The sequence below is a fragment of the Diadema antillarum genome, unplaced genomic scaffold, assembly GCF_040938485.1.
Source record: "Diadema antillarum isolate AM-2024a unplaced genomic scaffold, OU_Dant_1.0 seq00001702_RagTag, whole genome shotgun sequence".
Taxonomy (NCBI): Eukaryota; Metazoa; Echinodermata; class Echinoidea; order Diadematoida; family Diadematidae; genus Diadema; species Diadema antillarum.
The window spans coordinates 340681-484859 of record NW_027272392.1 but is presented as its reverse complement, the minus strand read 5'-3'; the positions used below and the strand labels follow the sequence as shown (position 1 = coordinate 484859).

Sequence of the window (144179 nt, the reverse complement as noted above, 5' to 3'; positions counted from 1 at the left end):
GACATACATACATGAAAAAGAAAAAAAAAATGAAACAGAGCTATGAAATGGCGATATTCTTGGGAGAATATCAATACATTTTGATATCAAACATTGATTTGGCATTTTTATCTTATCATATATCCCTTTCATCTGTGCTTGTATAATTCAATTAATCTTTCCCGTGTGGCAAAATGCCAAATAGGTTTCCATACAAGAAAAAGAAAAAAAATGCATGTACAACAAAATTCGAGCATATTAGAGAGCTTACTTCTATATTTAGCAAAAGCATGGCATGTATTAATGCCCCCATTACACTTTGGGTAACGAAACTACTCCATATATTTCCTGAATAACTGGCTAAAGTCTGTTCCAAAATGATGAACTACACAACGCTGAAATATTCCCAACTGTGGCAACTTGTAAAGTCAGAAGACAGACAGAACGAATGACCACCGTGGGATAAATTTGAGATTAACACAACCAACATGGATACACTTGTGTGGGACTACACGTACAATCAATCAGCTTTGAAATTTTACTTCCACACATTCTACATGATGTCTCTTTCCTTATAATCTTGAAAGACAAGCCAAATTGGGACCTCCTTTTTTTTTTCTTCTGTCCTACAAGTTGTAGCAATTTCTCAAACTATGTTTGGGCCTTACATATGCTCAAAGTAAGAGTTCCCTAATCCACCTCCCCCCCCCCCCCCCCCAAGTAACACATACATGTACATTGCAACTGAAGAAACTACCAACGAGAATAGACAATTTCTTTTTCCTTAGTAACCTGATGAATGATAGGGTTTAAAAAGAACCAAAACAAAAAGCAGGCACACATTAATACCACATCGGCCAGAGATACAGCAAAAGTGTCTCAGTCGCCATGTGCATCGTACATACACTACTTATCCAGTAGCAGTTTCCTCCCTTGCACATAGACAGCTTCTCATGTTACATTGCATGTATTTCATTAAAAGTCGGTTACACCCAATTTTCATCTCATTACTCATTTCGTCAAGTTGCTGGATATTATGCTGACACTGAAGTTAATTGTGTTGCATGAAGAATTTGCATTTTAACACGCCCTAACTATTTCATCATGTTCATGGTTTTAATTAGTTAACACCTTTGATAAAATGCTATTTAAATAGACACATGCCACTTAAAACGGACAAACCCCAAAACTCCCTGTCACTATGGGCCCTTACACAACAGGGCATGGTAGTATTTTCTGTGGGGTACTTGTGTACTTGCTACTGAGAACCACAAGCCCCCAGCTCTCTGCATACAGTGTACTGTGAGGCTGAAAGTGTTTCAGGCTCTCAACAAAAGAATAATGAGGATTTTTTTTTCTTCCTGCTTCACGACATGCAAAGTACATAAAGGTTAAATTCAGAACAAATGCCATGCAAATCTAAGACACAATGTAACGACAATCAGTTATATTTCCAGACAAGACTGCACATATATAAGGTGCACATTTCCTCCACAGTCACATACATTGTTACAGTGGCCTTACCATAGATTTTAAATAGCATTGGGTAACAGTTCATCCTCCCAACATGCATGTTTTATTTCAGGTTACCAATTTAGTCTTGTTGCTAGACTTTGTTGACCATTTTATTACAAACAACAAACCCAAACATGCCATTCTAGCTGTCTACTGCATATCATGGGCAAAGAGATAATCCCGGCTGATTTAAGTATTAAATAGCCACAACACAGGTTGTTGCTTTACTGACTGGCGGGGGTGATTTTTGCACCCAGGGGGCATACTGCTTTCTGGAAGATGCCTGTCTGGAACTGAGACTAGCCAGAATGTCAGTCTCCAAAGTTTATATGTGCAAAATTCTGATTTTAATTAAAAAAAAAATGACAGAGCCACTCAACACCCAGTCACCAATTAATTTCAAGAAAGTCCAAGTAAGTACATATCCCACAGTGGCAAGTACATATGACTGAAAATTTCTATTTCAATGTCAGGGAAGAAGAGAAAAAAGAGGGTATAAACAACAACAAAAAGACAAAGACTGTAAGCTTGTTTTTAGCATGTGTTTTTCTTCAAGGAAAAGATCAATAATCAACAACTTATGTTTCTTTCACTACAAAATTGAATGGCAAAATACTTTTTTTTTTTTTTTCATCACAACTGGTACATTGTACATCTGTAACAACATTCAGTGTTCTAAACCAAATGCTACAATGAAATATCACCAATATTCTCTACATACCTCACTCACAAACCTCATCCACTCTGTACATCTGTATTCAAATTTCCACAGATTCATATATTTCCCTTTTGCTACCATTCTAACTGCAATAAGTACACTTATAAATCATCACAAATGTACAAACATGATTACAGGATGTGTCATACATATTAAAATTCTTCATGTAGAGTTTTTTTCTTTTCATTTCTTATATACGTAGACCACATAATATAATATATATATATTTACATCAAGCAACAAGGATAAAAGGAAAGATCGATTCAAAAGAGTAAAAAATGGAAGAAATATTGAGATGTTGGAAAAATAGGAGTCTGAAAGAAGGAAAAAAAGTACAATAATGTGTAGAATAATTATTCATCACTTTTTTTTTTTTTAATCATCAGTAAAACCAATACCACTCTCCCTACAAATCAATATGTGCTATAAAAAGAAATAAGCCATGAAAACACTGATATGCTTTTGTGTACCGTATCTAGCGGGTTATTGAATAAGCAAACGAGCAGTGGAAAATCAGAACAGTGGGATAGCAGAAATACCTAGAATGTAAGCGGCATCTTTTCTCTTTGTAGGACTGTAAACATTTTGCGAAATAACAACTGAACATCAGGTGAAGGAACCGCTGATCTAAGGATGATGTTCCCCACTTTTCATAATCTGCTAATTTCTTGGGCGCTGAGAAATCTGCAGTGTATAACCCTTTGGCACAACTGCTGCACTTTCATGGACTTAAATCCAGTAACTTCAAGATTGATAGTGAGTCAAATTCTCATCTGAACCCAAACAGCTCCTTATTCACAATATCTGTATTATTCAGAAGTCTACATTAGACAAATGGGTCAGTCCAGGCCTCATAATAATTCTTTGTTCATCCATTTTCAAGCTGTGCCTTTTGACAAGAAATAAAATAGTATAGAAACTGATAATCAGAAATGAAAATGCTGAGATCATGCAAAAATCGTGGATAGTGACCCTTTGATTGACATATGAATCTACAGAAGCAGTATAAAAACCAGCTCACACCCCAAGCTAAATATACACTCAACTTCCTGAATTCCTTTAGAATTTGTAAATCACGGTGTTACGCAACAATCCTTTTGATACGAGGGGTGAGGTTATCAACCACTCCTGGAATAGAGCATGTTAGAAGACATCATGCAAAAATGACTCTTTTAGAGGGAAAACTCTCACCTCCGAGGAGGCAGATGAATTTCAAGGCAGAACTTCTCTAGATGAAAGTCATGCACAATTTTCATGAACAGGACCAAACATCAGATATTTCCTAGCATTTCCTAGCATTTCAGACTCGTGTATTGATATATCTTTATTTCTTATTTTCTCATCTGCTTTGGGACTGAGGGGGACCACCCACATCATAAGCTTCTGTGAATTATCAAATGCTTGGGCACTCACTGAGTTGCAATACAATACAACATTTCTCCTGTTACACAATGTCAGGCACAACAGTGTAGAAACAATCTGCCTGTTTGACGGCATAGGCCACTGTTAGAGTGTCATGTTCTCTGCGCATATATTTTTACAATGCCCTCATTTCCCTGCCTATTATGGAAATATTTGCCCACAGGAAGTGCCATTTAAGGACATTGAACACAGCCCTAAGCATTTTTCTAATTCTAGACAATTACATCATGCACAGCTCTTGACTGCAAGCGAGCGAAAACACCTTTAAGATGGCAGGGGATAAACCCAATGTACTTGCGAAGTCCGTGCCATTAACCTGATTGTAAAGATGATTTGGGATGGACATGAACATAATTTGCCCACTAAATCATACTCCTTGACTATTTTTCCTTATCGTTTCCTCTCCAGTAAGGGTACAAATCGAAACAAATAACTGGCAAAAACCATTCTGGCCTGGTGGTGACAATTTGTCCCTGCAGAACATCACTCAGATTGCAATGAAAAACAACCAACATTAGACTTTTTACTTTCCCACTAATCAATCAAGTTGCCTTTCCATTTCTGTCAAGCTTTTTTTCCTTAAAAGTTTTTTCCTTAAACTAATAAACATATTTTAAAAAAAGACGAAGCAAGGTGTAGATATCAAAACAAAAGCTGAGACTGTTGTTTGATTACAAAAAAATGAGAGAAAATAAAAGTAAACAGGATGTGAAAGAACAAAATATGTACATATAGAGTCCTCCTTTGTTTATTTCTACTACATATATGCAGAGGTGAAAATGTATAGTCCTTGAGAATTCCACGCAGAATAGTTTAAAAAGAAAAAAGACAACCACCAGTCGTGGAGATCGATAAACAAATAGACACTGGAACAACGACTTGCAATGCTTGATGCAATTTTACTTGCACTATTTCACACAGATTTCAAAATGACATCACACGTGCGTGACGACTGCGATCACGTCGTTCAAATTCATTTGCACAAAACTCGTCAGCTCCCTGTCCACAATCAGCGTAGGTCTCGATGCATTCCTGATCTCGAACACTCATCATTCATATAAAAAGTAAATAATTTCAATAGAAATCTCATGATAAAATTTGTTCTAGTTGTAACAAAAATAGTCAAATTGATTCCATCAGTCTAGAATCGAATCAAATCAAGCACTTGAAATCACATTGTTCCTTGCTCACTATCCTACTCAGTGGAAGCACTAAAAATACTGTTCCTTATTTGCTTTATAAATATTCACAAGAAAATCCATCATCATTCCGAAGAGATTCATATTGCATATACACATGCTCACGATTCTACACATGAAATAATTCAGAGACACAAAGAAGATACGAAGATATTTTGTTGCATTTTTACGCTGTATGAAACCACTCCACAAGGCTAAGATACCCACACACCACGCAGACACATCATTCCGACGGCTGCTTGCCACTTTTACAAAGACTACGCTCCTGATTACGATAGATGACAATGGTAAAATGGTAAAATGGTAAAAACTCCACTTGGCACATTTGTTTCTCTTCATTTTTATTCATTCTTCCAAAGGGAGCAAGCTGCATTCAGAAGCATGCCAAAGACAAACTGAAATCCATGACCATGCATTGCTGAGCTCGTTCACAGAACTCATCTCATCAACATTTATTCCTAGGCCTGGCGATAAACTTGCCAATGACCGTAAAGCTGGCTGATTTGAAGAGAAAAAGAGAGTGTTTGTTTCAAAAGCAAAGGAAGACACATTTCAGTGCCTCACAGCTGGAAGGGAAATTGTGGATGGTTGAATATCCCTTCCTATCGGGTCAATAGGAAATGGGTGGCTAATCAAGTTTAAACCACACTTTCTGATTTTGTTCTCCTTTCTACTATTTTTCTTTCTTTCTTTTTTTCCACGGGAGTTCAACTTTTGGGGATGTGAGCAATGGTCAAACGTCCCACACGAAACGACACTGGCATCCACTCTGAAAAGTACCATGTATTTTCACATGTCTTGAAAAGGTCGAAAGAACATATGAAATAATAGAACTCTACATGGCTGGGATGCAATATCTGACACTACCAATTTCATTGGGCCAACTTTGGCAGCCATGGGACAAGTTGCTTCATTTATTTATCAACCTATTGAAACCTTACCAGGGCCGGGTAAGCAGTTGCTGATGTAATTTCACTCCCATATCGACCACTAGTAGATGTTTGCTGTACCAGTCAAGTTTTATCAACTGACAGTTGGCCTATAATCTTAAACTGAGTCACGCTCAAAATTGTGTTTCTTTTTAAATATATACACAAAATTCTAGATATGTATTTCTGTGCCATGCACAGCCGCTACTCAGGAGACTGATCAATCTAATCAAAGAACTTGTTTTGGCTTGTTCAACCCCGGGACATTGCATGCAAACTACACAAATGGCATAACGAGGAAAGTGACAAGACAAAGTTTTGACTGGAAAATTCACAGCAAAATTAAACATCCACACAGAAATTTGTGTATACCATGTACTTTTGGATGTGACTTCAATTAAAAGCACATCCTCGTCTGCAATCAACAGTACGGAAGCCATACAGTAATTCAAGCAGCAGTAAAACAGCAGGGACATGTTCAAACTGCTGTGCGGCACTGAATAGGGTGTCTGTTACAGCGTGCCAGGGATATAGGAAATTGGGTCGATAAGCTAATCAAATTTCATTGAGTTAAAAAAGAAAGGCTGCCTACCATCCATCTGCATTTTAACGGAAGTCCCTTGTCCTAGGATTTTTTTTTCTTCCGTGCAGCCAAACGCTCTCACTAACATTACAACATATCACAGCCTCTATTCGATACTCCACAATCACATGCAAACATGGGGCCTCAGATTTATCTATTAAGATACATGATAGAATTTATGACACTGGTTTATACATACTGAATGCTTTTTAAAACATTCCCTTTGCTTCTTTTGCATTCCTTTTCTGCTCTGTTCTGTGTTTCAAAGCGATGCAATGCCCATTTCTAATTAATTATTAAAAGCATTTCTTCAAAGATTTATCTGTGGGGAGCACAAACACTGAATGGTCTACAAAATTTGTGCTACCACCAACTACTGCTCATGGGCTCCAATCATGTTGGCCATGTAGTACCTATTATAATTTCTACCACTGTCACCTTTTCATTCGACCATCCGCGACTCGCTGCGCAAGTCCCAGCATCAAGACAGTTGGCGATCCTCCCTCATCTCATGCTGGCGCTCGTGCTGGCTGAGTCTGCAAAATTTCGGTGATTTGCTGCTGGCGTGATTTCATGCTACCCTATTGCTCTCCTGACTCAGTTTGGCGTGCGAAGGAATCCAATGTTGTTGGAGCGACCCGCAAATGACTCAGTCCCATGTCCTCCTGTACCGTGTTGCAAACATCATGTTCTCCGTGCACAACAGCTCACGTTTACATGGTGCAATCCAGAAAAAAAAAAAGGACAAGAAAAAAAAATCCACGAAATTCCCATCTCGCAGTTGTGTCTGAACACGGCATCCGACATGTACGCTGAAAGCCCTTGGTTTCACTCACTGAGACATCGTGACCTTACGTAAGCCAAGTCCGCAGAACGATCTCCGCGGCCGACCTACGGAGGAGCTGTCATCGTCGACCACACCTTATTGATACACTTCATGGTATATTTACAAGAAGAAGGGACACACACATATATATATGATGATCTTTGCTGTTCGTCAAATCTAGTGATGTAAAACGCTGTAAACTAAAATGAAATGAAATCATGTCGACCTGCTGATGCGCACAATTACTCGGTATTGTTCTCTCTTCTATAACCGTGTGCCTTCCTCGCAGTTCTTGCTATTAATCTCTTATGCCATCCCGCAACGAAAATAAAAAAGACCAAAAAAGGAAAAAAAAAAGACTGTACAGGATGATATACAGGATGACCTTCTGACGGGGAGGTCACATCACTCTTCTGTCGTTGATGTATCTTCTGTTTGGAGAGAAAAAACAGAGAGACAGAAAGACAGATATACACCATTAGCATGTTTTATAGCAATGTTGACAGTCAGTATCAACTAAAATGGATGCTCTATATCAAATTTGTATCAAGATACATATATCTTTTGTATGTTTATTTCATGCCGAAACTCTCTACCACTATGAAAATGCTCTTTTTCTGCGTCACTTCATAACACATTCACATATAAATAAACAGTGTCAAAAGCAAAGTACGTAGACAACGAGATACATTTTGGGGAAAAAATGTAATATTGGTAGCTACAGAGCAACAGATGTGAGTGGCAATTTAAGCACATTGCTCAGAAGTGCTACCAACTATATTCATATCGCTGAATATTACAGGTTGGAAAATATGATAAGTACCATCAGGATTTGTCGGTCAAGCTAGTTTATCAATGAAGTTTCTTTAACACAAAATTCACACCCAATATTTTCCCAAACCGGGGAAAAACATGTCCTTCCTTGTCAAAGTCTGTTAATCTGCAAGTTTTCTGATGGGCAGGTGATACAATACACCTTGCCATGCTCTGTGGTTTTATGGCCAGTCATGGCTCATCCTACAAGGTGCCACTTATAGAAGGGTAAGAGGAGACAACCTTCACTGTGTCCAACCGAAGATCATACGCCGACATGATGCATCACATATAGAGAGAATCATGCATTAGGTGGCCATCCCATGAAATCTACTCCGCTTGATTCTAAGCTAAAAGTTCTGACAGGGCTCGACACTAACGGTGGCCCGGGGCCACCAAAAATGAAAGTCGGGCCACCAAATTTCAAAAAAGGGCAAATTTGGTGGCCCACCTCGGGCCACCAAATTTTTTTGAAAAGTGTCATTTATTTATGTTAAGATGTTGCAACCCATGTGCCTGTCAATGAATATTTATACTTAGTCTTACCATTCAGCAGTTAAATTTGTTTAAAGGATAGATGAAAAGGACTGAATGAGTGCCTGAGAGTGCGTGTTGCGAGTTTGTTGAGGTTTATTTATGAGTAGATATGTCCAGCTTCCAATTCTTACTATGATAAACTTAAATATCATTTTGACTCATTAAAAAAAAAGCAGGAATTTTAATGTTTTTTATTGTTTTTTTGGGGGGCCACCAAATTTTTCTCTCGGGCCACCAAAAATTTGAAATTGATGATTTTGGTGGCCCCATCGGGCCACCAAATAAAAAAGTTAGTGTGGAGCCCTGTCCGATATCTACACACACTGAACATGAATCTTCTCCATTCATTACGGAATTAAGAAACTGCATTAATCTCTGATGTTGGTATGGCAGGAATAACTTTCGTTAACACGAGATACATGAAAGCATGTTTCACATAAAACGTACAAGACTGATGACACACCTTTTGTTTCTGAGGGCAATCATAAAAGGAATACCTATCATACGCAATGCTTGCCATGTTGGCAGTGTGTGGACGGGACTACAGGATTTTTGACCATCTTTCTGCAGCTGAAATGCAGTGAGTGGTATGCAATACGAGCTACTTCTGACAGGAAATACATTTCTAAATCTTCAGCTTGAATACTTCCTTTTCAACCCCACGTTTCCTTGCAACCATGATTATACACTTCCTTGTATAAACCGGTACATACATACATACCCTTGTGATGTACTTGACACTTTGCAAAAGGGCAAATTTAAGTGACATTGCAAATATTCTACACCAATGTAAACAACATAATGTATACTTCCTGGAAGCATGATTATAGCAGGAGATATGACCTTTTACATCACTGACACTTTTCTTCAAACTTTTCTTCTAAAAATTGGGAACTACAGCTTTTTGATCATATGCACTTGTTTCCGTGTCTCTATGACAACAGACAGCCAAACCTTTGGCACTTGAAATTGTATGTGGATCTACAGTCATTAATATCAATGCTAATCAACTGCACAAAAAATACATTGTAGGACAGTATATGTTTGATTACTAGTGTGTCATGGCCACCCGTATATATTGAAACGGTAAATGATTAAAATGATATTCGATATGAGCATTAACTTTCCCACACTGGCAACTTTCTATCACATGATTGTGTAAGTGCAGCAAGTTTTTGCAATAGTTTTACAGTGTGAAATCATCAAGATCCATCAAGTATTTGAACAGTTCCCCATACCCACAGCATGGGTTACCATGCCAAAGCTTTCGGAAAACATCCAGTCTACTACAGTGTACATGTATTTTCATTCTTTACTTAGCCTGCACAGGGCATCATTATTTTTGTAGAGACAGTCAGGTTTATTTTGGGAAGAAAAAAAGAAACAAAAAAGAAGTAGAAGAGATTGATACAAAAAAGAAGTAGAAGAGATTGATACAAGAAATATACCCTGCATGAAAAGGCTTTAGCTTTTAAAATAGAACATGAATTCAGTATTATTAAAGCAAAAGGGCATTGATGACCTCAAGGTGTAGAATCCTTGTTGCATCGTGACAAAAACATATTTTGTTTCAACTGGAAATGAACCAATTTATTGATTCTCTTGTTTATCCTGGAGCCTGTCTGTTCTTAATGTCTGCCTAACTTTGACAACCTTGAAATGTTTCTGCCAGCCTGTGTCAACTAAGTCTTTTTTTCTTATCTCTCTTGTTACATTACTTTTTTTTTTCTTCTGCTAGTATGCCTACAGAAATTCACTAAGCCTGGGGAGCAAATTTCTTTTTCTGCCAGGACTCGAGTCACTGACATGATGTTGTGGGACATTGACACATGTAATACTCTCATTGGTGCCACAAGATATGGTAACATAAGAAACTGCCCCATGGCTCTGCTAATTTTTGCTAAGTCAAGATTCCCAACATTTTACGAATAGCATTGTCTCTTGTCCGAGAGGAATACAGCACAGCCCTGCAGGCAAATAAGATCAATACAGCTAACACATTGGAGGGCATAATTTGTGAAATGAGATTCGTATGTAAGTGCCGGAAGTGGAAAATTGAAAACGTGTCTGTATCACTAATGGAAATAGTTTTGCAATTTATGAGACTTTTCTCTCTCTTTTTTGTTTTTTTGTGCTGATGGTTTTTCAATCTGAAGACAGCATCAATCTTAAGTGCATACCCTGCACTATATTGTGTGCTTGCAGATATGTTTGTTTGTTAGGTGTGTGTGTGTGTGTGTGTGTGTGTGTGTGTGTGTGTGTGTGTATGTGTGTAGATGTGGGACGCACCTAGTGTGTTAAAAAAACAGATTTCGTTTTTTGATCAAATGAGTCACGATGTAAGAACTGTCAGATTTGACGTATCTTTGTACATAGTTTCTGTATAATGTTGTTTGTCTTTGTATAGTGTATTGGTTCTTTTTTGTGTGTGTTGTGAATGTGAATTCTGTGGCACTAAACAAAATTTGAATAAAGAATAAAAAACAAACAAGCAAACAAAAAAATAGTAATACAATACCCCTGACCACTGTGATATGAGTACACTGTGCTAAAATAGCAATACATGTGTACAAGTGTTGGAAATTTGCACACATAGAGCCACAATTGCCAACAACTTTCTTGGATGGAAGTGGTATACGCTATACTCAGCCACAGTTGGCTTTTGTGTTATTTGTTTTTGAGAAATCAAGGACAGTCCACCTTTGCTTTCAGTTTCACTGTCATTATCACACGATTCTGTGCAGAGATGAGCTTGTGGAAGGGTGACATGCTAACGGAAATTGCAACCATCTGCAATAGGATCAGGAGGTCGTAGGTTTGAATCCTGCTCGAGTATGTACGCCCATGATTTTTTATCATGGCTACTACTAAAACACTGATCAATTCAGTGCTTATCTACGTCGATGGAGGGCAATTTGTCAATCAGTTGCAATGAAAACATCTCGACGGAAGAATTTCATGAATTTGAATATCTGCAATAGTTTTTAATATGGGTCCTGAGCAGCTCAGAACAGGTCATGGGTAAACTTGGTTCATGAGTATTATAAAGCGTCTCTCTGTACATACACACAGTTAGCTTGAACAGCAAAATGTGCTGTTTTGAGTCAAAATGGATGATCATAATCATTAAACTGGATTTTGCAAACACTCTAAAAGAGGTCTACTGCCTTTTAAACGTTGGTTTGATACTTGAAGTCACGGCATGATTTCACATTTAAACTTCTTTGAGCTATGGTATCAATTTTTTGCTACAGAGTTGCCAATAGGGAATGATTTCTTGCCTCTGTGAAAAGGGAAGGGGAATATACAATAATGTTTGACCAGCACCATGCAGTTATTCCGAATGTATTCTCATCCATGCTTCTTGTCCCTGTGGGTAATCTATATTTAGCCCTGAGAGATGGCAGTGGGGGAGGGCTGCGAAAATTTGGCAAGGACAGACCACGGAGCCACGTGAACAGCAACATAATTCATAATTACGGACTTCCATGCAGATCTCAATGTGTGGACACACAGTGTATTCGTTCACATGGCACCCCAAACTTTGTGACACGTGTACCAAAAAAATTGCCCCATTTGATGGTTGGTCAAACTACCATGTCTGTCTACAAAGATGACAAATAATCTTGAATGTCATGCAATGGTTATTTTCTCACTCAGTTGTTTGTAAGACTTCACTCAGATTTTAACCTAGAATAATGAAATAACTACTAATGAGTATTACTTCTATTTTTGTCATCATTACCACTAACAATGATATAACATGTATATCTATAACTATCACTATGCAATTCTTTTTTTTTTGTGGTTATTAAATGTATCTGTGACTGTTGAGTGTATTTTTTGTATCATGTAAAGGCTTATTTAGACGTTATTTTGTAACTTGTTTTCACGATACTGTGAGACAAGTCTGTTATGTATACAGGCCTATATATATATATATATATGTATATATATATATTTTTTTTGTCTGTGCCTTTAGTTTCCTGCTTCATCTAGGCAGCAACCTTGGCTTTGCATGTTACATTGTTTTATTGACATAATAAAGCTCATAGCTACAATGATACCACTGTTGTTATCATGCTTCCTTTTATCACTATCATTATCTTTTATGTCAAGAATTGCAATAAAGTTGCATTTAACAGTACAGTGTTCCTTTTGTTTGTTCTTCAAACCATCAGCAACACATCTGCATCGTGGATGTCTTTCGTACCTGGTCTCTGGACATCTATTAGTTTCCTGTCGACTGTCACGGCCGATAAGTGTTCGTAGCCCCCTTTTGAAGACATTTGAACTTGTATTGAGTTTAGCTGCACACGGAGAGAAAATAAAGAAGAAGAATGGGATTAACAAAAATATAGTATGAAACAGAAACATGCAATATATAAGTCTTTCAGGAGGTGTAAAAAATATATATATATTATATATATATATATATATTTTTTTTTTTTACACTTCCTGAAAGACAAGACAATGACACATGAGTGGGCAGGAAGTAAAATAGCATCACAAGCCTTATAGACTAGGAACATTCACAAAGAGAAAATTCACCGAGGAGATAGGGTTTTGGTGAACTATTATCATCAATTGATATTGTTATTGAACTATTATATTATAGATCATATATTATTATTATTATTATTGTAATTATTATCATTATAATTATTATTATCATTACTATTATTATTATTATTATTATTATTATTATTATTATTATTATTATTATTATTATTATTACTATTACTATCATTATTATTATTATTATCACTGCCTTAAAGGCAGTGACATCAAACACATTGGGAGCAGCGGGTGAAGAATAAAGAATTTTGTTACCATTTTAGCATCAGTAAATCATACTTTTGTAAAGCCTTGTGCCTCATGGCAATCTCACAATGATGATCTACAAAGGCTGCATCTAAGCATTTATACCACTGTACTGTCTACTCGTCTGCTTTCCATTTCACATAGACGCTTTGCATAAAATATAAACAGAAACTCAACATTTCTAAACTCAATAGGAATTGACTCTAGTTTGGATGACGCGCAGTGAGGACAATCCCTTGAGGACAACCCCAAGCTATTAAGTATAGAGACGAATTTCTCTGAGTTAATTGTGAAACTTGGTGTTTCGTGAACAAGATGTGCCTGGAGTTTTGCGCTGGCGAGTGATGCCATGGTCATGTGACCACCATGACTCGTTGGGCGTCCTCCCTGGACGCAAGGTTTCAATGGCTCATCAAAAGTCATGTGACCACAATGCCTTTGGTATCATCCATCACATCACTGCTCAAATATTCATTGTTGAGTCTTTTACTTTCTTTCACTGCAGTCATGAATTCAAGAATAGTTCCACCTGTTGAGTACAGCATTATCTTTTGATTCATTCTGTTGCACACATGAATTTTAGTTTAATGTTTTAATGTACAACAGTATGTCATATTGTTAAAAAAAATGACTGTATTTCATTCATGATATGTTCAGTGCAGAAAACTCTGATGAAATCTGATTTAGAATCTAAATTTGAATTTGGATTTGTACTCCACAAATCATGGCAACTCAAGCTTTCAATATTCCAGTGTGTGTAGAAAAAACTGCAAGTCATGGTGTGAGTTAATGAGTATCGAGTTTCTCCAAGTTTTTTCTAAAATATCAAAGATACACACTTGAGACAACAAAGTATCATGCCTACAATCCATGCAAAACAATTGAGGAAAAAAAAAATTCTTTCGTTCTCAAGTTTTCGTCAATCACATTGACTGATAATCTCTTGGCAGCATATGTATTTTACGCAGAAACTCAAGCTGGGAAATGACACGGCTCTCACTCCTTGTCACAGACTGACACATGTCGCTCGCTCCTCACCACCGCGACAAAATTCTGATTTTCCGTGACAAATTTCAAGAGCGGGAAGTGGAAGTATGCGTGGCAGGTGCACTGCTGAATGAATACACCTCACCCCTGATCTTTCCCACTTCCTCCTTCAACTCCCCTTTCCTTCCCATCTAACTCCCCCCCCCCCCCCCCCCACCACCCCGGCACCATTTCAACCCCACCCCTACCCCCAACCCAACCCCAACCCCCACCTGGACGCAAAATCCTCATCGTCATGTGTGTGACTGAAACCGCACTGCAGTGACTTAGCATGACAGTTATACATTAGGCGCAGAAAAAAAAAGAGGGAAAAAACAACATCTGAGAGTGAAATAAGAAATAGCATCCCTGCAGTAACATCATGCCACGTGTACATCTGAAATCTGAAAGAGGCTCATCATGTACATGTGATAATGAGAAGTAGAAGGGAATTACTCCAATAGATTACACAATATGATGTTCACACCCTTCCTCAACCCCCTCAGACCCAGAGTCTTTAAAGCTAAGTCATAGTTCTCAGAAGGGCTTAAAGTTAATCTTCTTCCATTTGGACATTGCTTGCAACATACTGAAAGGATCTACTGAGAAACTTGTCTGGCTGAAATGATTTGTCAGAATAAAGAGTTGATTTTTTAGTATTTTGAGATTAAAAATGAAAAACCATTTCAGTTGCAGAACAATTTTCATTCTTGATTTCCTGATTTCTTATGGTTATGTGTCCATTGTAAAGCAAAAATTACCAGTTTCTGCATGACAGTACCTTTAAAGTTACCCTGCTATTGCACATAATATCGATAGTCTGACCTAAGGGTGTGTGACAGGATTTATCCAAACACATTACATGTACTTATTGGGTTCAAGTTGTTGTAAAGGCAAACCACTATTGTCTCTTCAATACACAAACTGAAAGTAGAATGAAAACTACTGCTCAGCAGATGTGATTTTTATATTTCTTCAAATCATCACTGTAACTAGTGTACAAAATGGAGTCCCACCATGTGAGCATTTTGCCTGGTTAGTGCACTTCTGCTGAAACTGAAACAAGATGGCGTGTGGCAACATTACCGTATGTCCCCCAAAACTTACAACGGGACCCTATGCAATGAAAACTTTAAAAATAGTGAATCAATCCAAACACAATTTCAGAGTATGAAAGTATAACTTATTACCCACATCTTACAGAAAACCCCATCCTATTTGCTTCAGTGGTCAAAGAGAAACAAGGATTTTTGTAGAGCATGTCAGGAATCTCTTCCCTCCAAGTTCTGTCCATATTGTGTTCACACATGAATCTCATGCAGTTCCAAGAGCACATACACGTAAAAGTGCTAAATAAAACTTGAAGAATAGATCCATGACATGCTTATACTTATGTTACATATATATTCTTAGACCCTGATATAGGATTCAGACAGTTTAATCATATTGAAAGTTATCAATGTAGAAATCTGATTGTAATTTTTTGGGGGGACATACTATACATATAATACAAATATGTGACAAGCTCACAGGTGTGCCTACAGCTTATTGGTGCTGATATTTGACAGTAAGTTCATTTTTCTGTTTTGGGTTTTTTTTTTAAATATAGTTTTGGGGTATATACAACTTATATCTAATGGAGAAAAGTATTGGAGAGTAAATCCTGTATTTTGACATCTACTCTTGGCTAAAATGACACAAGTGTTTGAGATGAAGTGGTTTGTCACAACTGTCTTGTTTTATCTTTAAAATGATAAAAAGCATGTTATGTGTCACATATCCACCAGCATCTTTTAGTAGAGTAGTGCAGGCTCTCTTCATATCTATCATGAGACCAGTACACAAAATTTGATGTAAACCTCACGGCTTGTTGTAAGTAGCACAGCTAAGAGCATCGGGCAAAGTGTGCCGACTCGTTACACTTGTAAGACAATGATCAGTGCAGCAAAGGAAAAGCAGGTTCAAGGTACAATTCCATCCTACATTCACATTAGACTTTAATACAGTATAGATGGTGTAAAATCAGACAAGTGGAATGCTTGAAGTTTCAACAAAATATTTTGTTTAAAGGTCATAATATATCCCTTTTGCAAATGTTGCAAATTTTTGAATGGTTGAAGAACAATGTCTCTGAAATCTTGGGGCAATACAGCTCAAATTTTTGTTTATAATAAAGTATTGAACAACTAATAGCATATCACTTGAGAACATGCTCCATTTATGTAATTGATAATAATGGTTTAAATTTTTCAGGAGGTCCAAATAAATTTATTGGAGATCTATAATATTGCTTCCCTCTCCATCACAAGGAAATTTTCGATGGTGTCAGTCTGAGGGAAGGCCTGAATTAAAAAAACACTTACATGGTTGCTCTCCGTGCCCGGTGCCATGTCGCCGGATCCTATGTGTCCTGTGTGGGTGAAATTTGTCGGTAGACCGATCATGCTCCTGTCGATCTTTCTCCTCCTCTGCAAGTTAAAACAACAACAAACAAAAAAATTAGAATACTGCAATGAATTATAAGACACTTACTGTTCAAAGATTCCAACAAAATTGTGAATCAGCATTTACTTACACATCCAGGTCCTCATCTTTATCAAATCCTTTTCTTCAGGTTTTCACCCACTGAAGAATCTTTTAAGAAAGACCAAGGGATTAATGGCAACTTAACTCTTACAAGAATGGGCTATGCATTCATGATGAAATCCTTTTAAGAATAATTGCCACATGTATACACAGAGTTGCCAACTTATGTAAAAGCCTTTCAGTACTTTGGTGGCTGAAAATCAGTAATTTGCACCTTTTTTGAGTGAAAATCAGTAATCCTTAACAGTGCAATTGAATGTATCACAGACAATGATTTCTAAAATCAGTAATTTGCTTGTAACCTTCAGTATTCTCTCCCAATTTCAGTAGAAATTACTGAAAATCAGTACTAGTTGGCAGCTCTGTATACATACCGTCAGCAATCTTTCAAGTGATTATCATGCTTTTCTATTTACAAGTACTGAAACTCTCATTAGCATGTTACAAACAACTTCATTCTTTTTTTCTTTCTTTTTTTTTTGGGGGGGGGGGGGGAGAGGATGACAGGAGATGCATCTGGTTGATCAGAAGTAATGTTGGATGGGGAAGTTTCCCCGACGAAAAGCCTGAGGAAAACTTTGAGTAAGTAACGGGAATCCATCGTAGATGCAAATCTACAGGTCTCCATAGCGTATATATCTACGCCTGCATAGACTGCATCTTTCAAAACCAGTACTGTACATGTTATGATGTAGCTGCCTCCATACAAGGTTCATTATGCAGCACTCACTGCATGAGGTACACTAAAAACTGATATTCTCCATAATCAACAAAGTTTAGGCCAAAAAATAATGATTTAATATGTCACCAAGCATTTAAATGTGATACTTGTTATCACAGCTATAACAATTAACACAGGAAACAAAGCAAAACTTTAAATTGTGGTTTGCGAAGTATGGCTCTCACAATTTAGCATAATGAACACTATTTCAATCCAGTGAATGGGCATTAGCCCCATAGTTCATGGGTAGTACAATGGATGTCTTCTGACAGAGATAAGTGACATACTACAAGTGTATCATGTATGACTCTATCAAGAGAAATCACGGACACGAGTATCACAATCGACTATTTACAAAGTTCTTGGTATTCAGTCACCAAAGAGCATACAGAGTTATAAGGAATAGTCTGCACTGCGTGTTTGTTTTGTTCTTATACCACTACATGTAGAGACCTACCCACACATACACACACACACACACACACACACACACACACACACACACACACACACACACACACACACACACACACACACACAGTCTCAAAAAGTTACTGAGTCTGAAAGTCTCACGCCAGTATCAGCCACACCCATTGTCCCCACTATTCTTCAGTACTGTGTAAACGTGCCATCATATACAGCATGAGGTATTATTGTCTGCCTGTTCTGAAAACTTTCAGGGATTTTCTGTCGATTCAGTCAGTCATCAACAAACCATTAGGACAGTGCTATGATGTACAATCTTAGTGATGCTTTTTCACAGTAACAATTGTGAAATGTGAGGGCAATTTGGAAAGGTGCAGTGTGATCTGGCAAGTGTCAAAGAGGTTTTATGCACATGAACTTGACCTATTGTATATGAGTGCATTACTCACATGAATCATGCATGTACACATTACTTCTCAGCATTACAAGTATGGAGAGATTATAGTCCACTCCGCTTCAGCTCAACCTATTATTCTGTTTTCATATTTACTCATACTCAATTCTTTTTTTAAATTTAGCAGTCTGTCTCCCAGGCATCATATCTTGATGTTTTGTTTTGTTTTGTTTTTTCTTGGACGCATTTCCTTGTCATTTATGTTCTGATTACCGAAGCAAGCACAACAGCCCTGAAGTCAAGGCAAATTTGTCTGCCCGTCAAGGTTGCGCAAACATGGCCACATATAATGTCAAGCTGCACAGTCTCCAGTATAATTTACCGCGTGACATTTTGCCAAGTGCCAGAAGAGTACAGCAATGCTTGGATGCCACACATCCGATAGGCTGTCATCACATTTTTCTGTGTCCACAGAGAAAATTTTCAATCAAGTTATTAATCTCACCCAGAGCACATCTTCTGATATATTATATGCTACGGAATGGTCATCGATAGGGGCTTAAGCACAATGTATACAAAGATCAGAGACATTTTATACCAGGAAACTGGAATGACCAGCCAGTATGGATGGCTTTACTTCACTTTATCATCCGTTACAACCTGTATGCATGTAGTACTTGGAAGGTGGAAAATCCATGGTTTACCAAGTCTACCAAGCCATGACAGCATCACCTAAAATGCAATAGAAGATGATTATCAAACTATATGTAGTGCATTTAAATTGTCTCTGTACCTTTGTTCCAAAAAGGAAAATGAATGTAACACTACTCGTGACACAAATATATTTAGAACATAATATTGTATAAACTTCATCAGAAGAATTATGTACATCTATACACACATACTGCAAAGCTGCGATACACTTGTCCAACATACAAGTGTAACTACAGTTAACAACATATTGGCAATTATGAAGTGGCTGACCAAGGTTGCTTTGTTTCACATGATCTTCAGGCACACTTTTTTTTTGTTGGTTTTAAATTCTTTTCTTTTTTTTTTAGTGCTAATATGCCTGGTGAAAAGGAGAATCTTTTAATGGAAATTCAGACAATTTGCAGAGAGATTTTGGTACCTTTAAATAATGAGTCATATGTGTGCAAATGTGCTGTTTAGTCAGGAGGAATAGACACCTCCAATCCTGACTGGTTGGTTGCTGCATGCTTTTTGACCTCTTCAAATTAAAGGACAAGTTCACCTTCATAAACATAAGGATCGAGAACATGCAACAATATTAGTAGAACACATCAGTGAAAGTTTGAGGAAAATTGGACAATCGATGCAAAAGTTATGAATTTTTTAAATTTTTGTGTTGGAAACGCTGGATGAGGAGACTACTACAGCTTGTGAGTCATATGCGTACAACAGTATAAAGAAAATGTAAAAGAAAATTCAACATATTTTCACTTTTTTCGCATAATAAAAGAGCACTTGACTTGCCTCTTTCTAAAGGCAGGGGGAATAATATTACCCATAACATTTGTCGGTAATGATTCAGGGGAATGTGTACTTTTTTCAAAAGATGGAATTTTGTGAAATTCTCTTTATATTTTCCTTATATTGTTGTACGCATGTGACATCTAAGTTGTTCATACACTGCAGTTGTCTTCTCATCCAGCGGGTACTGCACAAAAACTTCAAAAATTCATAACTTTTGAACGGATTGTCTGATTTTCCTCAAACTTTCAATGATGTGTTCTACTAATATTGCTACATTCTCTCAATCCTTATGTTTATGAAGGTGAACTTGTCCTTCAACGATACAATTTGTATCGGCAAATTGTTAGCAGGAATCTCCCTGACAAGCTAAATGGGAATTGATATATTGATGCACAGTAACCTTTATCCATGCATGATAATGTAGGAATTGCATTGTTTCACATGGGGTGTGTTTTAATCGGACTGCCATTCAAACCTTTGCACAATGTAAAGTTGAAACTTAAAAATACACTGTAGCCGTCTGTGTCTGTGCGCTCTCAGTAAAATGCTGCATTTCACATGCAAGGAAATGTACATTACCATGAGTAAGCCTGTACAGTGACACATGAATGCGTACCGTATAATGTATGACACATTATGAAACAGAATGCTTAATACCTGTATGACCATGTAACTACTATCAAATGTACTAATGGGGGGGGGGGGGGGGAGGGGCATTCAGACTTTGCTCTGGGGGTGTTCAGACTTTGTTCTCAGTTGTTCACTCAGCGAATTCATATGTCATACAAAGTCATGGGATTCTGAATGGCTCTGACCTATCAAACCACTTAGAAGAGTCATAATCAATGCTTGCTACAGACTGTGCACATGTCTATGTTCATGAAATCATGGCATGGGTCATTTGATCAGCCAGTTCATGGTCGAACAGCCATAGCATACTAGCATGTACATGTAGTTTCCATGACAATGCAGCATCAAGAGAATCTGACATGTCCTGAATGATTTGATACGTGGTAGAGCTTTCAAAATTTCCATCTTGCATGAGGGTCCCATGATATTTGCTTCTGTGACAATTGTTCTCATGAAATATCTGCACGCTTAGGCAAACATACAGTCTACCCACAAACATAACCCTAATCCTAATCCTGCTCCTAATCCTGATCCTCACATCAAGCTAATCCAAAATCCCTATCACAACCCTAACTCTAACCCTAAGTCCTTGGAGAAAATAAGACCAGAGCAATTGTCAAAGGAGCAAATGTTGTGACACCTGCAGGAGGCATACAAGAACAGTTCTGAGTGAAATTCTCCAAAGATTGGAAATGTTGGTTAACCTATACAAGCAGTAGATCAAGATGTATGCCACAAATATATCAGGAAATATAATGGTCTAACATGAGAATGTAAAATTTAGCATGCAGATTTCTTCTCCCATGATAATCAGATGCGAGCTCTCATAAAAACTAATAAGTTAACTGTCTACAGACAGCCATTGCTGTCTGCTTACTTGGGGTGACTTGTGGAAGTTAAACCTTTTGTTCTCTTCAGAAACTGGTCAAACCGAAAGAGATCAGACACTTGTGTGGCAACTGTGTCCTATGGAAGTAGAAATTATGTTGAGCTCAGTGTGCACGTGGCACAAACAATGCATCGTCTGGACATAAATCACATCAATTAGAGTATGCCTTTACACAAGTAGTTTCCATGACTGTTAAAAAGAAATATACGGGGTACTTGAAATATCCAAGGCTACAAATCTTTGTATATTCTTGAATGTGCTTCCTTCAGGAAAACATATTGCTTTATTGAAGTATCGACTTTGAACCACTATGAAATAAAAAAGAGCCCCATTAAATGGATGTCATGTCCCATTTCAAGTGGTGAAATTAATAAACAGGTTGTCACGATGTTATCTAATTAAAGTTGAGTCAGATCATCGTTTATTCCAGCCCCAACTCAATGGCAGAGGCTGCACTTTTTTCTTTAAAAAAAAAATCACAAATGTTTGCTTGAACTGGACAGAGAACTGATTACAGTGAAGATGGAAAATTTGCCTCGATTTGTAAAAATAACCTATCTAGTCACAGGAATCTCATTTTTGTGGTTTGGTGAGCACTTGATCTTTCTGACAATTTCACTTTTCATTGTTACTGTTTTGTTACGGTTGAGTAAAAACCTTTGTTACTGTTGGGTCCTGTGTTGTTCATATGAATTTTATGTGTTTTGCTTGTGGAATTTTCACGCCTCTCAATTGCTAAATTCAAGACTGATTCTTTAATTGGAAATTCAGTTTGAAAGATCAAAATTCCTGCTCTTTTCTCTGAATAGCAAATTTTTAGAAATTGTATTTGTGATTTTGTGCAGTTTCAATTAATTTTACAAACTGTGCCTTTACCTTTTAACCAATAAAAGATATGCAGTCTAGTCAGAGGTGCCATTCTAATGTTAACATCCATAAGACAAATTAATTTATCAAGACAGAGAATTTCTGCACCAACATATCGCCAGGATTCAGTGGGTCACTACTACTGTATGAGCTGTTATTTTTGCAAGGGTTTAATATTCGCAAATTTCACAAATCACAATTGGATCACGAATTCAACATATGAAAATGTTGCGATGCGCTTGGGTAACAAAGCATTTAAGACAGCATCAATGTCAATTTGCGAGAACATCTCGCGAAAATGTTTGTGAACACCTAATTCGCGAAAATATCTCTACGCAAAAATAACAGCTCATACAGTATAAAGCATAGGTCACTTTGAGCTGCTCAAGTCGACACTCGGGAATTAAGAAGTACAGTGTATGTCACAATGCAGAAGACCACAAGGTATTCAGAACCCCCCTTCCATCCTTTATCTCAACTCTCAATGTGTATGTTTTATCACTCCTTGCCTAAGCACACACTTCCTGATGTAATGTGGCCCTTTGGGGAACACAGGAAACAGAAAAGAATCAACAGGGGAATTGGAATGTATACACACAGCACCAAAACTAATGTCATTTCCTTTAACTCTATTTGATAGAGTATGAGACATATGACATTTTATGCACTTGCACATGAATGACTATAGAAAGAATGAAATGTAATTGACCTAATTAATCAATCTATGATTGATATAGAGTGTATGACACGTGGGTAATTCCCCTGGCACTTGCAATTGCAACACAATGGAAGAATATGATACGGCATAGAAAGTATTGATGTGCGATATCGCATGGTTATAGAGGATGAAGTCAAAAAGTGGGTCGCTGTTACGACAGACCACACCTACGCAGCTGAATGATAGTTGCTACTGCAACACATAATATGGGTTACAGATTTTGGTTGTGCATGCAAATCAAAGAGTCAAGTGCTCTTTCATAATGCTGGAAAAGTGAATTTTTGTGGAATTTTCTTTATATTTTCTTTATATTGTTGTCCACACATATGTCATAACATCTAGTAGTCTCCTCATCCAGCGGTTCCAACACCAAAACTTTAAAAATTCATAACTTATGCATCGACTGTACGATTTTCCTCAAACTTTCACTGATGTGTTCTACTAATGTTGCTGCTTTTACTCAATCCACATTGCTCTTCGGGTTTGGGCTCCCTTTAAGAAAGGATAGTGATTGTTTTTATCCTTTTCTAAGGGGGGGGGGGAGGGGTGGGGGAGTTACATGATATTTACTCATATTAGATGAAACAATTGGAATTAAAGTGATGAATTGTAGTGAACATACTTCCTTTAGATAATAGACAGATGTTAAAGAATGGCATATCAAAGTGATTGAATGTTTCTTATCTGTAGTTGTGAGGTTGCAGAGGTTACTTTAGAATATGAGATGTGTTTTCAACCTGCCAGTTTCTCCCATTTTCTCCCAATCAATGTCCTAGTCTTCTTTCAGGACTATTCATAGCCTATCAATTATTTCTTAGCTTTTTAACTTCTCATTTCTTAGTTCTTTACTTTGATACTCCTCGGTGAAAACTGATCAGAGACACCTGTACAGCATATATTGGACATGAAGACTTTTAAACTACCAGGGCACTACTTGTCCAATACCAGTGTTTCTTTGTGAACTTTACAGTTTAGCAAGCTTACAGTAAGACATTGCCAATGTGACTGTAAATAAAGTGTAATAGATGAAGTCAAGAGCATGCTTGGATGGCTACAGGTGTTATTAGCGTGCCAATAGCAGCTTTCTGATTTTTCTTGTCGATGCCAATGCATCAGACGTGATTACGACGTGCTGAAAGCCTCTGCGCCTGCATCACCGCTTCTTCGTCCTGCTCTGCCTGAATCGAAACTTTGAATTCACATAGAATTGCCTTGCTGATCTCGGCCAGCCAATTTGGGGGGGGGGGGGTGGGCCTGCCTGAAGTGACGCGAGCACGAATCTTTCAACATGACATCACAGACTCATTGGCAAGTTGTTTGCAACAGCCGTCTTCATTTATGGCTGAGCACAGTAATGAAAATTTATGTTTGTGTCTCGTCCAAAAATACGACCTGCCAACCAGCAGCAGTATACTTCTGTTTTGTTTTGTTGTTGTCGTTGTAGCTGCTGCTGTTTTTCTACTCGTAGAGGAAGCGTCAACTAATTTCGTAACTACAATATTGTACCTGTATGTCAGTCCGCATGCAGATGAAATGGCAGCAGCTTATTTGCAAATTGACACAAAACAGGCTAGCAGACCAGGGCCCTGTTTTATGAAGAATTAAAATTGATTATGTAGTTGATTTCAACTGTAAGTCTATGGCAGCCTGTGTGGTAAGGAAATTTAGAATCGATTTTATCTTTAGATAGAACGGGGCCCAACTTTCCTTTTTGTATGTGCTTATAATGCTGCTGATTCTGCTGCTGATTGCTTGTTAAATACATGTATTGTACGTGACAGCATGCAAAAAGAGGAGCAAATATGACGGACACTTACCGGAGGGGGCTGCTCGGGTATACAGCAGGTGAAACACACCAACATGTCACTCATGGTCATCAGGGCTCCCGTCGTGATGGTCGTCTGGCTCCCGGTCGTGTCCTGGCTATGGCAAATACCAAACATCGAAATATCAAACGTTAACTAGATGTAGAAAGATTGCTGGTCACTGTTGATGATGATGATGATGATGATGATGAAACAGCATTTATATAGTGCCATCTATCTGTAGAAACATTCAAAGGCACCCGACTCCCACATACACATCATTCACAAAGTTGCTGGAAAAGATAAGTCTTCAGTTCAGACTTGAAGGTATTGAGATTCCGAAACGGGACTACCGTCAACCTTGCCCACAGTAGCAAGTCGACTCCAAAGGGATAGCAAAAATAATCTATTGATTTGCCTGTAAGTCTGACTTACACAACAAAATTATAACATGATTATATCCATCGGAGGCAGAATTTTTCCTTGACTTGATACCAGTATCCAATTATTTGACTTGTGCGAGGTCAACTTAGGCTGGCTGTATTTACCAGTAAGTATCACCACAGTACTTAAAGAGTATTTTATAAGTGTCACTGGTGGTATTGAAGGTATTGTTTACCATTGGGAGCAGTGATTTTAAAAATGTTCGAGTTATCACATGTGATGCATACATGTATGTGTAGGTCAGTTGTATTACAAAACATCCTACCATATAAAAATTTTGCAATAAAGCCTAAAATATAAGAAGATACCACTATTTTTTTCTTACTAAACCATAACTGTTGACGGTTTAGTCGAGAAACAATTTTTTTATAAACTACTGTTCACATTTTGCATATTCAACAATACTTAACATTGATTATAACGATTAAAACTTTTACATTGGTTGTTTCTATCCCTAACTCACATATTAGAACTATTTTGAAGCACTAAGAGCTGGGTCTTTGTTTCATCTGCAAATGGTAAATAATGCCTTTAAAGTGCAATTCTAAACACCTCTGTCAATCAGAAATCACTTTAAAGCTACAGCTTTTTGTACATCCCTTCATAGCTTTAACGAAATCTTGGCCCATTCAGGCACGACACAATGCTTTTTTTTTTTTTTTTTTTTTTTTTACAGACAAAGCAACTCAGACTGTAGTCAACTAGACTTGAACAAAGTGCACACTATTACACTGTACGGGAAGTGAAGCTTGTAACATGGCATTGAGGTTTTCAATGGAGGTTGTGTAGCATATCCCGTGCGTCACGCCCACTTAATTTGTGCAGCAAGCAGGAAAGGATGGTCAATATACATGTAATGCCAACAACTGTAAATGCACTGAAAACATTACTAGTACCACGTCAATTGCTGTCATACAGTGCAGTCATTTCAAGAGGAAAGCTTTTATCCCTACAATAGTCACAAATTGTTATTAATACTGATACTGGTATTTTCATCAATAAAAAATAAAGCTGTATTCACAATCATGAAATGGATAATGACTGAAATGGACAATGAACCACAAAGTTAAGTGATGTATCAATCATCAAAGACTTCATTTTCATCTATTCATTTGATCCAATAATAAAGAATACATTCTCTTCAGTTTAATAACTTAATACTATTTTTAAAAAAAAGAATTCTATACTTCAGTTTGCTTGATTACATTTTTTTTTTTGTTAAGATGCAATATTTTTACAAACCAGCAACTACAAGGAGGAAATTGAAAGAATTACAGACTATCAGCTGAACTTGCAAATGACAAAAAATGATCCCTGTAAAAACCAGTCCGATCATTTTCTAATACCAACATGCACAATAGCACAAAAGGATTTTAAAGGTACAGGAGCTACTATGTACCAACCTTTGAAGAATAAATACAACCTTGACATCACAATACTGATAAACACTTAAAATCTTATTAAGGAAGGGGAAAAAAATCAAAATCTTTATCTAAAGCAAGAACATGGATCCCACCTAAATTTTCACCCCCCCCAAAAAAAAAAGAAAAAAAAAAAGAAAAAAGAAAAAATGTGGTGTAAATATCTACGAGTTGGCAATCCTGCAGATAAAATGGTGATGCCTCCTAAATGAGCAATTAGCAATTTCTGCAGCTATTGTTGATGCCACAAGAGCCAAGTTTTTATTACTGTGAGGTCTAGGTTTAATCCTGCTGTCATGTGATAACTACTCAGCCATTGTTATAGGAGACAATGCCGACACTCGCTGGTCTGAAACAACGTCGTCACTTGCGATCTATTGACGGGGTCATGCTTCAAACAAGAGTTAGTGGGCAACTTTATTCCTTTAAATAATCAAAACAATGAATTTGCTACAAATACACATTCCTTTCTGAATGAAATTTTATTGTTTTTCATAGCAATTCTAGCAAAAATTTCCAGTATTTCTTATTTTCTACTTTCAAAACAACAACAACAAACCACTCTGGATTGAAAATGGATCAATGAATAACCTTTTTTTATTTCAGCTGCATAAACATTGATTAATAACTTAATATATTAACGATTTGATTAATAAGCTTTTCTTGCATGCTTATTCTAACCTAAGATTGTGACTTTGAGCCAAAATGTTTTCTTTCATGACATTGTGATATGACAACACTAAATGGCAATATCTAGGGATATCTATGGTCTTCAGATTGTCGACTTGAAAATGATCACAGCAACTCAATCTTGGATGCTTCACATACAATGGTATGGGGAGAGAGTAACAGGAAGAAGATTCACAGATCACAGGCATCATGTTGGACATTTTCCTCACAGCCTTGCAGCTATAACCTGTGCAGACAAGCTTGAAGTTTAGAACTGTAGCTCCCTGATTCACAAGTGAACTTTACTCGCAGAGTGTAACCTTTCGCCTCTAAATCTTCTACGCTGTGTACAAGACAACGGCACAATAGTACCGACAATAACCTTGTATTCAGCCAGACATCCCACAAACACAAAACTATGGTGAAGAAGTAACCTTGACTAAAGCCCCATCCTAGGAAAACTACTGTACACAGATCAATTTATTGATCATACCAGCCCCCTTTATCTCTCACACAAATTTCTTTTGAAAGACCGAACATCCAATTCTTTGTTGCAATATTCCCATACCCTTCATACATTGCATGTGGCAAGTTGTGCATTTAATGATGCATGTTACTTCCTGTCAGTTGCGCATCATGGTCCCAAGTTCAACGGTCAGCTATATTCACGACGTGAGCAAATAAAGCTGGTACGCTGAGTACTGGTATATTGTACAAGTTAGGCCTGGCTTTCTTTGGAAAAGGAAGTACAGACGCACTGTAGGTGCACAAGTCAAAAGCATAAAGGCAATTCATCAGATTCATAGCACAAATTATACAAACAATTTCCCAGATCACATCTTTTTATTATTATCATTTATGACGCAGGTATAATACAATGCAGACAATTCACACCAGTGAGAAACCTACTTTGAATGAAAGCTGTGACGTAGAAACCAACAGCTGAGTGAATCTCTGGGCAAAAGTAGACTAGGAAGAACTTGGGACTATTTGAAAGTGACAAAGGTCACAGGAACATCTGTGTAATGCAATACAGCCACTGCAGTAGCATGATGGTACTAAATGTCACCTGCTGTGCCTCTGATAATTTTTACCATAAAATCAAGAATTTTATTTTCTGTAAAATGAAGTGAAAACACAAACACATTTTCTGCATTATTTTGCGAAAGACAATCATGTCTGTGCACATCTACAGAGTCACGGGTAGTCGAATAACATCATAAATATATTTAATAAACACTGAACTTCTATAGAAGACAGGTCTGTAGTAAAGTTCTGCAGAGATTGTGAAGTGGCCAATCTCTACGTACTCTAATTATGCTTACGGCTACTATGAACAGGTGGCATATCAAGGACCGAGGCCAATTGTGGAAACTGCGTTGACATTTTCTTTTTGTGGTCATGTACTTGGGCATTTTCATGCCTGAATTCATGGGCAAACACAATCCAATGTACAAACTGGCCACAGAAACAGCACCAGATTGACCACATACAAGGACTCAACAATGTGTCTGCATCTCTGGTGGGAAATATCCCTTTAAAAAATGTTGCTCTGCAGAAAAGCTTGGGAGTGAGTTGGCTCAGTCGGTAGCGCGTCTGCCTCACGATCACGTGGCCCAGGTTCGAACCCGAGTCTGGACTGAGCAATGTTGTGTGTATTAAAGCATACCGTCCCCTCTAACATTCTATACAAGAGGCAAAACACTCTGTCCCTCGGATAGGACATAAAATGGAGGTCCCATGTATGAGAGAGAGTAACAACTCATGCACGTAAAAGATCCCGCTTCATTCACTCATCGCAAAGAGCAGGGTGTTTAACCCGGTGAAGTGGTCCCACCTCACATCCAACTGGACCCCATAGAAGACCAGCTTAATGTAGCTGAATATGGGCTATCCAGCCATCTTCTTAGATGGAAAATGAACAAACAAAAAACAAACAAACAAAGCTTGATACATCTTCAAAACGAGGTTCAGACAGACTTTTGATCATCTCTCAAAACTGTCACCGACTGAAATCTGGGTGCAATCTTGCTTCTCAGCACAGGGAATCACTGCTTCTCTGTGGGGTTGTTCAAACGAGCCTATTAGAATTGTGGCAACAGAAAAAGTACGGTTTGTATGACAAATTTGGGTGGCATTTTCTACGCTGTAAGCAACTGGGTCAACAGCCACCAAAAACATCGTCCATAAAAATTGACAAGTGGGGTTTGAGCTCTCCAACGAAGCAATTTTCTGCTCCAATACAAAAGGAATGCTCTAACATCATGATTTGCAATGTCTTGACAGTATTTCCCTATGATAACGAGCCTTGCACAATAGTTTCTCTATGAGAATCACAACACACACAGTTGGCACCAGATCTCGCCTTTTTCATTAACGCTAAACTGTCAACGTGTCCTGCGGCCATCCCAGAAGACAATGACACTGGGGGAAACCAAAACAGCAATTTGGCGGGAGCTGCGTTATTACCAAAGACTTCTAGAAGTGAAAGTGCAAGCAGAAGGCAACGACAAGATGTAGAAAGCAGCTCAGCGAGGGCGCTTCAGTGCTCTAGAATAGTACTTGTCTAGGCGTGTTTATAATACCTGTGACTAGCTTTCCTGGGTGGGATCACATGATTAACTTTCACAAGGTTGCAACAGAATTAAACCATGATAATGATGTAAATGATGATAGTGATATTAAAAGTGATGATGATAATGATGATAATTATCATCATCATCGTCGTCGTCGTCGTCATAATCATAATCATATTCATAATAACTAGAAAAGCACTCAGAGAGCGCAAACCTCTGCCAAGCAGCTCATATCCACCTATACATGTGTGTTTCCAAAGAATAAAGAAGCCTACTCTGTTGTGTCTCAAATGTCTACCTCATCAGCAGTTTACTGCACACTGCACCTCCAGCACTCGCTCATTGCGCGTATGCACACCTCACATATGCGCAGTTAAAACTCCCTCGGTTGTTGGTCCTATTTGCAAATAATAACCCTTTTAAAAAAAAATCCATAAAAGTATCCTGGATCCAGACAATTATCCTGATCACAACCAAAGTTTAATCATCTGCTCCTTGTGTCATTATCATTTTTTTCCTGTAAGTATCATCCAAATCCATTCACAACTTTTTGAGTTATTTTGAGAACAAAGAAACAAACAAATACACAAACGCAAACAAAAACGATAAGAATTAAAACAATTATATTGAGAAAAAAAAGAAGAGGAAGAACTTTGAAGAAAGTATTCTGACTAAAATCATTTTCTGTGATAGTCACATGGTACAATTCTAGTCTTTAGAAAATGTGTCATCTTGTATGTCAAAATGGTACCATTCCCTGTGAATGAAATGCCACATGGTTTATCATATCTGAGAATAAAAATTCCCACACTGCATCAAGCAAGCAATGTCTAAATCACATTTACCAGTAGGCATCATATGAAATACCAACACACTTACAACATTAAGACACAAAATTTTCCTAAATATTTCAGAGGTACTGGTACTATAAATGTTAAGCTGTGCAGCATTTAGTACATCATATAGGCCTACGAGTGTATGTACAGAGTACTGTAATTCTGCCCTCACATCATCCTGCATAAAATATTGTGGTACACAGTACCCACAATGTAGCTGACACATGTACCCTTTAATATTGTGAAAATGTTTATCATAAAAGCAATACTGCTGTATTTGTCTAATTCAAAACATTCAGCTGGTTTCATTAACTGTATTATCCCCCTATTTTTGTTGAACAATAAAAATTTGCTAGGCAACCAGTGAGAATAAAAACTCTGTGCAAACACTAGTATAGCACACAGGGGTGTTTCTACTCTTTGGCAGTATAAAAGGGCTAGTATTTCTGATTCTTAGGCAAATGATTTTGAGCCCTTTTGACACATTGTTACCCCGTACTCCCACATAGTCATCGCAAGGTAGGAGCCCTGTGTTTACAAGCCAACTGTTAGTGGTGTTTCAAAGACTCACTGACGCCCACCAGAATCAAAAGAGCTTTATGCATTCAAAGTTTTATAAAAACCCGTCTCCCAATCGCGCACTGAAAACGTGTCTCACTTTGAATCAAAATCCACAGTAGCTGGCCTACATTGGCCGACTACATGATGATAGATTGATAAAAAAAAATCTCTGAGACTAGATTTGACTTGAAACCCCTTTGAATACCTACATACAATGTACAAATGACACCAATTTCATGCAAAAATTTGTAGGTACACCCGATGTAACTTTTATTTGTGTTGGTAGCTTCACATTACATTTTCTGCAGGTGCGGCATCACAAGTCATTATAATAGACTTTTTGCTGGTAATTGCTAGGGATCTGCATTTTTACCAACAACATTAAAGGAAATTTGGTTGGTTTCTGTCAAAGTGTATATCATCCTTTTCTAAATTTTGGAATCAGGACTTTAATCTGCTGTTTTGTATGACTGAGCATTAACTCAATTTGATATGCATAAATAAGTCATGCTCTACAAAGCATGATGGAGAATACCAAACATTCTCAGCATGCCAAATTATCCATTATCCCTGCCTCCACACTCTGAGAATAGATCAACCCTGTTTGTTTAACAGATGTGTACAGATCATTGTCTGTTCACATCATATTTCACTATAATTATATTGGTGATCATAAAAATAAAAAAACAACAAAGATAAAATTGTATGCACGCAGCAAAGATCCTATGACTCACCACTGTACAATGACATTGCGATGTAACACCAACAATTGTACAATGTATATGTGCTGTATGCTGCATGAATTCACTCAACAATAAAAAATAGAACGATACAAAAAAAAAAATAACACATAGGCAGATTAGGAATCAGTGTACAAAGGGAAATATCTACTCAGTAGGCACATTACCATGATTCCAAATATTTTTGTCAATAGCTACAGACAGAATAGTACATCTTTTGCAATATGAGAGAGAGCATCCCTTTCGTACAAAATGCTTCCTCGATAGGAAGCAGTCATGACCTGAGAAAGAGTTGAATTGCTTTGGTCTACCTGTAAGCAAAATTAGATAATTCACAACCCCAAACAAAATGAAGAAACAAACCAATAAATAAGCAGGGAAGAATAATTCACAAGTAAACTTTCATGATCTTGTAAGCTTGTGTGGAATGAAAATTGTAAAACTTTTTTCCCCTTTTTAACTGTAAGGTTTCTTAGGCGATAAATATGAAAGCATTTCATGATTTCTTTATAAATTTTTCTGAATGTTTGAATGCTTGTATCTTCAAGTTGCTTTGGGGAGTTACGATCAATCTGCACATTTCATGTCACATTTTGCCGATGAAAGGTATGACTGTACAATTACACCATTAATCTTCAATTTACTGAAGCACAGTAGCTGCACATTATAATTTCTATACTACATTTCACTGCAAAAAATATTGGAAAAGTGAAAGCAATATAATTCAACCTGATGAGTACCAGTCAATTTCCTTTCACAAGGGATAAGTGCAGTATACACCACCTAGTCCTGAAGTGAAAGGTTTATTACATCTCATCAATGATGCTCTGAACTGGGGCATGCTGACATCACATTGAAAGCTCTATGCTTGCCCGTCACACATATATCCACCTTCGCCCCATACTGTCTTTGAGGACAGCCCTTCATCATCATCATCAACAAGAGACTGCGGTTATTCAAAGTTCTGGCAGCAGGTGACGGACACAGGGCGTGTCACCGGCTTTCAGCGTGTCGCAATCACGTCCGAGTCTGTAGAAGTCAGGTTGGATGATCAGTAAGCCCTATTGATATGAATACTCCCGAGTGATCAAGTGAAGGCACCTGTCTGGCTTGCAGCTATCACCTTCAAGGTCTTGTGCCTGATCTATCACTGCCTCATAACAGGTGGAATCCCCTGGACTGGACAATCCTATTGGAGTTCTTTGGAGCCATCAGCACCTAATTATCCCTCTCACAATCCCCGGCCTCAAAATCTCACATGTACATACATCAGAGAACAAACGAGTTGTCTTGGTAATGACAGAGAGGTTACAAGTCAATCATTCCTTTAAAAAAAAAAGACAAAACAAAACTTGTTCAGGAAGTTTTCAACCAAAAATAGACAATAACAATACCTTACACATATCAAGGTATATCTCCCTATTGTCAAATTGTGTGCAAACCCATTGGACTTTGTACATAGGCCTACACTGTAAACACCCATCTGAGGTGCAAAACTAAGACGTGATACTGGCATTGTGAGCCTATCTGATACATTCATATATATATTTTACAAATTGATTTAAAAAATGGTTTGTTCTCCCCCCCCCCCCTTTCCCAGTTTATCAACCTCTATAGTAGTATAAATCACAAAGGTTTACACTTAGTTTAAATGGATTGTGCAAATTTTGAATATGTACTGATTATTGTGCACCACATCACATACCATTACATTGACATCCCACAAATGTGCATGTGCAAGGTACAGGTATACGCCTCCAACTTTCACACTTGTTTAATTCTAATATTTTGTTGTCTAAAATCAAACCTTGCAGGTTTTTCAAAGTTAACCTCAAGAGCTCTAGCTAGATATAGTTCTATTACATAATCATACATGTACCACCACATCAGGGGAACACAGAAAGATACATGTATCACATACATTGTACACACATGTATCTTGCACATTTTTCATAATTCAAAACCATTTTTCATGGATTATGAGAAACAGTGCTTGCTCCCATCCCTTTAACCTGTTCTGTACAAACATCTACAATCAAAATACACTCTGCACATTGTCCAGCAGGCTTCTGTCTATAGGACTGGGGATATGATATGATTTATAATATATATCACTATTGCATTGAAAATTTGTGTGGTAATGTCTATTCCGACGTCTGAAGCATAATACTTTTAATGCATAACTTTCCCCCATGTTGCATTGTCACAGTTTACATGTATGACTGTTCAACCTTGGATCTGCAACAAATCTCTAAGTGTCTAGAATGTCGTGCATCATTTTGGCCCCTGAATTTATAATTAACTTTCAAGTGTACATTTCTTCTTCCACCATTTGATTCTTTATAATCTAAATTCAATAAGGTACTAAATCAAAAAGTGCCACAGGACCAACTGGCAGAACTCTGAAACATTCTTTGATATCAAGTCCCACCATGACCATCAAATGACCAGTTGATCCTTTCCAAAGCATACTGTATAAAAGAAGGAACCAAACTATGGTCGAGAAAGCAAATAAAGAGGCCTACAATGTAAATAGCCATTATGAAGCTATCAGATTTATCTGTGACATATAGATTACAATAAAGTATACTTGACTGATATTCATATTCATTCACATTGAATGACTCTCAAATTTGTAACAACATCTATGTCATCCATACATTAACTCTGGCTAGCACCGCACTATTTCCTACCTTCTATGCAGCCACGCGTGCACCGTCCCCGACTTATGTAATTCCAAAGTGAGTCTCCCACGCCCAATCCAAATGCCCTTCCTCCTAGTCAAGTTTAAGCAGAGGCTGTTACTCTGCAATTCATTCTCAATACATGTACTGTATCCCCTTGCGGCAAAGCACTTTCAAACGTACAGGTTTGACGGCAAAAGGGCTGATGTACTGAAATGTACAGGGAGGAAGTGACTCTCTGCCGTCAAAGCGGTTCCACAAGCTGATATCTCCACTGCAGGCTATGTAGGAGTACTTCAGGAAGCGCTAAGAGACACAGAGGTCGGAAAAGTAATTCCACCCACGGTAGGCTCTCTGGTGGATGGTACACAAATCTACTATATATGCTGGTTAGCAGTATACCTCCTCAACACGTAAGTGTAAGAGCTGATGTCGTAACTCTGCGGCTAATGATCCAGTGGTTACTGACAGCATATAAGTTTGAGTCCATCCTCAAAAAACATTCCATGTAGGAAAGTATTGATACATGTAATAAAGCCAAATGTACATGTGTACACTATTTATAAGTCACTCTCGAGACAGGATTTGAAAGAGAGAGGAGATGTCGTATTTGCCAAAAAAAGGAACAGGCGTTCAGACCTGATTGTAATCACCCTCACCAACGACGCAAACGTCTGCTCCTGTGCGAGTTCCAGGAGTTTTGTGGCAGCACTGCCGAGTTTAGTAATGGGCATGTCCTGTTATTGGCTGCTTCTAGCGGACGGTCGCCACGCTACTCCCGGTGACTCACCAGAGGACCTCAGGCAGCGTTTAGCTTCCCACTCCCCCCACACGATACACCTTGCATAGTCATTTCCTTGTTTTCCAATACCAGGGCAATCAGTCGCAGTTTCGCACATCACCAAGACGTGTAATAACTAGTCATGAGATGATGTGAGGTCTAAATTTGGCCAGAAGCTTCAGAAACAAATGTTACCAAAGAGCTGACTTTTGCAACAGGGTTGTACCTTTTAAATACTCACATGCACTTTAAAATGCCTTTCATGATTTACTCTGCATCTATACAGTATTATGTTCTACAGAGAGTCATTCTGCTTTATTATATTTTATTTAATTCTCATTTCATCTATTTCATATAATTTATCAAATGAAGATAATATATCATTATAACAGAACTACTAAAACTGAATACTCTTCTATCAAGACAACTGATGAGTAGAAGAACAAGAGTCCCTTGTAAGTGACACATGATTGACAAGACACATGTTGTGATAAGAAATTGAAAGTAGGCCAATCAGACATTTATTAACCATAAAAAGCTTCACTGTATTTGATTGGATCAAACACATTGGATTCACTCATCAGTCTATCCAATGTTGCCATGACCCCATGCTAATCATGGAGTTGGCTGAATCAAATCTGTCATACACCACAAAGTGAGTCACAGACAATAATGAATATTCCCCAATGTCTGTAAAAAAAAGAATTTACAAACAGGAAAAGTTAGATAATGGTGCAATCAACTCGGAAATTTGGAGCAACACAGACTTGAGAAAGATGATATTGTGATGAAATAACTGGGCAACTTGATTCTAATCTGGCATAAAACGCACTCTATATAGACAACTTATAATGGACAAGAGTCAAACTTATAAATGTACAGTTTACCGTTGGGAGCAGTGATTTCAAAAATGTTCTGAGTTATCACATTTGATGCATTTGTGTTGGTCAGTTGTATCACAAGACATCCTACCATATAAGCCTAAAAAATTTGCAATAAAACCTAAAATATAGGGATATATCGCTATTTACGGTTTAGTCTAGAAATGCTTTTATTATAACTATTGTTCACATTTTGTACATTTAACAATACTTAACATTGATGATGATCCTGATAAAGATTTTTACATTGGTTGTTTTCATTCCTAACTCACATTTTGGAACTATTTTGAAGCACTAAAGTAAGGCTTTTGCTTCATCTGCAACTGGTAAATAATGCCTTTAATGTTAAAGTACATTGTACTATAATGTCCTTGAAAAATTTAAAAACACCAATGAAGATGAGTTTATTGTTATCCAGAGATCTAACTAATCATCGTTTTGAGCATGAAATGTCTTCAAACAGTAGCAGTTATGAATGTTGGTCTATTCTGATGTCAAAACATAACGGATCCTGTCTTTTTGCACATCGTACATGTAAACAAGAGTTGATCTAATTTCCTCATACCTCACAAGCGGGGGGTCTTGTCTTTTTTTGCTAAACAAATATATCCCAAACCAGAATCATCACGACTAAAATCAGGTGCGCAATGTTGCACATAATACAAGTTACATGCTTTCATGTCTGACCATGAACACACAAGCTCTAAGGCTAGACAGGAGGACATTGCTGGACATGGTGCTCTCACACTCGATTGGAGGATTAAGCATACAGGGCTGTCCATACTCTCCCCCACCCCCCCCCCCCCACCCCAATGCAAAGGACAGACTGTCGAAGACATGGATTCATGATAAATGCATTGTCAAATGACCGTCTTGTCTCCCAGCTTTATTCAAACGCCCAAGGATATCCTTGGCCGATAGCTGTGTTTTGACGCATGTTCGTGCAATAATACACATTTCAAAACACTTCGTGAAGACAGAAGCATGTACTGACACACAGACACGCACACAAATGTCAGCAAACATACAATGCACAATGATGCCACGTTTGGTCTCCTTGCAGTACCCTTTGAACACAATAGCCAATGAAATCTTTCATTTTTGTTTTGTTTTGAGCGTGTTATACAATTTGAGCGCCCTCTCGTGTTAAGAAAGATGTAATGACAAGAGTTTCCAAAACTGGGCCCTGTTGCATAAAACCCTTACCGCTGGACTTACCGCTCCTTTCTAGCGGTAAGTCTTCAAATTAGCGGTAAATTTTATAATCCTTGATGCTGATTGGCTGTGACGCCTAATTTTGACGGTAGTTACACGTTTGTACCATTGAAATTCAATGGTAAGTTTTATGCAACGGGCCACTGGAGTCACTTGCCCAGATGGTTTATGTAATGCATGGTGGTATTTTGCAAAACAGCAAGCATACCCCAGGTAGCAACTTCTGATGTGCGGAGCAAATCTGCAATACTAAGTTGACTACTTCTTGATGGCGTCACGATCTTTGGGTTTGAATTACAGTGTACTTAGGGTAAGTTGTTGTTCAGCATTCTTTATTATATCAATAAACAATGTAACATAAAAGGCCTAGGTTGTTTCCTGGATTGAACAGGAGGCACAAGGCAAAGACAAGGACAATACAGAAAAACATGTAAATACATCATACATTGTAAAAAAAACACACTCAATTACAGTTACACTGTACGTATTCACAAACAATAGAAATTATTGTACCTAACCTACGTCTTCTTTGTGGTACACTGTACATCTGACTTGCCCGACAAAAAACAAACAAACAAACAAACAAACAAACAAACAAAACAACCAAAACAAAAGACATCAAAAAGAAAGAAAGAAAATGTGGTTATCCTCACAGAGTCTACATACAAATCTAAGTAACCCCCCCCCCCCCAATAAAAGAAAGAAAAAGGTTAGATGTTCATGTGCATATCATATAGTGCATATACTGTATATAGGGCATGTCATTCACTAAAAAAGCTCACTCTGCAATTTATTGCTATTAACACATAATGTGAGGTCAGATGACATGTATTCATATTGTATAACAGTTCACAAGTGACACTTATAAAAAAAAAATCCATTCCCCCAAACTTGCTTTAGGTTTAAAGGCATTATTTATCATTTACAGATGAACCAAAAACCCAGCTTTAGTGCTTCAAAATAGTTCTAAAATGTGAGTTAGGGATAGAAACAACCAATGTAAACATTTGAACTCTCAGTCAGTATAATCAATGGTAAATATTATATATGAAATGTGAACAATAGTTATAATAAAAATGTTTCTAGACTAAACTGTCTACAATTTATGGTTTAGTGGGAAAATAGTGATATCTCCTTTTGATATATTTTAGGCTTTATTGCAAAATTTTTGTATGGTAGGATGTTTTGTGATACAACTGACCTACACATATTTGCATCATATTGTGATATCTCGAACATTTTTTAGATCACTGCTCCCAATGGCAAGTTAGTTTATTGTTTAAAAAAGCAGTTGTACATGTAGCTACAAGAAGATGTTTGTCCCACAGTCCCTAGACAATCAACACTACAAACTTAGTTTCCCACTAAACCATAACTGTAGACTGTTTATAACATCAAAGGCAATATCTTATTTTTTTTTAAAAGAAAAAAAGATACTGTACTCCAGAAAATTTTGGACAAAACCACTCTATAGGTACTCCCACCATGAAATGTAACCTTTGTACTATCATTTTTAAAACATATGACCTGTACATGTAGGTACAAAAACTTACTGGTACCAAGTACCAACAAGAGTTCTGCCTTTTATTTGTTTGCTCTTTGGCAATGATTCAGGTTTATTGAATTACATCTATAAATGAGTAGAGACAAGTGCAGTAGAATGGAAAACCAAATAAAGAACCTGACAAATTTTATGGGAAATATTTTTCATATTCCAGATATCTTCCCTGAAATCATGATAACAGTGCTCAGTTACAAAAAAAAAAGAAGAAGAAGAAATTAATACAAATAAGATAGAATTCAAAGAAATCACTGTATGATTTTTCTCTCCTTTCAGATCATACTGGACACAAGTGAACCAGCAGCTGATTTCCATCCATACACACATGCTGAAAATCGTCCAATTTCCCAGTTAAGAAGCCTTTTGTTTACGTCATCAGCTTCCAGCTGCGTGGTACAAAGTACCTCACCCAAGCACAGCATGCACATTAGTATGCAAACCTCAAATACGCGCAACTCGAACTCCCAAGTTCATTGACCCTATCTGCAAAAAGATCAAAGATCCTTTAAAAAATCCATAAAAATTCCCAGATTACTACCAAAATTTAATCATCTGTTCCTTGTGTCATTATCAAATTTTCCTGCAAGTTTCATCCCAATCCATCCACAACTTAGAGTTATTCTGCACACAGACAAACAAACAAACAAACAAAGGCCAAACAAAACATACAATATTGTACTCCTTCCTTGGCAGAGGTACACTGTACACTGTATTCAAAAGGTTAACCCGTTGAGGACGGACTGATTTTGCTACAACACGCATTTCCCATAGACACCTGCCCGAGTATACTCGGGACTCGTCCTCAACGGGTTAATATCTGAACTTCCTAGCAAAATGGCAAACAAAGTACAAGCATGAGAAAAAGAGATGAATGTGTAATGCCTGCTCCATTTAATAAATGTCAGAGATCAATTTAACATGGTATCTTCTTATTTTTTCATGGGGGAGGGGGGCATAACTATCTGGTGGCAAATAGGCATGAATTTCACAACATACAGGATTAATATTAAAGTTTAAAACCTATCCCCCAGCATTCCCACGGATTCCCATTGATCAGTTACTAGCCATCCCCTTTAAGGGCAGATTCTGAACGAGTAGTCCCTAAGCTTTAAAATAATGTATAGTTCATTTGATAACATGTACCTGGTACTCAAAATGCACTCTTTGGTGAAGTTACTTGGGTTTGTAGTAATGTCTATACAATGTACATGTATGATTTTTGACATTTACATTACTGGTAAATGAATCTTAGACATATACTGTGATATATCATTTATCTGTTGTTCATAGGCCCATAGACTTCATACTAAACACACAAAATTTGCATTACCGGTACATCAATATTTGAAATTGGTATAAATTTATAAATCAGTAAATTGTGTTTTTATTGATATGACTGGTCACAAACAAACACAAAAGCTACATTGTACACACAGTGTGCTTAATATTTCGTCACGGAAATAGTCTTGGAACATTGTACCTGAGTACTAAAAGGGACTGTACAGTACTGGTTGAGGTGGGGATTCGTGTTTTGAACATTGCTAAGTGAGATAGTGGAAAGCCTCTAATGAAATTATGAAGAGCATGTAATTTTTAGAAGGATTCATCATCTATTTGATGAAAATTGGTTTTCAAATGGCTGAGATATCCAAAAAAGTGCTAATATAATAAAAGGCGACATGCCACAACTTTATTAGGATCTCTTTGTTTCACCTTGTTTTTGGATATCTCAGCCATTTTAAAACCGATTTTCATCGAATAAACTTTTGATACCCCTTAGAACTGCATGCTCTTTCACATCTCATAGAGTGGTTTCTGAATATCTCGCAAAACGTTAAAAGCTAAATCCTCACCTCGACCAGAACTGTACACATCCTTTAAGAATCATTTGAAGGAGGAATTTTGTAAAACACCTTAGCTAGATGACTAAGAGTATAGCTACAATTGGGTTAGAGGGTGTTTACTTAGTATCATCCTGTCATTGTTTGTGATAAGATGTCTCTGCAGTTATCTGGGCAATCGGGTAGCCACGGCAAGAAATGCTATCTGGGTTCAGGAATACCATTGACCTTGACCCCCCCCCCCCCCCACACACACACACACATACACACACACATACAGTGTACACACACACACAGAGTTCCTGGGTATATAGTGACTACAATCATGCACTTAAAGGGTCTATTATCTGTAAGCAATATTACCATAATCAAACAGTACATGTGAATTTGAGTACCCATCAGACCGCGTGTTTGATAATAATTATGTGTTCCAGCACTGTGTGCACACAATCTGTCTGTTACTGTCTACTTACATGTAGCTACAATTGTACCAATATTTTTCTTTTCCTCCAAATTTTTCTTTTAAATTTCGATTTTATTTGTTGCTTTACATTTTGTACATTCCACTTGCATGTTTGAATAAACAAAATGAATACAAAACATAACATCTCCTGTCAAGGAATACATGTAAATCATTTTACTTGAATGTTCAGGCAAACACATGTACAGATATTCACCAAAAAAAATGAAATACAGGCAGCCACCACATGCACACAGACACAAAATTGTCTGTATACACACACACACACACACACACACACACGCCTCGCTTGCGCAGGTTGATTTGCAAGAATTGCAGCGATGGCGGATGATTACATGATTGGGGTTGTGGCTAGCTGGCAATCTTCTGCGATGCGACGTTGTATCACGCGACATTGTATCACTAAGACATTGCACAGTGTTAGGCAGGCTTGAAATCATTACCTGAATGTAAAATACAATGGCATGTGAAGCCAGCTAGATGATACTGCAACGGAGAGCTACACAGCACACAACATTACTCAGTGTTGTGTTGAAACTCGTCGCAAGCTATCTCTAGTCAAAATCGCAGTACGAGGCGGGCTTTAGAGACCTTACTTGTCAAATGACGTTCCATACAACAAGAGAAGCTTGCCAACTGCTCAGTGCATGGTGGTTCATGGGACATCACCTTGGTAATGGTATACATGGACATGGTACTGTATGTACACAGATTGAGGTACAGATTATTATACATATTGCAGGCCCCTAAAGTGCGAGATTGCCATAAAAATAAATACCACCTAGTACTGTGTAGTACTAGTATAGCAAAATTCACTACAAAGTAGTAGTCATGTGTACTACTTGTTAGAGTTTAGTAGCATACTACTTAACCTAACGTTCTCAGGTCCACGCCTAGCTAGATTTTGAGCCAAGAATATCAACAAGTTTCATCAATCATGACATAGGGCCTACTTGACCATGTTGACCGAAAGATCAGTCTGTACGTCTGTATCTTGTCGCCGGGGAAATGCTCCATGCCGCCATGGAGACTACATCTCGTCTGGCCTCACGGTAACCGCAGCAGCGACCCCAATACGTACCGTAAAACTAAAAAAAGGGGTACAGCGCCCCGCGCCGGGGTTAGCCTCACGGAATCTCTTTCTAAAAACCGTCGACGGAAAAGAGCCATAAAAGGTTTTTTTTTAAATTATGAAAGACTCCTCCCCTCCGGACAGACGGATTTTTCTGTCTAACTGTTAACCGTTAACTCTAATAAATGATCGAATTGCCAATATTTTGGATATGTCTTTCAACAGAATCTTCAGCCCTGAACTGTATCAATTGAATAGAGACATAGTCATAGCTATAGTCTATCGTATCGACACGACATGATTACTGACTTCTAGCCCAGAGTCTGCAGGGATAGATAGTTTCGAAAGTTGGCTTTGCCTAGCAAGCCCTTAGGAATCTATTCTGTGTAGGGCTACATAGGCACTGTTGAGCTGAGTTTACAAGCTAACGTTTTTCTATGCTCTTGTAAACCGCACAGTAAGGCAATGGCAATACCAAGTAACGTGTAAACGATGGGTCATTTCAAACTTCTTTTTCAAGAAACAACGTCTGGTAACAGTGGTAACAATATTCCAATTCCATCTTATTCGTAGATATAATGCAATGTAAAGTGCGGGTACACAAATGATATGAATTGAAATATTACCTTAATCCAGAAGAAAGTGATACTGTTATTCAAGTTCACGCCTCAGACTTTCAAATTCTCGGTTTCCTTCCTTGCGTGTGAAGCGGGATTCCGAACAACTGGCTCGGTATATATGCATACATACGACGGAGACGTTCAATCCCGGAAGTATTTTTAGCTGTATGATTACAACGCACTGCTGGAGCAAGCTGTGTACGGTGGTGGTGGACCAGTGAGCTCGGTTTGCTATGTACTGTACTGAAAAACGTACGCACGTCCGTTTGTGTGTGCTGAGCTGCTGCTCCTGCTGACGCGCGGGCTGCGCAGTGCTGAACCCCTTTTTGTGCGCAATTTATTTTACTACCACACAGTAGTATACAGTATAGTAGGTGTGTACTGGTCTGTATACAAATTTACAATGCCGTCCTACTTTGACAAAATTAATAAATGAATGAATAAATAGATGAATGAATTAATGGATTAATGAGTGAGTGAATGAATGAATAAATAAATAAATAAACAGATCAATAAATGAACGAATGAATCAACCAAGAATCAATCAATCATTTAATTAATTAATTAATTGATTAATCAATCAATCAATCAGTTAATCAATCGAGCGAGCAATCTATCGATGAACCACAATAGATCAAATAATTCTATAATTCTATTGGCCCTCTACAAGTTTTCAACTTACTGGGCGTCATCGTAGGTAATTCAGGTAATTCATAAAAATACAAACAAAGGACTATAAAACTAAATTAAGGAAATAATGAATCATTTCAAATCGAAGTCATCAATTTTCTTTTTTCAACTGGACTGACCTTGTTCTCCATGAATGGCAAGTCGTGAGGATATCTTAAAGATATGCATGATCCTGTTGCACTGATATAATGAATGCATGTAAAAACGACAGCTCGGAGATTTGCTTCTTCGTAGAATATTATAAATAAACGAGCTTTTAAAGAAAACTTCCAAGACAACTTACGCCTATTTTCCACAACATTTTTCCCCCATATCGTAACAAGTTGTTCACATGCTGCAGAATGCAAGTATGTCTTCACACAAAACTACTTCCACTAATAACATCAGAACAGATGAATTGCTGTAGAATGCTGTAGATTTTCATGTAGTGAGCTTGTATAGATCTGCAGCGACGCTAATGTTCACGACGGCTGTCTCGCGCTTGCGCAGAACGCATTTTTATTTACTTGTTTTGTTTTGTTTTTGTTTTGCTGTTGTTGTTATTTTTTGTTTCGTTTTGTTTTGTTTCGTTTTTGGCTAATAGCGGCGTCTCGGTGTTCGCGTCGGTGATCCAAAGCTCCAACGCTCCAAAGTTGAATACTGCGACATAAAAAAAAAAAAAAAGTGTCGAAGGCTCAGCTCCAATCAAGTTTTATCAGGGTGCGGAGATCGTCCCTAATAGCGAGCGTCAAAAGGTGTCCACACACTATACAGCTGATGAAACAGGTGCGATAATTAACCCCTTTTGTCCTGCCTTGTCTAAACGGAAGTAGTTAATCTCCTTCTTTCTTTCTTTTTCCTTTCTCCTCCTTTTCTGTACCATAGAACATTGTATAAGAAGTCACTCTGTGTATACCACGGATACGTCAAATTAATCTACGAGTATATTGGCTAAAGGGTTGCTGTTTATTATAGCCCTTCTGCATGATTAACATTTTGCTTCATTAGTTAAATCAGGAGGTCTACTAAACGTTGAGCTTAAAGAGATGGTACAGTATTGGTGCAGATGAGAATTGGGCTTTTAAATTTTTGCGAGATACCAAAAAAACACTTATGAAATAGTACGAAGTTTATTTGATGAAAGTCGGGTTTGGAATGACTGAAACATCCAAAAACAAAGTAAAACAAAGCAATCGTAAATACAAGGTGGGTCCCACACTTTATTAGAATCGCTCCGTTTTGGATATCTATCTCAGCCCTTTCAAAACCAATTTTCATCAAATAAACATTGAATTCCTTAATGGAATTTACATGCTCTTTCATATTTCATAAGAGGTTTCTCATTATCTCACCAAAAATGTTACAAACCTGAAATTAGGTCTCAACCAAAACTGTACGATCCCTTTAATGTTTTTGTCTGAAGAAAATTATACATTCTTTGCGATGGCACTGAAATTTATTTCGCGGAATGTGCATGTGTGATGATGGCAAGACATAAGATAACGAATAAAAAATAAGAAAGCATGAAGGCAGGCGGAGCTCTGTGGACGATTGACAAAATGATATCATACTATGAGACGTCATTACATGTATAGAAATGTTAAAGCACGCATTTAAACAAAACGGCCAACCACAAAGCCACTAGAAAAAATGTTTATTATACTATAGTCCCTATAAGTTATAGCGTGATATGTGTGCATAATTCCGCAACACATGCACAAACTCTGTACACCGAAATACTATTTCCGAAAATGGAATAGGGTTGTTTAATCCGGACATTAAGTACCGTTATCTCGAAGGTTCGATAGAGTCCGAAATGAAATAAGGCTCGTTATTCCGAAGGTTCGATAATCGGAAAATTGTTAAATATGGGGGGAAATGGTGCGTACATACTACAAGTTATACCTTAGGAATAACTATCCCCAACTCATTGCCCGACATAAAATCACGAACAGCACTTCATTGTTTCAAGGTAACTAAATTGAAAAAAAAGTATATGACTGTCCAAATACAAACGAAAGATTTCTGTATGCGATAGTTTATCAAAGTGTTCTTACTTATTAAAACGCAACATTTCCCACATAGAGATTGAATTCGTCTTTGATTCAGGAATTCAGTATACTTTTTGTCACATGATACGTCATCTCCGATCAATGCCTGAAATGAAATTTCATGAGAAATATGATAAATTAGCCAATTAAGACAACGAGCCACACAACACTGGCGCATTGTCAAACACGTCATTCTAACGTCATAAATGTTTGCATAGTGTGCAAATTATGCCACTGAATTCAAAGACTATTATTTGCTTTGTTCTCAAATGCTATTTGTGTCACTTAATTCCGTGTATCGCCAACCCAATTCCTATACCACATCACAGAATCAATATCACACATTTTGTGTCATTATTTTCTTCCTCTGGTAAACAAATTAGACATACTAAAGGTAAGTATACGGGTAATCTTTCGGGCAGTCAAACAGCCAATAAACCATCTAGTCAAGCTTTGTTTCACCAAAAGAATATACTTAAGCTATTGAATCAATCTAAATGTTTGGTGAATAAAATATCTATCAAACTCACAACCACTTCAAACAGAACTGCACTTAAATCATCATAGATTGATGGGTAATTTGTCGTAGTTCCGTTGGTAAATTACAAATAATTTTATGTCACTAGGAATGAAATGCAATTCAACTTTATGTTCAATGAATATATAAAATTCAGACAAAAAGAAATGGAAACATTAATTTGTTGAAGGCGACAAAAAAATCACACTAAAATGATAATTACAAAACACACACACACACACACACACACACACAAAGAAATGATATGGAATAATTTCCACTGCAAGCTCAAAAGCTGTAAACTCTAATATGGAGTATATCTCAGGAAGTCCCCCCCCCCCACACACACACACAAACAACCGCAAAAAAACAAAAACAAACATACCAACAAAACAACATACAGTCACTTAAAAATTGTACCAGAGCGCACCTCGCTTATTGCTCCCTTGTGGTGACCACTATTTTTTTTTTTAATAATACACCCTGAATCATAATAAATTAGAGAAAAACGCTTAATTTCGAGGAAAACAAATGAAAGGGGGATGGGAGGACAACATCTGTGCGTGGGCAGAAATTAAACTTGACCCGTATCCCATTGTGAAGTGAAGGACTGTGTTAGAAATAGAGGGGATTGGTGGCTTCGAGTGATGTTTGTTTTCCGAAGGTTCGTTATTCCGAACAGTACTGATTCCGAATCACACAAATTCCGTATAACTCGATGTTCGTTTGATTGTCCGAAAATGAACTATAGAGTTCGTTATAATCCGAACATGTGTGGTGTTATTCCGAAGGTTCGTAGTCCCAAAAAGTGGAAAAGGTTCGATAATCCGAAAGTTAGATTATTCGAACCTCATTTCATTTCCGACTATCGAACCTTCTGACTAACGAACCTCATTCTATATTCGGATTAATGAACCTTCGGAATAACGAATCTTATTTCGCTTTTGGACCAACGAACTGTCGGAATAACGATCCTCATTTTATTTCCAGACTAACAAACCTTCGAAAGAACGAACCTCGGAATAATTAACCTTAGAAGGAACGAACCTTCGGAATGATTGACCCTCGGAACAGCGGACTGTTGTAACCAATGGTTTCACTGGTCCCGTATAATACGACACCACTGAAGTCAGGGGATGGGTATAGGGCAAGATATTAACCCGTTCGATACGGGTACTGAATTCTGAAATCCCCATAGACTTAATACACAGGCCATCAGGTTCACGTATGGAACGGGTTTATTACGATCACGGCAAAAATGATTTCCATCAACTGAATTTTACTTAAGTTTTGATATGTGTAGAGTAAATAAGAATACATGTATTAAAAAGAGAGAAATAAGTATAGAAAGAGAAAGAGAGAGAGAGAGAGAGCAAGGAGGGAGAGAGAGAGAGAGAAAGAAGGAAACATGACTGTCTTATCAATATATGGTTTATTACCAACACAAAATGTATACTATAACCTACTTCCTTCTTTTTTGGGATGACTGCAATAATTGTTTGCTCTTATCAGTCGCGATGGCATTGTAACACCAACCCATATTAGTATAGCGCCATCTACAGGTAAAACGGCTTCACAGTTCACACATTCATGTTCTGCCAGAAACAACATGATATCCCTTCCGACATTCATCTTTCAAACAAATTCAGAAATTAAGATGAACATTACATCACACACATCTGCGCTTCTAATTTACTGCAAAAATCATATTTCTCTGAAGAGAAATTGAAGAAGATACCATGCATTTTACTATTTGGGCTGAACACAACAATGTTGGGACAAGGTGTGTTGGGGTCCTTTTCATTTTACTTAGTGCAATATGAAAAGAACAAAAGTACACACACACACACACACACACAAACACACACAAACAAACCGACAGACAGACACAAACATATGCACTCACACCCATACACCACAGACATTCATGGTTAATGTCAAGGACTTAGTAGGACCGGTTACAGTTCGTTTTCTGAAGGTTCGTTATTCCGAAGGTTCGTTATTCCGAAGATTCATTATTCCAAAGGTTCGTTAATCTGAAAATGAAATAAAGTTCGTTATTCCAAAGGTTCATTAATCTGAAAATGAAATAAGGTTCGTTATTAAGAAGGTTCGTTGATCTGAAATGAAACAAAGTTCGTTATTCCGAAGGTTTGTGACCGATCCCATTTCATTTTCGGAGCAACGAACCTTCGGAATAACGCCACAAATGTTTGGATTAACGAACCCTTTTTCATTTTTGGATTAACGAACCTCTACATATAGGGTGAGTTTCGGATTAACGAACCTTCGGAATAACGAACCTTTGGAATAACGAACCTTCAGAATAACGAACAGCATCCAGTAGGACCATGGGGGGGGGGGGGGGGAGGCACTTGCCACATAATAAGTATTCACCATGCAAAAGAGTTGCCCCCTTTTGTGAGTTAAACGTGCCCTTTTGAGGGTTTGTGTCCATATATTTCTGTAGTGTATTCGTAACTAGATTTGTGATCGGTCGAATTGGTACCACCTGACATTCATTGCAGTACAATAAAACCAGAAACAGTTGCCACATGAAACTTTTGCAAATTGTTGACCATGAAAAAGTTACAAGTATACTACATGTGTAGGCAAAAACTTTTGTGCGCACCTTACTTTTGCCAATTTTTGCTCCTCACGAAATTCACTAAAGTTTATTGCACGCAAATATTTCTGGCTTTACAGTACTTGATTTCATACAAACCGTGTCATTCATGATACATTCATTCAAACAAAAGTACACAAGGCACTGCATTTCCACAAATAGTGGACAGTTTTTTAGTTTAATAAAGTAATCACAATATACATTCACTGCTAATGTACAGTAGAAGTCAAACAGGTTCACAGTGATTCAAGTCATGTCTTCTTCTGTCCAACTAAATGAATCAATCCATTCCTTGACGTGTATACAAGACAGGACGAGACCTGTCCACACATAAAATACATTCCAAGAAATAATCAGAGAACATACCATGAAATATCCAACTTTATTTGGCTGCTTGATAAACAGCACTGCCCAATAACCTGGATTGATTTGATTCAGTTCCATACTGTTTCATGGCAACGTTAACCAGCATTTTTATGATACAGAGTGAAATGAGACAGGCCATAACACTTATCAACTGGCGCGGGAAGTACTGGGTATGTTAAATACTTAAAACATTAGTACAGTAAAAGCCTGGACACATTTACCATGTTTAACTACAACTACCAGATTTACAACTTAGTGGAATGTTACCTCTGTAACTTTCTACAACAAATGAAATCACTATTTTCAAACACAAACACCAAAGTCCAGGTCATGGAAATGCAGTGAATATTGCTAATACATTGTACCCCTACACCTTATTTCAGAAGGTGTTTGTCTTTAGTTTGCAATCATGTTTGGAATAAATATCCTGCTTTTAAAAAGATTTTTTCTTTTTCATGACTCTGGTAAGTCAGTTTTGAAATAGGCACATTACATGCTTTCACAATCTTATTCAGAATAATACATATACCACAAAATATCAAGTCACTTTCTACTGGTATAATTATATCAGAGCACTGAAAATAGGACTAAAATACAACCAGAACATGCAAATCTAATCACATAGCTTGAGTGTTCTGACACCAACGGTTGAACTAACAAATAAACAAACAAATTAACTACAATTTGCGATCTAAGCAGGTCAATGACAGAGACAAAAAAAAAGAAGATTTAGTTTCTAGGGGGTGGAAATTAATAGGCCTTGGGGTCAATTTGTATGACATCAGACAGATAGCAACACATCTGAGCTAAGAGTCATCCTTTAAATGTTTTTTCCATTCTCATAGATTGGATGAAGAACCAATTCCAGAAATGCCTTGTGATGATTCAAGGTTAATTTTAAGTAAAGATATGTCCAGCTTTGCCCTATCCATAGGTACAAAATGGGAGAAGGAAGGCATACAAAATGATACATTTTTTCTTTGGTCAACTTTTATTTGCTGTATTTTTTGCGCTTACGCTTACATGCAGAGGACTTGGGGCAGGGTGCTACACCCACACTTATCTGCTTGCCAGGGGCAACCAAAACTCACTGTGGGGCAAATACAATATAGAATTGGCACTTGCCTATTCAGAGCATGGGACCACTTGCTTACATGCCCAACTGGACAAGTAGGAGAAAGATCTTTTCTTTGCCTGACCGGCAGAAGGGTCCTAACATGAACTTTGATCCCCAAACTGAATTTTGGTTTGTGACATAATTCAAAAGAGTTTTGAAAGCTCTCTCATGTGATGTGCCTATCATTATTTGTGATTTTTCGAGCGTGCAAGCTTTAGGACCCATCTGCCGAGCAGGCCACATTTTTTGTAATCCCCTGTTTAGAGGCTTGGAATTACTGCTAATGAATCAGTTCTGAACAAGTCCATATTAGGATTAGGAGGAAGTTGCCGATTGGGTGAATAGCCATTTCAGTCAAGATGAAGTCCAGAGAATGGGGAGGAAATCAGGACGTATTACACTGAATACTTGAAAACCAAATGCTAAACACTAAACACTGCTGTCACTATCAGAAATTATGGAGTCAAAAGGGGCCTGGGCCAAAGCTCAGGCCCCTTTTCACTCCTATTTTACTTGACTGGATCACCACTATTGGATAAGCACTTTTCAGCAGCTTTTTTTTTTTGTTACTTTGAGAATTATCATAATTCTTCTGGCATTCCTCCTCAGCACAGTAGCTTTTTGCCAACTGGGTAAAAGTTAACATGATTAACAACATACAGTATGTCATTTCAATGAAACATAAGATGCCTCATATATACACAAAAGGAAAACCCGCATACACATGAATGCCACTGAGCTGAGCTGAGTTGTAACTGAAAGCAATATTTGTGTTGTACAGTGTATCTTTTTTTTTTGGGGGGGGGGGGAGAATCATAACTTAGAGATACAAAATTCCTTACAACTTCAAAATTATTTGACTCAACACCTAAAAAGTCCAGTTAATAATGTTCATAAAATGTCATAAAAATCAATACAACTTGCAAGCATGTGACACAATTTTCTGGGAATTGCATTTAGGCTGCAGCAAGTAGTGATACAAGTTGTGTAAATACAGACCAGTTTGCAGGTGAAAGAGGGAAAAAGGCAAGTACTGAGAAGTAACTCTCTTCCAATGATGGAATCTTTTTCTTTCCTGGAAATATACATTATTGTGCAATGGTGAACAACAGCCAAATTGGATACAATTTGTGGGCTTTTCAAAAACGGGCTAATTGATTTGGCTCATTGCTTCTTAGAAACATACATCCTTTAGTTTGGAAAGGTGTAGGTAGCTGTGGCAAACCAGTAGTCAACAGAAACTGAATTTACTTTGAGGAAAACATCAAGCATGATCTAAAAGTTTCACCATTCCTTGATGCCTCAGCTATTTGATTGCAAAACATTTGGCACAATGAGTGTGAAAAGAATGCCTCTTTGTTTACCTTTCAGACCTTTACCAGGGAAGCTCATTACCAACCTAACACTTTAATGAGTACCATGGTAATTCCTTATTAAGTTGTCCATCTCACAATTTACTCTATATTTTACATGGTGAATATCATGGCATGATACAAATTCATCCACCACGATTTGCGAAAAAATGTAACAGCAAGGCATAGATTAACGCATGAAAAAGATGTTCATAAGCTGCCAAAATCTAATAAACATTGCCTGAACAAAAATTCACCACGTAACGTGCTATCACACCAAACACATATTATACAAAGACATATTTGATAAATGATGTCCAACCTCTTTACACACTTCTATGAGAATTCCATGTGCAGTTAGCCTTGTAAGGTACATTGTAGTTCCACCTTTGTAATCAACTCATCTATGGGGAGCCAAATGCTTCCTTGTTAATTTCACACCATTTAAATCATTTAAGACACAAAATCATGGAGTAATTTCACCTCATGATGTATTCCAGCAGTCATGTATGTACCACATATTGGTTCTTCAAAGTCTTGTTGGTTTGCAAATTATTGTAAGAGATCTGTAAAAAAAATACTGAGGTAAGTTAGTTAAATAGTGGCATTCCATAACTATGAGAAGAAACATAAATTCAATCCCAGGCAAGCAATTAACTACATGTACTGTCAGTCAGCTTCTAAAGTACAAAAAATCTATCTGCATGTTACAGAAGTGGAAAACATGCTATATTTCTAGATATCTTGACATAGAAATGTTAACCCTTTCTCATAGTAGTCCCATGTAACAAAGCGGAAATGGATAACTTAAACATGGATGACATTCCCTCGCTAATAATGGAGAGGAATTGAAACATCATTTCACTAAAAAGTTGACCTTTGACCTGCAGCACAATTTTAAGATCGTGGACACTACTGTGTAGCTACATCAACAAAAAACAAACACAGAGTGACTTGCATGTGGAACTAATACACTTTTATACTATGTTCTTTACCAATTTTTGTATAAACTGCTATACATTACTATCTCATCTACAACAAAGGTACAGTTTACAAAGACTAACATATGCAATAATGAGTCATACTAACCACTTTCTTTTTTTTTCTAACTGCATTAACTAAAAGTGGTTTTTCACCATCTGGTGACCTAAAATACTTGTTCGGGTCTATGCATATACACATTTATTTACACATACAGTCTCTTTCACACTCTCGCTACGAAATACTGGGAAGAGGGCTTACAGTAAATGACAGTGGAAATTATAACTTATAACATCCTAAAAACATCATGATTATGCAAACAGTATTCACCTATGCAGTCAATCTAGTTTCACATAGGATGCACACAATTGGTGCAGCTGCTCAGTGTCTATGCAACTGCATTGCTCATTGGAACAAAGAAAGAAAGAAAAGAAATATACATATTGATTTCCCACGCTAGTAATACAAAATTGCACTTTATAATCCTGAAAGTTAAGAAGCGATTACTGCTATGACAAAAGAAGAAACTATGATCTACTGTCTTTTTTGCATGCATTCCTAACCAGAATGGATGGGGGAAAAGTTACCACTGACATTTTTTGGTCAAGGACAAGCAGGATTCTATGGCAGATGAATCTACCTCAAAGAGAAATGATTTGTCGATATTTTTGAAGAAGTTAAATGCTACCCCAATGTTACCTACAAGGAATTCCTATAGAATAAAGCACACCAAAGTCCTACCTATCCTTTATGTGAAGTCAAGAAGAAGGTATTCATTGACTTTGTCGGGAGGATATGTAATAATAATCCTAGATGTTTCATGAGAAAATTCAGAAAGAAACCATCTTGCAACAAAACTTGTTGCAAGCAACATTCCTCTCACAAAAATACCAGAGGAGTGTCATGGAAATGACACTATAATCATGTGACCAAGATAGTCCCTTTTTGATGTCCATTACACAGCATATCATACAAACTCCTAACATCCAGAGAATTGACATTTCCACAACTTTCATGTGATTTGCTGATTTTTGTTTCGCTGCATTCTCAGAATGTAAATTTCTTCAAAAAGATGCAAATTTCTTAATCACTGTGAAGAGTATGTGGAGTGATGTCTATTTTGGCTATAGGCTGACTGAGCTTAAAATCTTCAACTTTCTGCCTGGGTGTGAATTTCTCATGCTCAAAATTTGGCTTTCTCAAACCCTGGATGTCAATCTTTGCAAAACAAAAAGTTCTAGGGCAGATCTTTGCTTGTACGTAGATTTCAAACATTCTCACACACACATCTCATCTCTATTAAAGTCATGGAATGATAAATTGCATGAGATCAGTCCCTGTAATCCCTTCAATCTCTCCTAGCACGAACTCTTGCCAGGTGTGAAATTTGTTCCACAAAGACGATCATTATTGATCTTACGCAAATACTAGTAAGTACATTCTTGGAAACTTACAGTAACATTTATAGTAAACAGAAGCTTGTAGGAACAGTCGAACCAACACCAATCAATTCATTAAAGGTGCTGATTACTGTGTCAAAACTTAGCAACAAGGCCAAGCAGAAGAAATTCACTGAATCCACAAAATTTCTTGTATTATGCACCAGAAAGGGAGCAATACCTTCCTGTACTTTGGTGCAAAAATGGAAGCATTTGCAGTTTAAACGTACATGACCCTTACTAAATAAATCCATGATACATTATCTGCCTCAGATATTGATTCTTTTTATTACTAATCTGCATAACTGCACTGAGCCAACGCAACACCGCACGCAACACTACCCGATGCAGCAAAGGCTTTTGTTTCCCAATGAACCAGATCTGCAAAGCCTGCAAAGATAGTACGCCATGCAGTGCATTATTTTATCAGAAAGAACACATCTTTACTATTTGGAGCAGAAGAATTTACATACCCTTAAAAGGGTGAGTTCTAACACCGCCAATGCTTCTAATGACAGATGCATTCACAATAAAGCTTCTGGTACACTTTAGAGCAAAAGCATAGAAATTATCCTTGTACTATGTGTAGCGCGACACGGAGGCTCGTACAACACATCTCATAGAATTTGCACAGGAGCGATTCCGAACATTGTGTAGCCAGTGCATTTTGTGTCGTATCGTGTCTAAATTTTGCTGCCAGCGCAACAAATGATATTCTTCGGAATACAGTCATCCATGGCCCACAACATGAAATCTGGCTGATAATTTTGCCCGCCCCAATTGAGCAAATATTACCTAATAAGATGAGTATGATACATAGCATTCTTCTTCCTTTCTGGGCCTTAACTTATACACAGCCCTGTCACTGTACACAAGTGTCGCAACCGTGCTTCCCACGGCATCTGGTTGGGCTATCTGGGCCTATGAATAAATAATACAAGTGATATGGATGAGATGACAGCTCAATTTTGATATTCTCTGAACATAGAAAAAACAGAATCTACATTTTGGAGTGAATTTACTAGCTTGATAAATTAATTTTTGATCCTTTCCAGTGTGTTGGTCTTTCTTGCTTTCGGAAAACTCAAACTCAAGCAACTTTCCTTCGCCATAAACAGGCAACCATTCTTATCTTTAAGACCTTCTGCCTGTGAAGCAATTACAGTGTATCTTTACCTACTATTGCTTTTCATGTTTTCTTTTACTCTTTTTAAGCACAGGTTTTGTATAATGATGTATGTGAGTACAATAGGCACCCACGCATCAGTTTGTCATAACATTTTAGGAACACACAAAATATGTTATTGTCCTACATGTCTACAACTAAGTTAATATTCTCAATGGTGCAACAAATGCTCGGTCACTAGTTTGTGTGATTTCATTACTGTTTTGCTAGTACGCCCCATTCTAGAATAGGTGGGAATTTACAAAATCAATCCATAACAGAAATCAACTCATGATGAAATAACATGAATTCCTGTTTCTGGGTCTTTAGGAGCACAAAACTTGGTGTCTGCGGGAAAGCAGGATTTCAGCATCATATGTGATGACACAGCAGACAAAATTCTGAGGACTAAACATCACAGGTAATATTTGTATTCATGAAGTGATAAACTCACTTGTCGGGGGGGGGGGGGGGATTGTTCGATACCTTCGATATAAACAAATTAAATCTTCCATGGGGCTTCATGAATTAGTGTTGCCTCAAACCTGTCAGAAAAATTCAAGTATTTGCGATGATATTAGTGCAGCAATATCCCAATTCAACGCCCGAAGCGATGTCTGGTTCTGCCTGGAGGTTCCACCAGAGGCATGGGATTCTCCCGCTGCAGGTACCTCCCTGCCAAGGTCTTATCTGAGGCCTACTAAAATCATTCTGACAACACCCCCTTGGAATAATGACAGTGGCTCAGAACTACACGTGATGAACATGCATACCAGTACACCTAAAGCGGGTGCATACTGAACCAGCATGACACTGGATTGGCGGTTCTGAAATAATACTTACAAAGATGTGGTGAGTTGTTAGAAAGAGTGGAGAAGCTTTTCAGAGTAAAAACATTCATTGTGATTTTCAACAATTGATCCCTGCTGTAACATAGAGGAATGTGTTCTAGCCACACTATGGCACATAGCTACCTTAAAGGGAAACTTCATTTTGTGTTGTAGTTGACTTTTAAAGGGAGAGTGGGATCTAACACACAGAAAAGTAACAGTTTCATAATTTAAGTCAACTGAAATGTAGGAAAGTGTGATATTCATCATGCTCATTTGTGCAAATTAGATTAGGCGATGAATGTCTTCAATTCTCCTACTGGTTTGTAAAGGAAAGAAAGAGAAACAATTATTATATATATATATATATATATATATATATTCTTTTTTTTTTTTTTTTTTTTTTTTTGCGGTTGAAAATCCAGCAACTACCCCCCCTTTAATTTCTTCTTATTGTGATCATGCCAGAAAGGAAAATGAAATTAAAACTTGTGAGGCTATGACATCACCCTCTCATCTTATTTGCATACAATGATGTGACTGTGACTGATGTCACTCTCACAGAAAATACATGACACTGTAAAATTCTCTAAATTTCTTGCCCAATTCTTCTGATTGTTCTGCTTGTCTTTACATTAATCAGTCAACTTGAACATGGAGCGAACATTTCAATTGAAGTCCTACCCAAATGCAACCTTTAATCTGGTATGCACGTATGGAGATGTACATAGCAGCATGTGTTTCATGGGACCAATGACTAATCCCTTCACACAAAGGATGCCACTGGTGGAGTGGTAGTAACACCCCTAATCTACCGGTACTCCCACAAATGTATCCTTGTTTAAAGGGACCACGATCACAATGACACTGCTCCCTCCATACGCCTGTACTTACATATCATATATGTTTCTGTATATATGTATAGTCATATTTATATATATCTTCTTTTTTTAGTTTCTACTTTTCTTTGGACGTAACAGGGCTGACATCACTTGAAGGAGGGCAGGTTGGGCAAGCTGATGTTGGGTGTGGGAATGTTTGGCAGGTTGATGTTCTTCACGGCTGCTGCTGCCCGAGCAGGTGCCGCTGATAGACCAGCCTGTATGGGAAATGAAGAGATAATGAACATGACATTGATGACATTGATGACCAGCAACAATGATACCAAAACGAAATCAAAACCAAAACCACAACTGCTGCTGCTAGTAATATTATCTATACTGGGACTACAAATAGTAATGCTTTTACTACTACTGCTGTTACTGATATGACTGGTACTATTAGTCATTGTACTAATACTGTTGCAACTGATAGATCAGCCGGTATGGGAAATGAAGAGATAATGAAGATGACATCGCTGACATCAATGACCAGCAACAACGATACCAAAACAAAACCAAAACCAAAACCACAAATGCTGCTGCTAGTAATATTATCTATACTGGGACTACAAATAATCATACTTTTACTACTACTGCTGCTACTGATATGACTGGTACTATTAGTCATTGTACTAATACTGTTGCCACTGATAGACCAGCATGTATGGGAAAAGAAAAGGTAAGTGATGATGAAAATGATGACGACAACAAACATACCACAACAAATATAAAACCAAAACTACTAATTGCAACTGATTGACAAATTGCCCTACATCGACGTAAAAAAAAACTATTAATACTGCTGCTAGTAATATTATCTATACAGGTACTATATTAGTCATCGTACTTCTACCACTGTTGTCTGCAATACTGTTAGTACTATTACTTTTACTACTGCTGCTACTAATGCTACTTCCACTACCACTGCTACTATCACTACTCCTACCACCTCCACTACCACGAACAATCACCACAAGACTTATAACTCATTATATTTTGGATCAAAAATTTATCCTCTGATGATTGGTTGAAAGAGCTTCACGTGATTACAGGTATTTTCAGCTATTCTAGAAAGTTGACAGTCCATAAAGTACTATTTGCAAAATGATGTCACAAAGCAATTCTGAAATTGTGCGCAGCTTTGAACCATCAGTCTGTGAAATGTAACAATTTCTAACAAAACAATTGTGACGCCACAAAGCACTTTTGACATTGCGCACTACTCGTACTGTCACTCTGAAAATGTATCAATTTCCATGAGCACTGCTCGTACAGTCACTCCGAAAACGTACCAATTCCTAACAAAGCGATTGTGACGTCATAAAAACAATTTTGACATTGCGCAAATTGCTTTGCACCGTGCATCGCGTCGCGCTTGTCAAATGTAACATTACATCACAAAGCAGTTCTACATCGTACGCTGCTAGCTAGCTGCATGCTTGATAGTCAGTGTACGACCCCTTCAAAACATCGCATCCACGTTTACGACTTCTGGCTTTGCATTTCCCTCATTTTCCTTTTTTTTTTTTTTGGAATTTTTGATCAAAAATATAAAACAAATATACTTTGCCTGATTTCGAGTTTCTTGTTAAAACTATAGGCCTCGGCGCCTCCAAAAGAACTATTCACTTTGGGGCTGCGCCCCTCAGTGAATAGTTCTTCTAGAGTCACCTCTGCCCATAGTTTTAACAAGAAACTCTCAAGGCCAAGTATATTTGTATACTTAGCACTTCTTCTCTTGTACTTCTCATTGAAATTGAGAGTATAAAACGTAGGTAACAGAAGGTAGCATCTACTCATCCCTCTTGCTTTACACATATATGGGCAAGTCCAAGATAATGTCCCCTCAGGTGCTCAAAATTCATCTTGATTTAATCTAAAAATTATTGATATCATGTTGTAGCCAAAGAATTAAATTGTATATTTCCAGCATAGAAAATATTGAATTATGCAAATTTATGCAAGAGAAACTGCCTTAATTTGCATAAATCAAAAACAAACCTTACGTATGGGACAAATGAAAAATATTCATCTAAAATCAGCTGAATTTGTTCTTGACCTAGTTCCTTTATGGACATGACCCCTGTATGAGCTAGTATAATTTCCAATTGGTAAGAGAAGGTCAGCAGATTAATTATGCAAATTATGCATTTTCCCAGAACGACGTGTCCCATACGTAAGGATTTGAGTATGTTTTTTAAAGTTTTTTCTGAAGATTTCTAACATTGACCAATCATACTTTAGGAAGTTCTAACTTATTCATTTTAACTCCAGATCAGCAAAATTAAATTTTGAAATTTCATAAATCCTTAATTAAAGTTTGCCTACGTATGGGACATTACATGCAAAGTAAATGGGAAATCCTCCTTTTGACATGGATGCTATATTTCCCCATGATGTTGGTGAGTGGCATCAGAAGATTACACTTTCATGAGAAAAATATTTGTACAAGGCCCCTGATACAAATACTTCCCAACCAGAATATGTGGAAGAGTGGTCCATGGTCTGAACAATGTAGTTTCAATGTGAAGGTCATAGCTTCAATACCTGCAATGGTACTTTTAATAGGCCATTGTTTAAGATGCTTAATCCTCAGTCTCCCTCTTTACCCATCTCTTTGTGATTGGATTAAGAATGTGTGTGTGTGCCATAACACAGCCCAACGGGAATACTTTTTACGTCCTATATTTAGCCTTACAAACAAACACCCACCCCCACCCCCCCCCCCAAAAAAAAAATACATACACAGACACACACACACATACTCACACACACACACACACACACACACACACACACACACACCAACAAACACGCAAACAAAAACAAAAGTTGATGCAAACCCCTACAAAGAGTCATATCCGGTTGCCATAATGATCCTGGTCTTACCTCTTGCTTTTCCAGTTTGCTCTGCTCTTCTATCCTTGTCAGGATTTCTGTCATGTTCGTCTCCAGGACCATTCCACCCATGACCAACTCAGCCAGGATGTGATGCACCTGTGTATCAGAGGTCAGAGGTTGGAGGTCAGAAGCATTACAGATGACCTTCAGTAACTCAAGTGAATGTTCACTTTTTTTTGGGGGGGGGGAGAGGAGGGGAGGTTTTTGACATCTTGTGCATAATCATTTTCATTTCATCATCTAAAACAATTTTTGTGTCTCAAATCTGATGAACTTTGCCAGTCATATCTTTCTTAAAGTATAATTCATGAGTATACACAACAATTGTCACATTTTTCTGTAACTAGAATTATACACTTACAAAATCATGAAAATTTGATAACACTCTTGAACACCAAGTTAGAAACACCTCAGCCAGGGCCCTGTTTTACGAAGAGTTATAATTGATTATATAGTTGATTTCATTCATAAGTCTATGGCAGCCTGTGTGGTAAGGGAACTTACAATCGATTATATCTTTTGATAAAATGGGGCTCTGGTCTAGAACATTTGCACACTGCACCATTGATGGAAAAAGGAAGCAGTACAAGCCAGCTGACAACACACTTTGAAGGAGCTTTTATTTTGTCCCTACATCTGACTAACTGCATTATCATGATATATTTACAAGCATAATATTTTGCAAAGCAGGACTTGTGACACAAATTTACAAGTGCTGGTAGTTGAATTTGGGATCAAGAACCATAGTGATGAAATGAGTGCTCAGCATCTCTGTTAAAAAGTTAAGTTTTCCACATTGGAAATGATAAACACTGCATTTCTGTCATGGGGGAAATATTTACACCAGTTGTAAATTTCACATATAAATCAGTCAGCTTGCAAACTTCACAAAAATAAAACAATGTGATATATATTGCATACCAATGTCTTTGTTCTCAATCTCTTTAAAGTATACATATTTCAAAGTTGATGGTTTGCAATTAAGCAAATACACATGAACCTAAGACATGTATATCTCAGTAAATGTCTTCAAGGAGTATTAAACATTTGCAAAAACAAAAACTATCACATGAACTCACCTTATCAACATGAAATATTAAGTCAAGCTCGCACACATTTTCAAAACACTTGTCTAATGTCTCTACAAACACCTGCATGACAAAAAGAAAAAAAGAAGAGTGACACATTTAAGAATACTGAATTGAAAAAAAGAACAATGAAGAAATACCATAAGTGGATTCCTAAAGGACAGAAATTGCAATCTTAATAATTGTTATCCAACTGCTCAAGGGGAGAAGTATTAAAGTTTGTTACAAAACTACATTATATTCCTTCATGTTTTTCACAACTCTACAAATCTGTTACACGCTGCACATGGAATATCAATATCATAATCAAGAGAGAGCAAGCATATAGAATGAAAGCCTTATCCAAGAATATGTAGTTTACTCCTGAAACACTATGTATATGTTTCAATCACTATTGACCAGCATCTCAAGAATCAAAGACTGTATGACAGCATATCTTTAAATATATCTTTTTACCATCTGACTACAAACAGCTAGGCTCAGAGACTGAATGGCCTACTTGAAAGTTGTATCAATTAATCAGCTTGTCTGGAGGACATGATATCACCTTGAATAAAAGCCAAGTACTGTTGAACATGACTGCCTCATCAAACGGACATTAAAAAAAAAAAAAAGTATGCTTCCGTCTAGTCATGAGTAATCGTATACGAATAGCGATTTGAGAACTGGCAAAATCTCTTTAATTGTGCTATTGTAGGATGGAATTACATCTATCATTATGATAACTTGATTACTCATCCCATCCCATACCAATAAATTTCCTTAAAAAGAAAAAAAAAAAAAAAAAGAAAAAAAGGTAATTTGATGAACAGACAATGTAGGGCACAGAATCATGGATTTACACGGTATCTCACGATGATCTTGAGCAGTAAGTAATTTCCCTTTGAATACATATCACAGCATACGTTTGTAGGTCTCACGTATGAATCAACCTGTACAAAGTCATACTTCATGTGATACAACAGTGACAACATTCTGGATCAAGATATCTCTTGGCAACATTCAAACAAAATACTAGAAAATGTGATTTCGGAGTTATATGCTTCAGAAACTGATGTTTCACACAGAGGCCATTATTGCTCAAATGGTAGTGAATACTCATACAGAACACATGCTACATTCTCTTTTAAACTTTGAAACTCAGCGCAGAGAGAGAGAGAGAGAGAGAGAGAAGAGATGAACACATAATTTGCACTGGACACTATTGTAGAAAACAGTGCTCTGAATCAAATAAAGCTCCTAAATCTGCCCAGACACTAATAGTTTAGAAACTGGCATACACAAGGAAAGCCAGATTGTGTAAGCAAAACTAGTACTCACTTGTATTAAATCTAGGATGCCAAGTTCGCTTTCTGATGAGTCGACGCAGAAAACAAAGTAGAGTGTGGCATAATGCCTGTAGACCAGCTTGAAATCTTCATTGCCTACGATCCTACAACAAAGCAAAATTAAAGATGTACATTTGAGACTTGATGCAATACATTCTAGTTCTTCTCATATGAAGTTGTAACTCAGACTTTTCAAAATTTGGCAGGAGTACATATAATATAAATGTACAAGGTACTTGGGTAACAGTTTTATACTGTATATGCCATATATTTAGCGAGTCTACTTTTTCACAGATTGGGACTTCCTGACAATTTTGCAAGTGTTTAAATTTGCGATTGTGGAGCACAGTACTGAATGGAGAAATGTATGCATGTCACATTCATGCCGAGATAAGAGTTGATATTTTTGTGTGTTTTTAAATTCACGAATAGCACCCGACTCGTGAAATTCACAAAAATAAAAACCTCGTGAAATATTTGGCATTTACAGTACATTGTACCTGAGGGTGTGCTATCCCATCACAGGAATCTCAGTAAGATTAAAAGTGGGAATTTCCCCAAACATATACATTGACTCAGAAAGATTAGTGATACAATTCAGTAAACCTTTAAGAATTGGCTGCTCTACTAAAAAAGTTATGAAGTTTAAAGCATTGAACAGTTCCCTGTACTTCCATCTGGAGAGGGTGGCACATGAAATGAATCAAAACTTTTAAACAATAGAAATCACATCTCTTAAGTGCATTGTGAAATTTTCCTTATATCTTTACCGAGCGTTTCACAAATCTTCTGTATTGGCTAAATCAACGTACAAGTATGTTTGGGAAAGTCCCCCATTAATGACCATTATAATTTGGGTCTTTACTGAAAATCCATTAGTGGTAAGTAGAGGTTACATCACATGCTATTACAGCCTTGCAAATATACAAAGTCTGTAGAAATCTAACACTTTCTGCACTGTTTTCCTTGAACAATAGAACAAGCATGTGTACAGATTGATACACAGTCTGTCTATCTGTGTATCAGATATGAGAGTGATGTTGTGAAGCTCTATGGATGAGTTTCAAGCTTGTTGTTTGTATAATACATGATTAGCTTATCAGCTAATCGTAGAAAAAGTATTGATCTTTGTGATCATGCTATCTGGCCAATGAACAATCAACTTGCAAGAAACAAACAACATAAAACATTGCCTTGATCAATATGACTTTAACTTACATGCCACCTTCGAGAAAATTGCACACATTGTCGTCTCGCTTGGACACCAGGTGGAAGGTTTCCCTAATTATCTGCTGCTGCTCATCTTCATTCTGTTTGGGGATTGAAGAATACAACAGACATACACACATGTAGGAAAGGAACACACGGGTTACATATAGTCAGGGTGTCCAACCTCTGCAGTAGGTAGTAAAAAAAAACATGTTTTGAAAGCAAACACCATATTTTGCTTTAAGGCATGGGGAACTGTGCAAACTATGCATTCTAAATCATATTACAGAAAAACATTATTTTTTACTAAACAAAAATCTTCTTGATGAAGAAAAATTATACAATAACATCATAATGACATACACGTACATAATGTGGCCTATTACTGTAAAAGTGGATACTTTCATGTGACTAATTTTTCACGCTCGGCCTGGTAAGATGAGTTTCACATGTTTTTAATTTCGCAGAATCAAGACATCATCTACTGGAACATATGGCAAGCAAAAATATTTGCGTGCTTTTATTTTCGCGCTAGTTTCTGGTTGCGCGAAATGCGCGAAAATTTCAACACCACAAAAATGTCCACTTTTACAGTAGTTGACAGCTTTGCAGTGTACATGTATATTCCTTCTCTCAAGACAATTTGCCCCAGTTAAGAAGCAGTGCGAAAAAAAAAATATTGGGATACGTGTGTCCAGGAACAAGTAGCAACTTTAAACCATACTACAAATTGTATACAAGAAATGTTATCCTGCATATCAGAGTGAGAAATTTGGTGTATAACACATGAAGCCATTTGCTATGACAGCTACTTATAGAAATATGTGTATGTGTGTGTGAGAGGGATTTTGTTCCAATTAAGAAGTATATCAATGGTTCCTGACAGCTGAATTTTGGTCTTCATTGAATTTGTGTCTTAATCTATATTTTCATCTCTTTTTTTTTTTTTTTTTTTTTTTTTCTGGGGGGGGGGGGGGGTGAATTGTCCATACTTAAGCTTGACCATAGTATTTCAATTCACCTATCATACAGAACTAGGGATGATGCTAAGACAAACAGTTCACTTCTTTGATGGAGAGAAGGCTACACAATGAAGGAAAGAAAATCCTCCTGAGAAGCAAAATACATCAAAAAAAGGGGGGAAATGTAATGCACTGTAGCAATGAAATACTGACCAGTAGCAGATCAGTAAAATTTGAGAGAAATCTCACAAATATTTAAAGATATAGGGCCATTTGACTGTACTGTTCATAATATGACTTACATAGTATTCCCCATACAGTATATTCAAAGGACCTGTAAATATAATATGTACACTACATCCCCTTGAAGCAGCATTTGTCAGTGATTCTGCTTATCAAATGGTCATTTTGTGATTACACATCAAAGTTGCAGGTCTACACTTAATGACTTCACAAAAAGGGGGATAAAAATCAATAAATGGCATCTTAAATGTCAGGTAATATGACAACAAATTGACTTTAAATCAAATGTCAAGTTTTTGTCACATTATAAAGGCATTTCTTGTGAAGAAACACTTATTTTGGTTTTAAAAAAATTACCAAGAGAAAACAAAATTTCTTGAAATTGTCCACTTGGAAAAGAAAGTACACCCTCTACTGTAACGTTCATCTTCGAGAAAAGCTAAGATGAGACAATTACTGTTTGTTACCTTCTGCGTAGTTTAACAATAGTAATTGGTATATCTATGGATATGCAAATAGACAATCTACATTGTATGTACAATTGTAGGTACAGTAAGCCCAAGTACAGTTGTAGCTTTGACTTATGCTTGGTAGATGGGATACTATACCCTAGTGGAAAAAAAAAAGAGGAGAATTTCTAAAATGGCATAAAAAGGATGAGAGTATGTACCAAGGCTCTCCTTAGCATAAAAACAGCAGTTTTGAAGCAATCCATGATAGATTCTTTGTGGCCCCTCTACAGAATTTGGCTATGGTTCTGGTTTGGTACTGTACACTATGCCCTTGTGGGCTAACAATCATGGTGCAGTGGTAGAGAATATGTATGTGAGTGTTTTGCTGTGCATCTGCTTGACAATGCTCTTCCATTTCATTAATCCCATTGTCTTCAGTGAAATGGTTAAATCACATACATGTACTACGATATATCAAAACATAAAATATCAATTTATTCAGTCAAATGATTTGCAATTGTTTGGGCAATGCAAATATGGCTGTCTCTTAAATACAGTGCGGTGCGACCTCTGTAATCCAGCAATGTTGGGACCCATGCCTGTCCTGGATAAGAGATTTGGCTGGGATATGGGAGAAGCAATGTTTTTGTACATGTACATGTACAAAACCTGTAGCTGCTGACCCAGTGCAGTGGTAACTACAAGTACATGTAAGTAGGTAGCATACTACAGTACATTTTTTCATCCGACTTCATTCAACTTGCCATAAATCATTTTGTACATTGATATTTTGCTTCCATGTACTTGAAAGGGTCATTGCATTTTGGACCGCCAACTTCAATTTCAGATTGTTTCAGAACAGAGGCAGCGTACACTGCGATTGCTTGCAAAGAGCGAGTTGTTTGGAGCGGCGACATGCATGTCAACAATGATATCGATGCTTCCCGATGTTGATGACTAATTTTATTTAAATTTACATGAGTGATTGGAAAAAAATCTACTTGTAATGTAACAAGTAGACCTCTACATCCTGAGATTTTGTCGCAGTTTGGTTCAGTAGAATTTGAGATATCTACAGGGGCATGGATACAGCATAAAAAAAATTAATTACTTAGCCCCTTATTCTGGTACAGGAATAAATTACGTACATTTTGTACATAAACTCATAATCCAGGCCAGGACAGGTATATTGAGCAAGTTTTATAGACCTACAGAACAAGCTACCCATGATTCCAATAAAACGCCGTGCAAAATACCTACATACAACCGCTTGCTACATGTAGAACTAGAAGCTTTAGCGCACGGTTGAATCTTGGCATGGGAGGTCAAGCCTTGGTGCCGGGGCTAGTGTTTGTACTACAAATTGTAGGAATTTCATTTGTGAAATGAATTTTTCTTTTTGTCTTCACTGCTGTATGTGTGAACATGTCTGGATTGATGAAAATCGAGGTCAGACACGACAGCCCAGCTAAATCTAAATTACATATTAAGTGGTTTACTCAGTGATGTCCAGACAAGCAATGATAAATGCACAGCAATAGCATAGCATGCACAATTCCTATTTCTCCGGCCTCCACAGATGCAATGAATGTCTAACGTTACACTGGAGCTGTAAAACTTTATTGCTTGACGCCGCCTGCGTGATCATGTGATTGGCCCACTTACAAATCGGAAACCACTCTTGCAAGACTAGACTAGCTTAGTACGTAGCTCGATTTTAACCCTAAACTAGTAACAACGTTAATAGTAAAGTTAAGCCTACATTCTATGGCTATGCACTTGTGTACGGTATGCGGTTCTTAAAAATCCTGATGTTCTCGCCTTTCACTTAACTAATAATATTCAACTGATCTGCCCCTTATTGACTAAACTGATCCGACTCATTAGAGATAAATGCGTACAAACACCACTCGTCTCTCATCCATGGATCTCGCCGGGCCGGGTAGTGCACACCTAGTGTAAGGCAATAGGGGATAGGCCGAGCCATATATTACAAAATACTAAATAGATACGGTATGGACTAGCACAAGTTAGAAGTCTATAAGTATAACCATCAATCCAAATCGGCTGTACAGTGAATCGCTCGCGTAAATCCTTATATGTGGGACCACACAAACGCGCACTTTTAAACGCCACGGCACATCACACATCAGTCCAATAAACCGTTCAAATATGTCTTTATTATTACGGTAACTTGGTGCTATGTAAATACATAAAGAACTTACATAATGTGTATAGAACTTGACAAGTCTGGGCTTCCCATGGTTGTTGAAGACTAATATTGCCTTTATCATCTTGACGCGATTAATACCTTGTCCAATCTCATTGAACTGACTCACAGATGATAGGGTGGACTACTTACTGCTGACGGAGACGATATCAATCGGTGATCGGTTTGACTGAAGAATTCACAGAAAAGATTGAAACGATGTTCCTATCGATCACTGACCGACCCACAGCTGGGAGAAAGAAAGAAAGAAAGAGTGAATGCGAAATTAAAAGAAAGGGAACTTGTCACAACTCACAATCGTACAATCGTATAAAGATTTTAGGTCAGAACACGATGATAATCTAAGCTGATTAGTGATGTATATTACTCCCAATCCGAAAAGTTAGAGATCTCTTCTCCTACAGCAATTAGCAGGGGCGGATCCAGGAATTCCGTACGGGCGTAAAGAGGGGGCGCGTTTACAAAATTAAAGGGGGGGGGGGCGCACGCACCCCTACCCCCATTTTTTTCTTTTTATTTATTTTGTTTCAACAAAAAATAAGGGGGGGGGGGCGTGCGCCGGTTGCGGTCCTCCCTGGATCCGCCCCTGATTAGACTAGGCCTATTGTTCTACTGATATAAGCTAAGCTTCTCTATTTATCATTATCATATGTGTGCATGTGTGGGTGTGTATGTGTGTGTGTGTGTGTGTGTGTGTGTGTGTGTGTGTGTGTGTGTGTGTGTGTGTGTGTGTGTGTGTGTGTGCGTGTGTTTTTCTTAGGTGAATAATTACTGGTACAATGTATTTTTGAACGTTTACCACGACTTTCAACGGCAAATACATGTAACACACAAAAAAAAAAAGACTAGAAAAAAAAAACAAGTTGCATTTTCTAGAATGTTACTTTCTGGACCGCGGTGAAAGAGTGCTGAACAATATTCTCGCTTTAATCCCTATTTTAGCTCTCATCTCGCACCCATCCCTTCATTGAGACTGAGCTAGATATTCATATTAAACCAAATTTAGTATCTGACTCACAGAATATAATCTACCCTTCAGATTCCAAGGAACAATACATATCAATCCAACCGGAAATGAAACTCACCAGTCATGGTAAGGGGGAAGGGGGGTCAACGCTGAACTGCCATGCAACACCTGCAAGGGGTTATTACATGCACGTATTAAAAAAATAGGTCTTAAACCTGTTGAAACTATTTCTGTATAGTTGGACGCGTGCTTAAAAATAGCCAGACGTAGAAAATTGCATCAAATTTACTCATGTCATTGTAAAACTGCATGGTTCACTTTGATGGTGGTGATATAGTTATTATTATTACATTTATTATATCATTATTATTATCATAATTATTATTATTATTAGTAGTAGTAGTAGTAGTATCATTATTATTATTACTATTATCATTATTATCATTATTACTATTATTATTATTATTATTATTACTATATTATTATCTTTATCATTATCATTATCATTACTATCATCGTCATCATCTGTCCGTGCTCATGAGACCTCATACGATAAATATTGCAGGTGTTAACGTCCACGCCGACAACATCATCTGTTGTTATCATTCTGAAGTTCTTAGAGGAGAGCATGGCTACTAAATTTGAGATGGAAAGTCCCCATCATCAGCCACACTAACCCACGTTTTCATCAAATTTGCATTCACTACAATTATTTTGTGTTTAATTTTACCCTTTTAATATGTTCGGTTTAGCTTTCACTGCATGTAAATAAATACATGTATATAAGGTTCTAATGCCCTTGTACACGGGTTAGTATAGGGGCCCAGGCTATAGTAAGACACCAATATAATATTCTTTGGAACAGTCTGAAACAGCTGAGGGGAAGCCGACACTGTGTTTGGATTGTTCAAGTTACGGGAGTAAGGTGAATACTTTTACTAACAAAATACGCCCATCACCAAGTAATGTACATTATTTATTTAACATTGACACGATTTGGCGCTATCCAGCTATCCCCAAGCTAATGATCGCACACTTTATTGCATTATAGGCCTACACAGGCAATGCAGCTGAGCGCAGACGAGTGGTCGTTTAATAAGTACCTGATAGGTATTAACTACCTATTACATTTTATAGTATATATAGTCAGGCCTATACTATGATGATATCAGAGACTCCAACCCCAAGCACCTTCTGATCTGGAGATTCTCCTGCCCGAAACCCCTAGCAAACGGGAGACTCCGAGATGATTGTGTGCGAAGCGCGAAGTTCCTATAGGGTTCTAGATGTTCTCTGGTGCTATCTAAGGCTTATTTTTTCAACATACAATAGCAATAAGTAAGAAATCCTCTCCACCGGGAGACACAGAGCCAGGGCGGGAGGAATCAAAACTGGGTTTTCGGCGGGAGATCTCCCGTGGAAAACGGGAGAGTTGGAGTCTCTGTGATATCGTATATGCATGGTGAAAAGTAAAAGACCGCGCAAGGTCACGTGATGTCTCTCTCCTTATCACCAATTAAACAATGCTCTATATTTGTATATTGGATTTTTAAAAAATCATCACCTAGTCCTTGGTTCAAAGAGCTTCACTTGATAAATTCTAAATTACATTTTGGATCAAAAATTTTACTCTCTGGATAGTGATTCAGATTGGTTGAAAAAGCGGAGGCCCGTTAAGATGACCACACGGTTGAGCACAGCTTTTGTATTCTCATTTTTTTTATTATGCTGATTTCAGCATCATTTCTATAGATCTTGATGTTTTTATTAACATCGTAGCTTTTTTTCTTCTGTATTGTCACTGGAGTGGCTCCAAAGTTACCTGTTTTAAGGCCTATAGCTGTACACGTCGTATATATAAAATGCGAGAGAATGTATAGGGGCGGATCCAGAATTCCGTGCAAAGGGGAGGCGCCTTTACAAAATTAAAGGCGGGCGCACACACCCCCAATTTTTTTCCTTTTCATTTCTTTTGTTTTCACATAAACTGAATCCGGTTCCATGACAATTACTCCCCCCTCTGGATTCGCCACTGTAGCAGTAGCAGTTTTGGCCGTCGCAACTGAATCCGGTTCCATGACAATTGCTCCTATGCAATATCTGCACGCTAAACCAAACATAAATTCTACCCACAAACATATAACCCTTAATCCTAATCCTCGCATCAAACTAAAAACCTAAAACCCCCAACCCTAACCCTATGGGCCTAACCCGAAGTCCTCGGAGAAAATCAGACGGGAGCAACACGTCGTCGCAGGAGCAAATATTTTTATCATTGGTGTCATCACTGAATCCAACGCTTCAAACAGCGACTCTTAATTTTTCAAGCCAAGGATGATGAAATTAGTGAGCTTCCAGCTTATAAAAGTAAATGAAAAAAACAAACAAAAGGAAACAAAGAACGGAAATTTGAAGCACAAGCTTTGATCTTTATGATACGAATCAATTAAGGAATTAAACTTCATAATTTGATCACATTCTTATTTTGCAAAATATTGATTTGAAGCTAATAAACACTAAGCAACCAAAAATGCGCTGTTGGTTGTTGTTTTCCCCAAACACAAACAACCAATACAGAATGACAATTCAAGAGAAAACTGGCGAAACGGATAATATTTAGCTCGTGTCTGAAAATGCCATGAGCATGACGAAAAATTATCAAGGCAGGATGAAATATCTCCACATCACAGGTCTGGTTTCTCGAAGTTCTTCATCACAGGTAGATTCCACAAAATGGATACTTCTTTAGAATTTTTTTTTCTGTAAAACGGTGGAAATTCATGTTTTTTTATCTAACGTAGGATTAAGCCATCAATCAGGCCCATACTAGTAGGCTAATCCAACACACAGTTACAGTATATTTATGCTCACACTTCAGCACTGTACGTCATTCGGCAGTTCGCTGTTTATCTAAATTATTTCACGTCAGTTTATGACACAGAGCGAGAGACAGAATTTGCCGCGGATACAAGACTAGACTATTCCTGGCAACATGATATTTCAAATTTATTTGTTTTTTATCTTAAACTATTCTTATAAAAGAAAAAATATATTGAAGACGAAAATAATTAATTTTTTCTATCTTGAAATGGGAAATTTGAGCATTTGTGTATCTGGTATGCAGTATAATAGCCTTTAAAATTGGTAATATACGCCTGAACGACTAGTTTTCAGCTGTAAGTTTTCGCGTGAATACAAGTGCGCCAAGTCAGTGTACTTACCACTGTGCACTCGCGATGGCTTTGCTTTTACACTACTGATGATGGCACTATTGCAAACATCCGGGACATCGCAGTTCAAGCTATTTTCGTCGCGGGAACGCCGGAGACGAAACTGGAATGTAGGCTGGTAAGTTAGCATTTATCTGTTAAATTGCATGCTTACGATCGTTCTGTAGCGTCATGAATAACGGCTTTCTATTTGTTGTTTAATTCGAAATCATGCAATATACATGGTATAATGTGTCTTTCGGGGGATAGTTTAGAAAATCACAAACAATACTAATCGTTTCTCTTGAATCTTTCGCCGCGACCCTGTTACCGTAAACATAGACTGTCGTACAAGTACAGTGCAGTAATGTTGTGCAGAGTGATTCGGGCAGCCCATCTCTCATATCGTATTCAGTGCTCTCGTGCGGTGCATGTCACATGCATTCACAATCAGCCAAGCCACGACGATCCGCGCACACGGGGACACACGGCCAGCCAGGTTGTGTTTGCGTGCAAGCCGAAGCGCTCTGCTGCTGCTGCGAGGATGCCGTATTTTCAAACATGTATCCTCCCGCCATAACTAGAAACAAGTTTCTATGGCTCGAATTCTGTACTTGTGACAAGTGAAATGCCTAGTCGTGTTAGTCTAATTTACTTATGATTCATTTGTGCTCATACTGTATGGTGTTCTGGTGAGTTGACTCTTTATTTACCTGTATTGGTTGTAACTTCTTAAAATGCTGTGAGTGTGAGTTTTAAATACAAAATTAGAAGTTTTTTGGAGAGTCCTAACTTGACATTCACTCGGGAAGTCTGATTGAATTGAGAATGGCTGTGTATGTAGTAACAAACTAGAGACTAGAGTCCTAGACAGAAAGATCCGTCTGTCCGGAGGAGCCTTTTATTTTTTTGACGTTATCGCTCTCCTCCTTAGACAGACGCAGTCTCCGCGGAACATATACCCGACGACCAGATACAGACCGATCTTTCGGTCAAGTAACAAACCCACAACAATGCATAATGGCAGCTGAGCTGTGTCGTGCCGCATTTATCTGTAGACAGTAGAGTCTACTCTATACGGTACCTTGATAGAATTGGAATAAAAAGAACTTAGGCTAGGGTCTACATGTATGTTTCGAATGAAGAATATACATTGTAAATCTCATGAGTGTTGAGCTAACGTCTAATCTAGTGTAGTGAGAGTAATAAAACTGTAGTAGGAAACATGAATTTGAAATATTTCTAACATTGCGTGGACATGTTCAATATGTCAAATGGACAAAGATATGGCATTGTGACCTACATGTATGTGTATACAAGAAGACCTCCTGCTGCGTACAACATACATGTAGATGTGGCCTCTGAATAGGATGTGTTCTTGAATGGATATTGATTCCTGTCAATGTCATTTTACTGATCTAGTGAATAATCCAATACAATGTACATACATGGGATTAATTGTATTTTTAATGTACTCTCGGCTAAGGCAATCGACAACCTTGCGAAATTTCAGCAAAATAAATAGTGAACTTATGCACTTGTCAATTGTAGTCCCGGCCCCTGGGTACCCGGGGATGGCCGGGACTTGCATCCCACTTGCAATTTTGGGATGTTACACCACCCGGCCAAGTCCCGGCCAAGTCTTCGACAGGTCGGGCAAAATTTTCACGGAAATCCCCCGCTAAGTCCCCGGCAGGTCGGGCAAAATTGAAGTTGAAATCCCCGGCCAATTCCCTGACAGTCTGGGCAATATTTGCGACAAGCCGCGCATATTTGCATAGAAATCCCCGGCCAAGTCCCGACCCTCAAGGCCTGGTCACACTGCCCAAAAGTCGCGTAAGTTTGCATAAATCATGCAAGAAATTTGGTTGTGTGTGCTTGTCCGTTGAGAATTTTCGCTGATTTACGCGATGAAAATCACCGATGAATTGTGCAGGGACTACGGAAATATCACTAAAAAATCACTAAACCACGCACTTTCAGCGCATAGGCATGCAAAGGCCCCAAATAGGGCGAATTCGTGGTTGTGCGCGACGACTGAGGTCCACGGAAAATCATGCATACTCTGCGCTTTATCACAATGAATTGCGTATGAATCGCGCATGATTCGCACATGAACGTGATAGCGGCAACATTTTCACAAACGATCACTGATATTCAACGCATATTTCACGCGTTTTTCGCGTAAGAACAACGCAAACTACGCAAAAATTACATAAAACAGCGCAATACTGCCTAAACTTTTACGCGAAGCCGAGTTTTGAGCTGCTCAAAAACCTGGCCTTTGAGGACCTGTCACACTGCCTAAAAGTCGCGTAAACGCATGAATCACGTAAGAAATTCGAGCCTTATTTACGCGATACATGCGCGATCCAGTGCGCATTTCATGAGTTTGTCTACAACGTGGAACCTTCGTGGTTGTCAGCCGATGTGCGCCGGATCGGCGCTTTACGCCATTCCGGGTTTTGAGGAGCTAAAAACTCTGCTTCGCGTAAAAGTTTACACATTATTGCGCTGTTTTACGTAAGTTTTGCGTGGTTCTTACGCGAGCAATGCGCGAAATATGCGTGGAATATCAGCGATTGTTCACAAAAATGTTGGTGCCGCTATCGCGTTCACCAACGACTCTCCACTGACGATTAGCAGACATAAATAATGACGCATGTTTCGCGCTTGTAACACCTACGTATCACTGAAAATGACTGAAAAATATATTGGCGTAGGCCTATGTATCTCTAACAGAACACGCAATAAGCGCATGTAATACGAAATACTGATCGATGAATCACTATATATCACTAACAATTCACGTATGATTGTGGGGCTATATTTTTGCGTAATCTTTCCGTAGTTCTTGCGCAATTCATCGGTGATTTTTCATTGCGTAAATCAGCGAAAATGGTCAAATTCTCAATGGACAAGCACGCAAAACCAAATTTCTTCTGTGATTTATGCGATTACGCAACTTTTGGGCAGTGTGACCGAGCCCGCATGGAATCGCGTAAAGCGCCAATCCGGCGCACATCCGCGGACAATACGATCGAAGGTTCCACGTCAGAAAAATTTATGAAATGCGCAAATCGCGCATGTTTCGCGTGAGGCTCTATTTCCTTATATGATTCATGCGTTTACGCGACTTTTGAGCAATGTTACCAAGTCCTCAATAGCGGGGAATTGCTAGTCAAGCGAAATAATTTATGGTCACATTACCGTACTAGAAATGGTACAAGTCATGGTCAACTCTGAAGCAAAATCTGGCTCAATCCCGGCCAAAATTCCCGCCCCAAATGCCTGCCATTTGGTTGGAGCGAATTTCCCCCGACAAGCCCCGGTTTATTCCCCACCCACCGGGGCAAAATAAGTGAATCTCCCCCGACAAAGCCCGGTCCATTCCCGACCCACTGGGGCAAAATCATTGAATTTCCCCCGACAACACCCCGGTACATCCCCGGTCCACCGGGGCAAATTAAGTGAATTTCCCTCTACAAAGCCCGGTCTATTCCCGACCCACCCAGGCGAAAAAAATGCTGAAATCCCCGCCCAACTTGGTTGCAAGTCCCGGCCATCCCTGAGTACCCATGGGCCGGGACTACAATTGACAAGTGCATTAGTCATGAATGACATTTGATGTTCAAATATCACCTAAAATGTTTTAATAAGCAACGGTGTTGGGACTGTTGGACCTTACTGTTGTGAGTCTTTGCCCACATGCTCATTTCATGTTTTTTCATAATGTGTATTTTTATTTTTTTTTCATATATGCATGGCATTTTCTTTTTTTCACTTATATTAATATTCTGTTTTTCATGGAGAGAGTGAAGTAATTTCAGGGTGCTCCAAGAGTCCAAACTCACTAGTCACTGTTGTCACTTGTCTGATTAGGGCAATTTAAACTCACTGTAGTCTAGGGCAAGTACTGTAAAACAATATTTTCGCGGCGTGAAATTTTCCCAAATTGGAGCCGACTGCCTTTTTCGCAGCATGACATTTTCGCAAGTATCCTCTATCATTCAATGCATATAGTGTAGACAAGAACTTTCATGTGCATTTTAATTTTGCGAATCTTGGCACTCACAAAATTTGCGAAATTAAAATGCACGCGAAGATTCCTCATTTTACAGTAATGTTATGTAAAGGGACCCTTGCCTATTAAACGTAATGCCCTTGCCTTTCGTGCCCAGTTAGGCAAGGCGTACCAAATACAGTACATGTGCAGTGTCTGCGGGAATCATGTCTTGAATTTAATTCATAGCCAACTATTTTGCTCAGTATCCTATATGGGATATTTTATGTACACCACTGTAATATCTCATATCAAATAGTCTGACATTCCATCTGGATATGACCCAAAATATGACTTTTCTTGACTCTGTCCAAAGGTACTGACTACCTTGTTAAATTTTAGGACAGTACACCACAAGGCATTAAAGGGATATGTATGTGTACTGTTACGAATCTTGGAGAAAATAATAAGGAAATGACTCTAACTCTGAGCTGCTGCCCAAAAGTAATTGACTTTTTATGGAAGTTGGGTATAAATGGTACAGCGAAACTATGCAAAGGATATTAGTGTACAGAGTCTTGGAGAAAATTTTAAATATGATGGGACTCAAATGGCAGAGTAGGAAGACTGGAATGAAAAAAAAAAAAAACAGCATGTTAGTAATGTTGTATTCAATGACTGCTACAGCTGGTTTTAGGAACCCACTGGTGTCATGCTACCATTGTACATGTAGTTGAAGTGTAATGCAGCTGAAGCTGTCTTGGTATTTATTATTTTGACGAATCTGATTCTGCTTAAATGTTTTATTACAATGTAGAATCAGTGGCTTTGTGGCACTTTCTTTATTTTTAGTGCTTCTCTCTTTTGAGGTATTCTTTCATGATACCATAGATTTCTATATTAAGATTCAAAACCCATCTAATGAAGTGCTATTGAATCATCTTGATATTTTCACTTCTGATATTCGTTCCCATCTTCCATAGCAATTCTTCCTTTGATGCTTGCTGATATCTTGTCTTTTCAAAGTTTATACAAGACTGCCCACGCAATTGTGTAGAAAACAATTAACTTTCAGGTCATTATGGGTTTTCACAATATCCATTTTCGATTTTCGGTAGAAAGACCTGAATGGGTTTTCCTATTGTATGATGCATACGTAAGCATGCCTACGTGTACAACGTACACTTATGCGTTGTCATATAGTGGGGAATTTGTAGTCATTTACAATAAGCCAAAAATATTATTTGAGTATGTTTGACCTGTCATTGCATCCATTAAATGTTTTGTGTGGCAGCAAAGTCACCAATTGCAACCATTCGACAGCATTTTAGGTACACATACACTCTGTATGTGTTTTTATAAGAATTTTTATGCCGCAATCATTGCTGTTACCATAGCAACAACTCAAGTGCTCACTGCCGAAGGCTAGAACTTCAATTATCGTAATTTGCAAATCGTCACAAAGTGTTGTATTATTCAACTTACATTAGATGTGTGTCAGAATGTGCCGTATTCAGTGACATAACACACTGCATTTGATTCTTGCCTTTAATTGTGTTTTATTCTGTAGAGGAAATCCATAATAACACTCATATTTTCAGGAGAGTACACCTTATGTAAGTAGTGCTGGGAGAAATTTGAATTTTATGAGCACACTTGCAGGGAGAGTAACAGATCAATGACAATCTGAAAAAAAAAAACACAAATGGCATTTGATTAACCAATGACCGTATTATTGATGGGATATCGTATCAACACAGAAATGGGCAGTGACCATCCATCATTGTCTTTGTCCACACTAGGTTTAATGTGGCTTTTGAAAGAAATGAGAATTCCTGTGCATGAAATGCTTTCCTCTCCTTATTGCCATAATATACACTGTATATATTTGAGGATATTGTACATATTGTATGTGTTACGTGTACACATCATTCTAGCTACAGATGGACTAGAGCAAAGTGATGCTTCCAACCCATATGTTTCAAATGTTATTGTGTGTATTTAAACAGTGCTCACACCTTTGCTTGTGACCAGGACAGTCATGTTACTGACTTTCTTCATATCATGTTAGAACAGTTTGTCAAATAGGTTGTCACTTATTGTTCTGATTTACAAGCTGCCATGACTTTCTGATATCCATCTTTTTTTTAATTTCTGTAAACTTCTCTTCAATCCTTTGACCATGCAAATCTAAACAAAATTTTGTTTTATATTCATGAGTTCTCCTAGAAACAAAGTCTCAGATATTTGTGTAATAACCAGACCAGACCGCTCTTTAGAAATTATGAACGTGACCCAAATTAGGAGTGCCGCCATGAGCACCAGTGCAAACTGTGTTGATATCACCCTTGTTTTGAGATTCAGCTTAGGTGCCATTGTTATTAGTGCAAGGTGTATTTGTTTGAAGTAAACAAATCCTGAAATAGGCACAATCGTGAGTAGATGAGGGCATTGCTCCTGTGAGCTCTTTAATGGCTCTGCCTCCAGATCTCACCAGGGGTTTCCTTGAATGCCTGCGAACCTATGGCGCACACAGCTACACTGTAGCTGGTATATATTGGTTTCTTTCACTGCTCTATCCAAGTGTGCGTACTGCCATAGTTTCTTTGAATCCTCCAAGGAAAACTCCAATTCCATGTTCAGGTTGACATTGACAATAAATCAAACAGATCAGTTTCAGTATTATCGGACTTCTTTTCACTCACTGTCACAACGGGGTCCTAGTCTCTGTACCTGTTGACCGCTCGCACAGATACAATTTGTATTGCACAGTATTCATTGGTCTACTCCAGCCAGTCTACAATGCTCGTGTAAAAGTTTATAAATTTCCCAACTCCAGAAACCTTTTTCTTGTTGCCTCTTTTTCTGGCAGACTCTATCTGTGATCTAATTTTTACATGAAAAATTGTTTTCAGACTAAAATGTGACACCGATCCCGCACTCGGTTACAATTTTACGAAAAGGAAGGACTCCATCAAGGTCTTTAGTGACTGTACTCATCAACAGCCATGGCATTTTAAGGGTTAATTAACCTTAACTGTAACGATGTGTAGTGAACCCACATGAGAAAGTTCCAGTTTGTCATGATCCCTATTCAGTTGATATAGTGGCTGGCAAAGCTTTTATATTTGTGCGTTTAATAACTAGTGTATGTGCTATGGAAGATAGGCTGCCTATTGAAGTACTTTATATACCTGCACATTTTATGTATCTGTCCATCTGCTCAAATTGTTAACACTTCCCTGTGTTTGCTCTTTTGACGGCACACTGTAGGTACTAGTGCCTCATGTATGCCGTGGGTTTAATCTTTGATGACTTCAGACAGATGCGATATCTGCTTGGTTGAGTCATTTTTGTATTCATTTATTTATTTTATCATTATCATTTTCTTGGAGGGGGGGGGGGGGGGATACTAGCTAGTCCCCTGTCTAGGCACTGGGTGCAGAGGTCAAATTTCGGTGACGCAGTGAGATTTCGGCATCAGTGTGAGTGCGAGGCAGGTATTAAACCTGTGTATTAAAGGGGCCTTCTGACATTTCGAGGTGTCAACTCAGGAAGAAGGATATCTCTGTCAGCAGGGCCAGTACTTGAATTGACGGAAAGGATTTTTTTTTTCCTTTCTTTTTTTTTTCTTTCTTTTTTTGTTCTTGTGAAGTTGGCACATGTGGCATATGGAAAGTACTGTAGGATTTGTGAGGAAGAAAACATTTCATGTCTAGCGGTTTGAATGTTTGTTTTACAATTTTTAGCGCAGAATCAGCATATTTACTTCAAAGAGTATGAATTATTCTGCCTCACAGAATTTTTATCATCCCCCTCTCCTTTTTTCTTTCCTAAAACAAAACAAATGAAAATAAAACGAGATTTAAACTAATGCTTTTAATACGAGTCTAATTTATATGTTATCCACATTTAAAGGACCTACCTGTGATTTGTAAAAGTATGGTGCCATGAACAATAAGGAAATCATTAACAAACCTGGTACTGTTATGCTTTTCTGTAAGCATATTTTCTACACCTTCAATCAGTCGGTATTGGATAAAGGGGGGGGGGGGGGGTAGGAGGGGAGATTCTTTATAAATATGCATGAAATATTGCAGGTCTTGGCAGTTTCGGCTACTGCTTTAGTCAGATTGTCAGTTGATGCTGGTCTATACACCAGTTAAATATCTTTATTACTGTGATGATAATCTTAATTACAGTAGGTAGGCGATCAAATTATCCAAAACTTTAACAACAACAATAAACAAACAAACAAAGCCATGGGAAGAAATATATCATCAAGAGTGTTTCTCGTAAATGTCAGATATTTTTGAAGATGGTCATGAACTCTTGTGGAAATTGGCCATATTATTTTTTTGTTCCTTTTTTAAAATTATTTTTGCTAGTTTTTGGTTCAGGGTAGCAACAAGTTTTAATAATAGTTGAGATCTTTTGACCTGAGTCAAAAGTTGTAAACTTGATATGCAATTGTAATTGATGAAATAGGATAACACTAATATTATATCCATCAAAAGCTAAACAAAAGGTACTCATAGCACTGGCATTTTATTGCCACACCCCTGTTATGATGGCAACACAGACTTTACTGCAATTTGATATTTGTGGTATGTTCAGATTCCAATGAAGAAAGAGAAGCTGCCATAACTACAATGTACGTAACAATATTAATTCCATTCTTGGATGAATTCACTCCAGTTTGACCCTGTCTGGAGGAGAAGGGAAAAAAGGCTTTTGTGTCACTGGGCTTCCTTGGGCTTCTGTCTGGTCATTTGTGGTCAGATGGTAACAACAGTCTTATACTGTACTTCACAGTAGAAGTCCTTTTGAATGAATTTGTCCCAGGCAGGTAATGTGTAAGTTTTTGTTGGTCACATTGGTGCATATTAATGGCCTCTAAGGTTTGATGTCACCAGGTACATGTAACTACACTGAGATTGAATCTAACAGGGGACTTGCAGGCTCAAAAGGAGACATTTGTCTACATGTATCTCTACCAATTAGATTTCTATAGCCTTTCCATGAGTTCTGTGAAGGGAAAACGGAGAGATGACCGCAGTTATGGAATTTATGGAGTACTGTGAAAGTGGAAATTTTTGCAGTGTTGAAATTTTTGGGCATATCACGCAACCAGAAACAAGTGCAGGCATAAAAGCACACAAATATTTTTGCTTGCCATACATTTTGTTTTGTATGTTCCAATAGTTGATGTCTTAATTCCGCAGAATTGAAAACACGCAAAACTCTTCTTACCCCGCCAAGCGTGAAAAATGAGTTACACGAAAACACCCACTTTTACAGTTTTAAATTCTGTGTGTGACTTTAGGCTGTTTTTGCATGTTACTATTCATATGTGGGCATTGCTCCCAAACTGTAAAGTCCTGTGTTTTAATGAGAGCTCTCCTTGCAGGACGGAGAGTGTAGCAGCCATCCATGTACAACCTACTGTCTCATCTCTTAGAGCTTTAACAAAGACAAATGTGAAAACACAGTGTAAAAATATTTAGGCCTACAGTAGGCCTACATTGAGGGGAGTAACTCCCCTTACTTGTCTTGCCTGTGACTTTCATCTGAGCATAATATGCATTTGAATTGAGACAGGTGTACCATTTTCACAGAACGTGTAAATCCTTGATCTTGTCGATAATTGAGCAATTATGGCAGTTCTGACAAGCTGACATCAAATACTACATGTAGGACTGTTAGCAAATATGTGATTTTGGGATTTGCCACTTCGATAAACAAAGTTCCACAACAGAATCCAAAGTTTAAAAACTATACATTTCCCAGAACTACTTATTGTAGACCTTGTTACTACATGCCTGTATGGTTTCAGATCGTAGAAGTGTAAAAAATTTTACTCATAGAAGGGTTATTTGAACAGAAATGATAACTTTTCCGTCACATACTTGGCCACTCAAAAGTTTCTAGCAGCACAATATTACACATATTTTGTTGTTGTTGTTGTTGTTGTTGTTGTTGTTGTTGTGTGTGTGTGTGTTTGTGTGTGGTTGTGTGTGTGTGATTTGTAACAGACCTCAGTTATTGAGACGTTTTTGAAGTTCATGTGTCTTTTTTTTTTTTCCCGGGGGGGGGGGGGGGGGGGGAGGTGCTAGTATGGAACAACCATTAATGACAGTAACACAGAAATGTGTATTTCATATCAATCAGCTTTTAACTAAATTAGGCATATATTGTTGATGTTGAAAGTTAGGAAGTTCAGCATTGTTTTCCCACATTGTTTATTGCTGTTATGTACAGTCTGTAGTAGATTTTTGTAGCCTGTGATCTTCTGCATAATACACTACAGCAACAACAACAAAAAGAAAGTTTGAAAGAATTCTAGGTTGTATTAGACAAGCGTGTTCTGTGATGGTATGAACATCAGAGTAACTTTCACAACAACTCGTAAAACTGTTGCCGTAAGTCACTGCACGGTGGCTTCCTGACTGTCCTAATATGCAGAGGTATTTCCCAACTGGAGTGGCATCTTCAGAGATGATCCAACTGATTTTTCATCTTTTGAGCCAAGTTCAAAGTCTAGCTTTGCAGCTTCATTATATCACTTTTCCCCCCTCTCTCTCTCCCTTCTGTCTGTGCTGTGGAAATGTTTGGCAGGCAGCCAGCTGGCTGTGCACAACATAAATTATGCATGGCCAAATTTCTGCCCTATCACATTTCACTGAATAGTGCGTGGGTTTTGCCCATAATGTCAGCATTGGAAGGTTTACTGTCCTATGTGTACAGCGGTGTACAGGCTTGTCTGTTGTGTGTGAAAGCGCACATACATATCAGTGTGTGTGTGTGTGTGTGTGTGTGTGTGTTGCGCCACAGTCTGGTATTAGTGTGAGCGGATGAATGCAGGGGTAATCCACCAGTGCGAGGCCCATGACATTGGCCGTGTGCAGAGAGAGGGAGAGAGGCGTATGACACATTCATCATAGCTGTGGTGAGGTGGACGGCTGTACTCATCCCCCTTGCTATGTGAAGTAATCCGGCCGATTGGCCTAGGGAGTAGGGTATGGACCTACGGGATGGATGGCTCTAACCCCACAGACAGGTCAGCTGATGAAAATATCCTACAGGTTTTCTGAAAAGAGTATTGATAGGGTTGGGAAGGGGGGGGGGGCAGAGATTAGTATTTCATCTTTTGATAGTTTGGTATTTGAAACCCCTTCGTGCAAACAATTTTCTCGGAATGGGATACCTCGTTAGCTTGTTGTTCCCTGGTCTAAATAGGCAACAAGTAAAAGATGAATGTTTAACTCCTCTTGTGATCAGTAGACTGGTACTAGCAGTAGAGTCCCCTCGGGCCCATCACCCTAATATCCCATTTTCCTTGTATGTAAAACATACTTCCCATATATCAGAATGAGTGAAAGACCTGGTAGTATGGTAAACAAGCCCCCTTTTCAGACGCATGCCATTTTATACCAAAACTCGATAACGAAACGACGTATAAAGAATCATCGTATAGCAGACAGACCGTTCAGACACTTATTTTCACCGTTCTGGTAAATGTCATATAGATGTCCAGTTTCCCACTGCGCGTGCTGTTATACATGTAGTCATGAGTGACAGCTGTAGGGTCACCTTTCGTGCGCGGTCCCATTAAGCCCCGCCCAGTTATACCGTTCTATGGTCGCCATACGTTCAGACGCACAGGGAATGCTGATTTGTTATCGAGTTCTAGTTCAAAACGATGCTCTGACCGTCGTTTCGCTATACGTCGTTTCGTTAGTCAGTGTTCAGATTTATAAATTCATCGTATAGCAATACCGTTTTGGTATAGCTATACCGTTCTAGTATAAATTTTTTGCGTCTGAATGCCCTGTAAGTTGGCTTGATTGAAATGATCTTCATTCGCTGCCCACCGGAGTATATTTGAAAACTGTGACAAGCACAGACCTGCCAGAATAAAATTTGCCCATCAGTGAATACACTTGTATGTGCACCAGAGCATACGCTCATCCATGACCTTCAACTCCAGTCAGGATTTTTCAGCTGTGTGTGTACTTACATACTAGCGATAAGTAGTAAAGCTGTACGCAGTTGATTATGGGGATATCTGAATAAGTCTGGCCAGCTTCCCATTACATACATGGTATCCCATACTACCAGATCTGTATTTAAAAGGGATAAATATCTCTTGTCTGTAAGCAAATCTGTGTTGTGTATTCGAAATTGGTTCGTGGCCTTGATATTTATTATACGCATGAAGCATCAACCAACCATATTACACTTACAGTGGAAAGAAATGAAAGAATTTCTGCAATCATTTCTATAACCCACAATTTGCCATTGGTCTGCTTTGTGCCCCAAAGGAGGGCAGGCAAAGGATTATCATTTCAGTGACTATTTAGTACAAAAGACAGTGAGATGTGTGTGTAAACTTAATATTACTGTTTATTAGATTGTCATGATGTGTTGAAAATGAAACACATTTTTAAAAAGAAATTCTTAACAGATGATCTACGATCCCACAAATTATTATGCTTACCTTCCCAGTTTCACTTCAAAATAAGTCCTACGAGTGTCTCTCGTTTCAGTGATATTATACGGACACTATACTATGATGGAAATTGCAGCATTTTGCAGTCTATTTGTACTCAATTTTGTTAATTTTCTTCATCGAAAAGAAGAAAATACGGTTTTGAAATGAAAGCAATTTGAATTAGCATATGAAGCATACATTTTCTTGATTCACTACGACTATAAACTGAACCTCTATTTGTCCATAGGATTGATTACCATTCACATAACCTATTATTTTTAGCGTATATCTCTGTGTTTGTAATTTCAGGCCCCTTTTTGCATACACCCCAAAATACTTTGTAAATGAGGTTTGCTATGATGATACCCTTTTGATTCATAGGAAATTCAAATCCTTACGCCCATGTTTGTCAAACACAGACACACGTGGCTAGCCACCAGCTGCTTAATGTATGGAAATGTAATTGCTCGAGACATCAGACTGTCTGCTACAGTGCCATGTAATCAGCTACGCTCCTGATGAATTCAGATTTCCATACATAACTTACCCACGTATTCCCACAACTATCCCCATGTCGTGGACGAGGTTTTTCCTCGGCTTGTGCATCTGAGACAGCAAAGACCTCACGGATGCGATCTACATTCTGAGTGTAGGGGAGAAAATGCAATTAGTGGTAATGAGTTAACTGGATTGGTTTGTAGCATGTGATTACATGTAGGAGGAGTAAAGTCAATGGATGTATCAAATAATGCACTGTGAAATTGACCCAGCAGCAGGGGAAATGTCCCTCAGTGTGAATTCATCTATTGTAGCCAAGCTGGTTGATAGACCATGAAGCATAAAGCAAAGTTGCGTTTACTGTTTGTTCTTTTACTGATGAGCGTATTCTGAAGAAAAAAACCCTCTCCAGGTGAAAATTCTGGTGTTGCACTGCATACATTGTAGATTGTGCAGAATTTTGTTGAAAATGTTTGTCTGTAGATGAAAAATGCCTATCTTGTTTGAGAAGTGAAATCATTTCATGCTAAATGATGCATGACAATATATTAAACCCTCATTGAAACCCTCGTTTAAAAGAGGTACATGTGCAAGCTGTACTTTTGCGCCAGTGCCAAGTTGTGTGTATCCCCCCATACAGTCTCCAGTGTCCATTTATTCTGACTCACTCTGATTTGATTTGAGGCTTGCTGTCTCAAAGATCAAAGGTCAAGATGAAGCATTTGACAGAATATCACTGGTTGAGTAACAAGAAGGAAGATACACTGTAGGATAGTCAAAATGAGCAAGAAGCTTTTAATGTGCTTAAAGCTCCTTGAAATGAGTAGACTAAAACTGAAGCAAGGGGCTTTAAACACATGGAAGCTCTTTGACTGAAGAGAGACTTACTGAATGAAGTCAACAATTGCTGCATTCACACACACCCGTAATTAACAGTTCATGAGTTTTACAACGCAATAAAAAAAACCACATATCAATTCGTGTGTGTGGATACAGAACAAATCGTTAATTACTGCAATCTGCATACAGTATAGCTATGCAAAAATCAGTCCTGCTTGATTTTGTTTGATATTATCATGATAAATTACCCTGCAGTGTTTATTGCTGTTTCACCAAAGTTTTAGCAAGAGTTAATCAAAGGGACTTTTCAAACCAAAGAAATGAAAATGATGACCGTAAGGCAGCATTATCTATTGACCTTTTTAGGGGCAACTAGGTTGAAGCATCTGATAATTAGCTTGCTTCAGTTTCTTTCAGCCTGGTTGTTCTTGTGAAGGAGAATGTGCTACAGGGAGCAAGTTATTTCAAGTGTAGACAATGAAGCAAAAACAAAAGATCAGTGAAAGTGTCATAGTCCAGGCTAGAAGGCACCCAACCTTGTTTTTTGATATATACAATGTTTTTTGATGGTTTCTTGTCAATTCGAGGGTGCTGATTCCAAATCCGATTGATGCCACTCGCGTAACCTTGAGCATTTTCGGTAAAATGCTAAAATCCAAAATGGCCGCCAGATATGCTAATTCGGCCGTGATAAACACAATAATGTGCCTTATATGACCAATTATTCCCCCAAACTTTATACATTTCTGTTCCTAGAGTTACTCCATCTGCATTTGCAAGAGAATTTTCATTTCATATAGGTTCATATAGTATTTAAAGCTCATTTCTTATTCAAAATGGCCGCCATTCCTATGCTTAATGTGCTATATGAATGGCAAAACATATGCATGGAAATATAGAACAAATTTACTGTATTTCCAGTCCCGTATACCTACGCTGGCATGAAGTGTTGCATGTGTAATACAAATATGTTGGGTGTCACTTACAATATAGAGGGCCTTCATGTATATTTGAGCATTTGATATTCATAAACCTTACGATGTTTAACACAATTTCTTATATACTTCATTTTGTCTCAACAACGAATTCAAGTTCACTAAACGTCTCGCAAGAAATCAATATAACATCACATTCTACATGCAAGTTGAATATAGAAATGTAATACCAACACAATATAATAAAAAGTCTACATGAATGGTATTTATCAAATAATGTTGAAAATGGAGAGGAAGCTAGAAAGCAAAGCTTCTAATATGCATTCCCCTAAAACCATATCAACAAAGTACAGAAAAATCCTATACAGTAAGTGCAGAGATACATGGTTGCAGACAAAAACACATCGGACATTAATGACCCACCTAATAACCCTTTACATTGTACATTTTTGTTTTTACCAGCAAGGAGTTGGGGGGGGGGGGAGGGAGGAGTCCTGAGGCGAGTTTGAAATGGATCATAACCTCCATCACTTTGATATGATATAATTTAGAAGTACCGCCTTGATGTTATCGAGCAAACTTGATTTTCTTCTTGAATTAAAACAACAAAAACTGGTGAAGGCATAAATGAAACTGTCCAAACGCAATACCGTACAAATTATTCATTAAACATCAACCAAGGAGCAATGTAAATACTCTTTCAGTTCTCTCACAGTTCCCAGGAGTTGATAATAATACACCTTGACATCATGATCTCCTTCAGTCTTGTCTTAAAAATAAAACTGTCATTTTTATTGTCTTTAAAGAACCCTTTAATTGGACGTTTGGTAGCAGGCGACATCAGCCCGAAATTTGAAGAATTCTCAGGCTAAAGATGCATATTAGTCCTGCAATTGCTTTAATTGCAACCACATCTGGTGATGTTCAGCACTTCCTCAGGAGTCAGAGGGCAATTATTTGCCATAGAAACTGAATGAAGACATGAAGACTTGCTTGATCACCACCCGTTGAAGCCCTATGGCTTTGTTGCCAGGCCAGAGACAGTTGTAGGTAACTTGGGTGGTATCAGAGATGACATCAGACCAGCATCTGCACCAACCTGTTTTGGGGTCAAAGCTTTCAAGTTACGGGAGGGAAATGTAGGTTTGTGGGATTTCAGACGCATTGATGGCAGGTTGTTCAAGGGGGCATTTCACACTCTAAAAAAAAAAAATCTGAGTCAGAACTGACCCGGAACTGGGTCCGTTGGGGTCACACACCGTTCCGGGTCAGAAATGACAAGGAATGGGGTCAGATATGACCCCATCCAGAGTCATGATTGGGTCAGGGTGACCCCATTCCGGGTCTTCATGACCAAATTCCAAGTCATCAGGTATGTGACCCCAACGGACCCAGTTCCGGATCAGTTTTGACCCAGATTTTTTTTAGAGTGCATGAAGCGCTTTGTCAGATCTTTTCTTTTTGACAGCTGTTATAAGCTACTAAAATCCTTGCATCTTATTGGCCGAGAGCAAATTTGTCAGACAAATTTGTCAGACAAAACGCTTCATGAAATGCCCCCATGCTAATTGCTATCGTGTTTAGAAGGTCAGGGTATGCGTTGACGGCACTGGTGAGGTGGTGACACTTGTCATCCTTTCCTTCCAGCGTGAGGGAGAGTGATCGAGAGCCAGTGAAGAAGGGTGGACTTCCTTAGCCTATGCTTGGAAGGCTTGCCACAGAGGGCTACCTTGAACATAGCGTTGGCAAGATGGTTATTAAGATGGAAGGCATGATGATAATCTTATAAAGGTTGGGGCTAAGTCGCCAGAAGGTGAAGTACTCCTCTATTGTCTTGAGATGGGTCAGTACTCGGCTGATGTCATCCAAGGACTTTCTATGAGACGTAAAGGCGAGATCATCTCCAAACTTCCGACGTGAAGCGAATGTTATGTCACCATGTATAATTATGTTAAAAAGAGCTCTAGTGGAGTTAGTTTACAGCCACCATTAAGGAGGCCATCATTCAGAGTCCTAACACAGCTGGTCTGGTTACCTAGAGCAATTCTGAATCTGCAAGTGCTGAAGATTAAAGACAAGCAGTGTGAAGTTGTTATAACGCTGCTTTCAGAATGAGGCAGCACTGTACGGATCTCAGAGTCTCCCTTGACATCATATAGGCTAACACATTCACTTCGAAAAATGGTGATAGAATTCATCTACCATATATAATTCATCTGGGTTAACATGAAAAACTTTGGGGCATTATTTTCATTTCAGAGATTTGACGACAGGAAGTGAGGTGGTCCGTTTTGTCCTTTTTCCCCTGCCTCATATTCTTTCTCGCATGAGGGGACTGAAAAGTTTGTATAATATCGCTTTTAGATAATGTAGAACAGGACAGGTAATAGGAATTTTCATTTGTGTCATCATCTAGGATTCAGCCTTTTAATTTAGTAAATCAGAGTGAATATTATGCTGTCAAACATCTCAAGGCAAGTAAGTATAAAATGTTCATATCTAATAATTCCTGATAAACAATCTTGATGTTGGCGTCAATTCAAGCTTTGGTGGATTTTTCCAAATTCCTGGGGAAAAATTCAGATTGAGGTACGCAGCAAATTCAAATGTTTGCATCAAAAAATAAAACAGCTTTTGTTACTAACAACCTTCTGATTTATAATCAGCACACAAATTGATAAACAGTGTATAGTACCTGAGTGACAGAAAAAAAAAAGAAGAAAATGTGTTTATTTCCATGTACACTTTGCCGTTCATATTGTGCAGGGGTATATGAGTGGCATCCATTTTGAAGTTTTGTATTAAGAAGAATATAATAAGATTATAGATAATAGATTTTCTGTTTGTTTCCCTGTTTTGCTATTGGCACTCATCAGATTTGCATTGCACATGCAAAACTGGATAAAAGTGAAGGTATGTGACTGAAAATTCGTCTTCTATTTCTATGCATATTTTTTGCCGTTCATATAGTACATAAGTATGGGAGTGGCGGCCATTTTGAATTGAAAATAAGCTTAAAATTTTAAATGTACCTCTTCAAATGAAAAATTTCTTGCATGTGTAAGTAGAATTATTCAAGGAACAAAAATTTAAAAAACTTTGATGGAATAATCGGTCATAAAATTGACATAACTGGGATTATCATGGCCAAATTAGCATATATGGCGGCCATTTTGGATTTTTGCATTTTGCCGAAAATGCTCAAGGTTACGCGAGTGGCATCAATCGGATTTGGAATCAGCACCCTCGAATTGACAAGAAACCATCAAAAAACATTGTATATATCAAAAAACAAGGTTAGGTGCACTTTCTATGGAGCCTAGCCTGGACTATCAGTGATGTCAGGACAAGGAGAGACAATCTTTTCAAAAGTCTCTTGTGTGAGGAACCTGTTTTGAATATATTCTGTTAAACAAGGTTTAGAGAATATTATTATGCACGGCTGAATGTCTGTACTCAGTACTTTTTCGTGTGTTCATCACTGGTGCTTGAGAGTTGAAAGCCTCATCCTTCAATAAAAGGGGGATGGGGTAAGAATGTTTATAGTGAAGCTGCGAAGAAACAACTTTATGACACACACCCTAACAAGAGGTTGTGTCAGAACCTGTTTATAGATCAGAATGGGTTTGCTTCCAGTATCGTAATGACATAATGCAATCTAGGTATAGGCCTCGAGGCCTAATGTTTGACTGATGATTAAGCAAGAGATGTCAGATAGTTCTTTTTTATTGCATTCACTCTGTTTTCAAGTTTAGCAAAAAAAGCTGCTGAAAACTGCTTTATAATAGTGGCGAGCCAATGGAGTAAAATGGAGTCAAAAGGGGCCTGAGCTTTCGATCCTAACAGACTTGTTTTCAAGTTTAGTTAAAAACTTAATCATGTGCTATATACAGTACAGCTACTTTGTGTAATCCCCCCTCAAAAACAACAACTTATGTTAGAAAGAAAAAGTGTTACATACATGTACTGCATACTACTGCAGACCGTTTCTTTTATGTTTAGCTGCTGGCTTAGTCTCTTTCTTCTTTTTTTTTCTAGAAGTTTAGTCCTGTCTAATCGATTGTTGACAGAAACAACTAATGGATGGCTTAAGAGGAACAAAGCTGGAGTTGATACATTTCTGTTTCTCAAAATAAAGTATATATCTTATAACTAAAAAATGCTTTGTGGGTGATGAGGATTGTGCAAACATCTTTAAAAAGATGGCATGACCGAGAGATCATCTCACGCTGCCTTCGCATTGCTGTGGCAGTGGTCTAGAGATGGGGACAGGAAAGCGAGTCTTCCTGTCCGGAAGAAGACAGCAGGAGCAGCGTCTGAAGTTGAGCCATCTCGGAGCGCGCCCCTCCTCGAGACTTTTAAAGCGTGATTTGTGCCATCTTGTCCTCTTACAATCCTCCCCCTTTCCTGCCCCTCCTGTCATTGTTGATGTCTCAAAAAAACTAGTTCTTCTCTTTATTTTCTTGTGCATAAGAAAAGTAAATAAATGCATTATTTCAGGATAAACCCTGGAGAAACATGAAATGTCTGTAGGCATTCATTTAGAATGTCTGTAAATGATTTTTCTGTGAGATTTTACATACATTTCTTGCATTTTTTGTATGCTTATTGTCTCCTTGAAAATAATGAAATGAAATAAAAATGTAATGAAATTCATCCCCCTCACACATTTTTTTTTTTTTTGGGGGGGGGGGGTGGGGATGGGGACAGGGTGGGGTGGGGGTAGTTAAAGAAGGTGATAGAATTTCCTAAAACTGTTAGGTAAAGTTAATTATGTTGCCCTTTAAAAGCAAGTGATGAAACTGGAAGGAGCAATGATATGCATGTGTAAGTATATTAACAACATACTCAGAATTCTTTAATTAGGCACAGAAAAGGGTGAGCTTTGATACAGATGGACAGTTAGAGAAAAAGAATATGATTCATGTATCAAAAGAGGCAAAAATGGTGCCGCCAAGTTGTGCTTATTTTATTATTTGTAAAGTAGTATGGATGCACACTATGATTTGGTATTTTATCAAGGGAACCCTGCTTTATTTGGCAAAGGTCAGATGAGGTCATCCTTGTGTAGAATCAAATTGAATTCCTTGATGTGATGGGTAGCCTTTTTGAGAGCAGGCACTGGACTGGTCTTTTCAAGTCACATGCTCAGGAGTGTGTTCTTGGTATCTTTCAACCTGGTAGGTACATTGTACAAGTACATTTTATGTGAATGCATGCCAGGAGCCAAAGTGCTGAAAATGCGTGTAGTGTGTGCATAGATGCGGCCTGTGTTGAATGGCATTTGGACCATTGCCAATCGACCTGTCAAATCCACTACCGGTGCTATTTACTGACGCGTGCTTTTCTTATTTGTTTTGTTTTGTTTTGTACTCGTTGGCGCTTCCGCGCTGTACCGCGGCCCAGCGTGTCATCAGAATCATACCAGCATAACTGTGAATGAATGGAGGGAATTGAAAGAAATACAAGTTGCAGTGCATTTGGCAGCTCTCATGATCCAGACAAGACTATTACGAGCTTACATTGTACCTCAGTGCACATATTCCTACCTACATGTACATTGTATGCTGTATTCTAACCATTCAAGGGGCTCTCCTGCAGCATGCCAAGTGTAGTGCTTTGCAGCAGTGTGGCTTACAGTATACTATTGCACTGCCTGCTTTTCAACTTCTGGGGAATAAACTCATGTACTGCAGACCAATTGAGACATACATTGTAGTGTTGTATTCCATTTGTCCTATATGTCTGGCTATTGTACATTATAAATTGCAGCATTTTGTATTATTTTTTTATTCAATAGCTGTTATGGACACAATATAGATGTGACCACTAGATTAATAGTCTGCTCTTTAATTCTAAGCTGGTGTTTATGTGTGGAGACATCTTTTAGATTGTTGTTTCAAACTGTGGTCGTGGCTATCTGCAGAAAAGATTACCTTAGTCCAAAATATGACTGCTACTCCAGCTGTGTGTTGGAAATATGTGGTATTGTGGTTTTGTGGTTTGCTCAGTACTTTTTGACTAATTGCCCTTGAGAAAATTTATTTGTTGGCAAAGCATGTTGAGTATGAGTCAGCAGGTCAAAGGTTATGTGAAGATCTACTCTTCCCCCTCCCCCCTACCCTTTATAATAATATTGTTGACCTACTCGGTGTAGTAGTCACTGCCTTGTATAAAATTGAAGCACTTGAGTAAAGCTGTGTGTATGATCCCATGGCCCGTTTAACATCAACAGGATTTATTCAGGTCACAACCTTGGAAGTACAATACTAACAGAAGTTTCCGCCCCATGTCAGATTTTTTTTTTTTGCTACACATAACTGGCTGGAGCATTTGTGCTCGTATGAGTAGATGTAAAGTAAGTGTGTCATATCGAAATCAAACTGTATTGTTCATGTCATGATGTGTCTATCATTTGTATTGAAGTGTACAGTTGTTTTCATAAAATTGCCTTCATCTTTCTTTCCCCTCCCCCCTTCTGAATAACTGATGTTAGATCAGGGTTTGAATGATACTAATTATGCCATCAATCTGGATTGAACATCCCACAATGCTAATGTTTTATTTGTACATGCAGGCCTTGCTAGTGTTTAAAGGGATGGTATAGTACTGGTTGCGATGAGGATTCAGCTTTAACTTTTTGTGAGATAGTTAGAAACCACTTTAAGGAATGTTAAAGAGCATACAATTATAAGAGGAATTTAACATTTATTTGAGGAAAAGCAGTTTTGAGATGGCTGAGATATCCAAAAACAAAGTAAAACAAAGCCATCCCAATAAAAGGTGAGTTCCACCTTTTCTTAGGATACCTTTGTTTTGGATATGTCCGCCATTTCAAAACCAATCTTCATCAAATAAACTTTGATTTCCTCTGAGAATTACAGCATATGCTCATCTCGTCTAAAAAATTATCATTTAAAAAAAAATGTTGAAAATCTGAAGCCCCATCTGAACCAAAAACTATACCATTCCTTTAAGGTGTAATGTTATTCAAAATCATTTCATTCTGAAACTAATATGAGAATTATTCATACATTATGTCTCATCGTGTGTATGTGATATTCAGCTTTAGGTATTGAAATTGATTGACTCACCATGTGATACTGAGATGTCTCAACATTTTCCAGTGATTTTATGAGCTTAGCATCAGTGATCATACAAGCAGTGTTTGTTTTGTTGTTGTTGTTGTTGTTGTTTTTTTTTTTTTGGGGGGGGGGGGAGGATGCAGTGACATTTTTGATTGTCTTATTCTGTCCAAATGGACAATGAAGAGAATTCAGTTGAGTGTTGTGCAGGCATTCAATGTTTTGCTATTAGATTCTTTTACTTTGTTATATTTTTGTGTTCAGTTCCATTGTTTTATCAAAACAAATATAATTCAGTGATGATACAGACTTAAAGAGAGTAAAACAAAGGAGTTATTTGCTTGTACTTGCCGTTTTGTGCATTAAAAATGCATTATCCCTAGAGTCTTTGAGCGAATATCAAAGTACAAGTACAATGTATCACTGAGTTTTGCTTGAAAGTACACACTGAGTTTTGCTTGAATGTACACTAGGTTATCAAAGTAGGATATTTGCCAAGACTGAATTCTGTTGTGATATCTCTCACCATAGAGAAACATTTGTGTGTGCATAAACGTGTGGATTATCCATATTGTTTTCCATTTGTCATTTCTGCCAAAATTATACATTCAGCGTGTAATTTTGTGAATGTGATCTGAGATTAAAATGATTGCATACTCTCAGAATGGTAGAAAAGATTTGCACAGCTTTGTTGTTTTCCTCTGGTAATGCATGTATTTATAAATTCTAGCATTACAGAGCAAAGAGAGAGAGGGAGGGAGAGAAGAACAAAACTATAGAAAGTCTGTTCATTGATTCTAGTAAGGAAGAAGATCAATGTATTGAAGCCAAATTTCAAGTTTTACTGCCATGTATATCTAATAGGCCAGCGGGTATTGATGCAAGATTTCAAAGCTTTAACCATGATTTCTTGTTTGCTACAGTAGCTGCGGACATTTTTTCTGGATTGCCCTAAATATTAAAGATACTGCTCTCATTCATCAAAAGGGAAGGGGATAGGTGTCTGTAATAGAGAGCTAAAGTGTATTGTAACTTGAAATGACTGTACATTGTGTAAACATTTCACAACAATGGATTTGTGATGACCTTGTTGCTCTTGATTGACATATGAAATGAATGCTGCTTACAGCTGCCAGAAAAGGCCATTCCAGGCATTCTAAGAATGTGAAGAGAAAATCAACTGCTTCTCTCATATTTTCAGCATGTTAAAACCGTAGAGAGTCCGAGCATGCTGTTGGAATGATCACATAACATGTTAACAACAACAACATGTAGTAACATAAAAATTGAAGAGTTGGTGAAAAGGGCTGAGACTGCGAACAGCCTTGTGACAATTTTTTCTTCTTTTTTTTTTTTGGGGGGGGGGGAATGAATATTAAATTACATGTACGTGTAAGTTGTCTTTTTTTTTGTGCAACCATGCAAGAAAAGAGGAGTCTACACGATTGTCAAGGAGAGGCCACAGAAGTGAATTACGTCTACAATTTGTCTGCCATATCTGATCAAACAATAGTTTGTCCACAATTCGTGGACACTCATTTTCCACGCTCCACATGCTAATATCTGAAAGAATCTTTCAACATCTTTGAACAGATTTGTATGATTCATCTTTGTAGTTATGGTAAGAGAGTGTTTGCTCTGTCTTTTTTTTCACCCCTCCATCAACCCCCCCCCCCCTTTATGTAGCTGCTCTGAAATAGAATGTGATATAGGGATTGACTCTAGGGACTTTTCTATCGAAATACAGAACTTCTATGAAAACTTAGAACTTGTACACATTACTAATACATTTTATGTATTCTCCTCTAACAAGTCATAGTGACCAGGTGAGTTCCTGGCCTGTGCTGGCCGCACGCTTACACTCCCAGCTCCCCAGCTGCTTGGGATGGGAATGAAAGTGGCCAGCCGCTGCTGCCGCCGATGTGGTGGTATCTGTTGAATAACTTTGCATTATTTATGAAATGGAAGTCTAGAGAGCGCGGAGAAGCCAGGAATGAGCCCAAAATAGCCCGGTCTTGCTGTTAGAGTAATTTTCCCTCGCAGAGCATGTACGCTCATCCCACACAGATTTTATTTTTTCCTCCTCTCTCTCTGTCTTTCTCCCCTGTCATGTGTTGTCCTGCGTGGCCATGCAGCGATGAAGATTGGATAAATTGACAGGTTCTATCTTGCTCTCTGAAAATCATGCACATTTGCACAGAAGTATTGGATGTGTAGAGAAGAGGCATATGTATCAATCCTTTCATTTTTTCCCCCTGCTTTTTTCGTTTAATGTAATGTTGTGACAGGAATGATCACTACCAGATGTATACTGATAGAAGTGGCAGGACTCAGGAATTGATGCATGAATAAATGTGGCAGATCTCAAACACACATTTTCATGTTTTAAAAGATCACAGAAGAAAAAACAGTTCTATACAGTACATCCAGGAAACCTTTGGAAGTGTTCTTCTTCCGTTCGTTTTTTTTTTTTTTTCCTTTCTTCAATGAATTGGTCATATGTGTAGTGCTTGTGACATATGCATTACATATTTGTCTGAAGTGTGATCAGCTCTGAGTCTGTTTTTTTTTTTCCCTTTTTTTTTAAGGGGTGATTGCAAATCCAGACTTGCAATGCAAAGTTAAGAAGGAAATTTTATTCTTGATGATTACTTGGTTTCAAACATTTCCAGCTGGGTCAGTTGTCCATTTAGTTTGTTTCCTTGTAACAGCAGCACAATTCCTAATTTTGGAAAGGACAGGGTACACTGTATGTACAGTAGGTAGGGCCACTACTAACCTACAAAGTTTGTACTTGCCTGCTTGCCCTGGACGACTCAAATTCAGACTCATTCAAGTAGTGCAAAGGACCACTTGATACTTAAATAATACTGCAAATCCAAAAATTTTCATGTGAATAAATTTTACACTCGCTGGGTAAGATCGATCTCGCCAGTTTCTAATTTTGTGGAATCAAAACATAAAATAGTAAGATTGTAACAGCAAAATAATTTGCATACTTTTGCTTTGGGCCTGTCTCGTGTTATGTGAAAAACGCAAAAATTTCCCAATCTGTAAACATTTCTACTTTTATACTGGTATAGGGTCATAGTCCTAATGGCATTTTGGACAAGTACAAACAATACTTTTGTAATACACTCATGGGATATAATTTAGGCAAATTAGCAGAAGGAAGAATTTGTTGATTGCAAAGATATTGATTCAACTGTTTTTACAGTACTTACATTTTGTTATTTCTGATGTAGAAGGTATATTTAAAAAAGAAATGCAGCAAAGGCAAGATTTTGTTCTGCTCTGTTTCAGTATGCTCAGTTTTACGTTGTAGCATGTGGAAGTTTATGTTGGTACACTAGTGTCTATAGGAATGAAAGCCTGGGTCAAACTTGTGTCTACAAGCTTATTTTCATAGTTTCATATCTGCTGAGAAGAAAACCCACCTCAGCACATTGTATGATACAGTATTGATGCCCTTGTAATGTCACACGTACATACGGTTCATGGGTTATACCATCACTGCCGTGTTGACATATTAAAGTACATATGTTTTTAGTGTTGATTACAATGTAGGTGATAGTGAGTCTTGAGTTGTCATGGGCAATGTCTCATGTCTGGATGTCTGCAGGGAATATCCCCGTGTGTCTCCGTCTGGCAGATAAGAAATGATAAGACACTTAATCGATAGTAGGAATAAGTGAATGAATGAATGCTCACGAGTACAAACTGTAGTCCATATGTTTATCGAGTCAGTTTTTTTCTCAAATCAGGACTGTTTTGCGAGTTGTTAAATCTGTTATCTTTGAGTATTGTAATGGACAGAGAAGTGTACCTGTACATGTTGCATGTCAGGATTAGAGGTTAAAGATGGGCCTTCCCTCACGCATTCCTTCCCAAATATATTCCTTCCCATGATATATTCCACCGGAATGACAAGATTTGTAAAGCTATAACATACTGTATCTGTGATATTTGAAGGTTGTTGCATGTAGGTTTGTAGCTGTTAAAATTCAAATAATGCGCCAAATGCTCATCGTAACGTATTCTGTGTACTAGGCACAGCTGCATACATTAATCCTCCTGTGATTGTAATAATTATGATACCTATACTTCGAACAAAAGATATGCATATTAAAGCTGTCAGAAAAGATGAATTCACTAGCTTCTCTTACTTTGTTATTGATGGCAAATAACAACACGCCACTAACATGAACTACTTGTGCAACTAAGTGCATCACACAGGTCTGTAAAACTAGACCAGTAGTTTAATAGATTTGTAATTTTTTTGTACTTACGAAAAAATTATTCAAATCTTAATGGTCAATTTAACTATACAAATAAAGACCCTCTTAAGTTCAAAATTTACTGGAGGTTTCCAAATAGTGTTTTCTTCAATACCTAAGTGGGTCAATCCACGTCAAATCATCCAGTGCTTGTCACCCGACCCCCTCCGATTTTCTTTAAAATCGCACCAAATGTTCCCCAAAGTGTCTGACGGAAAATCCCAAAATATTTTGCCCCAAGGTCAATTGGTTGCTAAGATACAGCCTCACATAGCAACCAATGCGCATTCCAAAATATTAGTTAAAAGAAAATTATGCATTTTTGATCGATTGTGGTAGCATGGATATTTATGCAAAAGTGTTCATTATCTGGAAATTGAGAGAACTTTATAGTCTTTGCAAGAAAAAGTGACTGTGATGCGAAATTGACTTTTCGTTAACGTGCACGAGGTCACCGAAAATGGTGTTAAATGTTAATTTTGAAAATTTCAAAGCATATTCAGAGGCTAATGTCTTCCACATTTCATCACCTCAGGTTCTAAGATATTATGCTGTTGAAGGCTTTGACTTGCTCAGTAATTTTGAAAAAAATCAGCGGATTTGTGCTCACCGTTTTTACGGAGAGCGCCCTCAAAGTTGACAAAAATGAAAAATGTGTCAAATTCAAGGTCACGGATCACCCTTCGTCCCACCTAGGAATGGCATCAATTTTTGTGTATTGATAGACATTTACCTATATTATCTTGGGTTACCAAAGTAATTTTGCTACCGAAATGTTAAATGGTAAATTTACCCCACTGAAAATGGTCTTAAACGACCAAATATCCATGTAATATCACATATTGGGTTTAGAGGACATTTCAAATGTCCATGCTTTCAAGATGAAAAGCCGTAGCCCTGTGATATTTGCTGTAGGGGTAGTCTGTAATATATATATTAGTAATATATACCACAAAACACTTTCATTACATAATCATGACCTTGAAATTTAATCCAAAATTTGATAAAAACAATATGTCGCTCTATTTTCCTCGTTGCACTGCATGTAATATGTGTTTTGAATGACTTTTCACAGAGCAATATTTCAAGAACTATGAAAGCTGACAGCCTACCATATTAAGGTTCTAAACTATTTGTGCTCTTCTTTCAGATTTAGTGTCAATTTGATTATGAATGTTATACCCTTGACCTTGACGTGCTTCTAAAAATAGCTGTAAATTTGTTAACTACAAATTACACACACAACAGGTGTTTTATGGCATAACATACTAGTGATTCTTTCACAAACACAAAAGTTTTTATGGTGTAAATGTTATATACTGGAATTAATCTATATGTGCTTGCAAGATATGTTACAATTAATTACTTTGTTCTGACAATGACCCTCAATTGCAGTCACAAAAGGGTACAGTAATATTTTGTGATTTCGTGTGCATTTCCCATGGAAAACAGTGCTTTTTGGTAAAAGTCATAAAAACTTGACCATTTTCACTATCTATCACTTTGATTGATTAATTCTATTCAAATTATGGTAGAAAAAGTGGACTGTGACAATTTCCAATAAAAAAAAATGCTGTAGAAAATAAAAAACAAAACAAATTTACCAAAAACAAGAAAATATATAGGAATGGAAATGATTTTTGAATTGTCATAAGTTACAGAACAAATCCCCCCAAAAAAGAAGACTCTCAGTGCTTTTAATTTGCTTTTCACAGGCTAGAATAAGAATCTTGTGTAGGGTACAATGTCCATATGTACTTACAGTGTAAATACAGGTCTTTATGGGCAGGAATAGACATTTCTCCTGATTTTGAAGGTCATAAATTCAGGGTCATTGTCAGAACAAAGTAATTAATCGGACATATCTTGCAAGAACCTATAGTTATTCCAGTATATAACATTTACACCATAAAAACTTTTGTGTTTGTGAAAGAATCACTAGTATGTTATGCCATAAAACACCTCTTGTGTGTGTAATTTGTAGTTAACAAATTTACAGCTATTTTTAGAAGCACTTCAAGGTCAAGGGTATAACATTCATAATCAAATTGACACTAAATCAGAAAGAAGAGCACAAATAGTTTAGAACCATAATATGGCAGGCTGTCAGCTTTCATAATTCTTGAAATATTGCTCTGTGAAAAGTCATTCAAAACACATATTACATGCAGTGCAATGAGGAAAATAGAGCGACTTATTGTTTTTATCAAATTTTGGATTAAATTTCAAGGTCATGATTATGTAATGAAAGTGTTTTGTGGTATATATTACTAAAATATGTATTACAGACTACCCCTACAGCAAATATCACAGGGCTACGGCTTTTCATCTTGAAAGCATGGACATTTGAAATGTCCTCTAAACCCAATATGTGATATTACATGGTAATTTGGCCGTTTACGACCATTTTCAGTGGGGTAAATTTACCATTTAACATTTCGGTAGCAAAATTTCTTTGGTAACCCAAGATAATATAGGTAAATGTCTATCAATACACAAAAATTGATGCCATTCCTAGGTGGGACGAAGGGTGATCCGTGACCTTGAATTTGACACATTTTTCATTTTTGTCAACTTTGAGGGCGCTCTCCGTAAAAACGGTGAGCACGAATCCGCTGATTTTTTTCAAAATTACTGAGCAAGTCAAAGCCTTCAAGAGCATAATATCTTAGAACCTGAGGTGATGAAATGTGGAAGATATTAGCCTCCAAATATGCTTTGAAATTTTCAAAATTAACATTTAACACCATTTTCGGTGACCTCGTGCACGTTAACGAAAAGTCAATTTCGCGTCACAGTCACTTTTTCTTGCAAAGACTATAAAGTTCTCTCAATTTCCAGATAATGAACACTTTTGCATAAATATCCATGCTACCACAATCGATCAAATATGCATAATTTTCTTTTAACTAATATTTTGGAATGCGCATTGGTTGCTATGTGAGGCTGTATCTTAGCAACCAATTGACCTTGGGGCAAAATATTTTGGGATTTTCCGTCAGACACTTTGGGGAACATTTGGTGCGATTTTAAAGAAAATCGGAGGGGGTCGGGTGACAACTTTTCTGAAAATTGGATGATTTGACGTGGATTGACCCAAGTGTTCTCACCAATTTTTCAAAAATTTGCATGCAAATGGAATTGGCTGTCTTTAATGATATTTTTGCATGATGTTACATCTGCAAATAGCATCCAACTTGCAAAATTTGTGAAAATGTAAACCTCACAAAATACAGTGGCGGAACCAGGGGGAGCGCACCAGGCGCTTTTCCCTTTATGTTCTTGCTAAAACAAAATAAATAATTAAAAAAAAATGGGGGATGCGTGCGCCCCCTGTTTGTAAAGGTGCCCCCTCTTTATGGAATTCCTGGATCCGCCCCTGAAATACATATATATATATGCTGTTTGCAGTACAGGAACAAAAGAATAAAAAAAGAAATAATGTAAAAGTACATAACTGACATATTAAAGCTCATGCTAAAAAAGAAAGAAAGAAAAAAGCTTGATGCAAGGCAAAGTTACCAAAATATTGATTTAGACTTGTTTGAATATCATGCTCTCATCCCATTCTGACTTGCTTAAGATGGAAAACACAAACAAGCAAGTGTGAGACACACCATCTTCAATAACCTAGTGTACCAGCCCACATGGTTCTTACATCTGCAAGATATTTGCACAGATGAGAGACTGCTGGTAAATTCAGCTCCTGCCAGAAATGTATTTGTGCAGTGCATGTCATGACGGGAAGAATGGGATCGACCTCTGTGCCACTAAACTGTTTGCTGTCATGCGACTGGAATTGAGCTTGACCTTAACCTTTGACCTCCCACTGCTAACAGGGCCTGGGGACTGCTTGACAACGGCAGCAATGCAGTTGTATCCAGTCAGTCAGTCACTGGGGTTAGTCTTCTGCAACAGGCTGCTGAAGGGTTTATTCTTGGAGCAGGCAGAGTGCCTTAGTAATTTGGGATGACACTTACATTCTGTCTGATTAATGGCCAAGGTCGTACTGTGCTTGATTCGGTAGCTGCCTGCCACAGGATATGCACAAAGTGTTTGCGGGTGCAAGACAGAGGGACGGTTCCTAATAACCCCCAAGTTCACTGATACAAGTCTTGACATGTTTTTGATGTGTGCTAGCTCGTCAGTCTTTCGTCAAACCGTGAGGAAAACTGTACTTTCCCTGCATAAATTTCAACATTTTAACGAAATGCAATAGAGATGGCTGCAAGTGAAGGAAATGGGGAGAAACTGCGTGTCAAATCTTGTAAACAATTCGTAAAGAGAGATTGTATGATGTGTGTATTGTATTTGTGAATGCGTGTGTATTGTTAAAAGGAATGGAGCTACATATTACAATGTATTTATTGTATGCACTTGTTCCATTCAAATGTAAATGTACATGACCTACCAAGGCAATGGCAGACTTGTGGTGAAGTTTAGACTTGTGGGTGAGGTGTTTTTTAAAGTGGACCTTTCGGATGGTTATTACTTATTTTGTGTAAATGAGAAGAGAATGTGAGCACTTGGCTGCAAGACCCAAGGTTGGTATGATGAACAGGTACCAAAAATTGGAAAGGAAACCCAGAGATAAATCTTGTAGGGAGTGAGTAGTACCTGTGATGGCAAATTTCCCTTCAAAAGGTCTTTCTTTTGCAAATTGTTACGTGTAAGTCCTCGATATTTTAGCCCTGAGATATCATTTACTAAACAGAAAATGTGTCTGATAAGTTTGATATGAATCTCCCTTTTACTTAGTTGTATGGTACCATGATAACTCTATCTTCTTTCATAGAACCCTTGATTTATTTTACAGTTATTGAGTACCCATGGTCTATATTTCATGAGTGCTCTTGATGTAACCAGACTTTTCAACTGTGTGTATAGAGATGTCAAATCAGGTACATGTATATGGGAGGAAGCCCCAAGCAGTTTGCTCAATTTTCGGATGTGGCTATTCTTGAATGCTTGTTCAAGTATGGAACTGGGATATTACAGCATTTATTACTATGAGGACTATTTGATGTTATGATTGACAGGTGTGAGAATCTTACAAAAGTCTCTGAAAAGGGTTTACATTTGGATTGGATGGTTTTACTGAGTTGTGTAAATACCAAGGTTACGACATCACTCAAAATACTGAAGGTTAGACAGGACACTCAGCAAGTATGTCTGCCGCTTGCCCAAATGTCTATTTGGGCGAGGGCCTATACAAGTAGGTGAGTGCTGCAAGGGCCACTGGGGCAAGTGACCATTCATTATGCCTGCCTGACAGTGAGTTTTTATGCCCGGGCAAATGAGCAAATGGGTTTTGTGGCACCGTAGTGATGAAGATACAATTAAGATATTTGAATCTTTCATTCCCTGTGTAGGAACGATGCACTGATGTAGGCCGGTCTTGACAAGGATGTCACGACACCGCCGTAGAAGTCGCAACAGGAATGCCAGCAGCAGTAGTAGCAGCAGCAACAAGAACAGCCACAGCGTCTCAAATTATACCACCAGCAGCAGCAGTAGCAGCCGAACAACTCGCAGGCGCGTAAACGTGATGCCAGAGGGCGTGACCACGAACGGAGCTACGACAATATCGGTGTCGCACACCAACGGCGACTGTTGTGCCGGCACAACGCCAGTGGTGAGTCCCCACGCAGCTTTCAATCTTTTGTGCTCTGATGTCAGCTGTGGAGATCAAAACGTTAGATATGATGATGCAAGGAATAAAGCAGAACAGGGATGTAGTTGTTATAGATGCTATGAAACAATCATGCTCATAGAGCAAAGAAGCTATGAAACAATCATGCTCATAGAGCAAGGGACCATTCGTGACTAATGCTTATCTCCCTAGATTTCAGTGACTGTTGGGGCTGTAGGCAAACATATGTTGTCAGCTTTCTTTGTGACAGGTTTCCCTAGGAGTTTGCAACGACTTTTGCTTCAGAGATTTGTCACCCTTATACCAGTTCATGCTTCAACCTTTTTGTGGTGCCTGGAGCAGTTCGTTTTCAGCTTGACCATGGATCTTGCTGCCACAGGAACTTGAAGATTTCTTGAGATGAACCTTTCTGAGACACTAAGTCTTTCTTTTTTTTATCTGTTTCCATACAGGAATTAAATGATGATTACTTTTTAAGGGACATGAGGGCAAAGATCAAGGGTAAATTTTTTTGAGATTTTACACTTATTCTATAATAGGAGTTCTTTCATTTAGCATTGAAACCCTGGGTTTGTCTTGTTCTCCAGACTGTTGATGGAAGTGAGTAGCAATTGCTGGTGCAGGGGAACCTTGCTTTAATGACTTAAAAAAAAGAAGAAGAAATGACATTTAACTTGTGTTCGGTTTCACACTATATCAGGGTGCAAAACAAAGAAATATGAAGGGTTGGGACTTGCAAAATCACCTTGTCAAGAGGATTTTGTTACATCTGTCCTCTTTTTAATGATGTTCCACTGAAAACTTCAAACATAATGCCCATCCCCAAGTGTGATGATTATTTATTTATTTATTTATTCAGTTATTTATTTATTTATTTATCTATCTATTTATCTATTCATTTACTTATTTATTTATTTATTTATTTGTTTATTCATTTTTGTTTTGTAATAGTTTTTCACCAGTGTATTAAACATTCGCCTCTTTACTCACCAATGAATGGATGGTTATTCAGGACCTCTTTATCCCCAAACCCTGCCCACTTTGGCCCGAATTCACAAAGGTGGTTTAAACTTAAAAACCGTGGTACAAATTTAGGCCATGGTCTGGAATGAGTGTGAAATAGGCGTGCCTTTGACAAATGTGCACTTGTTACTGGACTTCTGTTGGCATACATAATCTGCGATCATATTTCCAGAGGAGAAATTTGCATAAACCATGGTTTAAATTTAAACCACCTTCGTGAATTCAGGCCCTAGTGTTTGATGCACACAATCATAATGGCTGTACAAATGAATTCATTTTGTGTATATCCTCTGTCTAGTTTGGAATTCCCTGACTCCACTACATGAAGCCACAGTGGCAAATGGACTCGCAAGTTTTTTCTTCATGCATTTTCTGCAGTGTAAAAATGTACACCTATTTTTCATCTATATCAGTTGGTTATTTGCCATTGTGAAATGACCCCATGTAGAAATTATCTTTATGTAGGTGATTTGACTGGCAGGATTAAAACCTTAATTATCAGTTTTTTGTTTAAATCATAATGACACTTTTTTTTTGGGGGGGGGGGGGGAATTGCATATCAACATCCTGGATAAAAATGTACACTGATATCAGTAGCACTTTCATGAGACATTAATATAAGATTTGCGATGACTTCTATTCATTATGAATGCACTTTTCTCTGCATGAATTGCCATTGTCAAAGAAAAAAAGAAAAAATCACCCAGAAATCGATAAAAACTGCACACAATTATGGCACGGTTAACACTTGTTGTACAGTATGGTTGCACAATATGTACAATGTAGGCAAAACTGCGAAGGAATGGCATGCATGAAGGCAATGCGGGGATACACAGTGACTGCGGCTTTACATTTGCTCAGCTGTGTTTTACGCTGGGGCTGCCTCCCTATTGACACCTGTTCATTCATGACTCAAACAACAATGCCTGTGTCATAGCAATCTAGTTGCTCAAGCAGATACCAGCAGTATTTTCACGCACGTCCGCAGGCAAAAAAAAAAAGGAAAAAAATGCAACTACTTGAGCCAGCCACTGTTCACTACTTCGTGTACAAGGAGGGGTTTTGTTTCTTGCTTTGTTTTTATTGGGTGTATTCTTGCATCTTGCAATGAGTGTCGTACACAATTTATGGGGTGACAATCACATGAATGATTTTGTGATGTGGGAATCTTCAATGTGAAGGAAGGCAATGCAAGCATGACCATAGAAATAGGTTATGAATGTGGTTTGCTCATAAAAGGTAAAACATGATTTATTTCCCCCATGCAACATTTCTCATTGCTAATTAAGTTTCATAAAATAGCACAAAGACTCCCTCATTTGAGTTTTTTTTTTTTTTTTTTTTTTTTTTTTTGGGGGGGGGGGGGGGACTTGTAACATTTAATTTTGTGGCAGAATCATCAGTAACCTCTGCAGATCACTATATATTTATAAGTGATCCTTAAGATGCCAACACATTTTTGTTGATTAATTAGAAGTCAGTACTGTAAAACATATTTTCGCGGCATGAAATTTTCATGAATTGGAGCCGACGGCCTTTTTCGCGGCATGAAATATTCGCAAGTTGCCTCTAACATTCAATGCATATTGTGTAGACAAGAACTTTTGTGTGCATTATAATTTTGCAAATCTTGGCTCTTGCAAAATTCACAAAATTGAAATGCACATGAACATTCCTCGTTTTACAGTTATTCTGTTTCAAATTGGCAATTTCCATTTCTAGCTTTATGCAAGTTTATGAATTTTACCAAGTGTGCTTCCGTGTCATCTTTCTGTAAGATGGGATACGTCAACATGTATAATTCTGTGTAACTAATTTATTGAGGACAAGACAATAATTTCCACAGCAAAATTTCCCATGACTTGAGATGATTTAAAGGCTGTCTCTTTGTTGATTGATTTTAATTTATTTCCGCTTCGTATTCACAGAACGAAGAAACGAGCATAACTGAGTGACAATGATTGTAACTATTCAACAACATTTTTTTTTTAACATACAAAAATGATTGAAACATATGGTTTTATAATGTACGCATTTGCAACAAATGGTGATGTACATACAGGGTTCAAAATTGGCGATGGTCCGCTGGCCATTGGCCACCCAAAATCATGTCGGACTAGCTAAAAATCATAAAATTCTGAAGTTACTAGTCCGTCTGGCTAGCCAAAATATTGCTTCAGTGTCAAAATTGATTCTAAGTAGTCCGCCTGGCTAGTTAAAAAAAAGTTAAGTGCGACCCCTGACATATTAGTCTCATGAACCAAGGTAATGGAGCCTAAATCAAAAGCACAGCTTGTATTACTAGGGTCTCCCCCCCCCCCCCCCCAAATTAAACCACATCGTAGAGAAACAATTAACACATAACAGAGTATTATACAAAAATGGCTTTAAAAGAAACAACTAAAACTGAAGCTTTGCGTGATGAGAAAGAGATAAGAAGAGAGGATAGAAAATAGATGGAATAGATTAGACAAGTTTAGATGAGAGGGGAAAGAAGAGATGGAGAGAGGAGAGGATATCGAGTGCGAGGATTGATGATTTGAAACAATACCTTTGTAATGATTTATTGTTTGAACCTTTGGAAGGGTGGTAAAAATTCTTTTAGGTTCAATACCAAATCTGGAATCCAAGTCATTACCTTCCATGATGAGTTGTGCCAGGAAAGAGAAGTAAATACGGCTTCTGCAAATGAGTAAAGATTTGAACTGCACAACCACAGTGGAACCTGTTAACTACCGTTTGCAGCCATGGGCTACCCCCCTCCCCCCCCCCCCCCCCCCTCCCACAAAAAGTATGATTCCATGTGTTGGTGGTGGTATGTCACATCTGGTTGTGTGTATTTAGTAAGAATAGATACGACTTGAAGCGAGAAGAGGTTTTTCCTCACAATGTAAAATGTTGTTCAGAAATCAGTGTGTGTTGTAGTGTCATACATTACTTTCAGGCACATCGAAAACACTTTGCTTCTTAAACATTGGCTTCTCAAACAAAATCACCTCCAGCTTTGGAATTGAAATTATGAGAGGTTTCTTGAAGCACCAGGGAGCAATGGTTTGAAATTTTATTTGTGCTCGGAAGAGGGACAGTTTGGATATCGTTGCTGAAAACTTAATAGCAGGAGTTCTCAATCAGTTCTATGTGAAAAGTCAATATCAGCACTAGAAATGTTTTGACCTACATTGTACCTAGTGTATGTGCATTGAAGCAAAATGCAATATGCTATGCCAAATTGAACCATGCTGCTCTTTTTATGACTCATCCATGATTGTTTAATGATGCAAAACACTGAAAACCTTGATAGATTCACGAGCCAAACCTGATTTTATATTGGGTACATCACAACTTAGCTTACTGTGCATTGTGGCATAAGATGAAAGAAAGAAAGTCATGTGGGAATAAAAGAGAAATACACAATGAAGCCAAGGTCACAACATCAAACCTTTATTACATAGATTTAGGATGTGTTTAATATATAATCTCTGGCATGCCACAATGGATCTTGATTCATCTGGAACTAATAGCTGGCTAGGGAAAAACTGATACTTTGTTTGTGTACCTAGTGTGAGTGTAATTCTACACCATGTTTGAGATGACTTTGGTAAATATAATAAATATGCACAAAAATCTCATTGAAATCAAGTTATTATTCAGTTGGAGCTATAACCCCCCCCCCAAAAAAAAAACAACAAAAAACAAAAAACATTATTGCCAAGTTGTAGCTACCCAAAAATTTGACAAAAAGGATCCAAGTTTGTATCTCAAATGTGTTTAATGTCCCCCCCCCCCAAAAAAAAAAAATAAATAAATAGATAAAATAAATGAATTGTCTGAAGGCAGGGAATACATGTTCTTTCCCTTCTTGAAACTGAATAGCAATTTTAGTTGATGGACATACATATTTTTTACAAAATGATGTACAATTCTGTGCAATGAAATTGCTACACAATAACATGTGGTAGCAGTCACATCCAAAATTCACAGCAAATTGATGTGCGATACCAGGAAAATTATTTATGGGAAGGTCATTTGAAGACTTATTAGCGCATCACATCAATACCTCAAATGATTTGCACAAGTGGTTGGTAGAAATGAGCATTACTCTGAAACATTCCAAGTCTGAAACTTTCTAATTTATGTCTTATTTTGGCAAAAGTTCTTCCATCATGATCATCTGAGTTGACTATTCATTTATATCAAAAGCCAACTTTAACATGGTGTGGAAGAGTACATTAGCTTTTAAGAGTTTTCTGCCCGTCTCTTCCCTTCCTTCCCCCATCTTGTGTCGTTCCATCCCTTCCCTCAACCCTTCTTTCTGTCTTTGTCTCCATCTTTCTTGTTCCCTCCGTATGTCTTTATGTCTCTCTAGGCCTCTTCTTCCTCGTCTGGCCCCCACCCACCTTCCACCCTGAGTATCCTCTCCTCCCTCAAGAAACTGGTCTGGCAAACCCCCGCGGTGAGTTTGGAATGGTCCTCATTGTGTCAAGTGTAATGTGTGCCAGATACAGCTTATACAGCCACAGCGTGTACAATTTTTTAATACGTGAGCTTTGTTGCATGACTTGGGAATTCCACATTGATTTGATATGAGGCTTTGAATCATTGCTCTCAAAACAGAAAGAAGCAAAGAACAGATGCACTGTACTATGAACAGAACTAAATCCCAAATGTCAAATTCATTTTGATAATTTGGTCGGGATGCTCCCTGACCAAGCAGGGATGAATGGATGTTTGCATTCATTGACCTACACAGTTGTACGTACAATGTTTCTAAGTATCCTGTTGTACTTCTCTTTGTCTCTGCATTAGTTGGAAATGTTTTTTGAAGATGGATGATGCTAACATTAATGCGTTTGAATCAAATCGAAAGTGAAAGTGCGGTGTAGAAGTAACGTCTAGTTGTTCTTGTCTGACTATCAGCAGCCAAGCCAGAGCTATCCGCATACTCTGAATGCATGATCTAATACGTATCCTCACTGCGTGGGACGATTCCCAAAAGCCTATAGATTGTTTTGGTTTGTAATCTGATGAAAACTGTTAGTCACTGTTTGAGATGTATCCGAGCAATCATGTTTGTATTGAAGTACAGTAATTGTTGGAACTTTCTAGACTGTGTACATTACTGTAAGTTTGAAATCATTCAATTGTATACAGTATTTAAACTTTTAACAGAATTTGCATGGTTTAGGTGGACAGAAGAAACATGCAGATTAAAAAAATGATTAGAAAATGTGTGCAGTTTTATTTAACATAGGGCAAATAAGGACATAAACCTGAATTCTATCACACAGACACATTGTATGTACAAAAACACATACATGTACACATTCTTTTCCCCCTTTGGACTTCTCACAAAATGCAGTGCATGTGTTCTCAGGCCTTTGACTACTGGTACTTGTATACGCTAAGGAGGTATACACTTCATCCAGGATAAGTGTACATGGTCATGGTTTATATGTGTTTACGAGGCAAATGAATTCCTCGTATTAATCCAAAGGATCCAAACCGCAGACTAATTTGCTTACATTGCTCTTCTTTTTTTGTGTAAACGATGGCAAAATGATCAGGTTTTCTGGGGATGCAAAATAGACATGTATGCCTGCCTGCCCACACAAGTCTATCCCGCCCACTCAGTTGATAAGAATATTTTTGTTTACCACTCTGCCGAACCGGTACGACTCATACTCATTACTGCAGTGAACGGTGTGTGTTCTGCATTTGTGGTGATTCATACGGAAAGCCACAATGTATTTTCCATGATGGGGCCAGTTTTTTGTTTGTTGGTTTGTTTGTTTTTTCTTTATGGTTTTCTTGGGATCAAACAAGATCCATTGTATTTCTCAGGGAGATTTCAGATTTTCAAGACTTGTTTGTAAATTTAATCACTTTTCGGACTCACATTTCTGAATGTCTCTCAATTAATATGGGTATTTCACACTGGAGTTTATCTCTGTACTGACCACAAACTGCAAATGATGTTCCATGTAGCAGATGTATCACACAAACTCTGTGGCATGTCAACCAAACTTGCAAATCTCTGATATACTCAAAGTAAACCAAAGCCCGAATACAAATGTGGATTGAGCGAAAGCAGCAATATTTGTAGAAAACATCGGAAAAAAAGTTGAGTTCTACTGTGCAGTGGTTGCAAACATGTGTTTGTGCATGTTTACAAACAGGTTTTGTCTGTAAGTGTGAAAGCCCTCCAAGTCTTTCCTGCAGTGCTGTTTACATTTATGTTCTCAACTTGATACAAATGTTTTCCAAGAAAGCTGACCTTGATGAAGCCATGTGAATACATTGGTCCAACATTTTGACATGAAGTGCACTTTCGAGCGCAGGGAAAGCTTTGTGTTGTGGCTAACAAACACCTCAGCCTACGGTGTGTTCCAACATGCACACTGTAGAGGGAATTACATCACAAATTTTAAAAGCCAATTTCTTGGAGGAGGTTTGTACTGTACAACGGTCGCAAAATACATGTTTTTCATCTTGTTTACTTACTTTCCCTCCTTTTATGTTTATTGTCCCTCTGACGAGATGTTACGAAGGTCTCAGAGATGGGTTAAAAAGAATTGTATACTGTACATTGTTAACCCGTTGAGGACGGTTTCATTTTGCTTCAACACATGAGTATACTCGGGACGCGTCCTCAACAGGTTAATCCGTTGAGGACGAGTCCCGAGTATACTCAGGCAGGTGTCTATGGAAAATGTGTGTTGTAGCAAAATGAAACCGTCCTCAACGGGTTAATGACGCAGATGGTCCAAACAACAGAAAGATTTGAAGTGATATTATGTACATGTACTCTACAGCAATCAGTAAAGACAATCATATTTCAACCAAACAAGGATTAAAAAAACACCTCCTTTTTAAGAACTTTTTCACTTTAAAGGTAATAGACTTAGCATTGTAATGGAAAGTAATTGATGATCAACCTGTAAAGGTTTTTTACATCCTAAATGTAATTTCTAATGCTTGATAAAAATTAATCTTTCCTCTTTGCTATAAATTCAAATATATTGATATGTTGACAATTGCAGAACAAATGCATTATCACAGCTGTTTGTACATGCATTACCAAGAGAATTTATCAGTTTCGTACTCCTTGACATATTACATGTACACACACAAAACTTGAGCCATCTGACAAGGGACATCCAACATACTCATTTCAGGAGCCAATGAATAGGACTGAAGAAGACATGTAAGCTATTGACTGTCATGAGTAATTTTGTGCAAATAGTTCCCTTTGTGGTCTCTTTCACTGGGATGTATTATGTCATATACTGCACCACTAGCTTCAAAGAATTATATTAGTGGAGTTTACAGGAGGAGTGTTTTGCCATCCTCGAAATTTACAGATGCGGAATATTACTGTTAAATTCCTTCCCTGCATTCGAGAGGCCATTCACGCTGCTAGTGAAAAATTGCAATATTAGGAAAATCACAAGATTTGGGCAAAAGTTGTAAGGCAGCAGCATAAAATGCTGCCTAACGCCATTGCCAGCAGAAATCGTAAAACAGGGTGAGATTTTTTGTAATTTTTTTTTTTTTGATAATCGCATGACTTTTTGCAAGGGAAATGCTCACTGCAGACAAATTTCGGTACTTAAACATTGCACGACTTCCCCTCTGTACACCCTGCAAGAACATTTAAGATACATAGTATGTATACATGTACACTGTATACAGTATGTCCCCCAAAAAATTACATCGGGACCCCCCGCAATGATATCTTTAAAAATAGTGAATCAATCTAAATACAAATTCAGGGTATGAAACTATAACTCATTGCCCACATCTTACAGAAAACCCCATTCGATTTGCTTCTGTGGTCAAAGAGAAATGAGGAATTTTGTAGAGGATGTCGGGAATCTCTTTTGTCCAAGTTCTGTCTATTATTCACGCACTAGAGCATTGAATTGCTAAAATTGGAAAAATTAGACTCATGACATGCTTTACAACAATCTACATTTCTCTGTGACCGCTTAACCAAATTGAATGAGTCTTTCTGCAAAATAAAGCTAAGATGTTATATTTTAAGGCCCCGAAGTTGCACTTAGACAGGTCGATCATTTTGGATGTTATCAATTCGAAAATTTGATTGTAATTTTTGAGGGACATACTGCAGTATGTCCCACAAAAATTGCAATCAGATTTTCGCATTTTCAATGCTACTTCAGGGTCTTAAAATATAACATCTTAGCTCTATTTTGCAGAAATCCCCATTCGATTTGGTTAAGTGGTCACAGAGAAATGGGGATTGTAGTTAAGCATGTCATGAGTCTGATTCTTCCAAGTTTAGCACTTCGATGATTTTGTGTGTGAACAATAGACAGAACTTGGACAAAAGAGATTCCTGACATCCTCTACAAAATTCCTCATTTCTCTTTGACCACTGAAGCAAATTGAATGGGGTTTTCTGTAAGATGTGGGCAATGAGTTATAGTCTCATACCCTGAATTTGTATTCAGATTGATTCACTATTTTCAAAGATATCATTGCGTAGGGCCCCGTTGTAATTTTTTTTTTTTGACATACGGTATATGCAGTTTGTCGGTCAGGATATTGTTCAAGTTGTGTGCTGCAGACATGTCAAACTTTGTGACTCTTTATTGTCCAGTTTGCACAGGAAGTTCAAACATTGCAATGTTTCACATTTTGATAGTTCTCAAAGAGAACAGGCCTAAAGGGCAGTCCCACAGTTACCACTGCGCATTCCATTCCAGACGTGTATCTTTTGTCTCAATCCCTCTGAGAGGATTTGATAAGAATGACAATCCAGGAGGTGATGATGCAGAATTTCGTTTCGATTGTTCTCGGCTGAGATGAGTAACATGATACTAGCTTTTGAATGAGCAACGCTGGGGAAGACTTGCGTGACACTCAAGCAGTCATTCTAAACCTGTAGATCTGTCTTTGGCAGTCTTCTCAAAGAAATCATTTTTCATATTATTATGCATAACTGCAGGCTCTGCATGCACTCAAGTTCTTCTTTTGTAAATCATATCCCTGAATATACTGTCATCTTGATCTTGTCCCAGTGTGTATTACAATAATGTGTATATGGCATCGGATTTAGGGTCCATATTACACTTCAAACAGCCTTTGGATTTAGCAGTGGGATGCCAATTTCATCTTCAAACTGGCAATCGCCTCCTTTTTCCAAGTTGCATGTTTATGGTGTCTATCTAAGGGTGCGTTTATCAACTCTCTTTTTCTCGGCAGAAACAGGTTTTCCAAACAGCTTTCAAGGAATTTTTACGAGTTGATAAACGCAAAGCTGTTTTGAAAGCCCTTTCCGGAAAGCCTTTTCGAAAGCTACAAATTTGTGGCTTTCCAAACAGGTTTCCTAAACAGGTTTTCAGAAACCTGTTTGTAAGAGCCTTTTGAAGTTGATAAACGCAAAGCTGTTTTGAAACGGCTTTGTAGTATTGTACTGCACTTACGAACAATGCACGCCTTATATGACCTCTTCTCCTCGGGTCCAATTGCGCAATGCAGCTGTGCAGTGACAGGCCAGTTATCGTGTTCGCGAAGAGTTGATAAGCGCAACTATTTTGGAAGCCGTTTCTAAAGGGCTTTGGAAACGGCTTTTGAAAGCCGTTCAAACAGGGGAAAGTTGATAAATGCAGCCTTAGATGTGTAATCATGGTGATATCTATATCTAAACATTGTAAGTCACTGCAGATTTAATGTATAATTCATTGCCAGCAGATTCATCTCATTTGACTCTTTTGTGCTTTGAGTGCCAATTGACATAGAAAAACCCCATAGCTTTGTACACACTGTCCAAAGTCCCTGGCACAGAAAGGGTTAAAGCAGCAACTCATTGGTCTTCAGATCTGACCACATTCTATGCACACCTCTGTAGATACCAAAGACGTTTACAGTGTTTGACAGATTAACAGATATGTTGCATTCGACTCGAGTCTTGTAACACTGAAGTGGATTTAGTAAATAAAGGTATCGGTCTAAATCTGGTTACTACAGGTATATTATGTAGGTCCTCAAGGAAATTTGAAAAAAATTAAAAAAGCACAGTTGGACAGCTTAAAAAATGATGAATATTATCTGTACCATTATCGACATCTAGAGTTTTCCAATTTGATTGCTACTACAGGTACACATAAGAATGATTTAATATCATGCCTTTTCCTTTTAACAGTTGGTCATACACTACTTTAGGTACCGTGTGTGAGTAGAAAGATATGTAGAACTTTGTCCTTAATTCTCTTTAGATGACATTGTTCCCCACCTTGTGCATTTGTAGTAATTAGACCTTTGCAAAAATGTAGTTTTCCAGATCAGGTATGATTTCCTATAGTGTTGTCGTTTCTTTTTAAATGAAATTGTTTTTGTGTTACAAGTCTAGTTTTGCTGTAAAAAGTGCGAGGGGAATAATGCAATGTGTGTCAGCTTCTGCATGAACACTCCTCACATAATTGCGAGAAGTAGTGTCTGTAAGTGTCATTACAAACCGCATTCTTTTGTTTGATGGCCCATTCCTGACAGACCTTTGATTGGAAACATCAGAAGCCATTTGTCACTCTCGGCCTATCATTCCGTGCGTTGTGGCTGAAACGCAGAGAACATGGAATGCTGCTGTGTGTGAATGTGATGAATACATCATGTCTTGTTTCTGATAGCTTCTCTAACCCCTCCCCCCCCCCCCTCCCCCTCCTTTTCTTTTATTTTTTGGTCCCAGGAGGATGACATGTCTCGCAAGAGGAGACGAGCGGAAGAGGAAGATGCGAACACTCTGATCGCATCCACGCCAGTTATGGCCGCCGCCAAGATGAAGCGGAGGAGAGTGGAAAAACAGGAGGAAATTTCAGACATGGAAGGTACATAGTAACTCTGTCCCAACCATTTTTACACCTTGTAATTTGTATGTATTTGCAGAGGGGAGGGTGGAGATTTGGCATTGGCAAGAAGAGAGAAACTGCTTCAAAAGGATGCCCCATACACATAATATGCATTCAGTCCAAAATTTAGATTTTGTTGTGTTTTTGTTTTTGTTGACTTTTTTGTCAGGTTCAAGTTTCTTTGTTTCTGAGACATAACAATCAGTCATATTTGTAGGAGTTAACTGTATCTTGCCATAAATCACCAGTAGTGTGGACACCTCCAGAGCAAGGGCACTGGAAGTATATCCCCATTCATTATCTCCTCCCCCTTATACTTACACACACACAAACACACACACACACACACGCACACACACACACACACAAACACACACACACACACACTCACACACACTCACACACAGACACACACGCTCACACACCCACACACACACACACACACACACATACACACACACACCTTTTCTGTTTCACTATGATCTGCTGCATCTTCATTGCTTTGCAGAACCGTGGAGAGCATTTGCATTTTTATCCATAGTAGGCAAGGAGAAAGATTCCGCCTCTGCGGTTAAAAATAGTTGCAAAATTGGCATCCGTTTGGGCGAACAATGCTCTCAGTTTCTTGAAATGTCACTCAAACCCCTCCAAGTAGGAGAATATGTACCGACTTCCTGCATAATGAAATGTATAGAGAAGAGATGGGAGGAAGAATTTGAAAAGAGAAAACTGTAACACAGCCTACGAAAGAGAGACATCCACGATTAAAAAAAATAGAATGAAATAAAAAGAGAGTGGAGCATTGAGAAAATATGAATGTGTTGTAAAGTGTAAGTCCAGCGACAGCAAGAACAGTGGAATACAGGGCGGTAAAGAGGGATTTCATGCACATGAAATCAAAAGCAAAAGGGTATTAAGATATTTGACGCATTGAAGATATGAAAGTCAAACTTGTGCCAGTCTGAGATGACTTGTATTAATGTTACTATGTGGTTTAAGATCTGAATGGAAGAAAACTCGGCGCAGAGAGGCACCGAGTGAGAGAAGAGGGAGCAGAGAAGCGACATGGATATTAGACTGGTTGATTTGAATAGCAAAACTCTACCTGAAGCCATAAGAGATGACTTCAATAAAGAAAAAAAAAGAGAATAAAAAGAAAGAGAATCCAGAATTTGGGAAGAAAAGATGACTTTGTGCAGAAAGAGCTTAAGGTGAGATGAGCAGTGAGGAAAGAAAAAGAGTATACAGATTTGAGTACAGATGTAGATAAAGGGAGAAAATTTGATCAAATAGGAAACAAGGATATTAGTGTTATAAGACATATATATATATATATATATATATATATATATATATATATATATATATATATATACATATATATATATATATATATATACATATGTGTGTGTGTGTGTGTGTGCAATAGAGATATAGACAGACAGAGAGAGGATGAAAGAAGAGAGAGGCTTAAAGGGGATGGCTAGTAACTGATCAGTGGGAATCAGTGGGAATGCTGGAAGATGATTGTTCCAATCCTTGCGGGATTCATTTAAGAGTACATATATATCTATTGTTGTGTTAAAATCATTTGCTTCAGAATGGTCTCATATTCAAGTAATGTGCACTTCAATGCTTCCAGGTTAGCATGCTTGTACAGTGATGGTACATTAAACTACACATTACTTGAATATGAGACCATTCTGAAGCAAATAATTTTCACACAACAATAGATATATAATCTACTCTTAAATGAATCCCACGAGGCTTGGAACAATCATCCCCCAGCACTCCCACTGATTTCCACTGATCAGTTACTAGCCATCCCCTTTAAGAAGAGAGACAGATAATTAATGAGTGGTGGTAGAGGATGAAAAAAAGAGGTAGATATGGACATTTTTATCTTGTGGAAATTTTAGCCTATTTCGAGTGACCAGAAACATGAAAACAAAAGCTTACAAATAGTATTGCTTGTTATATATACCACTATGTAATGTCTTGCTTCTGAGGAATGGCAAGTACATAAAATCATCTTACTCGGTAGAGCATGGAAAATTAATTGCTCAAAAATATCCATTTTTACAATGTGTTTTATATGAAAGTTGCTGGACAAGGATTGAGGTTAAGGATGAAAGGCATTTGAGGGAGAGACTGATGAGAGTTGAATGACTGCTGATGTCAGTGTTGCCACTACAGTATCAGAACAATGTGGATATTAAAATCAAACGCCTTCTTTCAGTGGCTCATGGTGTATGCCCATATGATCGGCTTTATCCACATTAAAATTAAGTAAACATTGCTCCCATCATACCTACACTATATCGTGATAAAGAAGAATATAACATTGGAAAGCTTAGACCCGCACTGCAGTGCAGGCACAGTGCAGGCAAATCTCATGCAAATCAGGGAGTATTTGTTTTTGTTTTTGTTTTTAATTTGGTTTTGGTTTTGGTTTTGGGTTTGGTTTTGCTGCTGATGTTTGTATTCAGTTTTCACTCCATTTTAGAATTTACCATCATCACGCCTTACGGTATCTTTATCAGCCACAGAGTCTTACAAGACTATGTACATACTAACATGTACAAAGTACATATACACATACAAACATACAGTACAGTTACACACTCATACATACACACAAAGCATACATACATGCTACATACATACTTACATACATAAATAGTTATACATAAAAAATACATACATTCATACAATGCACGATGCATTAATATATACATGTATGCTGTTGTCTTTGATGACTTCTTTACATTTTCTTGAAGCATTTACCATCTAATGTCGGCCATAGTTTTTCAGAGCTTCATACAATGACACAGCACCAGAGACTTTCAGAAATCAGAAAGTATATTTCTCACACCTGTTGGGGTAAGGAATTCAGGCAAAGCTATGTTTTCACATTTTACTTGCCCAACAGTCAGTTTCAGTGGCCCGCAGCTAGCAGAGAAGTGTGCTCATGGCACTGTGTACAAATGCCTTCAGTGTGAATGATGCAATGCAGCACTGCACAGTCTCAGTTACAATGTGTAGATGTGCCAATCATTTCCTTCATACCAGTCACTGACGATTACTAATAGCTGTGCTTACATATTGATGTGTGTCTTCCCGGGCAGTTCCCATCAGTGCCGTAGCAGCCAAGTCACTGTCCACCGACGCCCCCGACACGCCGCAGAGGTCAACGATCTTGGGCACTATCTTCTCTCCCGTGTACCAGTTCTTTGGCGGTAAGAATGCAAACTCCTTTCATCCTCCTTGGCTCCATTTCAGAGAAAGTTGCTATGGCAGCAACATCGTGCTGCAGTGACAAGTGTCGTGGTTTCACGACAGGAATCCTGCTTCATAATTGGCTGTTGCTATGACAATTTGCTATCTAAACTAGAATTGCTAACCTTACATCTTTTTATGAAATGAGAACCAGGACTCGGGCAAGTCCCAGAATTACAAGCATGTACTGATGAGCTGGTATGACCCAGTGGTCAAGATCAAGGACTCTTGATCTGCAGGTCTCGGGTTCAAGTCTCTTGACATCAGCGGTGGTGGTTCCAGGCTAGTCCTCTGGAGGGGAATTAACCCTAACTAGGCCGGGGGGGGGGGGGGGGGCCTCCGAGGCCCCCCCTCGACGTTTCACGCGATGTATCGCTAACGCGAAAAGCTAATGCCGCGACGTTTCACGACTTTTTTCTTTCGAGTCTCCCGCATCTTTTGACACCAAATTTGCAATGCCCGGGTGCGCGGTTCCAAAGTTGCGCATAAATATGTACGTGCATGTCAGACCAAAAATTGCTCAAAAACGTGAATTCATGTACAATTTCAATGCAAACTGTGCTTACAGGCAAATTTCATAAAAGCATGATTATTTTGGGGTTTTATTGATTAAAATCAATTAATAACATATTTTCTTGTTCAGAACAATGTCGTGGACAAGTTTAATCGAAAAAACAATGAAAAACAAAGTCGAAAAAACAAAGAAATACATGAGAAATTCAAAAAACAATAAAATACTTCAGAAATTTTTTTAGATGGCACAATTTTTTTCTCTTATATTTGCTCAGGACACTAAAAAGAATATTTACACAAAAAATGAGCCCATTTTGAGCTTTATTTAGTGATTTATACCAAATTGTCTGATTTCATGCATCAGTATGCATAAATTAGCATAATTAAGCATGAATGATAATTTTTTTTTAAAGTTAACTTCATGGTACTTTAAATTACATCATAGGCAATGTGTGTGCAAATTTTCGTCGCGATCGCGCGGTCGACGGCCGAGATCTGGAGGCCCCCCCGGCTCTATGATCTACCTAAATGGCCCGGCCTAGTTAGGGTTAAGACTGAAACTCCACTTAGTGCTCAACTTGACTTCAAAATAAAATGCTATTATTTTCATGATCTACACGATGTAGTTGTTAAAGATCTAGCCTATGATAAATGATGATAAAAAAAAAAATTATTTTGTCATTTCACATGCAAGATTGTCAAATGGGATGTTATGTTGATTTTAGATTGATTTGTGAAGAACCAACCTGAACCAATTAAAGCCATCATGCTTCCAGTCACTTATTCCTCTTATGTATATGTTTTTGTTTTGCTTTTTATAGTGTGGAAATGATTAAGATTAAAACTAATGCACTGCTTGATAAGGAGCTGTGTCCACATATTGTTTTTAATGCATGTGGAAGTGATGGCCATTAAGATGGACATTTCACTTTGTGTCGTGGTAGGATCCCAAGCAGAGAACAAGGAGAACCTGACGGCCGTTCCCGAAAATCTGGACATGGACGCGGTCAAGCTGGACAAGGGGAACATGTGCACCGAGCTGAACACGGCGATCCCAACGACGTCGGCTGCCGAGGACGTCAGCCACACCATGACGACGGCGATACCGGCAGACGTGCACGGATGCGTGCCGATGACGTGTCTGGCGGAGGAGGAGGAGTACGAGCGGGAGAAGCAAGAGTTGTATCGAGGTGAGCAAGGATGAAATCCTCAAACACCTCTTCTTTGCCTCCACTCCTGTACAGTGTACTTCCGTTATAAGGAACACAATTAAAGCGAAATTCTCACATTTTCATAAATTTATAATAATAATAGATTCACTTGTAAAGAAATTTCCATATAACGAAAGAAAACTGCCGGTCCTGAGGACTTTGATACAACTGGAGTCGGCTGTACCTGGACGATGCAAGTCTATTGCTCAACTGGATCAGGATGAAATATTTCACCTATGCCAAGAGCATGTTCTCATATGTGACTCTGCATCACAAAACCACCAAAAAGTCGCCAGGTGTGGAATTCTAGTTAGGGGCAGGAGCTGAAAATCAAACTCTAAGCTTTAGAATGACATGCAACTCAATACGAATGGACTTTCCTAACCAACCCATCTAGATAATGGAAAGATAGTACACCCTCTGGAAGAAAAGTGTTTACTGAGAGATGAGTCTTTGAAGTTAGTGGTCTAGTCAAGTGCTTAATCTCATCCAGCTGTGCACTATACAATGAATGGGACAAAACAGGATTTAGACTCTATAGCAAGCACAATGAAGGGATTATCAGATTAAATTGAAATTTTGCACACTCATTTTAGAGCATTCTATACATGACTAAATACCAACTTTCAGTGCCATACTATCATCATGTTTTTAAGAGAGTTGAAAGTGGAGAAAATGTAAAGGATTTTAAGAAATAAAAAGGAGCTTTGTAAATGTATTTGATCAGACAAACCAGAAAAAAAGGTGTATTTAGAAAAAAAAACTGCATGCAAAAGACAATTTCTTATATTATTTATGTTAAAATGATCCTAAACTGTAGAAATATGTAGACAGAGAATCGCTCTTCCACAAAATGTGAAAAACTAAAAATTTACTAGGTTACCCATTTTGACTGATTTTGAGTCCTCAATTGAGGTCTGGTTGTGTGACTTTTCATATATTTTGTGATGCATGGTTTCATATGTATGTCTGTGATGTCATCTGTGATGTCATCTGTGATGTCATCTATGATGTCATCATTTGATGAACCAAATGTATTCGGTATGCATCAGTCTATACATTGCCAACACTTGGAAGGAGTGTATTTTTGTTCCTTAAATAGTAGGATACAACACCCATTGTTCTCCTTCCCACCCCCAGATTTCCTTCCTGTGTTTGTGTGCTCATTTGCCCGTTTTGTCTGTTTGGGTAACTCTTTTATTTGTGGAAAAATGAGTAAAGAAAATGGGATTGCATTATGTGTGAAGCGTACAACTTGACTTTGGTCACATTATATGTCAACGCCAAAGTGGCCGGCCACAGATTTCCTGGCTTGGTATTAATCACGTCTTCTTTCTCTTTGATTCTCTGTGTTGTGTAATTTGTCACTATCTTATGTCCAAATTTATTCCACAAATCGCGGGAAGAAAAACAGCCACCAGATTAGACACACATTGGAAAGAAATTTAGATGCAGGCTTTGAAATTTAGATGCAGTGGAGCATGCCAGAGATTGGACACTTCCATGCTATGGCTTGATTTGGCACACTTTGGAAACGTGTGTTATATGAAAACTGAAATGTTTCTGACTTCAAAATATCCTTAGACACTGAAATGCAGGACTAGAGGAAGTCAAATCATTTAAGATTCTTTTTTTTTTTTTGACAAACATGAAATGGCGGGGATCCATCATTTAACCAGTTTGATATAATGATTGGTTCCACGAGGTAGTACAGAGACTAGTGAAGACACACCCAGTAAAACCTGTCCCATGACTGTGTGAAGAGAAGTCCGTTTATTTCTCAGCGTTTTTCTCTAGCGTTCAAATGCAATCTGTATAGCAGCCACCACCTTTCTTGAGATTGAGATGTTGCAGTCAGTAATGATTGATCGTGTATCAAGAGAGAAAGTTAAAGCTGCGGTGAGGCGACAAGCATTTGCGTCAACCAATTATGCTTTGGTTACGCAGACAAGTGCATTGAAGTTACGTTTCCGTATTTTCTTCTTCTTTCTTTTTTTCTGCCCCAACCTTCTTGGGTATTTTAGAAAATGAATTCACTCAACATCCTCTTCGGAGTGTAGTAGGTCATCCTAACACTGGTCTTGAAAATGTCTAATGAGAAGGATCCTGTTTTTGCAGTAGTCTTGACTTGTTTGTGTCACTCTAAAGTGACTCACAGATGTCTGAAATCAAGTGGCCGTCTACAAATGTGCTTCTGTAGTTCGCAGTGATAGTGAATGTTCAAGGATACTGATATTTCATTTAAAGGGACGTTCCAGACGATTTTCATGATTTCACATCATGTAGTACATAAATCAACAGCTCCATGTTTAGATTTGTGGAATTTATTGTGGTTCTTGAGCAGAGAAACAATACTTTGAAAAACCTTAAACAAATTACACTAGACAAGGATGATGACATAGAGGCTCGTATGTTTCAGAAATGTAGCAGTGTACTTCCATTACAATACTACTTGCTTGCGAGTTCACCTGTGTATAATCTATGCGTGTCTTCTTCTTTTGTTCTGCTTCCTTGAGCCCTAACTCATGCATTCTTATGGTGACCCTGCCATGTTATCATCCTTGTTCATTGCAATTTGTTCTAAATTTCAAAAATATTCTTATTCTTCATCCCAATTACTGTATACGTCATATATTTCGCGAGTTTAAATTTTCGCGAATTGGGAATTCCCGACGATTTCGCGAGTGGTTAAATTTGCGATTGTGGAGTCCTGTACTGAACAGAGAAATGATGTACACGCGTATGTCATATTCACATCGGGATCAGAGTAAATATTTTCGCGTGTCTTTAATTTCGCGAATAGCACCTGACTCGCGAAATTCGCGAAAATAAAAACCTCGCGAAATATTCGGCGTATACAGTGTCATAGATTCTGAAACTCTGTCCTCAGTATAACTACTTTGTAGTTGTTCAAATGTAAAAATCTGAAAATCATACGGAGGTCTCCTTTAACTGAGAAGTTGGACAACAGAGAAAAATTACCATTGCACAGTTAATGAGCGTCTTACACCTTTATGCTTCTTTGACGCTAGTGTTGAGAATATGATGAATTTTCAAAATGATAATCTTAAATTCAGACAGTTAAGGGAAACTTTGGATTCTTGGAATATTTTCTTTGAGGTGATATTTGCCATGTTCTATCAGAGTGATTGGCCATCACACATCGTAGGAAGTCCAGTCATAATGCCCGATTTTATTCTGTGTAATTGACAGGAAATATGTGATTTTGTAATTTCTGATCATAGATGTAAAAACACTGCTTGACTGCGGCATGATGGGTTCTGCTTAGGAATGTCTGAATTCAGATGATTTGTTTTTACTTCCAGTTTGCAGAGAAAAAGTGTTCATACAAAATAATGGGTCTGCTTGTTTACAAAGTCCTATAAGTGATCAGACAAAAAATAAATATGGTATGTAAATACAACTGCATCTATTAGATGACAGTTGCGAAGAGTGTACAAGTAAGCCTACACAAATACTCCTGCTCTTGCATGTGACGCATGATTTTTAAAAACTGTGGATGTGTGTGCTCTGCACCAAAAGCTTAGCCGTATGCATGTGCCCTGCGTAAAGTGAGACAAATTGATGTATGTGTTATGCAGCAGACCTCCCAACCAAAAATCTAAATTTTTACCATTCCCAGCTCTTGTTTCAACAGGATTTTCCTATTTTTCTTGATAATTCTACTACACAAACTGTTCTTTTTTTCCCTACTTTTGAGCAAAATCATTCCTGTTTTTCAGGCAGAAAGGTTTGGGAGGTCTGGATTACAGATTATTTGAAATGTTGACAAAATTTCCTGTACTCTATGTTTGTTACAAGATGCCAACCACAATGACTGGACACCATGCCAGATGCAGTACCCAACCTACGAGCCCATAGAACCAGACTTCAGCATAGAAGACGAATGGGAGACATTTGATCCGTGAGTGTGCACTCTCTCTTTCTTTTGATTTCCAAGACTTTTTGTTTTATGATATGTTTCGTTTTGTTTTTGTTTTGTTTGTTGTTGTTGTTGTTGTTGTTGTTGGGTTTTTTTTACACATGATTAATATGAATAGCATCACTCTGCCCAGAATATATTATCACTTTGACACTTCAATGAGGCAGTAAAGAACTGCATCTAATGGAACACATGTTGTATTACTCCAGGGGAAATATAACATTATATCTATTCAATCCTGTGTGTGCATGCATGTGACAGGTCACAAACACACAACACATACAAAAGGAGGGGGGGGGGGGAGAATATTAGCCATAATGTGAAGTTAGACACGCCCACTCAGGTGCAACAAAGCACTAGTCCCACATGAAGGCCATTGTGATGCAATAGGGATTATGATACTTGCATAATCCCTACTCGTCTCGAGTTAGCTTGAGAACACTTGTGCTGATCATTGAGTGAACCAGGCATGCCGGTGGATGTGCCGATGAAACCAGCAAAGCACAGTACGGGCTAATGTGGGGCGATTTTGCTTGCTGCAGATTGCTTTTTTGTCCAGCTGACTGCACATGATCAAAACAAGAGTGGAACTCAAGGCTACCCCATCATCCAAAGGGCTACTGCCGAAGACATGACTATTTTTCTTCTTTTGCAGAGCATTGTTATGACAACATGAGCATAAATTTAAAAGTTGAGACTCCAGAAACAAACACACTACAGGGTCATGTTGGTTCCCTGCAAGAAAGTTGCTATTGCCTTTTTTTCTATTTCACTGGCCTTCTAGCTCTAAGTTAACCATCATCAGCATACTTAGTAACTGGAATATGCACTCTTCCTTTCTCTCGCAGCTACTACTTCATCAAGCAACTCCCTCCACTCACGGACGAGCAGAAAAATCGCATCCCCGTCCTCCCGTTGAAGACGAGGCAGTCACCGGAATACTCTTTGGTCTTAGACCTGGTGAGGAGCAGGTCTATTCAATGATTTTAGCTTGCATGTCTGATAATAATAAAAAACACTCACATTACCTAATGGATTGTAGATGGATAGATTGAAAGATGGATATATGATGAATAGATATGGCAATAGGTAGAGTTATAATGGGTATATTTCATTATCAATAAGCAGGTCAATGGAAAAGTAAAAGATAGATAGAAAAATAGATAAGATAGGTAGAGAGATAGATTATAGACAGGCAGACAGACAAACAAACAGATAGAGAGAGAGAAATAGATGAATAGATAAGTAATTATTTTGTAAACAGAGAGTTAAGTAGATGAATACATGGATGAATAGGTCAATAGACAGGTAAATAGATAAATAGATAGTCAGTAAATATATACCTGGTAGGGAATAGATAGGTAAATAGAATGAGAGATAGATAGAAAGGAGGATAGAGAGATAGATAGATAGATCAGGTAGATGGGCAGATGAATAGACAGGTGAGAAGAAAGACCCAGCTACAGAAAAATAAGTAGATACATGATAGTTCAAGTAGATATCCTAGTTCAAGTAGATGTCCAAAAACAGATAGATCAAAGATAAGAGAGATATTGCAATTCAGTTGTCAGTGAATGATTACTGATAATGAATAAATGCATAAATCAGCTGATTAATTTGGTCCTTCTTTTCTCTTTTCTCCTGTCCATATAGGATGAGACTCTGGTGCACTGCAGCTTAGCCGAGATGGAAAACTGCACGATGTCATTTCCTGTCTACTTCCAGGAAAACGAGTATCAGGTCAGAGGTCAACCTGTCATTGAATGTGCATGTTTGTTCTTCATGAATATGCATGTTTGTTCTTTGTAATTTATATAGATATCCATAGCCTTTATGTCGTCGCATATGAAGAGTGAGTGGATATTTATTGTGAGTCGATGGGCTGACAAGATAATAAAGATAATAATGATAGGTCTTATTTATCCAGGGTAGCCTCTTCAATGTTGCCACTGCTCTACCAGAGGGTCCTGCCATTATTATTACCCTAGCGTTGCCAGGTACACATTTATACACCTGGGTCAAGAGGGACATTGAGGGTAAAAACATTTTGTCCAGGGACGTAAGCACTGGGCGGGAACCAAACTCGGGTCCTCCAATTGGGAGTTGGGAGCCTTATCCACTATGCCACAATGCTCCCACTTAATAGATGGCTGACCTTTGTGTGGGAACACTGGGTCGGGTGCACATTGGCCCCTGTTGAAGATTTTAGTGTGTGATAATTAGTGGTGGAATGGTGGTTTGTGTGTTGGTAGAGGATAGTGAGGTAATGATGGCGATGGTGGTGGTAGTGGTGATATTGGAGAGGGGTGTAAAGACAAAAACTAAGTGTTCACCCTCCCCCCCTCCCCCCCCCCCCCCCCCCCCCCAATCCTCACAATGCCACTAGAGGAAGAAATCATGGTATCTAGTTAAATGTGCCATCACTGGATGCAGGTAATGCATGTATACATTGGGAGGATGTGATTTGAAGATACCAGTATTGAATGTCCCCAAAATATGTGGAGATATTTTCTGTATCATCCATTGTTTTAGGGAGTAACTTTTAATGTAAGTCCTTGCGTTTTACTTTGTGGTTACAAAGAAAGGACCTTGATGAGAAATAGTCATGTTTTGTCAGATGGTTCAGAAATAAGATGTGTTATTCTCAATGACATTGCATAATATAATTTCTTTAATACCCTTTGTAAATATGAACATGTGATGGCCAACATTGGCAAAAGTAAAATTTGTCGTGGATTTCTATACTAATGCATTTATTAGAGCCATCCAGATATTGCTGTAAGAATGTTTTGTCTCTCCTCCAACTCTTAGTGATTGTTCTTTGGGGAAATTTGGTCATAGAACAGTTTACAAAAAGACACAAATCTCTGGCATCAGTGAATTAGATTACCCAAATTGCAGTCCTGTTGATGACTTGGTCACAATATTACTTTTGCTAGCACTTGTACTTAAGAAATCAAAACAAACAAAACTGAATGATCAATGTAGTAAGGATACATGTGACTTCAAGCCTGCGCTCAGTTTTGCTACCATGTTGAGCTACTGTTTCTCACCAACGATTGTCACTGACTTTCCCGTCCCCTCCCAGGTGTATGTGAGAACGCGACCGTTCTTTCGTGACTTCCTGGAGCGCATGTCCAAGATCTTTGAGATCATACTCTTCACGGCCTCCAAGAGAGTGTATGCTGACAAGCTTCTCAATCTCCTGGACCCAGAGAAGAAACTTGTGAGGTTAGTAATATATCACAAAACAATGCCAGAAAGAACTGCTATTATGAATGAAACGATAACACCAGATTGCACAACTGTTACTGTTCAAGAAGAATGCCTGAACGTGTAGACCATGATGTCAGGAGGAATTATATGATACCTTAAGTATTGTATACTGTTGCCAGGTGACTGTTTGTTTGTTCATTTTCCATCTGCGAGAGATGGCTGGATAGCCCATATTCAGCTAAGTTAAGCTGGTCTTCCATGAGGTCCAGTTGGATGTGAGGTGGGACCACTTCACCGGGTTAAACACCCTGCTCTTTGCGATGAATGAATGAAGCGGGATCTTTTACATGCATGAGTTGTTACTCTCTCATACACGGGACCTCCATTTTATGTCCTATCTGAGGGACAGAGTGTTTTGCCTCTTACTAGAGGGGACGGTATGCTTACACACAACATTGCTCAGTCCAGACTCGGGTTCGAACCCGGGCGGCGTGATCGTGAGGCAGACGCGCTACCGACTGAGCCAACTCACCGCCCTTAACTCTGTGAAAGAGTGCATGTAACTCTGTGAAAGAGTTACATGCACTTCTGTTTGGAAGGTGAAAGGTTACATCCAAACTTTTGAACAATGAGCATGTTATATTTCTCTACTGCATTAACAGGTATTTCTGCCCCGAAAGACATGAAGGAATGAAATGAGTTGATCTTTAGATACAAAAATTATTGAAATTGACATGTAATTTCCGCAGTTGCTGTAAGAGCTTGTACTTTTAATCTGTGAAATAATTGAGAATCAAATTGCATTTTGCTCAACAACACTACTTTATGCAGCACTTAGTATTGTACCTTTAGAATGATGCATGCATGAAGAGTGTGAAATTTCAAATGAAATGAAAAACAGGAGAGAAGTAGATTTCATGACCCCTCATCCCCGTTGCGATTCTGCCCTAACAGGCATCGCTTGTTCCGGGAGCATTGCATCTGTGTTCAGGGCAACTACATAAAGGACCTCAACATCCTGGGTCGAGATCTGACCAAGACTGTCATCATTGACAACTCACCCCAGGCTTTTGGGTATCAGGTGAGTCGCCATCACTGGTGGAGGAGGAGTTATGTGTGTCAGTGTGTCTGTATGTTTTCGATTCTCGCTATTGTATATAGCAGGGCTGCACACTAACCCATTTTTTTCTACTGGTCCGACCCGTTTGTCGAACCAGTAGGTGCCCAGTGTGTCCATCTTTTACTGGTCCATTCGTGGAAAAGTTACTGGTCTGACAGTGATTCTTACTGGTCAGGACCGTTGGACCAGTGCCAGTGTGCAGCGTTGTATATAGATGTAATGACTGCAATGGCGGTGGTGCTATTTAAAGGACAAGTTCACCCTCATAAACATAAGGATTGAGAGAATGTAGCAATATTAGGAGAACACGTCATTGAAAGTTTGAGGAAAATCGGACAACCCGTTCAAAAGTTATGAATTTTTGAAGTTTTTGTGTAGTAACCGCTGGATGAGAAGACTACTGCAGTGTATGAATAACTTAGATGTCACATGCATACAACAATATAAGGAAAATATAAAGAGAATTTCACAAAATTCCATCTTTTGAAAAAAGTACATATTCCCTTGACTCGTTAACGACATATGTTAGGGGTAATGTTATTCCCCCTGCTTTTAGAAAGAGACAAGTCAAGTGCTCTTTTATTATGCGAAAAAAGTGAAAATATGTTGAATTTTCTTTACATTTTCTTTATCCAGTTGTACGCATATGACTCACAAGCTGTAGTAGTCTCCTCATCCAGCGGTTCCAACACAAAAATTTTAAAAATTCATAACTTTTGCATCGATTGTCCAATTTTCCTCAAACTTTCACTGATGTGTTCTACTAATATTGTTGCATTTTCTCAATCCTTATGTTTATGAAGGTGAACTTGTCCTTTAATTTCCACACTAATGTTTTGACAAAGCTGTGCTGGTGCACAGCAAGAGCTCTATTTAGTCAAACACAAAAAGCTTCAAGCTACTATCTCTTTCTCTAAACTACCTTATAGATATAATTTCTCAGCAATTGTTACGTGTTGGGGAAAGAAATATCGACAGCTACGTGTAGCTCTGATAAGATTGAATTTTTGTTGTGAAGTGTCAATGTTTTAGGCATGATAAAAAGGAAAAAGTTAGATGTGATAACTGCATAGATGCTCTGCGCATGCCTGTTGCACTGTAACTCCGCATTACAGTACTGGAAGTGTACAAGTAAAGACCAAAAGCGTGACCTCGCTTGACTTCCATGTGTTGCACATAGGTGCAGAAATCACCTCATTCATGTGCAAATAGCGTACGCCCAGTTTACAGACCTGACTGCTAAGGACGAAATGTTTACTTTATATGCTATGGAGAGAATTGAATGTGTGAGAAAGATTATAGCACCCTTATGAGGGACACATCATCTTTTTTTTTTTTTTTTCATTTACAGTCAACCTCACCTAAGTCAAATCCAAAAGGGATAAAAAAAAAATCCTTTTGATTCAGAGTGACTTTGATTTCCATGATAGAATTAACGCATGTTTTCATCCATCCAGATATAATTTTCTTTAGACTTTACCAAATTTCTGACTAGTGTGAGGTCGACTTAGGTAAGGTTGACTGGATGTCATTGTGGAGCTGCTCCAAGAAATGTTTTTTTTTTCCTGATTTGTCTTATTATGTGGAGAAAAAAAAATCTGATTCTCCCTCAGCCTGTGTAGTACAGTTTTTACCCTTCATAGAGCACAATGTCCAAAGTCCATTGTAATGAGTGATAAACATTGTATGTTCTGTGTAAATATATTTATGGTCTGATCATGCACAAAGTATGATAGCAGATTTGCACAGAGGCAGCAGTCATGATCTTGATGAATTTCATGAATACATTCCCATCTTTAGTTACCCGGATGATGTATCAGGACAATTACCCCCCCCCCCCCCCAAAACAAAAACAAAAATCAAAAATCAAAAAACAAAACTCAATACTGGTTAGTTGTAAGGTTAGAGTAAAGATTAGGGTTAGATTTAGGATTAGGACTTTGGGTCAGGGTTAGGATTAGGTTCAGAATTAGGATTAGGGCAAGGGGAAGGGTCCGGGGTAATTGCCCTGGACCCCCGGATGAAGCTCACAATTTGCTGAAGTCTTGCATGACCATGTCACGCCCAAGATATGTGATTGCCATTTCAACAGCAACGCTAATCAATTCAATAATACTTCCTCGTCAGAAGACAGCTTGAACACTACACGATTCTTATAAAGCCCCTAGTCATGAAACTCGTCAGTGTAAAACATGAACATGATTGCAGAGGAGAGGATGTAACAAGCTATAAAGCACCCTGGCATACCTCCAAACTTTACACTTTGAGTGGAGCAAGTTGGTACTGTCACAAAATAAGATTTGAATACATTCTCAAGTACATCATTTGTACTTGTATATGTTTTGTTTAAAAATTTGTCTGCTTCTATTTCTTTCTTTTATGCATTGTCTTGGCGCTAAGGGATTTCTTGGGTACAGCAGACAAATTTTCCATGAAAAAAAGAAATTGTGTTTTGTAGATTCAGTACTAGTAAGATTGATCTTTAATTTCTTTTCTGACTGATCCTCAGCTGGAGAATGGCATTCCGATCGAGAGTTGGTTTGCGGACGACAATGACTCAGAGCTCATCAAACTCGTTCCGTTCTTGGAGAGCCTTGTCACCATGGTAAGCAACAGTACAAATGTGTCCCCCAAGTTTCCCAAAAGTTAACTTCAGAATGTTGACCCAAATTGGTTGCAGTCAATCCGAGGCAGTCTTTGGCGAGAAAATTTGCTCAGGCCGAAGAGTGTTTCCCTTTACTGCAACAAATGCTGTATAAGCTGAATATTTTGTGAGGTTTTCCCACCTTTTATTAGGACCTCTTTGTTTGGAGATTTTGAGAAGAATCAAAGTGGGACACACCTTTTATTCGGACCACTTTGTTTTACTTTGTTTTTTATATCTCAGCCATTTCAAAACCGATTTTCATCAAATACACTTTGAATTCCTCTTCGAATTTTATGCTCTTAAATATTTCATAAGTGGTTTCTAATCATCTCGTAAAAAGTTAATATTTGAATCCCCCATCTCAACCAAAGTTATACCATCCCTTTAATCTGTCATTCAGGCTAAAAGTTCTCCCTGAACACATTAATGCCTATGACTTGCAATCAAATTTAGTGGTTATAATGATAAAAGTGCTGTTAACATCCCATTTCATACTCTGAGTGGGGTAATGGTATCTACAGTTTGCGTTATGCTTCATTCTCGACTCGCGCATTTGACTCATGATGTAACCACCCTTTCACACATTTTAAACAAGATTCACGTCAGCACAAGTGAAACTAGAAGTATGTATGTACTGAAGCAGACTGGTATGAGTCTACTACATGTTTGAGGTTAAGAGGGAAATGCCCTGGGGAAGTTCTTTTTTATGTTCTCGTTTCTAATTTTCAGAATTGACAAAGAGATGCTCTCTGCATGTTGAGAAATTTCGAAGAGAACTATATGAGATTTTGTGGATTGTTTCACTTTGACTAAAAAAAGACATGGGCAAAGTGTTTTCCATTGATGCGGGAGTAAAATGTATGAAAGTGAAAACCAATGTTTTCCCTTTGGTCTTTCTTATTGCATGCAGAAAGAGGATGTGCGGCCCCACGTGAAAGAAAAGTTCCGTCTCCATGAACTGTTACCTCCAGACTAATCATCGGATGGATTCCGGTTCTTCTCCCCGTGTCCCTTCCCCCGTCAAGGAAAAAAAAAAACCAGAGCAGATAAAGAGTTACAGACTTGTATAAAAAGTGTATTTTTGTGAGCTAGAAAGAGAAGAGAAAAAAAAAAATTCAGAGATATTTCTATGAATGAAAGGCAACAATTTTTAACTATCATGTACAAACTTATGCGTACAGTGAGTGCATTGCAGAAAATCTTGTACAGGCATTGTAAATTACCGGAGAATTTTGACATGTGTAAATATCTTGTACATAAATCTACCCCTAGTTTTCCCTTCCCTACTGAAGAGAATCAAATGGCTGCCAAGAGTAAGGTTTTTTTTTATTTATTTACTAGGCTCTCACAGATTTGTGGTTTTTGTTCTAACATGCTCTTCTAAAAATTCCATTTCCAGGGTTATTTCATCACCAGTCTCTGAAAATGACACAACTTACATTTTTGTTTTGGGTTCTACCTACTTGTAATGATCGTTCATACCGCCCTTTATCTGTGGTGATATATCGTATGGCAAACTTTCTCGTTTGTTTAGGAGTGTTTGTTTCTTTTGTTTTTTAATTTCTCGTAGGAAGAACTCTATTAGAGAAATATACTGTTCCAATGTAGTCTAAACTATTGTATCACAGGAGTATTACATAAGATTGTTACATATCTGTTTGATTTTATCATGATAGTGTTTAAATTTCATTTGGGAACACTATTTATCGCCAGTAGCGGAATCAATTCACTGCATTCCACATCTTTCTGCCGTAGATGTTTTTGGTAATCTGCATTTAAAGTGATTTTGATTTTTTTTTTACCCCTTGAATGTAAATGGTATTTTATTCTGCACAATTTTAGGATTTTAACCAAAAAAAAAAAAAAAAGAGAAAGAAAGAAGAAAAAATATCATTTATACGTGGTGAAGTGTGATGGTCGTTTAGAAATGTTTCGCAAGATTTTACATAAGTGTTGCCATTGAAGAAATTATGCTGTATTTCACTGTGTTTAGAACGATATTTTTTTTTTCAAAATGCCATTTTCAAAATGCCATTTTATTCTGCTCCTAAGTCTAATGATTCATTTTTACTTGGAGTATGAAAAACCCTGCTGATTCTTCATCTTTTACACATTTTAAAAAAGTTATTAAAAAGATATTATTAGTGTGATATCAGAGTTACTTTATCTAAATTATTTGCAGGTCTATGGATACACCTTACCCCTGCCTTCCATAACTTCCTCTAACATCCTCCATTGATAAAGCAGAGCTCTTGCAGATATGAGTGAATGCATATTTGCAACATTGGTGTCAAACCTCAAGAAACTTCTCTGTGCACAGCACAGAAAAAAAAAATGCCTTTCAGTGCTTGCTTTGTAACGATGAACGCCAAAGATACATTTTTCTTTTTATCAAATCCTCAAATCCTTTTCAAGAAATGGCAAAAATAGGTTACAACTTTTTGATCATGCACAATCTCGTATACTCTACACTTCATGGCTCAATAGAATGAGATAAGTTCACAGACTTGCCAAAGACTATGTGTACTATCAAACGTTTACAAACAAACATGGGTTCAGATATGTGGGACTAGTACCTTTCATGCTTGTGTGGGGGAAAACTTGCGTAACTTTCATAAAACCTTTGTCGTGAACGCATGTTGGTGACGTCATTAGGAAATAACAGAGTTAGAGATGTTTATTGTGGTTTTTCCACAAACCGTACTTGCTTGCTCAGTTTCACAAACATTTATTACATTTTAATGGTTGCTGCTTCTGTTAGGTTAGATTGAATCCATTTTCTCATGTGTTAGGTCCATAGTAATGTATTTTATTTTTTCTTTTAATGTGCCCTGACAGTCATTCCAAGAAGATATCATTACATTATTGCATGATCAGTAGTAAGGGTAATAAGTTTTGTTTCCTGTTGCATTTCCGCACGATCAAGTATACAAAGATATTGATACGATATTGACCATTACGCCAAACTTTTGCAGTTTCTCTTAAAGTGATAAAGTAATTTGTGGTTGTTTGGTAATAAACTGAAAGTATGATTATGATGATTTAGAAAATGTGCTATGTTGGAGATTACAAATATCCATTGATGAATGTTATTGTAGTAGTGCCAAATGTGTAGGAAAATCATTAGGAATCCAAGTTGACACAGGTACAGAACTGTTTTTAAAAATTTTGTTCTTTCTTTTAACTCTTTCATCATCTAAAGATTAACAAACGTAATCTTTCATAAGCCTTTTGGGAATGATTTATCATCTCTGGAAATCAAATGTTAAATTGGAGTGGATGGGAATTGTAATATCATTTTCAATGTACATTCATGCTTTCCCGCCCACTCCCAGTCCCAGGTCCATCTTTGATGTGTGTTTAGAGTCATGTGTAGTTAGGTAGCCAGTAAGTTTTCCAGGGAGTTTTTTATACTATGATACGTTAATTGTTCCTTCCATGCTGCTGTATCTGTAGAGGGGACGACAGTTCTCCTGTCTTATCTCAGACATATAAAATGCCAGTCTACCCCAGGTTAGGTGTACATAATGCTTGTAAATATTATCCTAGATGTGTGGGGGATATTCTGTCCCCTTCCTTTGTAAAGAGCCTGTTATGATTTCTATTGCGTGTCTTACTATTATTCCCCTAGCTTTTACTGCCACAGACTATGGAACAATGATCACTTTGGGCTTTGCTGTTCTATTTTATATTTTGTAAATGAAATCATGCTTAAAACTCACTCAAATTCCTTGTTCTGAGAGTCTGAGAGAGAAAAATTTTTGTGTGCCCAGGGTAGTCCAGGAATGTAATGCTGAAAGTGGAAAAAGTAAAATATTGTTCAAGATTTTGCCACATTGTGGTTGCCATGCACGTACAGTTGTGCTGAAGGTCCCTGGTGCCATGGTTACGGGAAAGGGCTTAGCCAATCACAGTCACAGCTCATTTGTTTGTTGATCTCCAGATCTTGCCATCTCATGGTTTTAACACGAGCAAGGTGAAGTTGGAAAACAGAAATGCAAGGTATGGCGTACCATCAAAAGGAGTCTCGTGAACTTCACATATATTGTAGAGTTCAGTGGGTTAAAAATATTGGCAAGTATCACGTTGAAAGGCTGATTGAAGCGTTTGTGCAGATGATTCCTTAGTACGATGTTTTGTGATGATATCAAAGACCTTATTATGTTTTGATAGCAGATTTTAATCAGGTTTAATGCTTTGTAAAGATGTAAGACAAAAAAAAAAACTTTCAGCCAGGAACAAAACACTATGCATAATCCGTTCAGATATAATTTGCTATAACATCTTTCTTCGCATTTCAGCAAAATCTTGTAGGCTGATTTTACCCTGTGTACTCTTTTCAATCTATTGTGGGAGTGGAAAGTAAAAATTGATGTGTGTATAAACAAGGCCCAGTGGTTTTACTCATTCTTAAACATTTTATTGAAGGTTGTAACCTTTTGTACTATGCTGTTCCCCAGATATGTATAGACGTGTAAATATATTCTCCGTCTTCTTTGTTCCCCTTTTCTATTATAATCTATGCGTAAATATATATGAATTGAATGTGGATAACGTGTAAAAAGCAGTCTATTTTGTCTCTATGTACTTTTTTGTTGGGGGTGTTCTGAATTCCACCTGTGCTAAAACCTTTGACTGCAGAGTGTGTATTTCTTTTTCCCCTTAGTGTCATTATTTGAATCCTGTGTAAAGTGAAGAATCATTTGTGAAGTGGAAAAAAAAAAATGGCTATCAATCAAGAATTTAAAGGCAAATACTGCCCCCATGGGCTTCATACAACTCTCCAAATTGTTTCTCATTTGTGTGTCCGGTAAGGGAGGGCTGTTCATCTTGTGAGGAATTGCATCATCAACCCTTGCGTAATAGCTCGGGTTTCAGCTGCATTGCTTGTTTTCATATCGGTTTGTTGTGGTCGCGTTCGATTCTCCTAAGTTCTTGGCCAAGAGACACAATGTGAGAATTCAGTTCTAGAGCATTGCTGCCGGCACTACACAATCATATTTGAATGGATGAAGAAAAACTTGAGCACACTAACATTTTGAAAATAGTGTTGTCACTCTCACGATATCTATGAACGAATACCTCCATGCTAGTAATATTAAAGTAAACCATTTCCAAAGTGGTTGAATCTAATACAATGCTACTATGAGTGGGTAAGGAAAAAAATTGAGGGTGGTAAATCTACTACTGGTTACAGATATTCACTTTTCAAAGCATCTAACACTCATCTGCAACTACTTCAGTCGTCATAGATTCCTTTGCTACACAATATCCAAGAAACTGGTGGTATGTACTATTATTTTGTGGTTTGTAGTATACATTGTCTAAAAATGAAAATAAAAATTAAATGAAAAAATGAAGAATCCTGCTGCATATGTCAAACTACAAACATTTTAATCACTTCTTTAATTTCAAACCCTCAAAACTAAACACCACTAATAGTACTGTACTTTGAGAAGGGGTTTCAGTACCTCTGTGGACATTCAAGATTTAAACAGTAGAGTGAAGTTTGAACTATGTTCATACCTTTTAAGAAATCACAAATTTGATACAACACACCCATCACAGCATTATATTGTTGAAAAACTTGCCATCTGGAATCTGGACTGTCTTGCTGGAAAAAAATAATTGAAACCCTTTCTGCTAAGAAATGTTCACATTCACAGAAAAGAAACATACAAAGAAAACATCAATTTGGAAGGGGGGGGGGGTGCACTGGACATGTATGATAGCAGTTTTGATTAAAATACCACTTATTGCTTAGGTTTGATTAAGCAGCTTCCCGAAAGTGCTTCCAGCAAAATAATCTTGCTTTGTTTCATGATTTGTTCTTCCTTTATTATCATTTTTTTTTTCGAATGGGTATTTCTGAAAGTGATAACATTTTATTGAGGAGCTGTAATAGTTTATACGCTGAATAATAAAAGCAGCTGAATGAAATTAATAGCATGCAGTGATTGTAGTTACACAATTGTTATAAGGAACTTATGCGATGAAAAAGTAGAGATATAGTGAGTACAAGAAAAAGAACACCACTCTACCCCACCCCTCTAAAAAAAAAAAAAAAATGGTGAAAGAAATGCATGTCACTCCATTAGAAATCACCTGGTATTTTTGGCAAGTGCTGAAAATGGTGAGGAATGTATCAAATGAATCTTTCAAGACAAGCCAATTTAATTATAGATTCTCCTGACGATTTCTGGGAATGCAAGAACACAAACAGACAAAGACATCATATTTCAAGATTCAAGATGTTATTTTTCTCTCTGCCTGAGGGATATAAATATGTGTACTCTTTTTCACTGCTGGCATCACATCTTGCTCATCCACAATCAGCAACACAAATGTTTACCTCCGATCCACTCTTAACCGTGAGAGTTGCCATTGGGCCTGTTTTATGTAAGAAGTTTGCAAGTATTACAAGATGTGATGCATGCAGTTGCCATAGCAGCTACTGAATTGCCTCTAGCCAATCGGTCACTACCCAACTGTTGCCATGGTGAACTGAAGTTGTTTCCATTTTGCAATAATTGTAAATCACATTATGAAACATGCCCTTGGCAAATTATTTCGCATTCACATATACATGTAGTTGAACATGGTGGATTTCATGCTGAACGAAGACGTACCAGTATGGTACCCAAAAGTCTAATGCTGCATTGACGTTAAATCTTTACATTACTGTGAGTAAGTGAAAACAGTTCATTCTGTGATTTTAACCCCCGCATACCTACAAAAATAAGACACCATAGATATTTATCACCACAGAGCAGCCATCTGTAATAATTGGATTGACAAAATCTACTCCTAGAAGGCTGAGAGTGTTTCAAAGCTACCAAGTCTTCCCGATTCTGCATACCATTTCTCGAATATGAACGGTATATAAGTAGTGAATGGTCACGAGTGCGATGGTACAAGATTTTGATGGAATCCATTTTTCTTACATCTTTCACACGAGGTGAAAGATGGAGGTGTTCTACTCAACTCGGCTTCGCCTCGTTGAATAGTACGTCTCATCTTTCACCGAGTGCGAAATCTTGTTCCATTACATGAGTAAAGACCAAACACTATTTGTTTGAGACAACACCTCGAATGTCAGCAGATGTGGTCCACACAGATCCTTGAATTTAACACAGAAATGATGCCATTTTCCTTGAAAAGGAAACTGAGTAGCACAGACACAATCAGCCGTGTACACGTACGTACATAGTATGCGAAACTGATTGGTTGAAGTTGCTTACAAAACTGAGTGACAAAATACACGCTCGTAAGCGCAATTGTCATTGTTGAGTGCACACGGCAACTGTTTGTGTACAGTTACGTCAGAGCCGTGTGATGGAACAAAAAACTTCCAAGTCAATCGTGAGTTTAAGACGGGAGTCAATGGGTATTGGCGACGTCAGCCATGCAATGTCCAGTTTTGCTCAAACAAAATTGCATGGCTGATGGAACTTAAGCTATGCATCATGTGATGGGCAATCAACCAATCGGATTCTTTTTAGGTATTGTATAATAAAGAAAAATGGATTGTGTGGGTTGGCCGTTTTGGGAATGACCAGGTGATCCAACAGGTGGCCATGTTGAAAGTTATGGACCATAAAAGGCAAGAGGAAACCCTAAACATTAAACCTGTAGTCGTGCAGGCTGGCCTGTTTATTTGACCACTGTCATTGACAGATCTCATCCATTTCAGTGAGACACTCAATGTTTCTTCATGATAATGCTGAAACTTTGGAAAAATGCAACTTGCCATTGTTATCTTTAAAGTTAATGCGCTCAGTCATGCATGACATTTGTCAACACAACTAGGTATCACTGAAAAGAGGAAGAGTTCCCCCTGCTTCACAACCAACAAAGCCCTCTAAAGTTAGATTACCATTTTTTTAAATACACACTGTATACCTTTTCAGGTCATCAACCCCCCCCCCAAAAAAAAAAAAACAAACAAACAAACAAACAAACAAACAAACAAAAAAACGACCATCATCTAGCTTAGAATGTGCGTGTCGTTCATTCATCGCAAGTTCTCATTTTTCAAGACAGTTGTAGTTTTCAGTGGTCTTAATTCTTGTAGGCAAATTTAGTTTTTAGACCCACTACCACATGCTGTTACATAAACCGACTCACATCTTGTCTTCAAAATGATCATAGAAAATTGATGTGGTTGGGTTTTTGTTTTTTGTTTTTTGTTTTTTCACCAAAAGTAAATTTCTGGATCCTAGCTAGCAGTTGCAAACTGAATTGTGTATGATATTACCTCATGGAAAACAACAATGTGATATGAATCACGAAATGTCTGTACTGCAACATTACTCTAAGACTTATTGGGGACATGTCTTCTGTTTTTGATTTTGTCCTTTTTTTAAAAATAGGCTTTAGTAATTATGAAGCTAGTCAAGTAGTGAATGAAAGTCCCACATACTGTACCATCTTGCTGAGAATTTAATTTCTAGCACTATTCATTCCTTCTCTTTGATTCAAACTTCCCCATGGATTTAACAATATGTTAAAGCGGTGCGATTATGCTTGTAACTTGTTATTTTAGCCTATCTAATAACATTACATTTGGTGATAAACTTTGCATAATTTTTTAATTTTTTTTTTTTCATTGAAACTACTATTCTATAATTTAAGGCTGTTAAGATTTGTACCAATAATGGATTTGGGGATATCCCCAGCATGAAATGCACATGAATTTTGTGAATCAGGGCAAAGGTGTTACAACTTTATATGGTATTTATTACATAGAGTTGTGATAGAGTCTGATGTGCTTGCATACATGTAAGCTTGCTTCTAATTTTGTCTATTGGTGATCGAGAAGAACGAACAAAGAGGGCACTTTCTCTAGATTTGTAGGTTTCTTGTCAGAAAAGTGTAACTAATGTGGTTTCTTTGTACAGAGATTTCAATTTTATCTTTTTTGTGTATAGTGAGTGTGCCTTTCTTGGCTTGTCTACCATTAAACGCAGTTCAACACCCCCAATTCCTACATGTGTGTGGTGTTTTTAGATTCATGTAGCTGTATGAACACATACTTATCTCTTCCTACTGTAAAAGCGGAAACTCTCTCAGTGTTAAAAATTTTGCGCACTTTGTGCAACCAGAAACCAGCGCACAAATTAAAGCATGTGAATATTTTTGCTTGCTGTAAGTTCCAGTAGTTCATGTCTTGATTCCACGAAATGAAAAACATCATCTCAAACGAACTCATCTTATCCGGCCGAGCGCGAAAAAACTGCCCATGTGAAAATATCAATTTTTACAGAAAAAGGTGTACTGTATATGTCATTGTGTGGCGGTGAATGGGCATGCATGTGTGTGTGTGTGTGTGTTTGTGTGTGTTCATACACAAGTAGCATTCATACATACTGCAGCAACTATCAGTAATACAGTTCAATCTGTAATCACCAATGATAGCTCTGTGGCAATAAATGTCTACGGTGTCTTAACTTTGTGGCTATGCAGGGGTTAAGATCACAGAAATCAGTACATTATAATACAAAATTCAAGAAAGTGCCAACAGCTGAATCTGTGTTTGACAAGCAAGAAAAATGATTCTTCCATCTTCAAATTTGACTTGTAAATGAGTGAGTAGCATATGAATATATATATATATATATATATATATATATATATATATAACCCATTTTCTTTGCTCAAAGTTTTCGCTATTTATTATTACAATTGTTTCTGGTCAGTTTTCCCTTCCTTTTTTCAATATATATATATATATATACTGTATCAGACTTATAATATATATATATACATATATATATTATATTTAAAAAAATATAAAATATATTTATATATATGTATATATATATATTTTTTTTTTTGTAAGTTTATTTTAGAGTAGCAATAAATTGGGAACTTGAAGATGCATGTGCAGCATCCACACAAAAGGAAACACATGGAATTCCATAAATACACATTCATCTTAGTTTGTTCTTTTCAAATTGCACATAATGGCACAAACCCACTATAAATCACTTGTGTCACCAATGCCTTGAACTATACACACACCGTAATGGCCAACATATCATGAAATCACAGAAAACCAACGCAAAAAGCACAATACTACACGTCCTAGCGAAATTTTATTCTTCCGAACAATCCTCAATAATAACTTTCTGTACAGATGTTGCAACAAAGACAAAAACAAAGACAAAAGAAAACAAAACAGTAAAATTTTTGACTCACGGTCTCTTTGTACACATCACAAAAAAAAGTTCACATTGCATTTATGGTACACAAAAACAAACAAAAACGATGAAGACACCACACTGAAGTAGCCTATCAGTCTCAAAATTAATCTTTTTTTATTACATGTACCAGCATCATAATTTTCACTGCTCACATACAGCTGCACTAAGTTTACCAAGAAAATGGCACATCTACAAGCCACATAACCTGCCTTATCGATGAATTGACACTGAATCTAGCCGGGTAATTTTTAATGTACAGTCATTCCAAATCCACTGCTTAAATCTTGGAATCATAGGTTATAAATCTCTTTGAATGAAATAATATTTTTGCCAATCAACCAATCAGAGGCCAGAATCCAAGTCATCATCACTCAAAAGCTGCCAGTTATGACCATGCAACAAAGGGTATGCAATGCTGAAGTTTTGTTTGTGGCCAATGATGCAAAGAAATAGCTGAAATACATAATTGTAGCCTTCGTTTGAAATTTGACACCCCTTCAAATCCCTCTTGGGCAATAATTTGTCTTTAGGGCCCTGTTTCATAAAACGTGTTATCAATAACAAGTTACGATAGTTGTTATAAGCTACCGGTACTGAAATCCTTGCATCTGATTGGCTGAGAGTAAATTTGCCATAGAAATGTGGCAGTTGTTACTGATAACAAATTTTATAAAATGGGACCCAGATTGACTCTTGTCTAATGAAACTCTCATTAAAAGTCTCTGGTATTTCAATCAGAAAACTGACAATCACCTAATATTTGTCTCATGTGTCACCACATATTATGAAACAAAAAATATTTGTGAGGAAACCCTAAGGCAAGACTTCATTATTTACACAAAATGTCATTAAAATACTCTTAAGGTGATGTGAGGCTCTAATCTACAGCCATGCTATAATACTTTATCTAAGGTTACAGCTCTTAACTGCTAGGACTTATAGAGGTTTTGAACCACAAACAAAAATGCACTCTTTTAGCTCATATGAGGACTTGGCAAGTGAGCAGGAATGAACACACATTGGTAAGTAAATTCTATCACTGAAATAGACAAGGAATTGCTTGTGAAGCAATATGATTTCTCACTACTGTACCAGAAGATACTGGAAAGCAATCTGACATGTACTCCTCTGAAACATTTTGAGAGGGTCTGGCAAAATAGACTAACAACTTGCGAACGGATATTCATATGCATTCTAAATGTCATCTACTTTTGAGTGACACTGGTAACAATTGCTGCTTAAGTACTATCTAGACTTATTAATTTTTCCCATGAAAAATCTCACCATGACTTCTGCATTATGGTAAATTTCTTATGTAACAATCAGCATAATCTCTTCTTCTTCTTCTTTTAAATCTGAGAGCTACTCAAAAACATACATTTACCAACATAAAATCACAATAGCTGTCGGCAGAAATGGCAGGCACTCCTATCACATGCATAAATAAATACATTTAGTACACAGTTTGTCACAATGCTATTGTTTTCCCTGAAAAATAAAAATGAATCGCATCAATATCAAGAGAAACGGTAATGATGAAACACGTGATCACAATAGAATCTAAAATCACGTTCATGATGAAAGCAGTAAACTTACAAAGTTGTTTACACACGTATTTTCAGTTTGCAAGAGGAGCATTCACACTCCTCACAAACTTCATACAATGAATTCCCAAATTAGATTCAGCTGACCACAGGTGGATGAAATAACTCATCATAGCACGCTTTCAAGAGAAAACAGCCCAAAATAAAACCATTACAGTCAGTCCGCAGCGCGTGCGATAATGAGGCACGAACGACAATTTTATTCAGAATCACGTTTGCGCAGTTTGTGCCCTTGAGACTGACGAGATTTCGCGATACTTTGCGAAAGTTTTTGCAGAGGTCGCAATAACAGCTTTCATAGCTTTCGCAGTGCATTGTTTGACCCAGGATGGTTGGGTAGGTTATAGAGCTGATTATGCTCATTAATTTGATACCTAATTTCCCTATTTTTGATCTCAATATAGTAGTCCATTTTAGCATCAAAGTAAACGATTATTTTGCCAGTGTTCAAGAAGCTTTTAGATCATAGTTTGATGTTTTGCTAGTTCCTGACTGGTATTGAAAATGGATCTCCGTAATTTCTTCGATTTCACAATCGTGAAACTTGAGCGAGTATGATCAATTAAAAAACGAAGAGGGGCACCATTTTTAAGGTTGTGAATTTTCCTGTTGAAAACAAGGCAAATTATGTTTTCTTACCGAAAGTGGGGTAGTGAATGAACACGCGTGGAGTGTGTTGTTGATACCCAGACAATGGTCGTGGACAATGACCAGGATTGGAATGCTTCATGAGGAATTCCACTATCGCAGCTAGTCTTTGTTAATTCTGAAATGTGGTGTGTGCAAGCACATGGAAATATGTGCTTACTTCTTTCATGTGCATGCATTTCACCCTGTGTCAAGAATTCAGACTAGCAGTGCTCAGGGCAATCCACATGAATAATTGATAAAGCAT

General features: G+C 37.8%; 3 protein-coding genes across 5 annotated transcripts; 1 reads left to right on the top strand and 2 right to left on the bottom strand.

Annotated features, from left to right (window-relative positions):
• Positions 1-2581: 2581 nt before the first annotated feature.
• On the bottom strand, positions 2582-43499 carry LOC139711778 (CDC42 small effector protein 2-like). Of its 3 annotated transcripts, none has more exons than XM_071623630.1 (5): positions 43294-43499; positions 24917-25022; positions 16735-16839; positions 12735-12831; positions 2582-7602 (listed from the first exon to the last, which is right to left on the bottom strand). In XM_071623630.1, the coding sequence occupies exons 2-5, from the start codon at positions 24974-24976 to the stop codon at positions 7577-7579; spliced, it is 288 nt and encodes a 95-aa protein (XP_071479731.1). In that variant the 5' UTR covers positions 24977-25022; positions 43294-43499; the 3' UTR covers positions 2582-7576. The 3 variants fall into 3 exon arrangements, with proteins under 3 accessions (XP_071479731.1, XP_071479733.1, XP_071479732.1); XM_071623632.1 differs by having other exon boundaries at positions 24917-25018; XM_071623631.1 differs by lacking the exon at positions 43294-43499 and adding an exon at positions 34845-35931.
• Positions 43500-56838: 13339 nt separating this feature from the next.
• LOC139711781 (AP-3 complex subunit sigma-1-like) lies at positions 56839-67828 on the bottom strand. Its single transcript, XM_071623635.1, has 6 exons — positions 67690-67828; positions 63817-63908; positions 62591-62702; positions 61262-61333; positions 60171-60278; positions 56839-57499 (listed from the first exon to the last, which is right to left on the bottom strand). Exons 1-6 carry the CDS (start codon positions 67756-67758, stop codon positions 57389-57391), a joined length of 564 nt encoding a protein of 187 aa, XP_071479736.1. The 5' UTR covers positions 67759-67828; the 3' UTR covers positions 56839-57388.
• Positions 67829-71989: 4161 nt separating this feature from the next.
• LOC139711782 (CTD small phosphatase-like protein 2-B) lies at positions 71990-135700 on the top strand. Its single transcript, XM_071623636.1, has 12 exons — positions 71990-72009; positions 103375-103637; positions 115387-115525; positions 118675-118785; positions 120283-120528; positions 124372-124474; positions 125341-125452; positions 126146-126232; positions 127581-127723; positions 128663-128789; positions 131338-131433; positions 132386-135700. The coding sequence occupies exons 2-12, from the start codon at positions 103410-103412 to the stop codon at positions 132449-132451; spliced, it is 1458 nt and encodes a 485-aa protein (XP_071479737.1). The 5' UTR covers positions 71990-72009; positions 103375-103409; the 3' UTR covers positions 132452-135700.
• Positions 135701-144179: the final 8479 nt, after the last annotated feature.

Bases quoted from the DNA above. Each gene is read 5' to 3' on its own strand.
- LOC139711778 (XM_071623630.1), bottom strand. From the start codon at position 24,976: ATGACCATGAGTGACATGTTGGTGTGTTTCACCTGCTGTATACCCGAG. The intron at 16,840-24,916 runs GTAAGTGTCCGT...TTTAACTTGCAG, and splicing joins TACCCGAGCAGCCCCCTCCG to AGGAGGAGAAAGATCGACAG. The intron at 12,832-16,734 runs GTAAGTGTTTTT...CTCCGTGTGCAG, and splicing joins CGGGCACGGAGAGCAACCAT to CTAAACTCAATACAAGTTCA.
- LOC139711782 (XM_071623636.1), top strand. From the start codon at position 103,410: ATGTCACGACACCGCCGTAGAAGTCGCAACAGGAATGCCAGCAGCAGT. The intron at 115,526-118,674 runs GTACATAGTAAC...CTTCCCGGGCAG, and splicing joins GGAAATTTCAGACATGGAAG to TTCCCATCAGTGCCGTAGCA. The intron at 118,786-120,282 runs GTAAGAATGCAA...GTGTCGTGGTAG, and splicing joins CGTGTACCAGTTCTTTGGCG to GATCCCAAGCAGAGAACAAG.
- LOC139711781 (XM_071623635.1), bottom strand. From the start codon at position 67,758: ATGATAAAGGCAATATTAGTCTTCAACAACCATGGGAAGCCCAGACTT. The intron at 60,279-61,261 runs GTGAGTTCATGT...TCTGATACACAG, and splicing joins TAATATTTCATGTTGATAAG to GTGCATCACATCCTGGCTGA. The intron at 57,500-60,170 runs GTAAGACCAGGA...TTTCCCATACAG, and splicing joins GCAAACTGGAAAAGCAAGAG to GCTGGTCTATCAGCGGCACC.